This window comes from Buteo buteo, chromosome 2 (assembly GCF_964188355.1).
Source record: "Buteo buteo chromosome 2, bButBut1.hap1.1, whole genome shotgun sequence".
NCBI classification, from domain to species: Eukaryota; Metazoa; Chordata; class Aves; order Accipitriformes; family Accipitridae; genus Buteo; species Buteo buteo.
Window position 1 is genome coordinate 4533478 of NC_134172.1, and position 144179 is coordinate 4677656.

Below are 144179 nucleotides of genomic sequence, written 5' to 3' on the forward strand. Positions count from 1 at the left end.
AATTTAAATCTTTTTGCTGGTCTTCTGTGCAAGATTTCACCTGAAAGGGGTGCAAGCATCTTGTAAGAGCATGATCCTGTACAAATATGAAGTCAATCTCAACATTTCTCTCTGTTTCAAATTATACTTACATTCACACTGCTACAACTGAGAACAGATTATGTCCCATAAAGCACAATATAAGTGTTAAATATTATAATTAATACTTCTTTCACAACTCTCTGAGACCTTTTTTTCTCCTTTTAAAAACAAGGAAACTAGCATTGTTTTTAAACACCTATGCTTAAAATGACATTAAAACTTTTTTTTACCTAAACTAACAAAAACCAGTGAAATTAAAAGCTCGCACTCAGCTGACACCAAAATTCTGAATCTTTCACTTTTTTTTTTTTTTTAGTTCATGATCATGTCAACTAACACCAAAGAACAAGCCTGAATTTTGAATTTCCTGGTTACCATTAGTTTTAGTTCAAAACTTCACATTTAAAATGTCATTTTCATTTTTTAATATATGCATACACATAGACGCACATATATATATTATATATATATATATCAGTTCATAAATCCAAAATGAAGTGAGAGCTAAGACCGTCCTCAAAGCCTTTATGCACTGTATAAAGACTTTTAAGAATTGACATCATCGACATTTGATTGAAGTAGATATATACCAGTCGTGGCTTTAACTACAAGGCAAAGGTTGAAAGAACATTTTAGTTCCTCTCAAAGAAAAGCAGTAAGACCATTGGTGGTTAAACAAACAGAATATCCAAAGAGAGAGAAAACTGCCAGATGTGGGAAGTCATCCAAAGTCAGTATCTTTTCCTTTCATACTATCTTATAGTTCAGTTTAGTTGCTCACCAAATGCGGATGACTTTTACCTTCCAAGATGCTCATGCCAGATCCTTCTTGTGCCTCTTGCTCTGGCAGGGAAGAGTCAACAGACAAAAGTCAACCAGGTTGCAAAGGCACCACACTCTGTGTGAAAGCACTACCCAAAAACATGCCAGGTTTGAACACAGGTGCAGAGGGATCAAGGTTATCTGGAGGGAAAGGCCATCCTGGGACTGACATTTGCTCTTAAGGTGGGAAGGAAGGGACAGTTATTTTTGTTATTCAAAGAATCCCATCAATCAATCAATCTATCAGTCAGTCAATGCCAAAAATATAAATATATCTCAACTGCACGGCCCTTTTAGTAAATTCACAGCTTAGCTAGAATGTAAAGCCTTCTCAGAAGTGTCCCTGGGTATGGAAAAGGACAGCTGAGCCCATCTCTTGCCTGGAGTCCCCGCACTGATTGATAGTACCTATGCAGCTTCACATTGGCACAGCAGTTTCTTTAAGTCCACTGGGAACATCTGACTAAATCCAGCCGTGAACTCAATTATCTGGAGTTCTTCCTGAATCGGCTGGTTTGATTAACCCAAGCATGTTAGCTCCATCCTAAGACTCAAAAGAGAAACACTGCAGAAATTCACATGCCAAAAGACAGGGACAGGCTAAGATACATTCGACTAGGGAAAAAAAAAAAGGCAAATCCAAACCAAAATGGAAACCAATTTGAAAAATAACAATTGTCATGTCCATTCACAGATTAGTATCGGTTTGGCAACCAAGGATCACAACTGTACAGCAATCACTTGTTACTTTTGACTGACGACGGATTACTTGCAGTTGCTCTGAAATGTAAATCATTGAGTGGGTGAGCTTGGCCTGTTGTTTATCTTTTTAACATTTTTCCATTAATGGCCTTGAGTACATTTGGGTATTTACAGCGATTGTTAAAAAGATATATATACACATTTCCTTTGCTTTTTCACCTCTACAGATGGAAGAAAGGAAAGGAAAGGAAAGGAAAGGAAAGGAAAGGAAAGGAAAGGAAAGGAAAGGAAAGGAAAGGAAAGGAAAGGAAAGGAAAGGAAAGGAAAGGAAAGGAAAGGAAAGGAAAGGAAAGGAAAGGAAAGGAAAGGAAAGGAAAGGAAAGGAAAGGAAAGGAAAGGAAAGGAAAGGAAAGGAAAGGAAAGGAAAGGAAAGGAAAGGAAAGGAAAGGACCTACACCACCACCAAAATTATGATTTTTTTTTTTTCTTTTTAACGGGATAGTTTTTGGTTTGCTCGTTGATTGGTTAGTTTTCCTTAGCTGCTCATGTCGCTAGGTTCTCTGCATTTATGCTGGACATCCGAATCTGAGAGCTGCTCTTGCTCAGAATGGAGAGTTGTGTCCCCCCGTTCACTCCGCTGCTCGCTAGAGAAGGATGGCGATGTTTGAAATCCACAGCAAAATACCGGTTGACTTTCCAGCTCCTCCATTTTCTCTTTATTTCTGATTGCACCTTTAGGGAGAAACTTCAAAAGGTCAATTTTTATGTACTTAGCTGCTCGAGGACATGCTGACAAATTATCAAGATTAGAAAAAAAAACCACAATTGGACAGAAATATTTTTAAGACTATTAAATCTGAAGTGACTTCTCCATGTCTGAAAGAGGTCCAGGCATGCAGTGGGAGCAACAGCTCAGGTTCTGTGTCTCTGACTTCAGACAATTTAGGATCAGCCCAGAGGTGCATAGAAGACCTGTTCAACACAAACTCCAACATGGTTCTTGAGCTAGCTTCCTGGAAAAAATATTCTGTTTTCATCACTGGCCAGAGGCAAATACCTGACAAGGAGCCAAAGAAACCAGCAACCAAAAGATACCAGACAGTAATGAAATAACCTGTCCGTACAGGCAGCTTGTGTCTCACCTGCCATTAATGGATGCACGTCTACCGAAAACTTTGCCTCCTGCTTTCAGATCACTTCTAAGCAGACAACAGCTCTTGGATTGATATACAGCTGTGACAACCTCCTTTCCATTGAGATTTTTTTCATGGGCACCCACAGTAAATCACCAAGAGTAAAACAATCTATGGTCAGAAGCTCTATTAGAAAATAAGCAAATAAATCTGTAGCTTTTCTACTTTTCATTGATCATCAATTTCCTGGCAATCCTGCTAGGTGTGCACAAGTGTACATATATATATAAGATAGTGAAGATTTAATATAAGAAAGATCATACTAACTGAGACCAACTTTTGCTCAGTTTATTACTCATTCCTGACACTAGCGTGTAGCATATTTCTGAATGAAACAGCATAAGAACAAGGAAATATGTAGATATATTTTACTAAAATATTTTGCTGGTCTCCAATGAGCTGCTGTGTCAAAGATGTTCTTCTTGTCTGTAACAGTCATTTCTAGATTTTCCTAGACTAATACAATTGTCAAAATGGATCAGCATACGCCAAAATGCTGAACAAGTGCTTCAGCTGTACGGATGCGAACTGCAGAGGGGAAAAATCCAACCTGAAAACTTGCATTCTCCTTCTACTATCTGTAAATTTCTATTTTGGTTAAAGTATAGATAGATATAGATTAGATAGAGTATGGAGGAATATTACCTCTGTAAAAAGAAAATAGTGTTTACACCTGTAACAGTGTAATATGCCAAAAGTGAATGCTTTCTTAACCTAAGTAATTTAGTGGAGGCACAAGACATTCTTTAATGTCTTGAGAGGTAAAATGGTTTTAATTAATCTGTTTGTGTTAATCTGGCTAAGAACGACCACTCCACTCCCTCCAAGGGGTTTCAGGAAATCTGACACACTGTGCATGTTACCTTGGAAGGTGCTTCTCTCCAGATTAGTTTTACACAAGACCTTATAGCTATTCTTTTAGCACTCATGGAATATAATAAATGAAACAACAGTTGTTAGTGGGAGAGGTGGATATCCAGTAATGCCAGCTGGTGAAGGATGAATGCAGCCACTAATTCCAGCAAGGCATGATCTAGAACTCACCTTCTGAGTTACTTGGGGCTGAGCTATAACTAATGCTTTAACGGACCTGTGGGTCTTTTGACAGTTACCTTGACTGAGCCCATGATCAAAGATGACCTATAAGTTCATTTGATGAACTTGGAGATTGTTATGGTTATCTCAGAAAGAATCACGTGGATCAAGGAGCTAGAGACATTTTGTACTAGAGACCAGCTATTGCACGCTGTATGTGAACAAGCATAGAACAACTACTGCACTAAATCTGGTAGAAATAAACGGTCTCAGCCTCCTTGGAAAGAAAAAAAAAGAAGGTGATTTTAGGAGAAGTCTTCTCCTGTTGGACTGCACAATAGATGTGTATCAGTGGAGGAGAGAATGGATGAACTGTAGATATTCATCTTACGGCAGCCTTGAGGAGGGAGCCTTTTTCTGTTAATTCAGAAAACAATTATCTCAAGTATTCAGTCTCATAAACAAAGGCAGGGGAAATTCAATTTGCAGATGAGAATGGGTGAATCAGAAAAAAAACAAACGTGGGAAGCTGACGCTAGCAGCAGCAGCAGCAGTTACCATGTGCTTAGAGTTACCATGAAGCTTGCAAGGTACCCAGGGGATGTCCGAGGGGGTTTCTGGGCATCCAACACCCTTGGGCTGTGTGTGTGGAGGGACCAGCTGGCAGATGACAGGTCTCATGAGAGGAGTGGGCAACAGTTGGGTGACGCCAGCAGTCCCCACGGCCAGGTCGAACCGTGGGAAGCCACATATGACTGGCTCCTGGTGAGTGCCAGCAACCTCAGGAGTGCAAACAGGGCACGGTGTCTGTTGGGAAGAACATCAGCAACAGGGTATTGGGTTGAGCACAGCATCAGCAACAGGATGTGGCATCTGTTGGGAGCGGCATCAGCAGTTTATGTGGCAGTTCATGCAAGAAGAGCTGGAGATTCTGCCATTTTTTGGGCTGCTGCCTGCTCTGCTCACCTGCAGGCTTAGGCTGCAGCCTCCATGGTCACCCAACCTAGCTGGTGGCTCTGCAAGCCCACCAAGCAGCTTGAGGTCTCCAGGGCATCAGAAGGGTTTATTAGGCAGTGCTTTGAGCTTGTTGGAAGCATGATGGTAAAGACCAGGCAAGGGCTGTGCTCTGCAGCAGACAGGAATCAGCTACCTAGCCAGGCTAACCTGGGAAGAGTGGAGGCAACCACCTAGACAGAGCTTTGTACCAGGGAAGCTGCTGTTCAGGTGGAGGGATGCAAAGACTGTAACCCCAACCTCCTGGGTGGAGGAAGGTGGAAGCTGCACCAGCTCAAGGTGGGTGCTGGTAGAGTTACTCAGGCAGCAGGTGGAGGACCTGCAGGAGAAGTTAGCAGGCTATGTTATGTCAGAGAGGGTGAACAAGAACCAGATGGAGTATTGAGACTTTGCAAAAAGAAATATTAGGGCCCTGTGGCACTGACCTCCAAGGACTACCAGACAAAGACCTTCTCCAGTGAACAGACAGAACCTTGAAGAAAGAGGAGCTGTGGTCTTTGGTGACCCATGGGAGTAGGTTATCACTTCACTCTCCTTATGTACCAACCATATAATTGCCTGCTTTATATACGATCAAGTGAATTTTGCTGCCTGCCAGGAACCAAGATCCAGGATGTCACAGAGAGATTGCCACAACTAGTCAAAAGCACAGACTCCTACCCCCTACTTCTCTTCCATGTGGGCTTCAATGACATGGTAAAGCAAAGCCTCGGCAAGATCAAGCAGGACTTCAGAGCCCTGGAGGTGTAAGTGAAAGGGACAGATGCCCAAGTGATCTTCTTCTCTGTCTTGCCAGTCAGAGATAGGAGTGCAGGCAGAAGTTGATGCATCATGTAGATCTATACCTGGCTTCATGGCTGGTGTTATTGCCAGGGTTCTGTTTTATATAATCATAGGACATTCTTTAATGAATACAGCTTATTGGGGAGAGATGAGCAGGAGAATCTTCACTAGCAGACTGGCTGACTTAGTGAACTGTGCTTTAAACTAATGAATTTGGGGAGTAGTGTCCAAAGCGGTGACATCTGCATATTCAGAAGCAGCAGGTTGGATGAGTTCACTTACCAGAGTAGTGAGGAATGCTCCCCCAAACCTCTTCAAAGGCAAGAATCCTAAGTCCAGTTACTTCGAGTTTGTGTGTACCAATGCATGTAGTCTGGGCAGCAAACAGGAGAAACTGGAGCTCTGTGTCCAGCCAGAGAGTTATGATGTTATAGAAAACACAGAAACTTGGTGGGAATAATCACATGACTGGAAGATCACAATGGATGGCTATAAATTCTTTTGGGAAGATAGGAAGGGAAGAAGAAGAGGTGGAGTTGCCCTTTGTGTAAAATAGAAATTTGAGTGTATGGAGGTGAGTTATGGAGACAACAAAAGTTCTCTTGAATGCCTTTGGATCAAGATTAAAGGAATTGTCACCAAGGGGGATTTTTTGTTAGGTATCTGTTATCAACCTCCCAGTTAGGATGAGGAAGCTGATGAAACCTTACTTCAGGTGCTTAAGTAAGTCTCAGGCCAACAAAACCTGTTTCTCTTGGGTAATTTTTCCCAGCCATTTGTTGGGAAAACAGCACAGAGGTACACAAGTCCTCCATCAGGTTCCTGGGGTGTATTGAGGATTGCTTTCTGCTACAGATGCTGGACATGCCGACTAGGAACAGTGCATTGCTGTTCACCTGGAAGGAAGTTGTAGTGAGGTGAGTATTGGTCTGTTTTCCCAAGTAGCAAGTGATAGGACAAGAGGAAATGGCCTCAAGTTGCACCAGGGGAGGTTTAGATTGGATATTAGGAAAAATTTCTTTACTGAAAGGGTTGTCAGGCATTGGAACAGGCTGCCCAGGGAAGTGGTGGAGTCACAATCCTGGGAGGTATTTAAAAGACATGTAGACATGGCACTTAGGGACGTGGTTTATTGGTGGACTTGGCAGTGTTAGGTTGGACTTGATGACCTTAAAGGTCTTTTCCAACCTAGATGATTCTATGATTCTACAATTGCTAGATTTACTGCTCACAAACCAAGAAGACTTACGTGACAACATAACTAAAGACCAATGGTAGCCTTGGATACAGTGATCATAGCACTGGGGAGTTTAAGGTACTGCTGAGCACAGTGAAGACCAGTAGTAGGACAAAGACCCTGGATTTTAGAAGAGCCAGTTTCAATATGTTCAAGGCTCAACCATGAGGGATTCCATGGGAAGCATCCATGGAGGGCAAAGAAGCTTGTGAGTGCAAGAATAGCCTCTTGGAAATGCAAGAACAGTCCATCCCCTACAAAGGGAAAGGAAGAAGACAGAATAAGAGACCAGGTGACTTAACAATAAGCTTTTTCTTAAAAGCAAAAGCAGCAGCATACCAGCTATGGAAAGGCAGCCAAATATGCATCAAGGACTACAAGAACCTTGCTAGGGTATGCAGAGATGCAGTCAGGAAGGCTAAGGCTCAGCTAGAACTGAAAATGGCCAAAAAAGTCAAGAACAACGAGAAAGGGTTCTTCAGGTATGTGAGCAGTTAGCAGAAGCACAGGGAAGACACAAGCCAATTGCTAAACAGCACAGGGAAACTAGTCACTAATAATGCCAACAAGGCAGAGGTTCTCAATACCTTTTTTGCCTCTGTCTTTTCTGGTGTGGCTGGACCCCAGGTCAAAGGATCAAGTAGCTATGACAACACACGTGCTGACCCAACAGTAGTGGAGGAAAGGCTGGTCTGCAGCCCTTTGCAGGGGCTCAACCCACATAAATTTAGGGGCCCAGGTGGAAGCCACCTCGAGGTGTTAAGAGAAGTGGTTTGACATTGTTTCAAGGCCACTGTCAATAATATTTGAAAAGTCATGGATATCAGGGGATATCCCTGATGACTGGAAGAGGGCAAATGTCATACCAGTCTACAAGAAGGGCCCAAAAGAGGCTCTGCTCTGCTCTATTCTATTCTATTCTATCCTATTCCAAAGAAGACCTAGGAAACTACAAGCCTATCAGTGCTAATTCAGTCTCTGGCAAAATAATGGAATGAGACCTCCTAGAAACTATCACATTGACTGGGAAAAGCCAGCAAGGATTTACCAAAGGCAAATCATACCAGGCTAACCTGATCATCTTCTACAACAAAATAATGTTTTCTGTTGACATGGGAAGGCAGTGGATGTTGTTTACCTGGACGTCAGCAAAATGTTTGACACTGTTTCCCACAGCCTTCTCCTAGGGAAGCTGGCAAGATATGGATTGGGTGGGTGGTCTGCAAGATGGGTAGGAAATTGGCTAACAGGCCACACTCCGAAGGTGGTGAACAACATTTTTTACTCATGCTGGTAGCCTGTTACTAACGGGATCATCCAGGGATTGATACTGCACCCCATACTGTTCAACATCTTCAAAAATGATCTGGATGATGGGATTGAAACCACCCTCATCAAGTTGGCTGATGACACCCATCTGCGTGATGAGGTGGACATGTCAGAAAGGAGATTCACTCTACAGCGAGTACTGAACAGGCTGGAAGAGTGGGCTAGCAAGAACTATATGAAGTTCAGCAAGGACAAGTGCAAAATTCTGCAGCTGGGATGACATAACGAAAGAGCCCAGTATAGTCCCGACCTCTGTTAGGAAGCATTAATCTGAGCCATCATCTCTGGCAAGGCCAATGTTTTAGTTTAATAAAGACATCAACACATCCTCTTTCTTTTCTGAGACGATGTGAGATTCAGCCTACGGTTTTAGGCAATATGGTAGATGATGAGTTACAGTGAAGGATTAGAATAGCGGTTACTCCCACAAGGCAATGGGATGGGGATGGTGAGTGAGGGAGGTTAAATATTAAAAGTCTTACCTCCCCATTCAAGAAACAATAGAGAACAGCAACAACAAAACCCTAGGTAAATGGGAGAGAAAAAAAAAAAATGTAATTCAAATCCTTCAGCAAATGTTAGAAAATAGCTGGAGTTAAAACAAACAAAAACCAAAATCCTAGGATACAAAGCATATACATAAATAAACAAATACACAGTCTGAGAACTGTGCATGCAAAGTAGTTCTAATGAATAGAGATTTCTTTTTTAACAAAAGCAGAATTCACTGTATAATCACCTGGAAAGATCCCAGTCCCAATTCAAACACTAGTCTCTCCCGCTTACTGACATTTTCAGGAGAAAAAGCAAACACCGTGTAGTGAATTCCAAACAAGGGGATAAGCAGTAGTGTAGAGCGAGCCAGTCTCCTGTTATAATAGAGTGAAAGAACTTTAATGCAGCTTTGTAATAAACAACTTATGCTTTAATTAAAGAAGAAAACACAGAAAATATTTTGTGGCCTCCCTTTTGGGAAATACATACACTGTGTAATTATACAAACAAATATACAACATTCCCATTTGTTCCCAAACAGTGATTTCACACACACTGTAGTTTGCTCCCACTTCTTCACACTGCTACAATAATAGCACATTAACAATGCTTAATACTCTGTACTGTTATTTTAATTTGCATTATTATAAGCAGGGATTTTTTCTACCGTGCCAAACATGAGGAGGGTAATCTTGCTAAGGGATTCAGACTGCTACCATAACACAATAATAAACCTCTCACCCAACTGCTTAATCCCAGTGGAGTGTTTGAAATCACTTTGTGTGTGTGTGTGTGTGTGTGTTTGAATATATTTCTGCACAGCAAAAAATTCCAAACCAGCAATACTAATAAAGCTAAAAAAACCCTGTATGTTCTTCTACTCATGACTATTCCTCAAGGTCCTGATTTTGGTCTCATTTATACTGTTGGAAACCTAAGTGTAATTCCATTGTGTAACTAATTTCCATTACATCAGTATAAAGAGGTTTTAGAAGGAAATCAAATTCAGTAGATATAAACAAAAGGGCTGGAAATGAATGTGTGTACCTGTAAGCACTTAACTGAGTATGGATGAAATTCCCCAAAAGCAGGGGTCCAGCCAAGACTTATGCATGTTTTAGTCAGTGTCATTTGCTGATTGAGCAGCAAAAAAGACCAAAGAGAAAGCAAATGTTGACCTGAAAATAAGGCAAGTGCTTTATTATAAACAAAGTGGCCTAAAGTAACCTCTAGATTTTCAAACAGGAAAAAATATGATTGACTTCCTTCAAGTAAGTTAAGGAGGTAGATGGAAGACAAAGGAATCTAACGAGCCATAAAGATTTTTGGAAGAACCACATACTTTTTGAAATTCAGATGCTCACTCTGTTTATATCTGTATGGTATATTGCAGACACATTTGAATGTGCTAATACGTGCTCAACAACATCCCAAAAATGATGTGTTTGTCTTACTGAAAGTGAAGACTTAATTAATACATCTCGAAGAACTCTGCGAACATATGCTGTTGTTTCCAACACTAAACTGGAGATGGAACATCAGTTCATTGCTGGTGTCCCTTACTCATTCTTTGTGCATTAATGGTGATAAATACATCACAGCCCTTGCCTTGAGATTGTACTAAACACACGATTCATTCGTCTGATGCACACCAAATCTGTCTTGGTGAAAGTCCCAGATAATATAGTTCTTGTGAGTTATCAAGTTAGATATTGACCAAATTTTTTAAAAAAAGAGAGGAACGATCTTGGAACAGGTTGATGAAAATCATACAGAGTCTCCAACTTTGGTGATCTCTAGAAAGAGTATGCTATACAGACGTGACCCAGTGTAATGGACTAAAAGACCTTTCAAGGTCCCTTCTAGTCCTTTTTCTCTATGGACATGTAATCAGATTAATGAAAAGAAACAGAACTATTGTGGAAAAGATTATAGAATAATATTCTCTCCATAAACAAAAAAGGATGTAAAGAACCTAAGTGTCTTAAAGTAGCCATGGAATAAAAAAGAAATGAAATTAAGGTAGTAAACTGGACAAAGAAGTATCATCTCTCAAAATCTGTTACCCTTTGTATTCAAAATTAATGACAACAACAACAAAAGAATAAATGTTATCTTAATTTAAAAGTCAGAATAGAATTGTCTATTAGTAGGTTGTATCTCACCACAGTCATAGGAAATTAATTTTCAGAAAGATGCAGAGGAAGACTTTTCTTTATTGTCAGTTTTCTGGCATTAATTGTATCTGATTAATCATACAATTAGTTTGTAAGATCATGAAATATAATGTCATCATCAACATATGTGAGATGCTGTTCTTCAATATTGTCACAACAGTCAGGAAGAAAATACATGAAATGTAAGAAATAAGACATTCTGAATTTTACAGACTATTAAGATCTATAAAGAGGAAAAGAAGATTTTAATAATATGAAAAACTTGAGAGATACTAATGATGGTGTGGATGATGATGAACTGTTGTTTTCTGAAGAGCATTAGGAAGAAAGAAGACTTAACGCAGCACCTGTGACACATATAAGTTTATGTGCAATGGTGAAATGAAGATGTTAAAGGACACAGTGAAATTCTCAGGAGTGTAACAGCCAAAGATATTCATCTTCGAAAAAAGTTGCTTTTTTCTTCCCACACTCTTTCATACAAGCAAGAAACTTAGGGGATGGATCCAAAAGTTTTGAGGACAATAGTCATTCAATTGTGTTTAAACTGGCTGTTTAGAAGATATACGTTCTCCAAAACGTCTAGCAAAAGTCTTGTTTACATTCCAACAGGTAGAGGAATGTCTTAAGGTTACTTAAAAAAAAACGAGTCATATTTCAATTTTTGTGGAGGCTAACATTCTATTTTTCAGCTGTTATTTTCCTTAGAAGCAGTTTAAACACAAGATTTTCTCCAATAGCATGGCTATGAATGTGGCCTTTCCATAAAGTGTTAGTACAAAAAGGCACAGATAACGGTGTCCACTGTTTTTCCTCACTCCTCTATTGAATTATGGAAAGATATCTTTATAGTAAAAGGAACAAAAAGTAGAATGGTTATCTAACTTTGAACAGTATCTGAAGGAACTATGCCTTCTTTATTTTTCCATTGCACATCCACAGTTATTAAGGACACTGCTGAAGTGTCTATGGATATTACATGGGACATAACTGGGCATGAATTGGAAATGAAAGTCACAACACATTGCATTTCTGAGTAGAATTTCCAGTGATTTCTACTGAATATTCCAGTGTGTTCCTATTGTGCATTTTAAAACAGGTTTCGAGAAGACAAATTAATGCTGTGACCTAAACAGATACAGTAACTGTATATCAGATGAAAAAAACCCAAGCATTTTTTAGCAACTGTGCAATAGGGAACAAGGAACAATGGGTTCTAAATCGTCTAAATAACTTCTTCCAGCTTCTGTGAATAGGATGTAACAAAGATATATCTCTAGATTTAGAACATGCAGGTACAACTCTAAGAACTGCTGAGCAGGATACGCGATGATGCCATTTAGAATGAATGAAGGAAGCCATCAGAAAACACGGGTCCTCTACATCAGTGGACCTGAAGCTCCAGAAGCAATTGTGTAAGGAAATTTGTGGTTGTCTTTGTTTTTTCTGTTTCTGAGAGAGGTGAAAATTGGAGCTTAGGGCTTACTCTCCCATCAGTTCCAGGTTTCTCCAAGGATGTGTCTTGTGCCATTTCTGCTGGGACTGTAGCTGCTTCTGTTGGACTAATTGCAAAGTTGTGTAGCTCAAAAAAAGCCATTGTAACTTACACAAGATTTGACAGATGACACTCTGTGCTATTAAGCTCACGATAAAATGCAGTACAACTTTTACCCTGGCAAAGAGCTTGTTGCCCTGGTCGTAGAAGTTCTCACCACCCAACTTTTTTGAGACAAAATATCACAGACTGTCAAAAGACGCTAAAGATCTTCAAAGCATAGCCTTTGAAGAAACACTATGTAGTCGTCATTTTGCTATTTAGGCCTGCCTCTTCAATTTAAGATAATTGTTCTGTTTAAATGTTGAGACTTAAGTGAAATTAATTTGATCAAATAGCAGTGAAGACATCAAGATCTCGGGTGGTCATGTAGAACAACATTCACCTCACCAAGGTTTGGACATACATAATGTAGATATCTATAGTGAAATTATTAACATAATGTCTCTAAAGCTGAGGCAGAGAAAAATGCACTTTTAAGGAATTGTTCTTGCCTGCTATAGATGCCTCTTTAAGAGGAGGTGACTCCCGTTGTAAACCTCATGGGTATGTACTGAATGCATGTATACATTGACTAGCTTAGAGTTAAGAGACACCTGCAATGATAACATCTATTTTTAGTTAAATTAATTCCACACCTACATTCCCTTTATTGTCAATGAAGAGTAACAGGCACTTAAGCGCAAGGATGAATCACCTGTCCCTAAGGAAGGCCTTATCCCACCCGAAGTTTCTCCATTGACTACAGAGGGAATCTGGACTGAGTTTGTCATATAAATTGCTGCACTGTTGCCTTGTAAAGTTTAGGTTAGCGGAATCCCATCTCTTTGGCCATAACTCAGTGATGAATATGTACAAAACCTAACCATGACAATATTTCAAATAGAAGGGTAAAGAGCAAACCGTGAAGATACAGGATGTCATTAGTAATTAAATGCTTACTATAGCTGATGTTTAATAAAGCAAAGTATCTATTTTATCAAAAGAATGCTAACCATAGTTAACATGTGACTTTCAGGAACCTTAGTAATCTCCCTGACAGATGCATGTTCTTTCCAAAAGCTTAATTACATCTGTAGGATCACTTTTGAAGACCTGAGGTAACACCTAAACACAGGAATTGCTTACAGCTTTTTAATCTTCCCATGCATAAATCACATCTTCAGACTAAGGACTTGAAAAGCAGTGGAAGCATATGAAGACTTTCATATTTTAACACAAAAAATAAGGTTTAATTATGTTTATTGGAGGTATACAGAGCTTTTCTGGCCCCCTGTTTAGGCTGAACTCTTCTTGCCATTGACTAGGTAGAGGATTGCACCTTGGAGAGTTGTCAGTCTGCCACCTTTCTGAAACACTGCACTTACTTAATGTGAAATTTGTTTCATTGCAAAGGCCCAACATGAAGTCTACGCTGCATCAGGTTTTGGATTAAGTAGTGAACCTCGTATTTCAAACTATCTCCTCCTAAATGTAGGCCTTAGTTTTACCTAGCTGTTCTCAGCCTTCAAGCTTCTCTCAATGTAGAAGATGGACCTGCTGACTGTTCTATTTTCTATTTCTTCTGCTTTTGCACAGTGTCAGTCTGTTGACTGAATCTTTTGAACATCTTCATTGGTCTACATCTTAAACACCTTGAGGAGATGTGAAATCACAGAGAAAATGCATTTTCATGTTTTAATTTTTTTTTCTAGCTAACAAACATAACAAAATACGCAGCTATAAGTTACAAAATAACCTTTTTTTCCTTAGTGGTGTCAAAGATATCTACTAAGTATTCTTCAGCAAAATACTGGACTGTTGGATTGGTGTGGCAGGACATCTCTGAGAGTGTTGATTTGCACTCATAAGACTGCTGTTAAATTCAAGGGAAAGTTCATCAGGAAATATATTGTATAAATGATTTCTGAAAAGTATACCTGATCTAAATGAATCCCGTGGGCTTCTTGTACAAGTAACAGAGAGTGAGGTGCACTATAAGAAAGTGATTAATTCACATGTTTCTAGAATAAATGGCATTTATTCACTTTTCTAGATGCTTCACTCTCCATAGGCAAATCTTTGACAATGACTTCTGACTAGACAGATAATATTTTGACATTAGGTTAACCTTAGCCTTTCTCACCCCGGGGTGTATACTAACACATATTCACTCAGTTCAATGGACATAAGATGTTTTACACCAGCTGAGAGTCTGATTCACTCAATCTTGCCCTATCTCTGTTTTTCTAGCAAACTTTCAGGTGAAACATTTACTCTCAGTATGACCAGCGCTCACCTCTTTGCTGTATAATAAAGAACAACTATTAATAGCTTCTATACAGACACTACCCAAAACCATAAATAGCATCAGCCATAATTACAAAAATTTTTAAAAAAAACCACCTTTAAATCCTTGATTGCGGTGCATCAGCAAAAGCACAGAACAACCACAAAAAAATTCTACATGCAACAGGAACTAAATGAATGCTTGCTCCCTGGTTACTACCCCTCTGCTAATATCCATTCATTTACTTGCAACATGCGTCATACAAACACAGTAATGTCACAGGATTGCGTACACTTACAGGGTAATGGTAGATAGTTCTGACATCTTGCAAGAGTGCTGGTTAGCCCTCTTAGGCTTACAGTAGCATTTCTGAACGCAGCTGCTAAATATGACAAGATTAGCATTTTTTTCAGCATATTGTGAACAGGCCAAGGTAGGTCACTTTCAACACATTTCATGAGACATGTCACAAAGATGGAAAGCGGACATGACAGAAGGAAATTATAGCACAAACCAGCTGCTTGACTGAAGCAAAAATAAACAAAAAAAAAAATTTAAATGCACTGGCTGTCGCTGGCAATTGTGATGTGTTGATTCACAGACAAACCAAGGGTTGAACAACCTGGAGGCAGGCGGGCAGCGTTACGAATCCAAAATACACACGACCTTTGCAGCCTGGCATTGTATGGAGGGTAACAGAACAATAGAGTGAATGAAAGTTGACTGCACGCTTGTGGAGAACAATTAGTAACAGAATCTTGTAGGATGGAGATCAATCTAAGAGGAATTTGGATCAGATGTTCCTCATTTTCATGTGTAAGTACCTAAGGTAGTGCGGACCCCTTCTTTTTAGTGAAGAACACTATTAAGGACATCAAAGCACTTTTTTTGCCCAGGTTTCTTACACGTGGGGAGGGGAGTTCAGTGTGGAAATGGCATGTCTGGCTGGTAATTCAGAGGTACGGCTTCTGGTTTTGTCACACACACTAAGACAAGTGTGGTCATAAAAGCAGCAGGCGCATATACTATGGACCAGGACCATGATCTCCACGTGTTGTATTCTAGAAAGAGCTGCTATGGAGAATGAGATGTTTACGTTTACAACTAGCCAGAGAGAGGCTAATTTAAATCAGCTGTCAGGAAGGGTAATCAGAAACAACATGGGAAGGCATTTTGAGGGATCTTGTAAGAGATTTTGTATCTCTTATGATGGGCTGAAAAACATGAGAATTGAAAATAGTAATTTCTTGTCAGCTTTCAAGGGGAGTTTTTTTGTTCTGTTTTGTTTTCAACACACGGTTATTTTGGTGGGATTCACCTCAGGGAAGGTTGGATATTTATAGTATAGATGTCTAAGTAAACCAGACATCTTTGGACCTTTGAGAATCATCAGAGAATACACACTTATTGGTCAGGGTATACCTGACCTATTTTAGATATCCACTTTAGGTTGGGATGAACAGCACACCAAACACCACTGATTACCCTGACTAAATCCCCATTGACTATAAAGGATAATATAACAATTTTTTTAAAGCAATTGCCTACAAGGTGAACGTCTAACTTTATTCAAACAAATCAAACTCTGTTTCTGTTGCTCTGCTAATACGCATAGTCTAAGATTTGTGTTCACCTAACCAAAGATGGAAGATGCCGTTTATAAGCTGAACAGTAAAATAGAATAATTTGAAAACAAATGAAATTTCTCCCTACTGTTAACTCCTTCAAGCCAATCCCATTTGCTAGAGTTTTACTTTGTTTTGTTTCCTTTTGGGTAATCAAAACCTGACAACTCCCTTGTTATTAAAGATTATAGCATAAGAGCTAGAAAGAATACAGTATTGTGGCATGTACACATCCAGCAAATAGAAATAGAAATCATGTTTCAGCTTGCAGAATGAATCTCATTTCTTGGATCATGCTAAGGAAATAAGTGTGAAAATGACTGTTCCTTTTACAGTATCACTTCTGTGATAAAATTTTGCACTGCCTCTTTTTTTCACAGAGCTGAGTTGATCATTAATTGTCAGATAAGACTGCTCAAATATGAGGAGGGGAGTTTTAGAGATAGTTCCTTTTACTGTGACTGAGACTTTCAGAACTGACTATGGATTTTGAGTGTCTCATTTTTTGATCACCTGATCTGAAACACATTTTATCAGACCAATGTTTACCACAAGAGGGCTGCTCAGCACGTATTGAAAAGCAGTGCTTATGAAAGCACTTTAAGGCACATAACCTGAAAATGAAACATCTAAAAATCAACAGTCACTTTGAAAACTCTTAGTCCTGGGGTATTGTAGGGGGTTGTGTTCTTCAATGACATGATTAATGTTGCTGTGGTAATCTGGGAAAAAAAATCTGCACCCATGTTTCCTTTACTTCCTATGCCGTGATTTATATGGCAGGGATTGATTTTCATTATATGTTTTTCTAGTGAGTAGACCTAAAACGACAGCACTTGATATTTGCTAGAATTATCAAAAAGGACAGACTTGATTTTGAAAATAGTATCTAAGAATTAACTGCTGCTCCCTACCCAATGAGGGGATGTTTACACATGGGCTTTTGATGGAAAACTTTGCCAGCACTTCTTAAGAAAACATTAATATTTTAGTGCTATTAGCATTTTTTCTGCCATCCTATCTAATTTAGGTAGGATCATCTCTCTGATGTTAGATATTGTAAAGTGACCCAAAATCTTTAAAGTACAGAACTGAAAGAAATTTTCTTTCCTTCCCCCACCCCCCTTTTTAAAAACTTTATTTATTTATTATCAAAGTAGAAACATTAGTGGAAGGAAAGGGAGAAAGAGAGAAGAGACAGAGGGGGCAGGAACCAGAAAGAAGTGGGAAGGAGGAAAAAACAGCCAAATAAGAAGAAAATAATATAAATGAGGTTATGGATATCAAAACAGTACATGAATTAGGGCAGGATCCTCAGATCTCTGTAGGCACACACAGAATGGAATTGGTCACATCTAACTGTATGTATCCAAGATGAATTTAAACTGAACTATCACCTTTAACTCACTCAATCACGGAAAGAAACAGGCACTTCCAGAGGCTGAGCTGACCTGTGTGACAGAGGCATCCAAGACATACGGGACGCATTGTTTTAGAGAGGTTCCCTAGTCTCTCTGTTCGACCATAGACGACGACTAGACTGCTTAGATTAAAAACGAGACTTTAGACAGCTAGAGGCAAACAAGCTGAGTCTCACCGCATGTGTCCTGTGCATGGACTGCAGCTGCATCTGGGAGGAAGAGGGAGGGTGCTAGGGTGGAAGGGGAAAGAAAAAGTTAAACATTCCCAGGATTAAAGGAGTGATGTATGACGTGGCTGAAGACCACCTTGTCAGACTGAACACCCTGACGTCTGGCAAGTTAATGCGAATGAGAGAGTACACAAAATCGAGGCAAAGGTAGTTGCAATTCAATTCTAAATACTTTGTAGGTTTCTCAGAGGTGCTTAAGAGAAGTAAAATGAGCATGCTGATTCAGGGCGATGAAGTTACGTGCTATTACCAAGGCCATGTAGTCCATAATGAAAAAGATCAGGATTCTGGGTTTAGGTCATTAACAGCACACAGGGAATGACAGATTGTGGGTTGTCTCTGAATATGTGGATGGGGAATCCTTTGGGAAAACACAATAAAGGTAGAATTTGATTCACACAAATTAAAACTGTGCCTCAGTAAGAATCTTTGTGCACCCTGCTCAAGTAATTCTGTGTAACCTCACTACAAATAGGATTGGCAACCACGTAGTAGTAGAAAAAAGAATGTTGAAACAAATCAATGAAATAAAGTACTGAAAAATAAGGCAAAAAGTTAACCAAAGTGAAAGTAGAAAGATTGTATGGGAAAGAGAGGGAAAAAAAAATATTGAGCCATACCATCTATTATTTATGCTATGCGCCTACTTACCTATAGATGATATTGTTATAGCTTGGGGGACTTCTTTTCCTTGCTACTCGACAGCTAAGGATTTCCTGAAGCTAGAATTCTTTCCTGGGCAAAACACCAACTAAATTTACAAAACCCCTGGACTTCACAGATCAGATGTAAACACTTTGGAAAACTGAACTTATTCTGTGAGCAGAAAACAGACTACACAATTCCATCCTGCCTAAGTGACTATGGGCCCTGATCCACTGTGTACAAGAAGTCTCATTCATGACTCTCATCCAGACCCAGAAAAAGCATGGCTGTTTCTCAGCAAAGTTTTTATTTAGTTCCCACTCATCTCATTTTTGAAGTTAACGATATAGCTGTATGCCTTTTACCTTGCCATCCCATGCTAGCTTTGCAGTCAGTGGTGAGAAACAGACCATAAAGTGAGATTTATCTGACCTATTTTAAACAACTTGTTTAGAATCATGTAAGTTGTACCAAGGATTTTATTCTCTGGACGCGTTAGATATCTACTGACTGTTGAAGGAGCCCAGCATGATTATCTTATTAAATCAGGTGGATCCCATGTTGTCTTGCTGAAAGTTGTTAGAGCATTGTTGTGCTCTTCATAAAAAGAGGCAACTCTGTTTTTCTGCCTTTCAATTGAAAACAAGTCCAAAAGTCTTAGTCTAGTCATCTTTTGCCAAAGTCTTAATCTTGCTACCTAGAGCTCTGTTTTTTACTGCTAACACCACCACACAAAAAAAACCTTTCCCCGACCTCTCTAAGGGGTCTGAGGTATTCCAGAATTATCTTCTGACACCTGAGAATAATCTGAAAACAAGTTGGAAAAAGAGAGAAAGTGTGAGGTCTCCTTTACAGTCCTTGTCTTAAACAAATTAAAATCAGTTGACTTCAATAGGTGGTAGTAATTTTTTTTTCATCTGACTTTCTGGTCTCTATTTTTTAGGGCTCTTGCATTGGTTTAACATGTGAGAGGTCAGCTTTGTTCCTCTTTGTTGTTTTGAGTAGGTGTGTCTTAGACAACTCAGTGGATTGCTTTTCTTTCCAGTGATTTGGAGGAACATAAAGAAGATTTGCATTTTTTTGTGCTGATGTACTTGCAAAGTCTATGAACTTCAAGTTAAAAACTAGGACGTATGTAGGAAACCTCATGAGGGTCTTCTATGGATTTCAAAGCTCCTACATTATAGAGAACATTTAATATCCTCTATACACTTTACATGAGTGTGCTTTTAATTCCACCAAAGTTAGGTTTAAAATTATTGTAACTGAAAGCTAACCTGGTAATTATAACAATAATTTGACAAAGACACAGTATGTCTGTGAGGAAACCACTATCACCTCTCCAGAGGCTGAAGCTGGATTACTGCTTGCAGACTACAGCTGTGGCTGAAAATGAATGTTTAACAAATATGAATTTGGACTGGCACTTTTTGTCCAATAATTCTGACTTTTGTGCAGAACTGAGGCTTGAAGATGAAACACAATGGTCAAAGAGAGCCAAAAATAATCTCTAGCCTGTTCATTCTTGGCTTTGCTAACCTCTATAGGGTGGGGACATGCAAGGATGATGAAAGCCATCAAAGATCAAATAATGAAGAGATAAAGCTTAATATTTAACTGTGCTCTAGAGAAGAAAGCTGGCAGTAGAGAGCAGAATACTTCCATCAAAAACAGTCTTTAAATGAACTGTAGCTTCAAGGCTACATGTCCTGATCCTTCCTCTGCATTAACTCTCGATGTCCTATTTTAACAAGCTAGGTTATTCTCACTGACTCCAGAGCATAAAGTAATGTCACGCATTATGGAATAATTCTGATTGAGGTGCAGTAACATAACTGTAGTGTAGGAGACAATAGCATGTTTAGTGAGAAAAAGGTACCACACCAAATGAGATTCTTAAATGGTTTTGAATATAGGTTTACTGTTTGAAATGAAGAATATGCATGTCCAAATCCAGCTGTAAAATACCAAGAATGTGATTAGCTCATTATCCTTAAAACAAACATATGAGCAAAATCCACAGAATATTTATTGTCACAGTCTGCCACAAGAAGTGGATTTTCAAGCATTATAGACAGGTCCTAGTCCTGCCAGCTGGCAGAGCTCAGCATCGGTATAACTACACTGAGTTCATATAAATTGCAGCTCTGAAGCTTCAGTTACATTGTTTTGCCTCAACTGCCTTACATGTTATATCATATCCCTGCAGAAAATAATCAAAGTTTCAATCCATCTCTATAACCCTCCTTAATGAAAAAAAGAGAATGCTGCCTTTGCTGAAAAGGCCTGGGCTTGCAGACTTTTAATCAGCTGAACAACTCCAGTGTTTTCATTGGAAATATATAAGAGGAATTACAGTTCGGAAATCTCTCAGTAATGATACATGTGCACAGCAAATGAGGTCCTAAGACTGTGATGTGAATCAGATGCACGACTTTGGATTGGTCCGATCTTGAGGTAGTATGCATTTGTCTAAACCACCTTCATTGAGACTTAATTCAATATTAAGCCATTACAATCTGGTAGCCTTTGAGTGTGTACTTGTACTCTACAAGGCAGGAAGAATTTGCTCCTGGACAATTAACCAATTACCTAGTTTGCACCACACAGTTGCCTTCATGTACAGTGTTAGTTACAAAAACCTCATGAGAAGTTCACTTTTCCAGATCAAAAAACCTCCTGCACTGTGACAGCACCATCTTTCTTGTCCCTTTTACACCTCAGACTCTAAGGACTACGTACTTGCTTGGAGTACATCCTAATAATTCTTCAGACATAAAGCTAAAACCACTGGGTGTGAAGCATGCTAGCTGCTGAAGTGAGACACAAGAAATCAATGGCAAGGAGAAGCAGAGACACTGAGGGGAAATTAAACTCCTTTTTGTTCTCATATGGCAGAGGCAAAAACGTGAATGGTAGCAAAAAGTAAATGGAAGACCATGGATGCTGGTGTGCATCAAGCTTTGATGTAAATCAAAAGCACGTTCAAGATCAGAGATGTCAGAATTATAGCCCATTGTCTGCAGTCTCGCAACAACTGCTGCATGACCAGTTGCTTCAACTCCACGTTTATCTTTACACTAAGTAACCGTTTCAAAGAAACAAAGGTGCAAACTGATTTGGGGAGAAATAAAATTCCAGATCTATCCCTTTCAGCCTAACAATGCATTCAAAACAAGAAACTTCACTATGAGCAATGCAGGAGGGAAAGGGAAAACAGCCAGAACGGTCTAATTTGGATGCTCCCAATTTAGCTCTCCATTTGAGGTTTCTGAAAAATTATCTGACTCTCCAAAACCATGATCTTTCCCGGTAAGTAAGCTACCTTGATAAAGGATACAACACTGCACCCAAATCCATGGGTAATTCATAAAGATGCATGGCCTTAGGCACTGCACGTTCTCTATCTTGCTAATCTCCATGACAACTGAAGTTTATCAATACAGATCAAAATTAGGTTATTCACTTTGATGAAGTGCAGTGATTTTAGAAACACATTTGAGGTCTGTACCCCATTTTCTTTAGGAAGGCTACATTATTTTTGCAAATCAGTAAACTCAAATGTGTGGCAGAGGTTAGAATATTACAGACAATTTAGTTAAGTGTAGTCAGTCTCACATTAAAGTAAGAAGCTTTATTTTGTGCTTTATATTGCTAAAGTATTTGTGATCTTTTAAAAAGCAATGCTGGAACAATTTTAGATATATATAGCATTTCAGACAGTACATGTGTAGGCAAAGACCTATATTTACACAGGTGCAGAAGCACAGACACAAACACTTTTATATAAAGCACTCTGGCTTGAGCCTTCAGATGTTATGAGTGCCGTTCTATAGCAGTTATGGCAATCAAGCCACAATGTTTTAGGTACTGGCTTTGAAAGACATTTAGGTCTAAAATACCCAGATACATGCTCCTAACATTTCAATGGGAATTCATAAGACACTATTTAGCCTTTTTTTTATGCCTAAACCTCCTTGGAAACAGAGCTGTTAGGGCTAATCCAACCCTTGAAAGAACTGCTGAGAGGGCATCAAGATTTGTGTTCCTGTTTCTTCTTAAAAAATGGAAAGGACATTTCTGTAAAGAGAACCACACTGTTGAATATAACATGGCATTGTTCTCTCCCTCCCTAACCTGCACACCTCCTTCATCTTTCTAGAGAAGGACCATCTATTACTGGCTTCCTTTTTAATGAAAACATGGTCTTTTCAAGTTTGTGGCTTGCTCTTGCAACAGATGGGGAAAAAAGGCTGTGCTCCCCTCATTTAGGACACAATCTGTGGACAAAGAACTTCATTCTCGGAGGCTGACATAGAGCATTGTTAAGCACAAACTTAGGCAGATTTCAAAAAAGTCAGCTAGTTCATCAACCACATAAATCAGTGTTGTATCCTTTCCTCTGCCCGTATATCCACTGAAACCATAAAATTGCCCATAAAAATACCTTACAGCAATGTGCACAAATAGTGTTTAAAGACAAAGTCATCCTATTTTTCATTGCTACTTCAAAACTCAAAATAACAGGAGTCAGCCTCCACCATACAGACATCACTTGGGCAGGCCAAGGCACAATGGACTTGCACTCTAACCACCTTCTAAGGACTTCAAAATAACAAAAGCAGATCACTTTTTAGCATTACATTCATCACAGATGATCTTGTAACCGCAAGAAATAAGTTCTGTGATCAGTGATTTCGAAATCAGATCCTGTCAAAACTCCAGTAAAGCGCTTGTATGTCATTGGCAATGGATGGGATTTCCTTTAAAAATATTGATTTGCTTTTCTGGAATATCCCTTTGGCAAGTTGCCCATGAAATAACAAAACCACTTTCAAGGTGGGCATAATTTTAGGTCTGATCCCATCATCGCTGTAAGAATGTAAAAGATGCATACCGGATGAAAGGACAGTGTTTATGTTAGGAAGCTAGATTTGACAACCAAAGATGTATGTTCATGTTCCTCTATTTGCCACGGGCACTGAGGGGGATTTTGAGTAGCCCCATTTGTGCGTCATACCCTCAGCTGTTCAATGGGAATAACAGCTCGCAGGAACTTTATAAACACACTAAATATTCTGTGCTATTTGGTTTTACAGTAGTTGAGATGACAGCAAATCTACAGATAGATAATCAAAGCAGAATAGGATTTTCAATTACTTTATCTGAAAATAAATAAATCCCTGTGTAATTATGTTCTTGCTAATTATGGTACATAGCCTACATGATCTTATATTCCTAATGAATTTTTTTCCAATCCCTACCTGAGAAGATTTGGCACAAATTAATACCCTCCTCCCCGCTAAAAAATCTAAAACAGAAACCAAAAAACCTTTAAAGCAACACCCCAAATAATAATTTGCCTTGGGAAATGTAAATGAGAAGTATAGTAGTTGTGAATGAGAACATTTTCTCTAGACCATTAAATAAGTCCATCAAGAATTAGTGTCGATCAAAGTAGCAAACATCTACTCTCCTAGCATTTCTTAGAAATGAGAACTAGGTCCTTGCTGATCATGCACTGACACCAAATGATCATCGTTTATGTTTTCCATGGTATTTTCTTGTGGCAGAAAAGGATTAGCCCAGGGACACAAGCTCCTTTCATTGCTGGGTTAGTGGGCATTTCAGCACTCAACTGGGAGTACCTGGGGCTAAGAAATTAAAGTGCCATACTAAAGAATATACTGTTCATCAAACATCTGCCATTTTCATGTCAAAACGAGACTTTGGCATGAAGACCCTGTCAGTAATTATTAATACTGGCAGTCTAAGCACTTGCAGCAAGACAAAGCGGTAGCAGAATGAATCATTGAGTGTCCAGTGACTTTGTAGGTGAACTGTAGAGGAGTGTTGTTTACCAAAACATTTGTGTTACAACATTGCTTTTCCTGCCCTAACCCTCTAGGTTGCACCATATGTAAAATCATACCTACCTATGATATATGCCATGTTTCTCCTTTCTTTCCAGCAAGATGCTGATTGGAGGAATGACGTAAACCTGAATTAGCTAGATATATGTGGGGTTTATTCTCTTTTCAATGAGTTTTCAACATGTGATACAAAATTTATGAAGAATCTGTTAAAGCAAAAGCAGAAACAAGCTTCCCCCTCCCAAATTATACTATTCATGATAAACTGGAAATAATAATAAAAAAAAAAAGAATATTTTTCAGTTAAATGTGTTTGATCCTTGAAAACGAATGAGTAAGCAAAGACTTGATGGAAATGTGTGGGCCTTTTTAACCTTAAGGGTTATTCCAGCATGCATCTACATCATGCATACCTACTTCAATACTGTAGTGGTTTATGGTGGTGATACTCTTAGATGACCTTCTGTCTATAATGGATCTTTCAGCAACACAAAAACGCTCATGAAAATAATAGCGTGGATTTAAGCTTTGTGTAGGTATTTCTATAAGAATATGTTATTTTTGGGGGGTGAATGTACTCTCTCTACAACAACTTGACCAAAACCAGGATGCCTGAAAGCAGATTCTGACATGTGATGTTATACATTATTGGCTGGATTTTTCACAGGAAAAAGGTGAAGCCTTACCGGATGAATTTATTATCTGTTTCCTAAAATTCCACCCAAGCAACTGATATATGAATATCCATGCAAATAATGTGGGCCTGATGTGGCACACTGTGTGATGAACCAGCCGTAGTAGGGTTGTGAATACGTGTTTCCAGTCCCCAAAACTGTGAGTGCACATTGGATTCGTGGACTTCTGACGTGGTGCTACTTGGCTTTCAGCATACGCTGTAACAGTGTCCCTTCTACTACTTCAAAATATTTACAAACTGTGCAACTGGAGATTGCTAAAAATCAGGCTGTTTTCTGTTTAGAAGCATGTTAAGTAAAACCTAACTGGATGGAATATACAGGTACAAATACAAGACATTGTTATTTGTACTGTAGGATTAAGCATGTCATGTCCATGACCACGGCACATTACAATTATTTATGCAATTCATTCACCAGATGGGGCAAGAAACCTGTCCGAACTATGCAGAAAGTTGTCTCAATTACACTAGGAATATAATCAATATCACTTTATGCTTCCCCAGCACCAGAGCTTCTTATTCAGATAAAAATCTATTGCCTTTGCATTACTGGTCTTGCTTTGGTTTAATGCTTAATTTGGTGGAAATATTCAGGGCTGACATGAGATTAACTGGAACCAGAACATGGTTCAAGAAACAGCGTTATGTCTTTTTTATGCCTTTGGCAGTTCACTCCTAACACTAAAAATTAAATAATGATTATGATGACTATCGGGAGGAAGTATGAAAGGTGCTTAAGGATCTCAGAAAAAAAAACCAGAAAGAATCATAAAATTAAAATGAACATTAAAAAATGTGCTTCTATTTCCTTTTTAATTCCTACCTCAGCTGATTAGATATTTTTTATTAATCTACCCCCAGTCATTTCAGCCAAAAGGAGAAGTTTCTATCTAAAACATCAATAAAAAGAAGATGGAGTTATTATTGTTCTCTCAGAATCTGACACATTTTGAGCAGTTCAGTCTGAAATGGGATCAGCAGCGTGCAGGCAGCGTTGAGGGGGAGCTAAATACTTGAAGAAAGACCGATTAGGCATGAGACTGGTAAAGAATGACTGAACAAACAAGTTGATAAAATGCGAGTTTATAATCACTAAAGCATTGACTGCTGCAGAAAATTGTTAGGAATTAGCTATGCGTTTCCAAGTTTTTGTTAGCCTAAAGGCAAAGGCTATTGCATATAACGATCATCAGGTTATTTAGAGAGAAAGTCTGATTTTTTATGGGAGTAAAGCACTCGTTATTGTGCTGCAAATTATGCAAATTATACAAATTATTGTTTGATTTTTTTAAAGCAAGTCTTACATTCTCTAGTGGCTACACTACATTAATTAAGCATTAGTTCCCCAGTAGTGCATTCTTCTGTTGTGCTCCTGTCATAGCTCGCAGCTAGCTTCAGTAGTGGGAATTTTTAATAATGAATGCAAAGTGGTAACAATATATAATTAATCTTTGAATTTAAGCACATCCCCAAGGCTTTTAAAGTCAGACACAGCCTTAACTGATTTGCCGAGCCATGACCCTAGTGTCTATAAAATAGAACTGGAGGTGGATTTTCCTAACAAAAATAATCATTAAAAGGGCCTGAATGTAAACATATACCTTTTATATAAGAAGAAAATAAATCCTACTCAAAGTCAATAACTGAGTTTTTGTGGGGTCTTTTATTTTCTTTTTTGAGGATGGAAGTCCTGGCTAAAGAGTTATTCCAAAAACTGGAAGACTGACACTAGAATGAATCTCAGTCTCTGCTGCAGATGCCACCTGGTATGACCTTCAGAACATCCTTCTTCAACCACAACTCATCTGTCTCATGTACTAAAGACAAAGTACTTAAATATATAGTGGAATAAAGATCTAGATGGAGAATTTGGTCTAATGGAATGATGTGTAATAGTTTGAAACAGCAAAATAGGACATGGAAAATGCTTAATATGGACCACAGTCTAAATGCCACAGAGATTTCAATATGGTGACATAACCGTACTATGATCTATCCTTTTCCTTCGTTACAACAGCTCTTTTTTTTGCAGGATATGTGTGCTTAAATCTTGAGTATGTCTGGTCTATATCTGCATAGACTTATTAATTTCATTTCTTTATATGATTTCTGTGTGACTTTTCTGTTGTCGAGTCTGTTTGGATAAACAACACTCCACTTCATAACACATACATAAATGCAAGATCAATTTGTACACACCCACTTATAAAGTTGCAAAAAAATATGAAAAATAATGGCAGCGAATGAAACAGAAAATATGATGTTTTCTCTTGGTTTTGGTGGCTAACTATACACATAGGAAAAATATCAATAAAACCCAGTCACCATATTGATCAAAAATGACAAGGATGTTTTACAATCTAGTTAAATCTCTGGATTCTATGGCATGCTTTGCTTCATATGGGAGAGATGTGCAGCGGACAACAAACATGCACTTAGCAGGTCGTAATCAGAACTAGCTCTGCACATCTTGGGTGCTAATTACAATCTAAGATTCCGTGAATGACTTCCCAGCAGCACAGACGTGGGAAGTCTTCATGCAACCTCAGGCAAACCATGCAGACAGTTAATCTGTTCACTACACTTTCTCCTGAGTTTTAATTCTGAGAAACATCCACCTGCAGAATGAATTTAAAGCAGTATTTTTGTCTGTGGAAACACAGTTTAGAGCAAAGTTCCAGGGCAGTACTTTCAGTAAGCGGATGTTTCACTACAGAGATGAAAAAGTGATCCATAAAATATTATCATTTCATGTAAATGTGGACAAGACAATAAGAAAGAAGGGAAGAAAAATAAGCAGCTGGAGGACATATTTTTCCCTGAAAATTGTCATTTAGATGGATGACATCATTATACTATGAATGTGGTTACTTAGAGTGAAACTGATCCCTGGATAATTTTTTTAAAAAGTACTACAAAATAAGGACCTCCTACTTTACCCTGACATCTTTTATTTTTATTTAAGGTTTGCATGACTTGCCTTTTTTCACTAGAAATCCAGTGCTAAATCAAATAGTCTTAGCTAAGTTTACGAGTTCTAGAAATCACTAGAGGTCAGAAAAAATTGCAAAACAAATGTGCATGGTGTTTAGGCTGAAAAGCCAAGAAAACACCACATATCCTAGTTATTCAAAATGATTATTCAAGTTTTATATGGAGAATGACTGCATGCACTCAATATGGGGATGGGGACCTCTGTAATGGCTAATCGCTGTCCTCTAATGAGGTGGAAACTAACAAAAAGTGTGTCATCTTTAAAAAAATACAAATCACAAATAAAGTTTTAAAACTTCTAAAGGAAAATTTTAGGATGTTTTGTGCATTTTTAAGCAACTCTACCTGTGTGGGGGAATTGTTTGGCTCAAGTGGAATGCATTCAAGGTTACAAGAAACATGAACATAAGCAACTTTAGGAAATCTTCCTAAATTAGTATTCGGTCCAAAGTTAATGAAATCTTTTCACAAATTCTCACTGCTTTCAGTGAGCTTTGGACCATGTCCCTTGAACATATGAAGCACAGCAGACTGTCCCATGAGTATAATAATATTTATGCCTGGTCAATATATTAATTTCCAAATAACTGACCTGTAAAGAAGTTTTTTAGGGTTTTTTGGGTTTTGGGTTTTTTTTTTGTGTTTTGTTTTGTTGTTTTTTTTTTTTAATCTTGTATTTGTGCTTTTTTTTGTAGGTCTTTAAAGAAAGGTGAAAGCTGGCATTAAAATGCAGTTTAGTGGCTTTTGGATTAAAAAAACCAAAACAGTCAGAATCAGCTGAAGCAATTTAATAGATCCTGTGACTCTTTTTGAAAATCAGATTAATTCAGCTGAGGTATCTTTTTTGACTTTGTCTTTTTTCCTATGTGTATATTAGAAATCTAAATTGATTACTGCTTTATTTATACTTACAAGTAAATGCTGGATTCATTGCCCCCGATATCAGGTGACTGGAGTTTCTGCACAAGTATCACAATTATGCCAATAAAAAGCACAAAGTTTATCTAGGGGAAAAAGAAAAAAAATGATGACAATGATATATTTTTTTCAAGTATGAGAATGACACATTCCCAGTGACTTGCTGGCTCCATTGCCTTATTGTTAGTGCAAAGAAAAAAAAGACCCATGCACATCAAAACCATATGGCAAAGATCTCACCAGTAAAAGCATCTTTAACTCCCATTCTCTAAACTAAGGCACTTCTCAGTTTGACAGCATCGATCGATCAGCATTTCCTTCACTCACAATTGAGTGTCTCCCCTTTCCTGAAAATCCCAAGTTGTGTCACTTTCCCTCTGCTTGGCTGAATCTGCCCCAAAATGAGATGGTTTGGGGAGGGGAGGGGAGGGATGTGTGCGTGGTGGCGGGGGGATGTTAATGTTCGACTTCATGTCTTTTAGTTTTATGTCATCCTGGGCATCTTCTCTTTCATAAAGTCATGTAATTACAGATATAGTTTTAAAAATTTGGAGATTAATAAAATCAGTTTATTTCAATGCTTTGCCTTCAGATTTGGCTGTCACCAACTCCACAACTTCTTAATGCCAGGAGAAAACAGTGGGAAATTTAAGTTGGTCTTTATGTAACTTTGTACTCCTGTAAGGAGACCAAGAACTTAAACCAGATGTAAGCATCTCTTTCAGAAGAATTTTCTATCTGATATAAGGACTACAAATAAGTGGAGTCATCCCTTACTAGGTGGCTTGAATGTTTAATGCCATCAACAGAAGCCAGGTAAAATTGATTCCCCAAAGCCAAAATGTGATCCTTCATAGAATATGTCTGTAAAGCATAGAAATTCACATACACTAACATCACAAAATACCCAGATCATTGGACCCTCTTCATCTCAGTATCCTTCAGTGTTATTAGCTGCGTTATCTTTAATGTGTCTGAAGGTTACTGTACTTTAGATAGGTGTCCAAATATTTAAAAAGACAAACACCAAACCTGATTGTACACAGCTACCTGTGAACTGGATGTCTAAATTCCCACAACAGTCCATGAAGAGCTGGCCAATGCTGTCATTCGAGTATGGAGAGCAACTTAGCATGCCCAGAATTAGACACCTACATGTGGTAAGCCAAACAGTTTTTTAGGTGCCACTGACCATAATGTCTAGAGGCTTGATTTAATTTCCTAAAATGGAGGAGCCCAATACCATTTTAAAATTCCTGTATTCTTTTGGGCCAGCAGCTGGAGGCCAAACAGCATACTTTAGAACCTCTCAGTTGTCCATACATAGGTGTCTAGCATCATTTGAGTCAAACCCAAGACCTCTACCAACTAAAGAAAAGATAGATACCTCATTGAAAATTAAGCATATTGCACCATGTCCACAATACTATTATAAAGCTAATATTAGCTAAGATAAACTCAGCTGTGAAATGAATTCCATCCAACAGGCACAACTCAGTTTCCCACTCACTTGCATCTAGGATCATTTTAGATGCCCTGGGGTTTCCCACTTGGCCTTCAACTGCCATCCCAGATAGCACCGTTCCCATACATCCCGTGTCATATCTGCCAGCCCTGAGCAAATGCTCCACATGCTCTAGGGTCTTACTTATGGCCTTTGGTATCTATGTTTAAACAACTGAATAACTCCTTGCCTATATAGTCTTCGCAGGCAGTGCAATATCACTTAACACGTACTAAACCTTCTTTATATCAATAGAATTAACGTTGTGGATGGGAAATGGTGGACTGCCAGACAAGCTGTCCCGTACTCCATAGTTTGTAAAGCCATTTGAAGCTATTTGCATCACAAGTGTTGAGGAAACACCTCCGAGTGCTACTTACCATGATCGATCCGACCACAGGACCCTTGATCACCCACCACAAGGCAGTGTTGTCATTCATGTCCCAGCAGCTGCAGTCGTTAATGAAAGAATGGGGTGGGGAAAGAGGAGGAAAGCGAAAGATAAAGATGTAACAAGGAAGTTAATAAACTTACAACAATTTTTAAGTGGGCAGAGAGTGGGAGCTTGGTCTTGTAGCTAAATTATCTGAGTTCAAAGGTACTACTTCTTTAGTCTATCCCTGTTGTAGCTTTCTTTTACAGCCTTTACCCAATTTGCCTGAAAGTTAAATAAGTATTTTTGTGGCAATTTCAATGGTACCTCTTACTAGGCAGTTTAGACATTTTGGAAAATGTCTTTATGTGCTTCTGTGTCTTCAGTACAACTATAAAATTGTCCCTATAAGCTAACATCTCTGTAGAAGGGAAAAAAAGACAAGGATACCTCACAGGATAAGAGATGGTTATTCCACAGTTGGATATCTCAGTTACTTTTCCAGGGTTAAGAGATATGAGTGTTGGTTCTTGACCCTGATATGAGGATTCTTACACATATCTAGTACACCAGGAGGTACTAGGGACTGGTTGTATTCACATATAGGAATGATTTTCCAGTCATTGGGTGGCAAGTCCTACCAGGGAGCAAGGATTCATCTGAAAAGGTTCAAGTACTGGACAACAGTTGGGGCCAGCTCCTTTTTTAAGCTGTTGGGAGTGAGTGATCATAAATAAAATGCCATTTCTACCTCAGCATTTAAAATCTTCCAAGTATTCTGCAGAAGTTTATTTCATATAGGTGCATTTGGACATTCATTTGTAGAAAAAGCTAATTACAGGAACCATATACATATGGAGTTTTAATGTTAACTTATATTTTTAAAGCTAGAAAAACAAAAATAATGAAAAAAAATCTGATTTCTCCTGTCACACCATCCCACCCTGCTACACTATTTTAAGTCACTAAGAATTTGATTGTCAGTTAAAAATTTTCTTTCATTTGTCTCCGCTTTCTTCCCCACATGCTTCCCTCTAGAAAATATAAAATCACAGAAAAATGTCTACTTTGTACCTGCAGTTCTGAGAAGGAGGGTTTCCCTCCCACTGGGACAACAGCCAAAAGTCCCAGCAGTGGTTGTCATGGTGCATTTGACAGATGCCAAGAAACAATTTGGAAGAACATGCAGGAATAAAACACTGCTGATTTTATGAGAGCTTAATGCAACTTCTGTGTCATTTATATAGTAGTCTGGTAGCATCTGGGGGCAAAGTGAAAATCTTTAAACAAAACTATATACATGTGTAAGTGTGAGGAGGCAGAATTAGAATTCCCTCATCAAACTGCCCATGAGAGAAATCCCAAGCAGCTGAGTGATGTCTGGTTTAGAAATTTCAGTTGAACTTATATTTTCAGTTGAACAATATTTTATTGCATTTCATTTGAACAATATTTTACTGGATTCCCATAAAACCAACAATAACGATGTGTGTGGTAGAGCTGGTGAGAAAAGAGAATATTTAGAGATGAGATGTCAAATTTGCACAAAATTACTTATTTTTGCTCCTGTCTATGAAGTCTAAAAACTTAAAATCCCCCCAAATCTATGGACTGATGGCTGAGATTTTCAAATGCAAAGTAACATTTCTGAGTTACCTCACCTTGGATGCCCAACTTAAAATATTTGAAAGAGGACAAATGTTCAGAGGGAACTCCTTCTCACCCACAGCCGGGAAATCAGGTTCTTTTCAGTTATCGACAATTGTGTGCCACAAAACAAAAGCACCTCAAATCACCATTTATCTTTTTAATTCTTTGTATGCATTTATAAAGTAGGTCCCCTCTTCTGAAATTTACCCACTATATGCAGAGGTCAACCTCTCTAAGATGCACATTAAATCTACCCTGAAAGTCTTCAGTGAGTTGATGATTGCTGGAAGAATCTGGGAAAATTCTAATATTAATCTGGCTGTACAAACAAGCATTGATGTATGGCAATTTGTCTGTTTAGAAATAAGAAATTACAGGGGATGGCATCTACCTGCTCTAGTTCCAGTCATCTATATTGAAGACATCTACAGCCCAGCTGATCGTCCCAGACTCTGGCTGGGACAAATAGACACTTGGAGGGCGTTGTAGGGGTTTTTCCGCACTGATGTATTTTAAATGTGTATTCTGGGGCGATACATCATCCCCTACAAATGCCTATTCTTCTTAGACCTGTTCCTCTCTTTTTGCAGGATATGTCCCCAGCAAGCTCAGCTGTCAATGTCTGCCTTGTAGATGTCAACAACGAATTAGATCAAGCTCACACAAAGGTTTTTTTCAAGGTCTTTTTTGGTCCAGTCCCTGTGACACCTATAGGATGGATGTAGTGGAATAAACACCATCTTTTCCTCAGATGAACATGACCAGAAGGAAAAAAAGCAACGCACAACAGAACAGTCTGCAGTGTCAGCCAACAAGCTGTTCTACGTAAACAGGCTCCCTAATTTCTTTCAAATGCATTTCTACAGTGGGGATCAGACACACAGGACTCTTTTTCAGGAGGGATGAAGGGAAGGGAGCCAGTGGGATGGGGGAGGGATGCGATTTCCATTTGAAAAGGCCAGAGTCTGAGCTCTGTTACATCTCTGGTGTACATCTGGAATAACTCCATTTCCTTCAGTAGCAGAGCTCTGGATAAACAGACAGTTGCATTTATCGCCACAAACCTGTCACTTACAGTGATGTGAATCAGGAGCTGAAGTCGAGGGAGCTCTGCCAGTTTTATAAGGAGCAAGCAGGAGGAGATTCAGACTCAGAGTCTGTATTTTAGTCTATGCCTTTGCGACCGTAGCTTCCCAGTTCAGTAATTTCTGCAATGTTTTCAGGCTCACGCTGGCTTCTCCCCCACCCCCAGAACAATGCTTGCTGATTTTTAAAAAGTAACCAATGAGACGCTCAGCTAGAATCTGTCTAAATGTGTTGCATGCTAAACAGCTTCTCTAACTAAAAGAAAAGAAAGGTGTTTTTTTTCTTCTTCTTCTTTTTCCTTCTGTGAGATATTCCCCCTACCAGCAAAATGCAAGGACTGTTTGGACTCCTAAGAAAAATTAATGTATTTAGGACCAGTGTTGTAATTATAATAATGACACAACAGGGCTTTCTGGCTTGTTTTGCATGGAAATAAATGATTTAATTTGTTTTAATGTCAAAATAGAACATTGGGTCAAAGCACTGGCATCCCCAGTGGAGGAAGGGCTTTATGTCCTTTCCAAAAAGAGCATGAAAGAACAAGGAGGAAGAAAACCTGACAGAACAGTGAGTCTCATGCAAATTTTGGATCCAGGTTATCTCTAGTATAAGGCAAATTTAAAGCCTAAGCCTAAATCTCTCGGAAATGGGACTTGGGTACATGATGCCTTTCACTCAGATCAAGGTTTTCAAAGAACCAAATATTTTCCAAATTTTTTTCAGTCTCCCTCATTCCCAGGATTTTTCTAACATTTAACCACTTTCAAACATAGCTGTCATGAAAAAACCTTGGTAAGTTTGTATTTTCAGGGTGTACATATATGTCCATTCCTACCAGCTATGTCTGCTGCTCTATCAGACCAGTCAATCTATTGACTACTGAGATGTGCAGGACCATCTCTGTGAGCAGCCTCTCCTTTTGGTCCCTCAGAAAAAGATAGAGGATATTTGCAGGAATTTTCCCTACTGAAAGAGTCCACTTGGGTGGAATCTACCCTCTTGAATTCTTTCTGAAATTATTCCACGTCCTCATTTTTTTCATACAGAAGACAGGATGTGGATTTCTGTCTCACCTCTACTCATCTCCCCCACTAGATTTATGGAAAAAACTCTTCAAGGGGAAGCTAAACTCCTAATTGACTTTGTAAATCAAAGCTCAGCAACATCTTGTGCAGATTTCACTCGTTGCATCAGAGATATCTGCAATAATTTCTACGGCTGAGCTCTTCATCTTCCTTCATAATCAGTTGGAAAGGAGCAATCACAGGTGTGATTCAACAGACAGCTCTTTTAAGATGAGATAAACCATCTCCTGGGCTCCTACTAGATTAACTGGGCAGGGAATAGAGGGCCACTGGGTCAGCTGCATGTTTACGGGGTAGATGCCTACATCTTCTTTTATGAATTCACCAGCGCAATAGGGACATAAACATCGAACTATGGCTATTTATGCAGATGAACAAGAAAGTACTCCAGGTTGAACACCAGACCTAAACTACTTGCATACCCAAGTCAATGTCAGAAATGGAAGGAGAAATTAGTCATGTGCTCTGATCACTCTCTTTCTGTTTCATCCTTGCCATCGTGCTGAAGGCACGTGAAATGATTTCCCCCGCAGCAATACGTACCCCGTATCATCGAAGTGAAGTCTCAGCACTGCCCAGACAGTGACACAAATTGTTGGGGTACCTGCAGAAGATAAGACGGTGATATCATTAGCAGTCTAGACACATTTACCACCCAGCAATGAGCACTTTTTGCAACCTCTCCACTGAGGTTTTATTTCCTAATACCACTTAGCACTTGTGCACGAAACAATGCAATTCATTACATTAATTCAGAGCTCTAGAAACATCTGTCTCAGTCCGAGGATGGGTTAATCTTGGTGGGATTGCAGAAGCAAAAGTGATAACAGGGAAGAATGAGGTTGTTTCGGGTTGTTATTGCTCAAAGCTGTTGTACTGCATCTTGTTGCACGAACGGTAAAACAGAGTCTGCACAAAATAAAAGCAGTGACATCAGCTTCCATGTCTAGAGCTACTGTAATTATGTAATAATTGCAGAGTGGCAGATGTGGAGCTGTAATGGCAGTATTGTACTCTTTGTATTCTTATGTGGTTTTGTTGTAAATTATTTGCATATATTGCATTTTCTCTGTTATTGTGTAAATAACTGATTTTGCTTTACTTATTCAACCAAAACAAATCAGCAGAGGATAGTTTTCCTTTACTCACAGGAATATTTCATTCTTTGTCATGAAAAAAAGAAAACCCAAACCCCCAAAAGAGAATACCGGGACCAAGAATTTCATTTCTGTTTCAGACATTTCTTTACTCTTTAAAAAATGCGTGGAAAGTAAATACAAATTAAATCAAAACAGTAAGAATCCACTGAGAAGCCTGGATTTGTTTTCCTTGCTGAAAACAATAGAAGTGTGTTTTTTCAGTGGAAATATTTTTATAAAATAATGCAGTCTTGTGAGACAATGCTCGGTGAGTTGGGTCTACATTTTATAGCAAATAAAATCTTTGACTAGGAAACTGCCTGCATCTATTCAGGCACCGCTGGAAAGATAAAGTGCTAAAAAGCAAACAGAACAAGGACTTCGATAACCCCAGCTTGCACCAGTGAACGAGACTGTCATAAGCTGACAGGAACAATTATGTTTCATGCATTTTGCAAGGCTGTGTTGATATTACATTAATTAGTCATTCGACTGAATCCACTTAGGTGAATCTCTGTCAAGTCTCATATTCCTGCTATCAGAAATAAAAATATCCCTGTTAGACCTAGATGACTGATGAAGCCCTCCTCCTTTAAAAAAAGCACACACAGAAACATTTGAAAGGAAAATGATAAAAAGAAATAAAATGACAGGCTTTGGGGAGAAGAAATCATGCATATTTAATTTAAATTGTAGTCTGCTTTTCTCACATGAGAATACCTAGAAAACACTGAGATCTTTGTGCACTTAACAGATCCACAATCATAAAATAATCTTTAAGTATCAAACATGGGTCTCACATGCTATCTAGTTTGCACTGATTTGCACTACATAAATTTTGATGCTGTGAACAGTGTTCCAAGTCTGAAATATGGGCAGGAAGGCAGAATTAGACTAAATGTGTCATAAAAATATAGTTCAAAAAGCATGTTTCAGATCAACTTGGAGTTTTGAACCATCTGCTGTATAAATATACATACACTCACATTACTTTTCTTTACATCAAAAGAGAGAGATGTATCTTCATCACCTTCTTATCAGCTTCTGAGTAACGTTAGAAAACAGACAAGCCCCAAAGGCTGAGAAGAGAGCTATTCCTGCTGACTGTGTCTCTGCCCTGAGTAAGGAGCAGGCATTAGGAGAGATCTCAGGAAGACAGCAGTCTGTCTGGAGAACTTAGCAGCATATTGCATATTTAAGAGGAAAAAAATTGTCTGGTTCGACACAGCCATATGTAGTTCCCATTAATCAAATGAGGACACTGATGCGCTCAGCACATTTTCAGAAACAGATTAACATCCAGATGCTGCAAAATGCTGAGCTCTTGCTTATTGCTGCTTCAATGCAACTCCCTCCCCATCAGCTCTGAGCTGAGGAGCTGCTTTTGCCCTACATGACTTCCATCCAGAGTTTGGAAGTGCTTCTGGTTTTGCAAAGTGCTAATTTAAGTTGAAATATGCAGAAGAAAATATTGTATTTAAAAAAAACCCAAAACAAAACATCCACCTTTGCAGAGTCTCTTAGTGTTATTAATGTATATTATTGACACTGAACAGCTAGATCTTATTTATAGTATTTAACTCAAGAACAAATATTCTGAGGTTGCATTACAGAATCAATCCATCTGGGTAGTTCTTACATTACAGAGACTGATTTAATAAAAAAAAAAATATTTAGTTAATATGGTGTTTTGCAATATTCTCACGTTCAGATGAACCTACAGATATGAAATTTGTGCAAACAATTAAAGGAACCCATCCTCTGATTTATGTTTAGATTGCAAAAATTTACACATTGTTTTCTTTTATAATTGTCACATTTGCATGTACATAACCTCCATGTTCTCTCTGAAAACAGTCTTATATCTCAGCTAAAATGTGCTCCTACACCTGTAGATAGTACAAGGGGAACTCTGAACATCTTTTTCCAATAGCCATCCTTTTCCAATAGCCTTTATATGCCATAGGTTATTTCTAATCACTTGTTCTCTTCTTTCTTCTCTATACCTTTGCTCCCTCGCCAGGAGATGAGAAATTTTGTGTGTATATACAGCTGCCTCAGGAGGGAAAGAACAAAACCAGCTGTGGATTGTTTGAAGGTTCAGGTTACATGAGGATTTTTTTTTTTCAAAGGAGAATAGTTTAAGGCATATGGTTTGTATGTAGACTTTACACATAAATAGACAGGATTATTTCCAGATTATTTCAGAAATACGTTTGTTTAAGTACAAAAATTGAGCTTAACCTTCTTAGGGTATATTTAAAATTAATGTATTCTTCCCCATTCACCAGCTCATTTCTGCACAAAAACATCAGCGAAGAACTGTTTGAATTAACATGTTGCAGGAATCAATTTATCTCCAGAAGGCCAGCATGAAAAATAATTACACTGCTTATCATCAGACAAATGGCCTTTCTGAAACAAATCTTGCTGCTTCCCATTGCAAGTTTTGATTTCCCACCCAGGTATGATGAGCATATGTGGATACCCTTCAGATTTGTTTTCAATTTAGCTATTATCTGGAAGAAAGGCACAAATGAAGTCTTAGAAAATGGACTAGACTTAGCACTGCATGTTTGATTAAGCTGAAGAACTTGGCATTAAGATCTTATCTTATAGAAGGCAATTCTCAGTTGTGGACTACATCTCTGCAAGAGATGCGGTGTCCTCCAGGTTTCAGTCCAACTGTATTCAGACAAAAAAGCAGAACACGGTTTGGTCTGCAGTGGTACTTCTGTACAAAGACTAAAGCGATACTTTGAGACTGTATGTGGAAATATTTGATGGTTCGTGGAGTTGTCTTGCATGCTGAGACACATTTGAGACAAGAAATGTCACATACCCCAGCCAATAATAGTGTACCAGTAGAAATATCTCCTCTCTGGGAAAAAGGTTTCTACCAATAAAGTGAAAAGGTACAATCCCTCAATGAAAAGCCAGAAGTAGTTGGACATGACACAGTAGTGAAAAAACACCATCACTGCTTTGCATTCCACCTGCAGGGAATCAAGAAAAGCAAAGTTATTTCTATGTTGTTTCCACCTAACAGATAGAGAAAACGCTTTCAACCTCTCCAAATCTCTTAGTGGAAAGGAACACAGCTGGGACTAGTATTATACACTTTTAATATTAAAGTTTTAAAAGCATGAGAAGAATGTGAGGTGCCACTCAGAGAGCGAAGCCTGAAAGGGCAGGTAGCCAATTTTCCCCGTGGGAGGTGGTCGATGAGTGTCTGCAGACAGCTTGAGAACGTCTTGCGTTAGTGGGAGTTCGTGTCATCAATGAATGTTAATTGCTAGCTTTAAGCCCCCTTCCAAAGATTAAGTGCAGAGAACAAAAGCATCCAGTTGTGTATTGAGAAACCTAAGGAAGGATGTCAAATGGCAGGAGGATTGTAGAAAGCCCTGAGAGTGGGATCAGAAGGGATGCACCCTCCTGTGTGCAGTCGAGAATTGTACTTCCTTGCCATTTGTGGGTGTGATTTACTGTAAAAAATGATAGAAGCTTTCATTCATTTACTGGGGGGAAAAGCAGCGGACAAAAGAAAAAAGAAAAAAAACCAACCCACTCCAAAAGCCTTAGGTCAAAACTGAAGTCTATCGTGACTGTGAGAGTAGGACACACTTGTCTTTGCAGAGTTATATCCCAGTGAGACATCATTAGGCCCATAAACGTAGGACTTTTCAACACACCAGAGCAGAATCAGTGTTTAAACTGGAAGCTCCTGCCTGGGGCAGTGGGAAGCTGACAGTTTTGACTGGTTCCCAATTGCACTCCATCCTCTGGGACAAATCTACAACCTACATGGTTTGTTTAAACCATCAGAACTTGAGTTCCTTCACGTTTTATGCTTCAAGTGTTTCAAAACAAAGAGGCAGATGCCACCATTAGAAGAGTGGTGTGAACAAACTACAGATCTAACTCAGCTTCAGCTTTATCACAGAGAAGAATTAAAAGCAAAAACTAGTTTCAATGACAAAGAAAAGGCTGACTAAGAAACTGCACAGCTGCACTTTCCTTGTGGAAGTGACTCACAGGGAATTTAGCTCATAACTGGAGGGATAAAGGAGATGTCAGTTTGGGAACTCACTGTAATTCCATCATAATTACACCCAGTGAGCTGATTTATCAAACCAAATACTAGCCTTAAATGTGAAAAGAATTGGGATTTACATGTAATGTATAGCTAACTGCATCTGTGAAAGAGACTGCTTTCCATGAAACCGTACACTTCAGAGACAAACACGTGGCTAATACTGATGATTTTTTGAGAGTGTGACCATCAGTAGTACTTTCTATGTCTGAACGGTCACCCTGTTTACACATGACTCTGCCTGACATCCAGAACAAATAATGCTCTGGAAAAAAACCAGACCTTCAGACGAAGGAAATTGCTTGTGTCTGCTCTCATCCCACCTATTGCTATGCAGATCTGTGAAAGGGAGAAACAACCTGAGCAGAGTCAGAAACCAAAACCTGTAGGTTTATGCTGAAGGACAGACCGCCGGACACTGATGTCATCATGAGAACATAACATCCACAGTTTTGGTGTGAACTGGGAGAGAAGGTTACCAGCAATTATCTTTTCTCCCAATAGTTTCTCAGCTTATGATACCCAACAGACTGCTGCCTGCCTCACTATTTTTTATCTCGTGCTGAAAATAATAAAGGCTTTGGCTTTGGTTTTACTTACCGTTGAGATAAAACAGTGGTTGCCATCCTGTTCAGCATAAAGAACCCCATCTTTAATGAATACAGATATTGCCCGTAAGATGAATGAAACAAAGAGGTTCATGTGGATAAAATTTCGAGTGCAGTGAAGCTTCCTAGGGAAGAAAGAGCAAGGAAGAGGAAAAGAAGAGAAAAAAAACCCCAACAACTTTTCTTTCATGGAAATAGTACACTAGGCCTATCTGCACACACGGCCAGAGCACCTTGGTGCTAAGAATAGCAACATTGGAAAGCCAGGAGTGTGGACAGTACTGACCCTAAACCTGACCAAGAGGAAGATTTGGAGATTTTCCCCTAAAAGCATGCAGGGTGGCATAAAATAGACCCAGTCCAATGCAGCTTCTGCAGTTGCATAAAATAGACCCACAGCTTCCACAGTGGCATTTACAACCTACTGAGATGTGACTACTGGCGTGTGTCCAAGCTGGAGGAACAACTCTATTAAAGGGTTGTCTCCCTTTTATTCTGCATCTGGTGAGATAAAAGCTTGAATATTTTTGGAGGGGCAGATGAGCTCCAGTTTCTTTCTTTCAGTGACTGCACAGCTCACCTGAAACGACACAGGATAACCATGGCAGTGGTGAGGGAAACAAGAGAAGTGCTGTATCCCACCGTGTACAGAGCCTTCACAGATAGGTAGTAGTAATCCTTGGGAGGCAAACAACACACGGTTAAACGGTTCGTTTACGGTCACGTCTTCTTTACCCTATCAACATGCAGGGGGAACCATAGGCAGGATTTGTTTCTCGAACAGCCTGGTGGTTTTCTCCTCTTGGTTGCCCTAAGATCTCACTGTATATTAGAGCATTGCTCTATCTCTGGCATGCCCTTGGGTCTGCATGCCGTGAAGCTTAGTCAACAGTGAGCTAGCAAAGGCTGTCTATATTTCTTTGAGCACTGTGCATGCATCTGTAGAAAAAACGTAGTTGGCTAAGGGATTCTTCAGTCAATAGGGGAAGAACTGGGGGCTAAGCCATGCTTCTAGAAGTTACAGGCCGTATCAACAGTCAACAATCATATTCTGGCAATACTCAGTACAGGGCTAGGAAGGATTTAAATCTCGCCTCTCACATTTTTGTGCCCATAAATACCCCATCATTTCATTCTCATGACCATCAAATCAGAACATGACCAGAGGCTGGACAAAAAGCAGCCTGCCGCTCCCCCCTGTCATTTGTTTTTAATTATAAGTTTAATTCCCACCTGGTTATCAGACTCTGTTTCATTTTCATCAAAGCCACAGGCATCATAATAATGAGGAAAAGGTTCAGACCAGCCATCTTCAGTGCAGTTTCTGCTGATGTCACCTATGCCAAGTAGAGCTGGGAATGTGACATCGCTGAAGCAAACCCCAGGACATTCCCTCCCTCCCCTTGGGATGTGACCAAAGAAAACCCCACAGTACTACGGGGGGTACTAGTTATCTGGCTATCCATAGAACACTTTAATGGCATCTAGAAAGTTTAATGACATCTTGAATGACCCAGGTCTATGATAGGCACCTACAGATGTCTACTACTACAGCTGGTCACCAGAGAGCCAAAAAGATTTAACCAGTGTAGTCAGTGCCTCCAGGCCACCAAAGATCTCATTCTTCAGAGGATACCTAAACCAGGGGCCAGCTAAATGTCCATTTCTCTCCTTCGACTCCGAAAGGCATCTAGGGAACACAGCTTTGTTGTAGATATCTACACTTCGGACGGCTAAAGGGTAAGTCACTACTTAAATATAGGGACTTTGTGCTGTTTAAATGATCTATAGCTGAGGGATATGCATGGGACTGGCAAGAAAACACAAGGCTAATATGATTTTTTTGGAGCAGCTGCTGGAAGTCAGGCAGGATACTGTAGGATATCTAAAATAGCCATTATGTGTCTATGGAAAGGCAGCTGGGTTGTTCTCCTACAGTCATATAACATGGATCCCACTCATTTATCTTCAAGCCCAGGCTCTGATCTGAGAGTGACTTTGTGAGAAGGGTCTGTAGGAAAACAAAGGAAAGAAGGAGCAGGAATCGCTTCCCTGTCTCTGCCTTCATAGCAATATATTCATTTACATCTCCAGAAGCTCAGTGTGGCACCAGCTGATAATTTCAAACCTGTTTCAGAGCTTCTCACATTCCTCCGTCTATCATTTGTTTCAAACCCAGTTTATAACCTTACTTTAAAGCAAGTGTTTGCAAGGAGGCTCAGAGAAAACCTCATTCTCTTTTTCTCTCTTTTTACCCTAATTGTCTGGCTAATCTCATGTAAGGACTAGCTCCTAAATGGCTTTCACTGACACAGTCAAAAGGCTTAAATCTGTATTGGGAAGCAAGAGCTGGGGGTAGAAAAGGAAAGTGTCTCTTGACACTCACTTTGTTCCTGAGGCTGCCCTGAGGTGGGATGGCCCCTGTTGTGCTCTTTTTAAGCACCATTATTCTTGCCAGGGCTCAGTAACCTGGTTGAAAAACTAGAGCTGGGCTGCACTTATTCCTCTCCAGCACAATAGAACCATTTCCATTTATCAAACTATTACAGTTCTTGGAGTTGGAGCTGTACTTTGACCAAAATTGATGGAAATTTCCAAGTTGTGGGTGTTTCTTTTTTTTTTTATCAAGGTTGTGCTGCTTCGCATTCTTAGAGCAGTTTAGTAAAGTAGCTCATAACACTAGCAGTGACCTTATTTTTAGAGAATCTGTTTGCCATCCATGCAGCAGAATATGTCTATTTAATCACAGCATTCATTTAAGAACATTGCATTACCTGGCAAATTTTGGTAAATTACTCTTGCACATCCATACCTAATTTTCTGTGGAAAATAACCACTGAATCACAGTGTTGACTTTCTTTAACACCATTTAGTAATTACTGCTAAGCAGGTAGATATAATTTATAACAACACATTTGCTAGATTGCAAGGCTTAACGGTGGAGGAATAAATTTTCATAATACTGCTAAAAGTAACGTACCAGAAAATGTGTCACCATAATTAGAACTGATCAGAAAATAATACCTAAATGGCAGGAGAAAAAACTTGGAGCTTCCTTTTTAAAAGAGTTAAAAAGAGAAACATTCCATGGTTCTGTTTCTTACCTAGGGGAGACTGGGCTGTGCTTTCCAGCAGGTCATAATCACCTATAAAAGTGGAAATTTGGTATGAAATTGTTTTGATTGTGTTTTCTATTAGGACCCAAAGTGGTCTCTGCAGAAATCAGTGAGTAGATTCCAATTGATTTTTATTTGTATGGATCAGGCCCAAAGGTAATAAATACTTGATTCTGTCTTTTCAGGAAGTAAATACAGTTTTACTTGTGACTTTAAATCAAAGCTGAACCTATAAAATTAGAAAATTGCTTCTGAAAGCAGTGAGCACATAGCTAAAAAGACATACAGTTGAACTAGAACCAATTTTATTGTAAAAATATAGATGTCAAATATTGTATCTTTAGAAATTTATATTTATAATCCATAGATATTTAAGTATAGTCAGTTTTCGCAGAACTCATGAAAAATTATTTCCATCCATCAATGACAAAAAGCAATAATTAATTGGTTTTAAGTAAGATAGCTTAAATTTGTGGATTTAAGTTAGATCACATCGATTTCTAGAAACTTACCAGATTTTTACTTTCACTTTTTACCAGAATATTACAAATTATTACGCGTATTCGTTATCATAATGGCTGATATCCAAACGACTTTTCAATAATCCAATATTATCATGTGCTCTACATACAATTTTTGAGAACAGAGGTACATAGGAGGTAGTCAGCACAACTGGTCCTTACCTGCATGGTTTTGCCCCAAGTTATCTACTTCCCAACCTGAAATTAGAAGAATAAAAATAATTCATTTGATCTTGATAGTAGCTTACTTCCCATAAGAGGAGTGGATGTAGCAGTGACCAGATAAGAAATGCAAGAAAATTTTGTTTAAATCCTTTTTTCAAGATCAGTACTGTATATTATGGCTGAAAAGTGGTTTTCAGAAGATGGTCGGTTGCATTTTATTGTTAAATCTCTGTTTATCATGGAGTTTCATCAACCTCTAGGAAAGATATGAAAAAGAGATGGAGGGAGCTTTTTTGGTGTTTTTTTTGTTTGTTCATTTTGTTTTGTTTTAAGGGGGGGAGGGTTCTGAAATAAGAAGGCCCCACACATTTCCAAAATATTGTGCCAAGATCCATGCTGATTTGTATACTAAAAATACAAAATATTACAATGCCAAATCATAAAAGTTTGAGTTAGCGTTAAAAATTTTCCTTTTCCTTTCTTTCATCCTTCCAAAATAAAACGTTGGGATTATCTCAACCCTACCTCCCACCCACTTTACTAAGTACTTAAACCGAATTGCACTGAAGTCAGACTTCCCGAATCCTCAGTGGATTTTGGCTCAAGCTCAGTGTTGGGGAATGCATAAAGATTATGCTTAAAACGCCTTAAGCCACCGAGTGGTGCTGCTGTATCGTGCAGAGAAAGACACTGAGGAGCCCAACAAAACTCTCTGCAAATAGCTCTGCCAGTGGCCCACTGACTAGTGAAAAAAAAAATATTTCCAACACTCCTGCTACGGCAGGTTAAATGTTTAGGTTAACTTAGTTCTGTATCCCCTGGGCTAACTGCAGGGCTTCAGGTTGTTCTTCTTTAACCCTGAACATATGGTCAAATCTTAACTAGGGATTGGAAAAGGTATTCACCAAACAAAGATTGATTTTGATCCTATGGGAAAGGAGAAAGACAGCATCTAAGGAAACAAAATAGTAAAGAGAATCCTTTCAGCACAGCATAAAATGCATTTTATATTTTATGCTTTTTCAAATTCCCTATCATGTAATAATTTTAAATTCATTGATTTCCCTCTCTCTAAAATAAATCAGACATAGTTTTTGTTATTCTAAGGTACAAACACAGGATTTAATGTGAAAATGATGATGGTAGCCTAGAAAACTGATCTGATGCATCAGGTAGGATGTACTGTGTCTTTGAATGGATGTATTCAACATCAAACCTACACATTCGACCCACCAGTTACTTTGAAGGGTTAATACTGAAAGCCATGATGAGAACACCCTTGGTCCCCTGGCTTCTCTGCCCAACTCCAGCTGCTTTCAAGCTTTCACCTATGAAAATTCTTGGACGTTTGCAAATATTGGGTAGGTGCACTAATTCTGAAGAGAAGTCACCAGTGCTCTGAGCAAACATTTTCCAACAAAGCTCGTTTGCCCTGCTGCATCAGACTAAATTACCAGATGCTGCAGAAGCGCTATGGCTGTGCTTCAGATTCTTGGCAGAATAACAGGGATGCCTCTGCAGAATATTTTGGACAGATCTCTTTCTCTCCTGAGTCTACCAAACCCCAAGTTTATTAACAGGTTTATTATTTTATTTATAGCTCAGCTGTAGATGCCTCTGTTGCTAAAATCTGAATTCAGAATACGAACTATAGGATATCCTGCAGAAATTTTTTAGCTCTGGTCTTATTAGTCGGAGGATTGAAGAGCAAGCCACTGTTCCCTGATCGCTGTCTTTCATAGTGTCTTTCATAGCTTGCTGCCACTTAAATCAGCAGCTCATAATGGAATTGGTTCCTTACATCGTGTCACCCCACTCCATAGCCTGTATCTTACAATGACCCACAGAAGCAGGGTAAGAAGAAAAACTCAAAAACCCTCTTTGACTCATAAAAAAACAATTTTACTTTATCAGTTGTATAGAGTGGCTTAAATCCTGAAATGTAATATTACAGACTTTCCAGAATTCTTGTTGGAGGAAGACCAGGCCAATATTAAGTAGATTGAAGTCTGATGTTCCTGGCATGCTGGCATATTACACTGATGGCTCAGAAAAAGATCTTTTTTAAAAAATTTAAATATTTTATATTTAGCTATTTTTTTTCCTATAATCTAAAAAGGAGGAAATAAAAATTACCATTATTTCTCTCTAAATATGAGTGGTAGTTAGTCACACCGATGTTAAAATATTAGATTTTAGTTCATTTTGGATTTCATGACATCTGTAATAACAGTTAAAACATCACATTAATGTAGTTTTGTGAAATGAAGAGGCTTTTTATATTAATATTTTTTTTATATACCCAAATTATTATTGCATTTTATCTGTGTTTGGACATTATGAAGGGATTCACATTTTCAACGTTAATTTTCTCACTGCTGTAGGAGCAAACTTGCCTTTTATTAACATATTTTTCTATATCTGAGTCCTTGCTAATGTACTGAAGAAAGTTCCAGTACAACCTTTTACTATACAGGCTTTTAGACTTGATCCATCAACCTAATTTTCAGTAATAAGTTATGCTACTGGAAAGTCAATTAGATTTACACTGGACATTATGCCCTGAATTACAACTACAAGTCAAAGTTTGTCTAATGAGTGTTGGGATAACATACACACATATACAATTATATTTGCGTGTGTATGTGTGTATATATTTATTTTTAATATATATGTATATACAAACACACAATGAGGGAACATACAGCCACCATCTGGCATTAAATTTCTGCGTGCTGCTGCTGCCCTTCTCTCGACACCATATGTTTATGCATCGTGCACCAGAATATGGATGTTTACATGATAGATGACTGTGCCAATGGCTATGTTTACACACATGTATGAGAGTGCGGTGGAGTTCATTTGGATTATTTATGTTCTTAACATTTAATCTGTCTACATATATAGGGACAAAGCCCAAACTTGCATTTGAGCTGGGGTTGTAGGAAGACCAGGCGTAGGGCAGTCCCTCTCATTTTTCAGAGTATTACCCTGAAACTGTATTTTTGTGTTTTGTTTTTTTTTTTCACCTGAGTGCCTTTCTGATTCTAGAGAGACCTCAGCATATTTACTCTAGTGTCAGTCACGTAATGGGCAAAATTATAGGGCACCTCGCTGCATGGGCTTTCACAGGAGCCCTCTCGTTGCCTTACTCTTAGGACATAAACAATGAGAAGCTGGTTCATTAAACTTCACTGATGAAGCAGAGAAAGCCTATCAAGATGATTACACAATAGGCTAGATTAAATACATTACCCTCCCAGAAATGAAGAAGAAATAAAATACGCTTTTCATCTGCATTTTGACTGGAAACCCATTTTTCAGGGGTTTAATTCAAGGATCACGTTCATGACTTACATGAATGACACCTGTGCTCCTCACGTGTAGTTAAATAACAGCACAGCCCAAACTATGGAAAGGTGGAGTGAACAGCAGCTATTAAACAGTGTCTTAGAACACCATTTATTAAATCAATAATTGCTCACATCAGTCAATAAACTCCTGAGGAAGCTAATGTTATCCTTGACAAAGGACAGTTTATCCAGTATATTGACAGACAGTGTTATTCACTATTTGACCAGACTGAATAGGTAAGTGTCACTCTTTGGGAAGTAAAGCAAATCTTCCATTAGTATGTTAACTGGCATTATTAATTAGATGTTATTTGCAGTTCTACTTAGAGAAGATCCATCAAAATGCTGAACTGTCAGTTCCAAAGACTGTATAGAGAAATGAAACACAGAAAACATTTCTTGTTTCTAATTTCTACATGAAGAGGTGAAAGAGAAGAAAAAAAAATAATCGAAGGACTTGCCAAAGGCTTCCCATAGAGTTAGTGGCAGAGACCAGAACTTTCATGCCCCTTTCTTGCACTTTTATCAGACTTTCTTCCCTGGTTTACACTTGCTGAGTCCCAAAAACCACAACTCCCTCCTCACTATCCTCTGACAGATGAGAAATTTGATGCAAGCAATTGTTGCTTTTGATTTAAAGTGAACAGGACTGGCAAAGCTAAAGCCAAGAAACAGCTTGTGTACGATGAGCCTCGGAGCTCAGCGCAGCCTTTTAGATCGTCTCCTTCGTGCCAAATTTGTGCTGGCTGCTTTCAGTGTCAGCTGGCAAGGCAACTGCTTTATCTCCCATAGGTTTGTTTATCTGAACACAACTTGCGTTTAACCCTTTTGTTCCAGCATTTGTCCCTTACTAGCGGCGGGGCAGGGGAATGAAAACCTTCCCAAACTGTTCTGTCCCGAAATGGCTTGCCCACACTTTTCCCTTCTTCTTGTTTTTGCCATCTCAGTATTACGGGTTGGAGGACTGGTTCACGTGGGTAATCCTCCAAAAGGCTGCATTTTGACAGCACTGAGATCAATGTGCAGAGCTCGCGCTCTTTACTGCATGTTAATTCTGTCCCTTCAGAAAGTGCAGGGACTGGGGCAGAGAGAGGTTAAGAAAAACATTTCCTACAATCACTTGTGCTGTCCGGCTATGTGGATAATGAGCTGGTTAGGCAGAAATCTGATTTTTTTCCTGTTTTATATAGCCCTGATCAGAAGCTGAACATTTTATTTATAAATACGAAATAAATCAGCGAGCTCTCACACCAGACTCCGTGGCATCCACCACTCTGTGCCTTTTCACTCCCTTCCCTCTTGCTGCACGCTGCTCTTATGCACCAGCAATCTGTTCTGCCGGCTGGCAAAGCCGCAGTCGGGAACAGCAGTCTACTGAGCAGCTTTTCTGGGGCTTTCTGAGCTCCCCACACAGATCCCGCTTGCACACTCTGCCCCCTGCTTCTAATGCCCTCTGCCCGGTCCTGTAGCTGGACACACACAGTCCCACATGGACACTATCCAACCATCCCAGTTCCTTCATTACAGCTCTTTTTTTGGGAGGGAAACCTGATCCAGAATCAGTTGCTAGGTCTTTACAACCTCATTAACAGGCAGCCAGGCAAGGTTACAAAGTACACGGCCTTACAGATTCCCACACCTTTCCCTATATTAAGTGCTTTCCTCCACTATTTCCAGGGGTTTTGGTCTCTCCAGCTTCATGCCCCGTAGAAAATACTTTGTTTTAGACATCTACCATAGGATGAGGAGAACTAGCTCCTGCAACTTCTTTGTTACCCAGTGGTTTGTGCAAAGTACTGCAGAAAATGCAGTGATGGAACTGATATATGAGTCCTTTCCTCCTATATCCCATATGAATTTCAGGGCACATGGTTTCATGACAAAGAAGACCCAGTGAATCATGCCTGGAGATCACAGAATACCAGTGAGGTCCCATATGGAGAACATAAAGACCATAGTACATAGGGCTGGCTGAGGCAAGACTGATGTAGATATGATCAATAACATGTAAGGGAAATTATTTCTTCCTCTTTCTTATCAAAGGCTATGAAACTAGCAGTGGACTGAGGTCACCATAGCAACTGCTAGGCATCATCTAAACATTATGCGTCTCCTTCCTAGGAGGCTGGCTGTCACAGGAGCATCCATCAGAGTGCAAGATCAATGGAAATACTATTGAAGGGTCTCCTAGCTCTGAAGAGGGTAGGGGTCATATTTCAGAGGAAAAAAAAAAATGGTTTTCAAACAAGAAACAGAAAATAAGAAACATTGCCTAATGGAGATTATCAGTTATGAAATAAGCCCCAGAGAAGAAAGCATATTAAATCACTTGCTTAAAAAATGAATGTGTGCCCACCACACCTAAAATCTTGCAATCAACTGGAACTCATTTCTCAGTTATTTGAGTCAAGAAGAGAAACAAGAATGAAGCAAAGACTGCTACTAAAGGTTGAAGCATCTGCCCACATTACACCTACAGTGATACTTCAATGTATAACCTTTTGCTGTCCAAGTGTTCTCCAAACTACTCAGCAGCTTTCAACATGTTGCACCCTTGCACACTTCCCAGAGGAGCATGATTTTTTTTTATTTTCCATGGTCAAATTAGCTTTCAGATCATATTGACAAAGGTCTTGAGCTGCATTACAGCTTTCCCCTGGCCACTGCAGGATGACACCTTGCAAAGGACCAAGGATTTGATCTTTAGCTGAAATGCTCTTGGTCATGTTGTACATTTGAGCATCAGATGCACAGTCTTATGTCCCCATAATTTGGTGGGAAAGGCCATAAAATGTCCTTTTCCTGTAAAAAGCATCTATGAGGCCTTAACTACTGGATTGGAAATGTAGATACAGTTACTATTCTTTGATGGCAATATTTTCCTCCCATTTCCCTCTGCATTGCAGATAGACTTTGTGATGCTGTGACCAAGGAAGCATGCTTAATTATAGCTTGTCCTCCTCCCTTTAGAAAAGATGAAGTAATCCCATGGTTTAACTGCCTGTGGAAAGCCTAGGGATGAAAACCAGCAGGAAGGGACTTGTTATCTAGTAAACACTATTATCTTGGTTATTGGCAAGACATTATTTTTAACATCAACACTTGGTAGATCTCTTGTACCCATTCTTTATCTTGCAATTCTTTCTAGGACTTGCTGAACACTAAGCAACGGTAACACATATGCAATCTGCAGGCAGCTTTCAAAGTTGTCCAAAACCTTTAGCTAGCATGTATATATATAAAACCAGATACCTTTGCATTGAACTTGCTTCTGAATGCTACATAGGATCTTATATAAAGTGAAGGATGGATCTAAGGTATGCACAGAGTCCTGGTTGGTTCAAAGACTAATTAAGTTCTGATGGCTGATTATTATTCCCATGATGAAAATGCTGTGGGATAGGTCATGTCTGTTTTTCAGAGACTACTACTTGGTTCTGGTGGTTTTCTTCCCTTGGTTTTCATACTGGATGTTGAAATACCCACCAGGGCACCAGGGGTGAGATATACTTGAATAGAAATCTAGACCTTTGCATTGATCTTTTGCCTTGCCTATTTGACAGGCAAATGCAATTTCCAGTTTCAGTCTGCTGCAATGCTGACCTTAATTTCAGCGAGTAGCAAAGAAAACCTCCATCTTTTACTTCAGAAGAAAATGAGCGCACAATCTTCCAGATACATTTTGTTGTTTAGAAGGCCCCAATCTTTAACAGTCACCTTTTCTTTCTATCTATATCAAAAACTATCAAGACATAACCCAAATTCATAGAAACTGTAACTTGTAAATATTTTCAACAGCTTTCACCTTGGGAAGACAATTACTTTTATTGTCTTTTCATCTAGTTTGGGAGTTACGTACCATTTTCACAGTGGTACGTAGTCAGCACTTAAAGACTTTACCAGGACTATTTTCCCAGAAATGACACAGAGGGGCCTTCCACCTGTGAACATGTAGTATCACTTCCCCTCTCGTAACTCTTCTATTGTCATCTTATTCCGTTTGATTAGGGATAACATCTAAACTCAGACAGTAGAAAAAAGCCACAGATGGCTTCCTAAATCCAATTAACCCTGCATCCATAAATCCCATTTTCCACCCGTGATATCTCTAGTGCAGAATATATGAAGCTTGTTGTTCTTGTGACAAAGTACTTGAGTTTCTCCCAGTGTTTTTAATGGGATCTGTAATAGACTATTTTTAATTTCTTGTTCTCAGGGGCAATAAAGCTTGTTGGTTGAGCACTGAAGTCATATAACTTCCAGAGTAGCAGCAAGCCAAACACTTTGGTTCAAAATTGTGAGCATAGGATGTAACTCCCTCTTAAACTCTGTGATACCTGGATACATTCTTTATTCTACTGGATTTTAATTAGGACCCCTTAATCCTGTTATCAACATAGGATGCATTTTATGTCTTCAGTAAAAATTATGTATATTTTCTCTATCTTACATAGGAAACCATGCCTTGTAGTAATATTCTTTTGGGTGTAGCAGGTAGTGTCCTAGACTGAGCACTAGATAAACATTCTGAATTGCTGGAAGATTCAGTAAGAGCTAATCATATTTATTATTTGGATTTGTGAATGAAAGCATTTTCTCAATGTGGAGCATATGGCAATGCTCAGAAGCTGCCTATTATCATTTCTATTAGTTTTTACTGCAAATCAAAGATCTAAAAATATGCTCATTTCTGATCTGGCTATTGGGTTTCTTTCAATGGTCCTTTTGAGTAATGTGGCTTTATAGGTTCCAGAATATCTCAGTTGTGCAGGGTAGAGAAAGAAAAGCATGGATTTGTCTTCTGTAGATTTCCACTGCTAGGCAGTATTGCCTCTGTCTGGGAAAAAACAGGAAAAAGTACAAAACAGAGAAAATTTTCTAGCTAGAAGGGAAGATCACTATGTTGGGGCCATCTCTAGGCCTTGCTATGTTATACTGAAATGCAACATCACACCTTGACACACTTTTCTTCTTCCTTTGCAAAGATACCTTAGAATGCTTTAAATATATCCCATTCTAGGGTGGTTGTCTCTGGAGTCGGTACTAGGAAAGCGCTGGAGAAAGCATAATATACAACAATGACATCATGGAAGTTATAGCTCCCAGTGAAAATAAAATTGTGAATTGATGGATATCAATTGAAGAAAAGAATGTTGAAGAGGAAAAGAAATTAATATTTAGGATCCCTCTAGAAGGAAAGCTACTGTAAATCTTTAATCTACTAGATCAGAAAATACTCAGGAGTTAGTATGTTTTTTTCATGTGGAGAGATTTTGAGAACAATCTTTTTGTTCACAGTCTGCATCTGAAAGGAGATGAAAAATTCTAGTGATTTTGGAGGAGCAGAGAAGTGAAATGAGATTTTACAAGGAAGGATCACCAACCACACAGCATGGGATTTAACATTAAGCTTTCTGTATGACATTGACACGAGTTCAAATGTTACTCAATTCAATTGCAGTGAAGGTTAAAGCAGAATATATTTTCAAATTAAAAAGAGGAAGGGCTGGTATTTTTAGCCAAATCCATAGATAATTTTTCAACAAAGCATCTCTGCAGATGACAGTTTAGTTGGTTAATATTTATTTTGTAGTATCTTTTTTTTCTTTTTCTTTTTTTTTCTTTTTACTGCATATGGAAATCAGACATCCTTTCTGAAATTCATAAAACAAACAGCCCCCTCCAGTGACTTCATTCACCTCAAGATAAGTATTTGAGATAGGTCAGAGGAAACACCTTCTACGAGTACCCATTGCTTTCTATTTACTGAACCAGAAATCCATGTGATCAGTTCAGACTTAAACATGTAACTTTTAGATATCCAAAGCCAAGTAAGATAACTCCTACCCCCTCTTAAGAGTAACATCATATGGTTGGCCTGTTGTTATACAAGCAGCTGTACCTACAGGTGCTTCAATGCTTCATAGGGCAAACTTTTGGTCACATGAAAATTTTGCTGTATTAGGAATGAATATGCTATTAATAAATACTAGTGTCAGTGCCTAGCCTAGTTACATTTTCTAGAAACATAGCAGCAGCCAGAGCATGCTATAACAATCTATAAAATGTGTTTAACCACAACTTAGAAACATTTTAGTTACCTAATAACCCTTTGTTTAAGGCACCATCATATCATGTGACTTTTTTTCATTAAGCCCTCTTTGAAACAAATACAGTTGGCTAATTAAAATTAGCAGCAATGATAGTGAAAACTCATGCTGATTCACCCAGGAGAGTGATTATGGATGTAGACATCTCCACCTTGGGGTCACTAGTGCAAATCCAGCCGAATCTGCAGAGATTTCAAACTACTCCAGATTAAATGTTTATTTGTTTATCTAATCAATTATGAATCTTGGTTTTGTTCCTACTGAACAGATGTCCAATAACCCCTCAAACCCAGCACTACAAGAGGTAATAGCTGTCACTTTTGCTAGTGATCCTGTAAGAAGATAAAGAGAGCAGGACATATGTTTACACTGGACTGACTACTCCTCCCTTAAGGTCATACTATCACCCTGCTACAGGTCAAATGTGAAGTACAGTATTTCAACAGGTCTGTAAATGTTAGCCAAATAATGTAAAAATATTATTTCAGCCCTTTATTTTACATAGCTCTGGTTATGATAGAGCTTTTCTTTTTTTTTTTTTTTTTTTTTCCTCCTGGAATAGATCATATTGAGCTAACTTTGCCTTTGAGGAGGGAGGGGATTGGATGATGTTGGTGTCCTGGTTTCGGTTGGGACAGAGTTAGTTTTCTTTCTAGTAGCTGGTACAGTGCTATGTTTTGGGTTCAGTATGAGAAGAATGTTGATAACACACTGATGTTTTCAGTTGTTGCTCAGTAGTGTTTAGACTAAGTCAAGGATTGTTCAGCTTCTCATGCCCAGCCAGCAAGAAGGCTGGAGGGGCACAAGGAGTTGGGAGGTGACACAGCCAGGACAGCTGACCCAAACTGGCCAAAGGGGTATTCCATAACATGAGACATCATGTCCAGTATATAAACTGGGGGGTGTTGGCTGGGGCAGGGCCACATGGCTGCTCGGGAACTAACTGGGCATCAGTCGGCGAGTGGTGAGCAATTGCATTGTGCATCACTTGTTTTGTATATTCCAATTCTTTTATCATTATTATTGTCATTATTGGTATTGTCATCATTATTAGTTTCCTCCTTTCTGTTCTATTAAACTGTCCTTGTCTCAACCTATGAGTTTTACTTTTTTCCTTCCGATTCTCTCCCCCATCCCACTGGGTGGGAGGGAGTGAGGGCTGTGTGGTGCCCAGTTGCTGACTGGGGTTAAACGACGACAGTCGACGATGTCAAGACTGGAGGCAGCCTGGGCTGCAGGGATGATGCACTGGAGGAGTTTGTGGTCCTGAGTGTTATGGGTCAGGTGAAAAGCAAAGTCAAGACCCTGAATTTTAGGAAAGCAAACTTCCAGCTCTCAAGGAATTAGTCAATAGGAGCCCCTGGGAAGCTGCCCCGAGGGACAAGGGAACAGAACAGAGCTGGCAGATTTTTAAGGATGCTTTCCACAGACTGCAAGAGCTCTTGATCCCCAGGTGTAAAAATCAGGAAAGGAAGGCAATAAACTGCCATGGCTAAGTCAAGACCTACTGGTCAGACTAAAGGGCAAGAAAGAAATGCACAGGCAGTGGAAGGAGGGACAGGTATCCTGGGAAGACTATAGGAACGCTGCTTGATTTTGTAGGGATGGAGTCAGGAAGGCGTATCTCTGAGCATTGCATCCAACACATGCAGAGAGAGAGAGAAAAGTGGTATGTTATGTCACCATGTGTTAGCACATTGTAGCTTGAGGGTGTGTAGAGGGTGGAAGTTACAAGTCACTGAAAAGGAGGGTTTGTAATGGAAATTCGGACAGGTGCTGTCTTAAGCAACAGGCCTCCTGCAGTTATTTCAGAAGATAACAATACATCAGCCATCTGCTGATGCGCAATAAATAACATATAAGTATTTTGCCTACAGGATGCAAGCATCACTGATAACTGGGGAGTGAAAACTTTTGGTTGAGTGTATAACCTGCACAAAGGATGAGCAAAATTGGCTTGACAATCAGGCTCACAAGTAGTAAAAAAAAATTGATTGCAAAGTCATGGAGAATTGAGGAAAAAAAACCCCACACCCCAAAACACCCACCAGACTGAAAGAGGGAAAAATATTACCTTACCTGTGCTAGACACAAACCCTACTGGATGCTGACACGTTTTTTTCTATTATCACTAAACGCGGATGGCTCAGTATGTGCCATTGTACTCACTGAGTCAATACTGAACAAATATCACAGCAGTAAAGATTATGTTTAATTATACTGGCTATAATTAAAGCACATAGAATTACAGCAGTAATTATATTTTTATACCTGATAATTTAAAGAGGGACTTATCTTTCCCTGTTCAAAAATTAGTTGCCTAGTTTAAGTGAATTGCCCTTAGTACTTGCTGGATAAAGAGAGGTATCTCCAAGGTATGATTCACTTCATGTCTCTTGGAATAACATAATTTGCCTTCTGTGGGTCTCTTTCTCTCCACTGACTACAGATGGAATCTAGAGGACTCATACAGAGAAAAATCTCAACTTGGGTACAGGTAAATTTAGATGATCATCCTTAAATTCCTTTCCATTTCACAAGAGCATTGGCACTTGCTTCAGTGTCTGGATGAGTTCAGATAGATGGATTTAAAGGTGAAGATTCCAATGTTTCTGGAGCTGTATATGGAACACTTACTGTTTCCCACAAATTCTGCTCTGTGTGTGGTAACACAGAGAAGGTGGATTCTGGACTTAAGAGTGTAAATGAATTATTCATTGGTAAAATAATTCTAGGGAAAAAGGATCCTGGGGAACAATGATGAACTTGTCCCTCAATGGACAGTGCTAATTAAGTGATCTGCAGTAGCCTAGATGGGTGCTGGGAGGAGACGGACAATACTGTGTTAAGTATCAGCAAAGGCTTGTTGTTAGATAACATTGGTGGGAGGACTTAGACTCTCTCAGTCATCTAGCTGGGAAGATAATTTCATGGAATCATGAAAAAAATAAAAAAGGAATTCAAGATAACGCCTAATCTATCTATATATCTGCCATGAACAATTTAATAGCTATTTCCTCCCGTCTACAGACTTTTATTTTTACCAGGCAAATTTTCATGCATTTCAAAGGTTAAAAAAATTGAGAAGGGACAAGGAGGTTTTTGGTATCATGCAAACTGTAGCTTGCACGGAGACTCTTACTATTAAAAAGCATTAGGTAATATTAATAACTATGTCAAATAGTTAGTATTACCACTACTAAGATAGGTTCTCCTTTTAATAGCAACTCATTTGGGAGCAGTGGCTGGGTTGTATAAGGATTGAAGTGGGGTCTAACAGGATTTGGTTACCAACCACAGTGAGTGCATGGGACTTTTGGTCCAAGCTTAAAGTGGTAACAGAAAGAGAGAAAAGAGAAAATGCACCAGCCTAGCTGACCATCTGCAGTATTTTTTGCAAGACAAGGGACAATTTTGTTAGGCAACAATGCATGCTGGAAGCAGAAACAGCCCACTTTCCAATTTTTCATTTGCTTGTTTGGTTGCTGATGCCAACTGCAAGGGGCAGAAGGATGGTGAGGTCTCATTTCTACAGACCACAAAAAGGCATGAATCTTTCATTCCCACGGACTCTTCCCTGGACTCCCAACATGAGAACACCTCACATTGGTCATCTCATGCCTATGTTCTCCCTAAGCATGAGGGGAATCCACTCTGAGTTTTAGTTTTTTCTAAAATAGGTTTGAATTGTGATGATTAGTTATTGAAGACCCAAACAGAGTTTCAGGTCTCATTGATTTCAGTGGAGACCCAAGGGCAGAACATCCCCTTTAGCAATTAAAGTTGGTGATATTTTCATCTTGTACAGTCTGTGAAGGCTTTTTTCACACATTCCCTCCTACCCCTGCACGTGTGCGTGCACACACACACACACAAAAGTATCTACACACAAACATCCTGGTTTTCTACAGTATTTTTTAAACTGAAGCGCAAATCCAGACTACTGTAGTTTTAGATTTCCCTTTATATTGAGTATGTAAATGAGGTTTCACACTCATGCTAGCCATGCAGCTTTATCAGACAGAAGCAAAGAACAAAGAGAAAATACTTTACCGTCTTCAGAGATGATAAATCTGAACAGTGCAGGACACTTGACAAAGACGATTTCACCCACACTTGCAGGTTTCCAACATGTAATATTGTCCCACATTCCTGGGCAACCTATAGAAGAGAAGGAGGGATAAAATACATTAGTGGTGGAAACCCATTCCTTTCTTCACACTGTTATTGTGGTTCATAGTTAGTTCTTTCTTCTATCCATGAACATGTGCTCATTTAGAATAATAAACAGTATCATTTTCTAATAAGCTTTCCCTGGAATAAAAAAATTTTCATTCATAGGAATAGCATAAAATATGTAGTTGCATGGCACAATAGTGGCCAGACTCTACCCTCACAGAAGATGACATTTCTTGGTCCCAGTTAAATCACTCCAACATATACCAGAAACTAATTTTCCCTTGAGCATGAAATCTGCTGCCATTTAGCTACCTTTCAGTAGTGCCGGGTTAAATCTTTTTTGTTTATGGATCACATCTTTGATTTAAGTTTTATAAATTTCTGTTGGCTCTAATCCTTGTCGAAGGATGGGTATTGGCACATTTTGGAATTTGACCCAGGGAGATGACTAGAAACTGAAAAACAGATTCTGCTTCATCCTACAACCAGTTTTGTAGATATGTGAGGGAGGGAAGTTCACCTATTTCATGCTGGTTTTTTTTCTTAAAAAAATATTGGGAATGGAAATGTCCCTCCTTAGTAAAGAACTGTTGTAATATCATTCACTATCTTTGCTGCATGCTTTAGTCCAGAGAATATAAACTCACAATGCCAAAAGGATGATTTTGACCCCTAATGATTACTTGCATAAGCTAAAAACAGAATCAGGCATTTAACCAACTGTTCAGAGATTAGGCTTCAAGTAACAAGCTTGGAACTAAAGATCTAAGTGGTAAAGAACCAGCCTCCTGTTACATGCATGTTGAAAGAGGAGGTGATGAGATTGTGGATGGGATTTGTCTTCTCTTAGAATATAGGAAAAATTCAGGTCCCATGTGCTATTGTAAATACAAAAAAGGAGCCCAGCCCCTGCTTCTTTCTGGCCACTGTGTCAGAGACATGACAAACTATGACTGCCTTCCAAGAAGCATAATAGCCCTCCTGTAATTCTGTAAACCACTACCTTACTAGCTCATAAACCTAGAAGACTTACCCAGTGTACAGAAAAACTCAGAGCAATCTCTTGAATTTCCTATTAATGTTTTAAAAAATGACTTAGTGAAAGAATCTCGAATGGGAATGATCTTCTACCTCAGCAGGAAAAGAAAGAAAAACTAAACATAAACATCTCCACTACTTCTTTGCATTCAATGTTGGAATCAAGCATATCATTTTATCAACTATTAAAAGCTGCAAGCTACATGATTTTCTAAGTGGTTTTCCATTAATATGCTCTCTGTTGACTATGTGCCAACAAAAATAAGATCTTCAGTAAAAACAGATAATACTTCAAACTGTCATACTTTCAGACTGGCACAAGTACAATATGATGAGGTATGGGTTATCAACTTGTAAAAACAGTGTAAAAACAGCTTTATCAACTTTGGTGATAGTAGCAGATTTCCATCAGTGCAGAATGTATGCTCACAGGGATGGAATTAGTGTATTTTTTTCCATCAGCTTCAGTGGCAAGGAATCAAACCCTATCTTTTCCACACAAAAATATAAGCCAGATACTACCATGTGTGGTGGATAGGGCAGTTCTGAGTGATAAAGTGTTTGAAGAATTAGGTCAGTGTCAAACAACACTATTACGATGCTACGATGATGGCATATGCTAAGCAGTTGATAATCATTCTTTCAAATCAAAGGATATATCATCAGATTACATAACATAAATTAATAACCATGTAAAATCCTGACTTTATTAGATAAAAATCCCTCAGCTTTGCCAGACCCACCAAAATACTATATTACTTCAAAAATGGTCATTAAATCATCATGGAAAAAAGGAATCTTTTTCATATCCCCCTCCTCCTCCCTTTTTTTCACTCCTATGCCAGGTTGTTTCCTTTACTAGATGAGGATGTCTTTGTATGAGTGCTGTGATTCACTAGAACACCTCCAAAAGGCTCAAGGGCTGGGGTTTGAAAAGTTTTGTGATATGGTTAGCGTACTGAAGATGGAAATCAAGATCACATCGAGCACTATTAGATCTTATTGTCTTTGATAGCTAGTGTCTGTCCACGCAGTAGGGACTGTGTTTACCATGTAACTCTGAAGACATGTAGTAATGGGTTTGTAGTTCACTGATGTATGGCACTCTGTACAAAAGTAAAGGATACGGTAATGAGATATTTGCTTACAAGAGGTGTTAGAGACAATCAAAGTGGCTAATGAGATCTGAGAACCACCTGCTAGCCTTGCTTGCTTAAATTAAATGAGTTTGATAGGAATAGGGAAAGCTTTCTTATTTCTTATTATTACTTCAATATCAGTTGTCTTCCAAATGCTGGGATAGCAACAGATACTGCAAACCAACCTAGAGAAATGCAAGGAAATTCCCATACTGCAGAAAAGAAAGTGTAGACATGGAATAAATATTGCATAGCATTGTGTATCAAATTCAGTTATACCAGGTGGTTGTTTTTGTGGTAATACCATGCAGAGCTAAAAAATAGCTCCATTTAAAAAGACACTCTAAGTTCATTGTGCTAGAAAGCACTGATGTGCTGACATTGGAAGAGAGGGAGAGAGAGGCATGGAGTGAAGTGATTTGCCTTAGTTACTAAAATAGGTGAGTGACGGAGATTGGAAAGAACACTACCGCTGAGAATGTTGCCTGATCCTGCCTGGAAAAGCATATTTGAAACAAACAATTTAGAAAAGCAAAGAAAAGGATGACAAAAAATTTAAATGGAATAAAGGCCAGCGTGCACAATCCCCTTACATTTGTAAACCACGATACAGCCAGCAACTCCTGCTGGGTGAAATCTGCCCACGGAAATCAATGTGACTTGAGTGTGAAACTGCACAGCGGTGGTCTCCTCTGGCACTGACGGTATGTCTCCATTCTGTGTCACGTAGGGATGCCCAAACTAGTTTTGAAAGAGGTAGCTCAGATACTGCAAGCAGCAAGGTGCAGCTTCAGGTGGGCAAATTTTCCTGCTTCTTAACATGTTAGAAATCAGTAACAACAAGAAATGGTTTTAAAGAGTAAGATTTCATGTGGGCTGGAGTGGAAAAAAAAAAAAAAAAGGAGGTGGTCTTGCTAATGGGTGGTCTTGAAAACAAGGCACTGTGCAGAAAGCACAAATCCTGCCTTTCTTTCCCAAGTCTGCACTGCAACCTGCAGACTGAAATTCATGTTTGGTAAACATTGTGGGTTTCATCTTAGCTAACATAAGTGGTGTAACGCTTGGCATCTGGTCTTGAGTAAGTACTTATGTCCTCTTCATAGCGTGGGCAGAAGAGTGCTTCATCTTATTCAGCTAGTTACCTCTTCTTCAGTGGGATGGATGGTCCTTTGGGAGCCCCTTTCCTTGTCACTGACTTTTGAGGAAACACAAAGTGATCATTCAAATATAGGATTAGTCAGGACTGGTTTAACTTCAGATAGCTAAGACTTACCCTTTTTACCCTATACAGCTAAGCAAAGTTGCTTCTATAGTTCATGGAGAGAGACTCCATATATGGAAAATCCCATTTTAAGGTGGTGAATCACCCTGTAAAATCTACTTCCATCTTTCCACTGACTACACTCAGTAGAATAAGGCTAAGAGCTAGCTGAGCCCAGCCAGCTGCCTATTAAATGGTTGAAGCTTGTATTGCCCACAGGGTCTATGTGGTGTTTTGGAGTAGAGCTGAACCAGCTCTCCCCTTTGGGCAGAGGGCTAACCAGTGGCTATGGAGCCTCCCTTAGCCATTTTCTGATCCTGAGCTGAGGGTTGGGACATGTTACTGCAGGCTGTGGACAATGTCAGTATACCTGTGTAGCTCCTGAGCGATTCAAACCACAGGTAAACCACACTGGTTGCTTAAGAAAATCCCTTACGTGATCAATCCCTACATCTCTGTCTCAAGCTTCTTCATGTAAAAGTGAGATAAATCTCGTGTTTAGACTGTGAGCTTCCTGTGGCTGGATCCACCTTGTACTGTTCTTGTGATATGTACTTCAAAAACCAGACTCCTGATTTCAGCTGAAGCACAACATGGAATTTTTATGAATTTCATATGAAGCCTAGGACACCTAAGTTTAAATTTACTACTGTTGAAGCTGATGGGGGTGCCTCGCATACCTAAGGATGGATCTGACTTGGCAGCCACTGAAAAAGAACAACTCTTTCAGAGAAAGGCCGAATTTCATAACAAGGAGGAAACTATGGATATTTATCATTACAGAATCTTCTGATGCATTTTTAAAATTATACCTAACAATAAAACCATTCTAGTCATTCTCCCTTCGTGAAGGTTCACACAAGCCTTGTTCCCGTCCTTTGCTTCAAATTAAGCCTCTCAGAGCACAACACTTTCTCTCTCACCTGCTAGTCCTGGCAGCTGAAAGGCTTCCCTCGTACCTGAAATGTCTGGACAAGCACCAAGATTAAAAAAAAAAACAACAAAAAAACAACCAAACCAAGCCATACTGGTAGAATAGCAGTGATAAAGAGCAATTCTGAAATTGCTTACAGCCCCTATTTTTTTTTTTTCCTCTGTCTAAGGCTGTCTTGAGAGTCCCACATCTGATAGTGGCTAGATATAAAACCAGATTTTAGGCAGCCCCATAGCTGAAGTTCACTGAGTTCAAGGAATGGACCTCACTTTAAATCCACAGAGAATAGCGCCTGTTATCTTCCATCAACATGGAGTCACTGTGTCACCAGGACTATGTACAAACTGTTCTTTTTCTATGGATTTGTATTCTATTTTCTCATAGTGCCTCTACTGCAATACCCTCATTTACACTCTCTGTACTTAAATCCTCTTAACAGTACCCACAACATCCTCCCATGTCCTTCTCCTGTCCCTAGCGTAACATGACTCCTTCTCATCTCTGCTAACTTTTTGGCAAGGGAAGGTACAAAAGCAGAGGTGTGTTTTTTGGATGGCAAGACCCTGTGTACTAATTCACTGCTCACTCTTTCACTCTTCTTAATAAAGTGGATCAGTCCTACCTGTCCCCCTGACCATGACAATAAAAATTTTGACATCTTTCTTGTACTCAGCACGCTGTTTTCACAAAATATACAGGAATTTACAGCTTTAAGACTAGTGCACCTCTGTCAGATGTTGCTGACTTTATTCAGAGGACTCAAAATTACTGGGTGAAGGAGGGGAGTGAAAAAGGGAATGACAGGAGAATGGACAAAGTGATTTATGGATTCATACACAGAAGGGAATAGACAAGAATTTGCATAAAATTTGTTTCCTTAGGAAATCAGGAAAAAATGTAAATATATAAATGTTAGACTTCCTTATTTTTCATGTATGGAAATAAAGGTTTGAGATGAAAATCCATCTTTTTGGCTTACAGCATTCAGTTTGATTTTCAGTTCGTCTCCTCATTTATTAGTTTAAAATATCACCTTCAAGGTCATATTGCCTTCAGGAGAGTAATATCAAAGGAAATGTAATGTTACAAGCCAGCATATTAAACTGAATTATGCGACGCACAATAACTTTTAAAGGGCATACTACATATATAGCCTTCCAGAGAGAGAGAGGAAAATGAGATAGGTCCTATCTGTTCTTTCATAAATCTAGGTAAATACCAAAATAAATAAAGGCTTAAGTGAGGCCTGGGTATAGGACCTAGGTTTTCAAAAGTAATTGACATTTCAAAGTAAAAGTATCTTACAGGAGCTCCTATTACAGAAATGGTGGTTCTGTAGATGTTTCGAGTTGGGAAGCAAACTTATAACACTCAGATTCAATAGTCTCTTTTGAAAGTCCAGGCCATAAGAGAGTAAAAAAGAAACATCAACTGAAATTCCAGAGTAAGTTATAAAAGGAGGAAAAAAACAGAAAGGGGAAAAACACTAACGGAAGACATTCTATGTTGGAAAAGAGAATACTTGATCATGCATAAGGAAAAAGAAAAGTTATTCCTTCCTTAAAATATCTTATATGCAAAGCAGGCATGAAAGACTAAGCACAAGGGGAAGCTGAGCAGAGAAAAGGGAACGGTTTTTACTTCCCGGTTCTGTTCCTTATAGATTTTGGAATTATTTGAACAAAGTCTATTTATTCTTTCAGGATATGTCATCTGGACCAGCTATTACACTAAGAATTTGTTCCTCTCTCCAAATTTTGCTACTGCTGCACTGAGCTGCTCCTTGCATTGTCCAACATGGAATTCATTCACCTTAATGGTATAAACATTATATATGTAAATCTGAGCTAAGTTCTACTTTTCTTTTACAGTGCATGAAGAAAAACAGACACCTCCGGAGGGCACTGCCAGAGGGTTTCTAAGATAAATTATCCTCTGGAGATGAGTGTTTTCCTCCACTTATTAGAAAAGACACCAAGAGAAAGCCTAATCTTAGGCTTAAACCAGCTGGAATCAGAGCAGAGGAATTCCGCATGTATAGTCAAAGTGACTCAGCTAGGGCTGTATGTGAGGAAAAATAAACTATGGTCAAACTTACCAACAGTTGGCCTACCTTAATATTTTCCATTACCTTTCTCTAGGTAACTGCTGTCCCTGGTATAAAGTTATGCAACACTATATTATGACTATTTAGAATCCATTTTTTATGTAATGATAATTATATAAAATACGAGAGCATTTTGCACTGGTACACCATTATCATTAAAGTAAGTTGTTTTACAGGATGACATTTTCAGAGATCTAAGATGTACTAAGTGCAGCACTGTTTTCAAACAACTATTAAAAACTTCAGCTTAATATATGAAAGAGAACATTGGAAAAAATGATTTGAGATATTTCACTTCCTATGTACCAAGTTAATCCTAGATTATGTTAAAAACTAAAAGTGAAAGAAACAGAAACAGTAGTTTTTCTTTGATTGGAATAGTGGGGTTTATAGCATAAGAGAAGAAAAAGATAAGATGAAGATAGCAGGCCTTAGCTCTCAAAATATTAAGTGCGTATGCTTTGCATTTGTCAAACATAAATTGTATATTTTAGAACTGAGAGCTAGTCTTTCCTACCAAAGTTCAACACAGAGGATTTCACTGGCTTGGTTGTTCTGCATCTGTTCACCTTGGTTCACCTTCCGACCACCTAAGGACTGAGCCACACAAATTATAAATTGGAACTCTATCCTTATTCCTACTATTTTGGTGGTTTGAAAAAAGTAGATACAAATACATACACAAGTCACTGTTTTACCATGACCTGTCTCAGAGGTGAAAAGAGAATGAAAATTTCATTTATGCCAAAAATCCAACCATTAGAACTAATCTCGAGGGTGAAAGGTTCTTGTCTAGGTATCATGTGAAACACACCTCAAAGGGAAGGGTTAATACCAAATTATTATTTTTTTTCCTTGAACATTTTATACATGGCAAAGATCAGCCTTTAAATGACAGGAGCTGTTATCTATAATTAGAGAGGAATAAGCCTTTTTTCTTCTTTTAAAGCTGTTTAATTCCTTACAATCACAGCATATTTATTCTAAGCTTGAACTTATTTCTGTTCTTGCATTGTTACCTGCCAGGAAAACCTCATGCAAGAAAATGTCCAGAATCCTTTAAATGCTGCCAACCAAATGGCCTTAGGTGAGCTTCAGAAAGTTTTAAAGGGAAACTTCAGTTTGGCAAAATCTTTGGAACACTTCTTTGTCTAATTATACAGAAGAGTAGAAAGCCAATAATCTGGGAAATGGAAAGGTGTGGTTTTTTAAAAAAACTTTCGTTAAATATAATAAAAAGGATTGGTTACCCATCTACAAGAGAGTCACCAGTTTGCTGTTCTGGAGGTAGAGAGACTCTGTGAAATCGCTAAAAAAAAACGGGAGATTTTATTCCAACACTGCTGGAGGACAGAATGAGACTTAGAAGCTGCCAGAACCTGAGCCAGTGCCAAGCTCACCAGCTGCAGATAATCTGGCATCACTCGGGCCATGTGTTATGTGAGATGATGGGGTACTGCTGGAGGGAACCTTGCCTGGCAGCAGCCCGTACCCCTCTCTTCTTTTATTGCCGGTGGCATCCGAAATGACTGTCACCATCCTACCCCCCCCCCCCCCCCGCCATTCTGACTCACTCCCCTCGCTTCTTGGGAGAAGCGGTCATGAACTTTTCTTTATCAACTCTATCTTCCGTTAATTCTCCAAGCTGAGAGAGAGGGGGAAAGGGAGGCTCTTCCACCAGTGCCTAGAAGGCTTTTTGTACATCACAGTGCTACAAATTTTAATCCTTAAATGACCGGGCTCACAGTAATTTCTGGGAAGAGCATAGTAAAAATACTGGCTGAAGTTTGCAGAGTAAAGACAGAGTTTGAGAAGAAAGCAATAGAGTAAGAACCAGAAAGATGTGTTCCTCCTCCACAAAGCCTGACCTTCCTCTGTCAGATCCTACCCAAATGAATCCTTCCCTTTACATGCACAACCTACCCATAAAAAGTGATTTACTAAAGACAACACAGTGGAGCGCTATCAGCTGTGTCTCACCTTTTTGAATAGTTTCAATTAACAATATTAACTAAGCCTACAAATGGTTTTGGTGATGGAGGAGCTGGATAGATATAAATACATATTATATATTTTTATATATAATATATATAAAAATTTATATATAATATGTTTTTTCCCCACAAGTATTAAGGGTCCTCCCAGCAAATGCTGGCTTTCAACAGGGGCTGTAGGTAAGGAACCTTTCCAAGCTGTACAGCTGAACAGTTCACTGCCACTTTTGCCACCCATGGAGAGTAGTGATATTTGGCCCATTATGAGATTTATGGGCCTGTGAGGAAGACATCTGTAAAGATCACTAGGATAACTAGTTACCATGGATACAGAGAAAGTTGAAATATTTTCAACATGTCTTTTTGATGTTTTGGAGTCTGCATTCCTTTGAAAATAGAGAGAGGATTTAGTTGCATGGAAGAAAATGAGGAGAAGATTTAGTAGCAGGTCTCTTGAGCATTGAAGTTTCCCAGTAATAAATTCAGGGCTTCAAATCTGTTCTGTCACAAAAGAAAAAAATGATAACATATTCCTTTGATTTGTTAGTTTCTAACTAATCTCACAACAGCACTGAAGCGGGACTAAAATGGGACACAAACCTTGAAACAGTCTCTGGGTATGGGGTTACAATTCAATCCTAAAAAAACCCAACGTAGTAGAACAGGATTTTCAATAGGAGTTATTCAGGCAAAGCCTGAGTTCAACAGTTGCCTAGTCAATAAAATTTGTCAGGAATTGCAACTTGTTTCTTAAAGGATAAATTGACCAATCAAAACAGACAGACATTAAACAACTGAAAATAACAGCTGACCTCAAGTCTATATGACTGATAATTTCAGAACTTATATTAAATTCTGTTACACATATATTAAGTTCCCTCAAAGGAATTTACAAATTATCATTATTTAGGTTTCATGGTAGCTCTGAGGGTGAGAAGGTTTTCTGCTCTTTTTACAGCTGGAAAACCAAACGTTAACATTGAAAGCTAAACACTCTCCAGAGCAAGAGTTCTAACAGAGCTCAGAAGCAAGCTGCCCTTTCATATTCAGACTCCTGTCCTCCTCACTTTCTTGCTTTTCTATTGTTTATAAATAGTTATCTCTGTGGAAAAGGCATGTCTATAGTAGAAGACAACTTCTAACAGATCTTGGGCCAAATTCATTCCTGATGTAACCACAGTGACACCAATATGGATACTCTTGAGAGGCATTTATTTCTTATTTACTTCTTCAAATCTTCTGAGAATGAGAAATGACTGAATTAAATAACTTAATTTCTTCCAGTGTGCAAATTCCATAACCTCTGCTGGAAATTGTTCTAGTGGTGACTCAAGCAATTCCTTATTAGAGCCCATGGAACCTTATGACCTAGTGGAGGAAACAAAGGAAATAAATATATGACAAAAAAAGCCAGTTCAGACTTTGGTAAGAGGCATGTTGACACATTGCATTTCATACTCCTGAACAGGAGGACAGAAGCTGTATTTTGTTCAAGGTTTTGGAGTAACTGCAAAAGAAAACTTGAAGCAAAGATGTGATTCAATAACAACATCAGAGTTTAACAAAGCCTGTCTCCTGTTTCATATTGAACTTCTCTGGCTACCTGCAATGTGTTCGGAGAGTAGAAAAAATAACACCGAAAATTAAATGCAATCCAGCCTCACAAGGATTTGCATACACCTGGGGAATTTTGGTCAGTATCAAAGAGACTAAAGGAAATGACATTACTATTCAGTAGGTTCTCAGCTACTAGATGCCTTCATGTCAAAAGTAAAGATATATAAAGATATATGCCTTGATCTGGGCAGGTTACAATCTGAACTCTAACGAAAAGGCAATGTATCAATAGATGAAAAGGGAGGTAGAGTGCCTGATGGAGAAGGACAAAGGAGGTGCTAGTGAAGCATGGAGAACTATCATGATCATTCCCCTGGTAATGAACAGTGGATGTTTTCTCTTTTTTTTTTCCCCACTTTTTTTTTTCCCCTGGAAAATTTTTTTTTGCAGAGAGAGAAGGGGAAGAAATGGAATGGAATGTAGACTGGGAAGAACCACCAGTGCCATCACACCCAGACCAGCACTATCAGCAGCAAGCAAAGGCCATATAAATTTAATCCAGAAAAAATAAATGCATGCATACTGCTTACAACTCTATATTGTGTGAGCTACAAAATACAAAATCTCCCAATATAAATATAAAAATAAAATAAATACAATACAAATACAAATAAAATACAAATAAAATACAAAAATACAAAAACCTAAAACCCATAAACATCATAATAAGACATAGGAAGAGGTCAGAAGTATTTCCGATGTTTAGATACATGAAACATGTTAGGTGAAAATGCCCAGAAAACCGTGGGAAGTGGACACAAGAAGGCCCAAAATTACAGTAGTGGTAATGCAAAATCTGAACTGCTAGAGACAAGATAATTCCCCTTCGCTTGCCTTTAGATCAGAACAAGTACGGTAGATCTGTTTGGGGTTTTTTTGTCTGAAGGTTGAAAGGATACAGGAAGAAATGGGAAGAAGTCATTAGAGAGTGCTGAGGCTGCCATCACTACTTGACGATTTATGGTGGAGGACCAGTAACATCAGTAACACATGGAGATATTCAGCAAACCTCCAACACTGCTGGTTTAGTCACTATTGTCATAAAAGCCGTTACAGTAGGCATTGCAGGAAGTGGTATTTGGGGAAGAATGGTATTTGGGTGGGTTTAACCATATTTGGGAAAAAAGTGTCTGCAGATCCTCATTTTCCTTTTGCTTACTCCTGTAAATGAGGCTTTAATTCCAACAAAGTCAAAGAGTTTCTCTATGTATAAAGCTGCTGTAAGTCAGAGACTAATTAGTTTAGAGAATTGAGAGATGAGTTAAAAAAGAAATATGAAAATGAATTAAGTATATTATTCCTCCTCCCTCTTTTCTTACTAGAAAAGGTTAAAGACCTAGTAGGAAGATAAATTGTTCTGTGGTGTTGCTCACAAATATGTGTGGGCAGGTAATTACACTCCCATCTGAAGTAATAAATAACTATGAAAATTTGCATGCATATAATCAATACTCTTTCACTCGTGGTATTTATTGGAATGTGGAATAGTTATGCAAAACCAGAAAATAAACCTAAAGGGACCTGGGGAGGTCATAGAGATTATTCACTGCACCCAGGCAAAATAAACCATAATTAAAATATCTAAAAGGAAGTTGGGAGTTCTCATTGTCTGCGGCATTCTTATTAGCTGGACAAAGGACGAGAAAAGTACCTTACAAGGCACAATCCTGCATGCTTGAGTTACAGAGTAAAGGTCCAGAAACTTCTTTATGTTTCAGTCATTTGATAATTTTTGACTTGCGAGGATTGTGACAGCATCAGTGTTGTATATAAAGATGATAACAAATTTCTTCATGATATTCTGAGAATGAACAGAAGTCATATTACTTAGCAGATATAAAATTAACCCCTACTGTAAGACCCAGTTAGATGTAGAAATTATTTATAGGTATAGGTATGTATTTATACAGGTATAGAGAATAGATATATATTTACATATATCCTCAGATAGATTACTCTGTCCATAGACTAACTGTTTAGGGTATGTGTAGAAGAAAAATTAGAAAACACACAAAAAATGCTCCATTTGTAACCCAAGCGAGAAATCTTATTCATGTCAACAGGAATGATCAGCTATTGTAATCATACCATTTAAATTTTTTATCGGTTCTCAATCCAGAAGAATAATGGGAAACAAATCAGTGATTCTGGTATATCCTGTATGAAGACAATTATGAAATAGTTCTACCGACTGGGAGTACTGTATTTAATTCTGTTCTAGCTTATTCAATTATGATAACAATGGGTTCTGTTTTAAGTAGTTTGCAGGTTAGCAGAGACAAGGTAGAATTATATTAGTCATTTGGCTATATGACCAAAAACCTGGAACAGAGTCAAGTACTTTCATGTCTTGGGAACAAAGATGAGGCATGTTCTCAAAAAGTATACAACAGTCCTTCAGCACATTTTAATTAATTGTTTGTGGTCATTATTTCAGTTTGGCTTTGCTCTTGTCATGTGGTTTGGGCATACTCTTGTTACACACTCTAATAATTGTTTTCTCTCCTAAGGCATTTAATTGTGCATTGATTTCTATTTCCAATAATTTTTTTCACACGGGTCCTGGTTATTCACTCAATTATGGATTATTCTAACCTTGCCTTTTGTTTTGGTTGTGATTTCTAGCTGCGTTGTTTCACTGCGCTTCCTTTGATTTGTTTTTCTGTAAAGGAAACAAACCAATCAATTCTAGCAACTGTGTGAGCATGAAGTGTATGGCCTGATTATCAAAAGTGCAAGCTGCTCTGGAAAAGCAGGTATTCAGGAAGTCTGAATTGGCTTTTAGGGTAATCAGAAAGGCAAGGAAAAGGATCAATAAGAAGAGCACCTCAGGTGCTTGTCCACAAGACTCAACTATCTGCTCTTGAAGGGTGAAAATTGCACCATCTAACTTCAGACATGTGCCTTGCCTGGCAAAGCTATTTGGGTAGGGTTCTCACTTGGTTTACTCAAAATAAAAAATAAAAAAAAAAAGCGCCAGACAATAAAATCATAAATGTGAATTATGGAGAAAGGAAATCCAGGACTGGGAGGTGAAATAGGCAGCTAAACTCTTTGAGATTATGGATACACCTTGAGTGGGACTCAGCTTGCATATTAAGCCACCTTAATTTAGGTGTTTAAATATGTAAACTGAATGTAAATCTCGGTACCTATCAACTGTACAAGGAGCCTTGGGAGACTAGCCAGCTAATCTAGCCAATAAATCAGATGTTTAACATCCGGTGATGCAATTGTTCCCCAAGGAGACCATTTTCCCCTAAATACAGAGCCCACTACAGTTCTCTTTACTGAAAGAGGTGTTGAAAATGCCTGTTGAATTCAGTGGGCGTTGAGGTTGCAGAATTAACCCCGGTGAAAGGCAAAAGCTGTGCCTGGTGCCGACCGCAGAACCCTCCCCCCGCCGGTTGGGTATTTGCTGCACTTATTTTGGCAAAAGGTTTGGTTTAAGAATTATCAAAACCTTAAAAGTGTGATTTGTTAGTGATCTTTTCACAAAACAAGCTGGTGGTAGCTATAAATATATTATTAGCTGAGAGGTGAGTCTGTTTCGATATTTCCGCATGGCTTGAGGCTCAAAACTACCCTCGTTAAAAGCAAAAGTGCCTCTAAACTACATGTTTACAGTATGGTGCAAGAGGCAGGTAATTACTTTGATTCATCTGTAAATCATTTATAAGACACTATGTATTCATCGAGCTGTAAAAATCATGAGTCTTCAGGGCATCCAGAAGCAAAATTCAGAAATGAAGAGGAAGAAAGATCATTTATTTTAACTGAGATCAATCTGAAGTCTGGATGGCAAGTTTTCTAAATTCTATTCCTTTCCAACTATCTTGCGGGGATAATGCACATATTTGAAAACATAAACAAACCCAAAAGCTGGCTTAGAATTGGACTCTAACTTTCAATGTTCTTGTAGATATGAAAAGAGGAAAAAACAGATCACACATCAATAGGAGAGAAAGTATACTATCCTACATCTGAAGTATCTGAAATTAACAAATTATCTGAATTTATATATAAAAGATAACCTAGTTGAATCAACTTTTTTCCTCCTTTCTTTTTTTTTTCCTATGGAGGAGCCTACATGTCCACTTTAAGCAAACATTCTGCTTTCAGCTAGCTAATGCGAGATTAATTTCACCTTTAGACTTCAGCGTGGTATTGCTAAAGTGTTCCTGCAACACAGAATAACCTATTTCTGTGATGGAATTCATATTAGAAAATGAAATCTCAAGCTGGGAAGCATAACAGGAGCACAGGCCAAGTTCATTTTTTTCTAGTGTAGCATGCAAAATTCAACACATTAAGCTTTATGGCCCCCAAAACAAAACACATGAGAAGAGTTCTTCTTTGCTTCATTTCTTTTACAAAAGGCTGGAAAACTGCATGAAATGGAGAGATTTTTCCCTTTTTCCTTTCCTGTTCCTTATAGTTCACAGGAGGAATTTGGGGAAGGAATTGCACATTTTCTTTTCTTCCCTTTTGCCAGGAGCAAATTACCATGCACATTCTGAGTCAGCAGTGCTGGCTAGCAGCTCATGGGCAAAGCCAAGGATCTCCCTTCCCCCACCCCCATCCTTCCTTGCCCAGAAACTAAAAAAAAAATAAAATACAATGAATATTGGGCATGCAGATCCTGCTGCTCTGCTCTTCCAGTGATGGAAGAGGCTGTGAAGTTCAGCAGATACTGCAGGGCTGTCTCCACTTTCTAAATCTCTTCAGCATCCTTCAGAGGAGATCACAGTCTGATCCATTGCAATTTGCAAGAAAAGAAAGGGCATAGCTTAAGTGTCTAATTAAGCAGAAATATGAAGAACTTTGTGGGAAAAAATAGGATTTAGTAAGGGCTTAGGGAGTTCATATTTAAGATGATATTATACATGTAAGTTACTTTGCACTTCTGCTTTTGAAAGTAAGTAAAACTGAGTTATCTAATTTTTGCCATGGTGAGGCGAGTACATACCTATGTTTTTCTACCACTTAGCAGATGGAGTACTTAATAACTTGTTATAGATCTGTAACTTGCTTGTCTGTCTGAAGATGATTTAACTTACTGTTCTTCAGTTTTATTTTGCTGAGGAAAAATCAATATGCAAAACCTGTCAGGAGTCCAATTCAATTGCATGTATTATTGAGTAGGCAGTTTCCTGTGATGAAGTTCTTGGCTTAAGTTTGTAAGGTATATTAAGAAGTGGTGGATGTAGCTCAGAATAAGCTGAAACAAGAAATGAAATAGTACAGCTGGGCAATTTTAGTAGTTGGCCAACTATGTGAGAGTATCAGCTCTTGGTGAAGTCTCATAAGTAAAAAAAAAAATCACAGAAAAGAACAGACTAAGAAAACTCTCTCGAGTGTTTGGTCCAACAACACTTGATCAATGACTAGAGCTTCCCAAGTGATCCTACAATACACGCAGATACCAAAAGGAGTGATTCTAAAGATACGAAATGTGGTATGCCAGAATGTTCCTCCAGAAGCCCATACACTGGTGAAAAGGAAGTGATGTTTAAGAGTGTAGAGGAAATCTTCCAATGGAAGTTATTAACAAAAAGCCATTGGATTTTGTTGTAACGCCTTCTTGTTCCCATCACATTTGCTTTTCTCCCACTAGTGGTCTAAGTACAGGCAACCATCCTCATCAACAAAGCAAGCAGTAACTGGCAAATATGCTTTCCAGAGTGGAATTCAACTGTCCAAGTGCCAACATCTACATTTGAATAGCCCTCAAAATTTTTGTAGGAATAGATAGAAATAGGCAGTCCTAGAGAACAATGTCTCTCATCTGAAAGCAGACATTTGAAATAAGTCTGATGAGTCATTCCCTCAAAAAGCCAACTTTTGTCCATTGACTGTGAAGGCAGCTTTGGGACAATAGCCGAGATAAAAATACCTATGGCATAGAAATTTCAAGGTCCATGAGAAAAACTTCATGCCGTCTCACTGCAAAAAAATATCCCTGATATTGTTCTTATCTTCATATCAAAGTACAGAAGAATAACGACGGAATTTCAAACAATGCCACCTTCATCGCAGGATCACAAAAGTCCCATTATATCCCAGAAAATAAGGTCCAACCAGTTCTCTTCCTGGGCTGTGCCACCACTAAGCCTGGTAAGTCTACCTCTGATGAGAGACTGAATGAAGGATTGAATAGAAACAAAGCAGAAATGGAAGGACCCTGCATGATGCTTGATGACTGACATTGTCATCTCATGGAAATGATGGACTGGGTGACCACAGCCTCCACGTGTAAGTAAAAGGGGGATTCTGGCCATGCTTCTCTGCAGCAGGTCCCAGGCTGGAGCATTGCTTTCCCTACACGGTTCTCTTGGAAAAGCTTTGTGCGTTCCACAAGTTCACAGCCTGTCAGCTGATGCAAAACCAGTGTCACGCGCTACGTCTCTGCTCTAGAGTCTGTGCTTCTTCCCAACACAGAGCCAGAAGAAGGGACAAGGATCCTGTCATTGCCAGCAACAGGAAACATCATTCCATATGGGGAGCTATTGTGGGGGAGACTGGGAACTGGCAGGTGTATTACAGATCCTTCACCATACTAGGGTGATAAAACGTACCCTTAACACAGCCAAGAATCCTGCTTTCAGTCTGTATTGGTAGATCCTATTATATTCACTGGCTGTACTTGATGAATTCATTAGCAACAGAAGCCCGAACTAGAGGAATTAAAGAAAGGAACAACATTTGTATTTTGTCTTTACTAACTATTAGCATATGTACCAGTATCTTTTACATCCTTCTAGGATTTTATAAGCTCAAGCAGAGATCATAAATTATTGCTGTATTGTCCTTTCCTTGCCTTTGGGCAATTTGACTAATACAACCAAACTCTGTGGATGTGTGTGTGCTGTAATCTTGTAGTTTCTCTGTCAAAAACAACCAAGCATGTCTCTGTTAGCCAGTGCTCAGAATACTTCACTTTAGTAATCTTTTTTTTTTTTTTTTAATTTGTCTCTACAATCAATTCAGAAAGCTAGGCATTTTTTTCATAGGTTGAGTAACATCCTTCAGCAAACAAACCTTCCTTCATTTTTTTAGAGGACTTTTAGGAAACATGACTGGTTGTCTGGAGATGCCTATCTCTTTCCGTCGAGATTCGTAGAATCACAGAATCAGAGAATGGTTTGGGTTGGAAGGAACCTTTAAAGGTCATCTAGTCCAACTCCTTGCCATGAGCAGGGACATCTTCCACTAGACCAGGTTGCCCAGAGCCCCGTCCAACCTGACCTTGAATGTTTCCAGGGATGGGGCATCCACAATCTCTCCAGGCAACCCGTTCCTGTGTCTCACCACAGGTTCAGACTAAGAAATCTAAACATAGATGTCTGTACGCAAACAGAGGTGGGCTTTAGCTGCCTCAGTGCATGTCACTAGGGCCACCTGAGCTATTAGCTGACCTCCTGCTTCTATTCCAATATTGTTACTCCTTCAGCACTGTGTAGGTGTCTCAGACACCCAAGGCATCTCAAATGGCACTGAATATCTGTCTCCATACAATAAAACCCTTTCCCCAGTGTCTCAGCTTCTACTATAGTCCACAAAGTCAATGTATTTACTGAAGCCCTGAAAGTAATTCCAGTGATAAAACGAAGATGTCTGTGGGTAATGAACTGCACTTGATTATTGAGGGTGCCTGGGCGACTAACTTAGACTCAACATGGAATTTTTAGGTAGCTACATCAGGTATTTCCACTGTATGGATTTAATTTATTTTCAAAAAGATAGTGGTTTAGTGCAATTTGAGATGTTTCAGGGGATCAAGTTGCTAGTCCAGATAGACACAGATCTTCTGTAGGCCCCATGTCAGAATGTCTTGATACCCTAAGGAATGTAGAGACACTTGCTGTTTATGTGCACCTGAAACTGGTCCTAAAAATCTCCCAAGTAATTCTCTAATTCTCCTGCTTCAGGAACTTATTGGACACTAGAATGCAATTTAGATGCAAAGTCTAGGGTTCACTTAGGATTTCTCCTAAATGTAGTCACTGCCAGCGCAGAGAAACTCAAAGTCAATCCGTGCTGTCTTAATCCATGTTCCATCACTAGAAATAAAGATCCTAGAAACCAGTCAACTGTGCCATTGATTCCAGCAAGAATTGAATTCACTCTCTTACTGCTGTTTTTCTCAGTGAGACTAACAATCTAAAGAAGAAATAAAGACTCACTTTTTGTCAGAAAATAAATCAGACAGCTACAGAATATGCCATGGGAATAGGAACAAAAGAGCATTTTCACAAAATTCCCTTTTAAAAGAATATCCGGTTGTCTGACACCTGACACTCATTTTTACAGAAATAGGACATGTTTTTAGGACCTTCATGAAAATACAGTTTGCATGCAAGGCAACACTTTAATTCAGCACTGAAATGCATCCGCTTCTGCAGAAGACTGCAGCAGCTGCCTGATGGGATATAGCACAAGCACACGGTTTAAAAGGAGCTGCAAAGATCTGATGAAAATCATACTAAAATCATAGATGGTCACTCAGTTCCAATTCAGATGACATGTTAATAGTCTTTTGGGGATTCTTTTCTGCCACGGTACTATAGACATTAAAAAGTTAAAAATGATTGTAAGTTGTCACAGCTTCCAGCTGTCCGTGACTGAAGATATCGACAGATCACAGCAGCACAGGAAAGACCACAACTCATTTCATTGCGTAAGTTTTACTGCTGTTCATTGTTTATTTTTTAACAGCTGTGACCTCATATATCATGCTTGCAATTAAATGTAATGATTACAATTGCAGCTTGGTGTAACATGAATTAAAGCAATCCCCCTGCCCCACAGGTAAAATCCATTGCAAACACTTCTACTGCACTTTGCATTTGAAAATTGTCATTTAAAAAGAAAGAAAGAAAGAAACCAAAACCAAAACCCAAAATCAAATAAATAAAGATATGGGGTAAAACCCAGCAGAAGCTGTCCCTGTTTACTCTAGATCAGCCTCTCATTGCACATCATGGATGCCATGTAGTGGAAGGGAAGATCAGACTTTTACTATTTAATTCCAGACAAAAAAAGAGAGGTGGTGTGGTTTAATGAACTAGCTGTCACCATAGAAACAAGGAACTCACAAGTGGAAAAGTGTAAATAATTGATATTTTGTTTCGATTGTTAAGCAAAAAAAGGGGGAAAAAACCCATTCCATTCAATTCAGTAAGATTTTTTTCTTTCTTTTGGCTGACATGAAATAAGAGAGAGTTAGGCAGTCAGACAAGAAGTTTTATTTTTAGGTTCTTTTTTAAAAATTTTAACATTTCTTTATTTTTTAACACTAATTAAAGTAGCAATACTTCTGAAACAATGTTCTGTTGTGAAATGTCAATACTTCTTTCTTTTCCAGATTTGTTAATGATTTTTTTCAGCCCAAAATTTCAAAATTTAACCTAAACCTGCATTTTTCAATGACTAAAGTGCTTGCAGAAAAGTACTTTTATTCAGTCCTGCTCCCAGAAACTCATCTTCTCTGAGTCAGTAGCTTACCCAGTTGCCTGGACAAAATCCATTTCACCTTTTATTTTCTTTTGACTTCTGTTCCTGGGTTATTAAAGAAGGACTTCCTGGCTGTTCTGGGGATTATGAAAGTTATAGCTTTGAAAGAACCAGGTAGGAATTATTACGATGAGTATATTATGGGATGGAATAGTAGCTCCTACACATGCTTTGCAGTAAATGGTGTTTTCAGAGCTGTAGGCGTTAAATTCCAGTACTTTTCTTTCCCTTCATTTCCCATCTGAATGGAAGTCCAGGAAATGCTGAGAAGATGACTAAACTTTGGTATATTAGCAGGGCTTGCAAAGGAGGCAGTCCTCATCTAAACCACCAACACGCTGCTGAATGTGTTAGCAGAATGTGTTCATGCTGCCCAAGGAGATAATAGAAATTTCTGCTCCATTACAGCAATTTTTTGCCTCTTTTCTCTGACTCATCTTAACTGACCGTTCCCAGGCTGATGATCACCTCAACTAAGCTTTAACTATCTTAGGGAGTCCATACAGCTTAACTTGTCCTCCAGCTTCCCTCTTGAGTCAGTAGGGAGAAAAATGCCATTCCACAGAAAAAATTATCTCACAAATGTCAGGAACCCATAGGGGTTTGAAAGGAATAGCTCTAAGGAAGGACCCACAGCTCTTCTGTGGCTACTTAGACTTAGTTTAGATTAGACAACTGAGGTGTTAGCTACTGATATCAAGAGAGACAAATCACATCGCTTGGAGACAAAGCAGTGAATAAGAACTAGCAGGATTTGGGGTTAAGACTCTGTGCTGGTTTTCGCTGGGATAGAGTTAATTTTCTTCATTGTAGCTAGTACGGGGCTATGTTTTGGATTTGTGCTGGAAACAGTGTCGATACCACAGGGATGTTTTCGTTCCTGCTGAGCAGGGCTTACCCAGAGCCAAGGGCTTTTCTGCTTCTCCCCCCACCCCACCAGCGAGCAGGCTGGGGGGGCACAAGGAGTTGGGGGACACAGCCGGGACAGCTGACCCCAACTGACCCAAGGGATATCCCAGACCATAGGACATCATGGTCAGCAGATAAAGCTGGGGGAAGAAGAAGGAAGGGGGGACGTTGGGAGTGATGGTGTTTGTCTTCCCCAGTCCCCGTCAGGCGTGCTGGAGCCCTGCTGTCCTGGAGATGCTGAACTCCTGCCTGCCCGTGGGGAGTGGGGAATGGATTCCTTGGTTTGCTTTGCTTGCACATGTGGCTTTTGCTTTACCTATTAAACTGTCTTTATCTCAGCCCACAAGTTTTTTCACTTTTACCCTTCCGATTCTCTCCCCCATCCCACTGTGAAGGAGATGAGTGAGTGGCTGTGTGGTGCTGAGTTGGGGTTAAACCACAGCAGACTCTTAGGATAGAGAGCAAAGTACCCATATCTATCATATGTGCTGTAGAAAATCCATGGCAGGATACTGCTCTGGTACTGCAGGATGCACCTATGGCCCTACACGCTCCAGCAATTTACCATGGCTTAACACTACGCTGTGAGTAGCACACAGCGCTGAAGAGAAAGGGATACTATATTAAGGAAATATTTTCTTGACACTGAGACACAGAAGATTACCAAAGACACTGTGATCCCAAATAAAGAATGGTACAGATATCTCCAGTCTAATGGCAACTCAGCTAGATCTGGAAGCAAAAGCTGTGGGATTGTACAAGCACACCACTGCCCTGCAGCAAATTATTTCTGCTCCCAGCCTGTTACCAGGAATCCTTCACCAGTGAAATTATTGTTATTATATTATTTGTCTTCCTGGGCAGACCATACATATAAGTATAGCTTGGTTCCGTATTATAGAGGGATGAGAAAGAAATATGCTAGAGGCTTTTCCAAGAAATAGGAACAAACCAGTGTTCACCCACCGGAGGTTTGTCCGTCCCCAGCCATGACTAGCAAGAAACTTTTCGATAGATTATTCCAAAGCAGTTTGTCTGGGACACAGCACCCTTTCTTTCGCCTGCCAAGCTAATCCTGAACTTTTTCAGTGACAATGCACTTCCAGGCTTTCAGCTTCACTAATGTGACTGAATTCACAGCGGGCTAGCAACATCCCTTTTAGCTTCTGCTGCTCCATTTGAGAACAAGATTCTTTATAGAGCCTGCACCTTGGTTTAAGCCTGGATCGTGAAGATTTTGTTTGTTCCAGTGCTGCTGCATTATTATCAACAGGATTCATACCATCTAACTTCAGACCTCCCTAATGACTGCTTTAATAGGCAATGCAGAGAAATGGGCACTTGTCATACAGTCTTCTCAGCGTAAGATGGATGTTGAAAATAGGGCAAGTTTAAGTCCTGTAAGAACTTGTAAGTGTAAGTGACTTCTAAGTACTTATTTTGATCTATTGGCTATAAACACAGTTTAAATAACCGACATTGACAAAGGCCTCTCTATAAGCCCATATTTAGGTGACATGTATTTATCCATTGTATCTGGTGAACAGACATCTAAAAAGGATGTTGATAAACTCAGAGACATTCAGCAAAGAGCTAAAGAATGAGTCAACGTTTGGAAAAAAGCGATTGGTGAAGCTCTTTTTCTTGCATTTGCCTGAGAAAGAGTAAAGCTTGATCTCAGCTCAGGTACCAAGGGTTGCACAAGTGTTTTGTTCAGATAGAGACCTGTACAGTACAGATGTCTGAAATGAGCACAGATCCTAACCCTGGTATCACATGGTCCCTCGCTCGTTCTTGCTTGTTTCTACCATCTCTAACATGAGGTTAGTAGAAGACACTTTATGCAGTGTCATGGATAAAGCCATCAGTGCAAAAAAAACCATCTTTGGCCAAAGACAGATGCATTCAGGAAGATCAAAGCTGTCTAGGTCAGTATCCTGGCTCAAATAGGAGCCAAGTAGAAAACATTTATGTGTAGAGACATTCTTAGCTACACCCTCCTAACTCTAAGAATTCAATAGCTTTTAAAGGCTGAGTGTGAGAAAAACAATCCTAGTCCTATAGTTCTTGTGGACAGCTGCATCAACAAGGGACACACATGCACACGTACACAAGCACACAATGAACGTCTTCCCAGTGGTGCCAAGGGAAATAAAAGCAGGTAATTAGGTAAAAAGCAGGTAAAAAAAAGGCTCTGAAAGGACAGGAGGCTGATGAGACACCTAATAAAAATCTAAAGCTAAAAAAACCTACTCCATCATCGTATGAAAATGGAAACACTTCAAAATCTACTCTTTCCTTGCATCACCACCATTACCTTCAAATTACTACCTCCTACCCCCTTGGCACCCTTACCAGTTTCTTTCTTGCTGATTTACAGGGTAACTTGCTGATAGGATTCCTCTTAACAAAGATTATTGTAAGCATCGCGTCTCTGCAAATACTTATTTGATTTGAATTTCTTGACTTGCCTGGCAATGCTACTGCCTTTCAACATTTTTCACAGGAAGGACAGGAGGACTGGGACTAGAGAACTAGGACTACAAGTTAAAGATTAATTTATCAATGAGCCATGAACCACATAATCACCAATAAGTCCTCATTACTTCTATTTTTATTCAAATTCTTGTGCTGTGTTCGCTATTATCATACATCGGCTTATTCCAGATTAGTGCATTTTAAGCACTATAAACATTAAATCAAGAGGCCCAAATCTGCAGATCACTCAAGGAACTCCCCCACCATTTGAGAGAGCGCCACATTCAGGGGACAAGTCTGGAATATCATGTTCCAACAGTGGAAATCAAGACAGGTAACAGACTGCGAAAAATCTATCATGCCAATCTACAGCTGGAGAAATGTTCCACGCTTCATCAGCAGGGCTCTTTCCATCATGGGCTTTCCCTGAGTGGCATATTTCCTGGCTGTGATCCTCTGCCCCCATGGACAGTATCAGATACAACTGGTCAGTAGATCCCGGATCAAGCCAGACAAAAGTGTAAGGCCGCTGGAGTTACAACTAGGTGAGATAGAAGCCCACAAGGAAGCAGAAGACAACTGAGAGATTCTCTTTGTCAGCTCATGCATGGGGCAAGCGTGAATGTGCAGGCTGCTGAATGTCTGCCTGTCCTTTGAGGTCACCACTCAAGGAAGCATTTATTGCAAAAATTGCTCACACAGGTCTAAGTAAATCTACTACAGTTAAGTGCGTGGATGGCAAGAAGGAGACACCTACATATCAAAACATCCCACGGTAAAAATCACGGTCCAGATTTTTTCAGGTAACCCAGACCTCTAGCATGACCTAGTCAGTATAGCAGAGCCCGATGCTAAAGGTAGGATTTGTCTGATAAAATGTAGGGTAAATATTTATAGGTGAGATGGTCACCCTTACTTCCATATATCTGTAGAAAAAAAAAAGGCAACATCTAATCTACTTTGAGGATGAAATGAATTATGTCTCAGTCTCTACTTATTAGATATGCACAGCTACAAAATGAGTGACTTGCTCATTTGTAGTGTAGATGCATTTGCAGGTATCAACACTTAATTAGATGAACCCCACGCTAAGTGTACATGACCCAGGAAACTGTCATTAAGTATCTGAGTAACTCCTGTGCCATACTTTCCTGGTCCCAGTGTCGGGAACAGGTGAGCAGAGTCTGGATGGGAAAAAAATAAAAATGAAAAAGGGTGCATATGGATCAGCAGTGAGCTTTATCAATTCTTATCTGGCAGAAAGTCCCTTGAGGACTGCTGACAGCTAGAAGAGGGTCCAGCAGGATCTGGGGTAGCTCTACCTAGAACAGGGACAAAAACTCAAACAAGGGAGATTGGAAACAGAGATGTAAGAAATAGCCTGGCTCCACTGCCTGGAGAAGTTGAGTATGAAGTAATCATTCCCCTCCTTCCTTTCTTTTCTGACTTTGGCTTTCATTATTTCCCTTTATCACTTTAATTCCCACTCCAGAGTGAAGGAGTCAGATTCTGGGTCCTGCTGTGATTTCATTTTCTTCAGATTCTCTTTTTCATTAAGGCTGTAGGTGGTGGCTGAACAGGGATGGACACATAGGGTCAGCACATGCCCCTTATTTCTTTTCATATAAAGGCTCCTGAAGAATTTAAAGCATTTAAGAGGAAGAAGCCATCATAAAACTCATGGGGAAAAAAAAAAAAAACAAAACAACCAAACAGAAAATCTCAAGGCAATCGTTGTCTCGGAAGCATTATAGGCATTACACAGCAGCAGGAGAGAAAACGATGCTGTGAAGAATAAAATAGTGATGAGCATAACATCTGGGCATGAGAAGTAGAGGGGAAGGGAAAGGGGAAAACATCAGAGCCCTGACAAGCCAGGGCTGGATGCTTTCCATAATACAGTGCCAGCCTTCCTCTTCAGGACCTGTGGTTGCAGTTGCAGCATGAACATTGTGGTTGTGCTGGACCTCACCCAGAGGAGCTCTGGGTACCATTTAGTTTATGTCTGTGTTCACAGACGCTGAACACAGCAAGGGGGCAAAGCAAAGGCAGGAGAGTTGAATTATTGCAAAATGTAGGAACCCATAAGATGTTCTTCCTCTTTTGACTTCAAAGTGCATTGCTTTCCGTACAGTACTTTTAGGCAGAGGAAATATCTGTGCAGAAGACACAGTGTCTAAACAGGAGCAGAGAACATACTATTACCATTATTGGGTTTTGCACCATGTGGGCACCATGGAGTAGGATTCATGAGCTGTAATGTTATTGTTCTAGATACTGTAGAAATACAAATCACAAAGACTGTTCCTGTCCCAGATTCAAGTTTTAGATGTGATCATCTGACTTTGTGTCACCTGCAACAGAAGAATGTGGAGCTACCTTGCTTACAGAGGTTATTCTAGTTCAGCTGATTTGGTGGATTTTTTTTGTAACTTGAACATGTGACCAAGTCTCTACAGACTCCCTAAAAACTCACAATCCTATTTTATAGCCTGCAGCCCCTCTGAGGAGAAATAAATCCTCAGAAAATTTATACGTTGAATTGTTCTATGGAAATTTGCATGCAGAAGTGGTCAAAGGCTTCTCCTTGCTCTTGAATAAACAGAAGTTTACTCACCAGCCAGGAGGGATTTCTTCCTTTTTTCAGCTGTTTCTGACAAGCAAGGGAATTATTTCCTCTGTTTCTTTCTTTGAAGGAAATGAGCTAATATATTTCTCCACTACCTGCCATCATTAGTAAGTCTTATCGCTAGAGATGAATAACAAAAACCAAACATGGGGCAATTTTCACTTCTGCCAAGTGACAAATAGGTTGTCTGCAACAGGTGAAAATTGAGAGGAATCAACACACTGCAGATATGACTGCTTAATTTATGGGCAGTTACTACCTCTTCAGGGAGTTTTGTAATGAAACTTCTGCAAACAATGCTTGATAACCTAAAAGCTAGCTTCAGCTGTAGTGAATAGTGCTCCATTCCAGTAATAGACCAGCAGCAAAAGTGGTTTTGGAGTAAACAGATACCTGCAGTATTTTCCCAAATACTGTGGAGTGTGAATCCATCATGTTTGGAGTATCCCGTGTTGATACACCTCTTGTTAGCAGGCAGCAGCAAGGTGTCATTCGAAACAGAGTAAGTAGTATCTCAATGACACTGAGCAAACAGTAAGAAGCTGGTAGAGCTCTGTTGGTGTCCCATCCTTTAACTACAGAGATAAGGCTTTGCTGGGAATGAGGGTGGCAGGATCTGGCTTGAAATAAGTATCATGTAATGAAAGGTGAGTCTGGAAGGTCAGGACTTAAAGGGGAGAGAGTGGAATGCTATGGTCCCAGAGGTGAAATGTATGTAAAACATGTCTACAATAATTAAAAAAAGGTAGAGGGAAAGGGCAACAAAGAGGATCCATGGAATGAAATGGCTTTCAAATAAGAAATATGCCAGAATTCTTCACTGGAAAATAAATGTCTTTGAGGGGATGTGGCTTCTTTACCCAAAGCCAAGTAAACTGTGGAACTTGTTGCCACAGGATGTGGTGAACAACTAAAAGATGCACAGTGAGCCTGGGAAAATCTTCTTTACAGTGACTCAATCCAAAACTACTGGGGGAACAGAATAGAGAGCAGCTGGGTTGTGCTGCTGAGCTAGCGCTTGAAAGGATTCAGTCCCTTCCTGCTTGAGTGGGTGATACATTTTAATCACATTGAGATGCAAAAGCCTTTCCAATGGCTCTGGACCTCCTCTATCTCTGAGCTGTGCTCGTTGAATTTGGAACAGGCAGGGGGGAGGAGTTCGGTCTGAATAGTCCCCCAACTACCAGGGTTATTCTGGATTTGAGTGATAAAGAGCAAACTAGCTGGTGAAATGGTCTCTTCTGATGTGGGAAAATCTATGAATTCTTGAATCCAAATAATAGTCATTGCCTAATCATAAGAAGTAGGGCTCACGGTCAGCTTCTGACATCATTCTGGGGGTAGGGGAGGAGAAACACGTTTTTTCCCTTTTGTCCTTGCTTATGCCACTTCAGGACCAGGGAAGAATTGGGAAGCTCTTCTGTAACGTACAAAGAGGGTCTCAAAAACACATGGGGTTAAAATGAACTGCCCGAAGTACATGCTTTCCTCAGTGCCACCAAATCACACAGTTCATTTGCCCAAAGCTGGAAAACAGAACAAAAATGAGCTTAGGCATGAGATAAATAGCAGGATGCTGATGGAAATACTCCTAGCAGCTAAAATGCAGGACTGGCTTGCTTCAGAGGACGCTCTGATAACACAGATATCTGCATCCTGCCTTCCCTTGCTTCTGGGCTAAAATATGTGGCGAGGAAAAGGGGAGTGAAATCTCCCTTCTTTTATCACACACTATGTGTTTTATCTGCTTTTCTCTGCAGTTTTACCAATTCTAGTCACACTAGAAGCAGTTTGGACAGGACTCAGAAAATAGATGCTGATTTCCAATTAGTTTCTTTGTCATTCTTTGCCCTTCTCTCGTCGGTGCTGGCCATAGGCAGCTCCTGCTGCTGTCAGTGGGAAATGAGACAGGATATTAAACTATTAATTTCTTCTTTACTTGCTGCCTCAGTTTCTTATCTCAGCAATAGCACAAGTATTCTTTATCAAGATTACAGTCATCACAATGTTAATCCCTGTAAAGTCTTCAGATCATGTGAGAAGGAGGTATAAATTATTACTGAGCTAATGAGGGGGAACGAGCTGTTACAGAACAGACCAATGATGCACTTACTCTTATGTCCAGTCCCCAATAGCTGTCACCACCTTTTGAAGACATAAACACTATAAAGACCTTTCCGAGCATACTGTTTCTTTTTTTTCCTTTTTTTTTTTTTCTTTTTGGATTCATTTTGTAGATACGTCACTGCATCACCTAAAGCACAGAAGCAAATTCCTGACCTCCTCTGATAATAACGAGCAGTTGTTCTGGTATATCCCCATTGATTGATTTTTTTGTCCTTACAACGTTTCTCTAAGCTCATTCAGCTGCAGCGACTGCACCTCTTACCGTAAGACATTTGCATCGACATTGCTGAAAACCCCTGCAGACATGACAGGAGATGTTTAGAAACCATCACTTCAACGTACACGGTCCTTGAAGCTGCAACTCACCTGGAGAAGAGTCATTGAGAGGGTTCAGGGCAGCTGCCCTCCGTATCTTCTCCAGACAAGTCTCTTGCTCCTTTTTAATGATGCAGTTGGAATGGGTTGCTGCAACCTGAAGTGTGGGGAAAAAAAGTGAGAAAGAACAATTATGCATTTCAAATAGCTAGCGAGTGTATGATGAAACATCAGTAAGTTTTGAGGTCTCATTTTAAAAGAAAAAAAATAAAAACAGCCATAGAAGATGAGAGAAAACTGCAACAAACTTTTTTTTTTCTTTTTCTTTTTTATTTTTTTCTTCCACACCCCCACCCTGAATGCCTAAGGCCACTCTATGGAATTATACCGCTTATAAATTGTTTGCAGTTTTTCTGTTGCTTTCCCTGTCCAAGTGTAATTTCTAATGTGTTTGCTTTATTTTACTGTATTCCTTCCTCATATAAGACTGAAGCAAATGTATCCTAAAGAAAGAAATAATTTAAAGAGGAATCAGAAATCAATTGAGGCTCAGTTTGATCTTCCGACAGTTTCTTATGAGTCTTGCACAATCTATTAACCTCACTCAGGACTCAAAACTAAATTAAAAGCTCTTTCTCGCTGTCTTTCACCCCTGCCCATTTCTTAATGTTTCCTTCTTCCTTTATTCCCAGTGAATACAAGGCAACTTTCTTGCCAAAAGAGAATGCAATGCCAATTAAACTGAGATGACTTGATCCAAACCTTTTCCTTTTTTTCCTATCTTTAAGGCTCTAAAGCAGCCCACTACAAGAAAAAAAAGGGGCAGAGAGGGGAAGAAGAAAAAAAAAAAAGGTAAATTAGTTTATAAGAGGAACATTGCAGCCACCAGAATGCAGGCAATCCCAAAGCAGCAACAAAATAAGAATGTGACCCATTCCCAGAAATCAATACAAGATTTCATTCCTGTTGCAGACAGTGGCCAGGGGATATCAATTCAAGGGCAATACAATCTCAGGTTTCATTAGATCATTTTATAGGGGCACTGCTAAGGTTCAAATCCCACTCTGTGGAAAGCACCATGAAAATCAGTGCACGGGTTGAAGATGGGATATGTCACCCTGGTTTATTGAAGCAATTTTGCTGTTTCACACTTCCCATCCCATTTCCTTCACTCTTGTTGATAGAGAACTACAGAGGAAGTGGAGTGTACCTGTCGAGTGGTTTGTTTTCCCTTACCTGCTAAGTAGGAACAAGCAAACAGGGAAAGCAATACCTGAATTCAATCTACTTCAGTTTATTTTGAAGCCCCATCTGCACAGTTCAATCTTACTTCCCTCACATCCCAATAGAGGAAATGAACAGTTTGGGTCACTAATGCATCGAACTCAATACACACTTACAGCAAATCCCAAGGCATGCGTAATCATAGTTTGGTGGTGCTCCTGTTGTGCTTTTGTGTGTGCTGGGAGGTATGGAGCCATTTGCACACTTCTGACCTTGTAACCGTTACAAGCCACCCCCTCTATTTCAAAGCCAGAGGGGGTTTCCTAATGAACCTCTACCAGAAAGCTTTACTCACCATTTGTAGGAACTGATAATGCCACACAGTCTCATCTCCAAGACCCCAGTAATAAATTTCAGCTATTTTCCCCATGGGATACACCAGGCATAACCATATTAGATTTGTTTATCTTCAAAACAAAACACTGTTCTTTTCCAAGGGCTCCCAAGAGCCTGGAAAATATATATTGCCATGGATCTCTAGGATCTCCCAAGAACTTAAGGGCTTTTGCTACATTGTCCCCTAAATCTTGTCAAAGATCAGGAAAATTGTGTTGGCTGGCATTTAAGTTCTTAGAATATCTTTTAAAAAAAGAAAAGAGAAATAGCAAGTAAATTGGGGTTCTGCTGCTAATACTGGTTCAGTCTGCACAGTTGCCCAGGTCTGAAAGGAGTGTCCAGAGGTTGTCTCAGTACATCAACATGGCAGTTTCTATACAGTTCAGTCTGTGCAGATAAGAAAACCTGTCATGTAGTAGTAGTAGTAATATAATTACAATATGTATTGTTCATGCAGGCAGGAGACAAATAAACAAAAGGAAATGTTTCTTCACACACTTAACCTGCAGAGCTCTTTTCACCTTGATATTGTGGATGTTAAATGTTATAGGAGTTCAAAACATGTATGGATATGTATGTATTTATGCAAAGTCCATCAAAGGATACTGAACACTAAGAAACCCACCATGCCCAGATTTTGATGTCCTATGGGGTACTCATAGACTTTTGAGAAGAAGGTTTAGATTCAGTCTATAGTGAAAGGACAAAAGAGTGTGATTTATCCTTCCTATTTTTGGTGTCTTCTTTAGCAGAGGTAAAACAAAGCCAGGACTTGATTGATTATAAAGAAAGCCTAAGGTTAAAAGCTCAGATTTTATTGTTTTTCTTGCAAACAGGCACATCTAGTCAGATGTATCTGACTAAACTGACTGAATTTAGTCAATTGTATCTGAGTAAGTCTGGCTCAGGAGGTATTTGAAACGCAGACTGCTGGGCACAGAGAGCACTAGAGTGATGTACTGCTCTTGTCCCTGTAGCCTGCCTTAAGCTTTCACTGTTGGCAGAATATTTTGATGTGACTTCCCATAAGCACCTTTATGCCATTTTGTAGAACTCTTCATCAACAGATTTAAAAAAAAAAATAAATAAAAATCAGGGAACACGGAAACTGTGACAGTAAGCAAGGAAAGGGAGGAAACGTTAACCTCAGTGCCAGAGGAGAGAATAGAAACAGTCTGACATCTCCGCTTATACGCGATGTTGTATCTGAGAAAACAAAACCAGGCTTAGATTTGTCCTGGTTTGGGCTAGGATAGAGTTAATTTTCTTTCTAGTAGCTGGTACAGTGCTATGTTTTGGATTTAGTATGAGAAGAATGTTGACGACACACTGATGTTTTCAGTTGTTGCTAAGTAGTGTTTAGACTAAGTCAAGGATTGTTCAGCTTCTGATGCCCAGCCAGCGAGAAGGCTGGAGGGGCACAAGGAGTTGGGAGGGGACACAGCCAGGACAGCTGACCCAAACTGGCCAGAGGGGTATTCCATACCATGAGACATCATGTCCAGTATAAAAACTGGGGGGAGTTGGTCAGAGTGGGGCAGATCGCTGCTCGGGAGCTAACTGGGCATCGGTCAGTGAGCGGTAAGCAATTGCATTGTGCATCACTTGTTCTGTATATTCCAATTTTTATTATTATTATTATTAGTGTTGGTGTTGCTATTATTTTCTTCCTTCCTTTCCTATTAAACTGACTTCATCTCAACCCCCAAGTTTTACTTTTTTTTTCAATTCTCTCCCCCATCCTACTGAGGGAGGGGCGGGGAGGGAGGGAGAGGCTGTGTGATGCTTAGTTGCCAGCTGGAGTTAAACCACAATAGGATTGTTAATAACAAAAGGTTTCTCTGTTGAATGCAGAGATGCTTTAATGTTATCATGTTTCCTGAAAGGATCCACGTTTCATGTTTCTCCATCAACTATGTACTGGTAGAGCCTTTAATCTGTCGAGTCAGTCTTCAACAACTGAACGGCAGAGCACAATTCAAGTGGAAGTGTAAGCCTGAACTTCATGGCCTCCTGATTTCATTTCTTTTGCCTCAAGGACATTTGCAATTTCCTGAGTTCAGTAGAGACAGTCTGGTTTCAGTTTCCCGAAAGATATCAGTGATATGTGGAGTTAAAAAATATTTTGACATGTACTAGAAAAATCAAGAAACCAAGGTGATAGTGCATGAAATTCACTCTTTTTTAAAAAATTATTACTCTCAATGAAGTGAAGGAGTTTGACTCACACCAGTTTTGGAAAGGCATATAATTGTATAGTTACAAACAGAGTAAATACAATCAATGTCTGTTTAGTTCTGAGAGCACACAAAAGGACCAAAGCAGCTAGCTACGACACTACAGATGTACAACAAATTAAGAGCTTTTATTTTTCGTCATTTGTCTTTATTAAGGTGGCCACCACAAAAACAAACTGACATGTGCTGTGTATAACTTGTAGTACTTAACTCTTTGTTGTTCTCTTGACATTATGGTAATATTAATAACAATCATGTTATTATGTTACAACCTACTTATATTCTCTCGCACATACTCTCAAGGTGCTGCGATTGCGAACTGTTCCATTAAGAAAACCATTGTTAGTACATAAACCTAAGCAGAGAACCAGGTGAACACGTCTGTGCTGCTTCTGGACCTGCCCTAGCTATATGTGTAAATCAGAAATTAGCAAATTGTAGAGTCATGTGTTTAAGCAAGGCATTGCTCAAACAGACGTATGCTCCAGGGAAGGAACCGTGTGGGAGGAATCGTGCAGATCAGAAGGGTACCATACACTTCCTTGGCCATGGAAATAAATACGTGTTGCCAGCTTATTCCTGCAGGAAATTTAAATAGACTTTCCTCCTTCTTGTTTTGGTTCAAGTATTTCAAACACTGAGAGCAAGGCAGGTGAAGGTAACTTCGAGAGCAACTTCTTCCTTTTCCCAAGATATCTGTACTGGAAAGATGACAAGTCAAGCTGTCTGATTTGCTGCCTAAAGATCTACAGAGCCCAGTAATAGCTCTGCACCTCTTCCCAGCATGTAGCACAGACTGTGCCTCACATGGTACAGCGTGGTACAAGCCTCTGACAACGTGCCTCAGACTCTCACATCCAGTAAACCTGCAAATAGGGAGAGAACAGGCCTGAAAATACATCCAAGGAGCGCAAAGCAAGGCTGTGAGTAGACAGCAGAGCGAGCAGCACTGGACCACGTTAGGAAGATGCTTCCTAACCACTGGTACTAAGGAACAAAGGATGTGAACTTAAACTGAACACCATGCTTAGGTAGCTGTCCTGAGGAAAACCAGGACATTCTCTATGTATGGGAGATTATCTTTGTGCCACGTTCATTATCACTGATAAAGACTTGTGCTTAGGAGAGGTGATTGGGTGGCTAGAAGAATTTGGAAATTTTTTAACACATCAAAGCTAGAATTGAAAGAGGTCTCAGCGTTATCCAAACTGATCATCCTATGGGCCAACAGTGCAAACCAGTCTAGCCAAGAAACCTGAACTGTCTTTGACTACATTCAGTTCTTCAAAAAATACTGTTCTGTTCATTTTACTCTCTGTAAGAATATTCACAATTGCTTTAAAATGTGATTTCACTACACGAGTTAACTCAGTGGATCTACAGAAAGGAGGAAAATCACCAGTATTCTTGAGAAACTCCAGGATCAGAAAATATGCTTTGAAGTCATAGTAAAGATGTGATGGTGGACTGTGCAATTCGCTTAGCATTTTCACTTCTACAGAGATGAATGGATTGAGAGCAGCCCTGAAGAGAAGAACTTGGGGGCGTTGGTTTGCAAGAAGCTCAACATGGCCCAGCCAATATGTGTTTGCAGCCCAGAAAGCCAACCGTATCCTGGGCTGCATCAAAAGAAATGTGACCAGCAGGTCGAGGGAGGGGATTCTCCCCCTCTACTCCACTCTCACGAGACCCCACCTGGAGTACTGCATTCAGCTCTGGGGTCCCCAGCAGAAGGAGGACATGGACCAGTTGGAGCGAGTCCAGAGGAGGGCAGTGAAGGTAATCAGAGGGCTGGAGCACCTCTCCTGTGAAGACAGGCTGAGAGACTTGGGTTTGTTCAGCCTGGAGAAGAGAAGGCTCCAGGGAGACCTTAGAGCAGCCTGCCAGTACCTAAAGAGGGGGCTACAAGAAAGCTGGAGAGGGACTTTTTGCAAGGGCATGTAGTGATAGGACAAGGGGTAATGGCTTTAAACTGAAAGAGTGTAGATTTAGATCAGATGTAAGGAAGAAATTCTTCACTGTGAGGGTGGTGAGGCACTGGAACAGGTTGCCCAGAGAGGTTGTGGTTGCCCCATCCCTGGCAGTGTTCAAGGACAGGTTGGATGGGGCTTTGGGCAACCTGGTCTAGTGGGAGGTGTCCCTGCCCACGGCAGGGGGATTGGAACTAGATGATCCTTAAGGTCGTTTCCAACACAAACCATTCTATGATTCTATGAAATATAGCAATTCAGTACCATTAGTTGTTCTTTTCTCTTCTGCACTTCTGTGTGTCCAAAGAAGAGCAATGAAGCTGGTGAAGGGTCCAGAGAACAAGTCCTATGAGGAGCAGCTGAGGGAACTGGGGTTGTTTAGTCTGGAGAAAAGGAGGCTGAGGGGAGACCTTATCACTCTACACCTACCTGAAAGGAGGTTGTAGCGAGGTGAGGGTCAGTCTCTTTTCCTAAGTAACAAGCAATAGTACAAGAGGAAACGGCCTCAAGTTGCACCAGCAGAGCTTTAGATTGGATATTAGGAAAAATTTCTTCACTGAAAAGGTTGTCAAGCACTGGAACAGGCTGCCCAGAGAGGTGGCGGAGTCACCATCCCTGGAGGTATTTAAAAGATGTGTAGATGTGGCACTTAGGGACATGGTTTAGTGGTGGACTTAGCAGCATTATGTTAACAGTCGGACACTTAAAGGTCCTTTCCAACCTAAATGGTTCTATGATTCTATTATGCCTGTAAAGTTCTGATTCTTTTTTTGCAAAGTAAATGAGAGTATTTCCACTCCATTCAGCATATGTCATATCAGGGACCATGACAATAAGGAGAGGGGTAAAGAAATACAGATAAGAAAAAGCAAAGAAACAACAACAACAAAACTTCATTAAATCCCTCATGGACAGTGTTTTACATCAACATAAAGATGAAGTAGACTCTGATTCACCTTTTGTCTAAGTGTTGTCTCTAAAGTTATGCAAGAGAGGCATTTAATCCAGTAGGTATATTAGATCACTCACTTCATAGTGAATTACACTTTTTACTAATTCTATTATGACTTTCAGTTTTAAAAAGTTAGCTTAAAAAATGGTACATTGTTATGTGAATGTTGCCGAAAGAACCTTACTTTGTCATGGAAACAACATTACTAGATTTAATTCCTGTTCTTATTAAGCAATTATTCAACTGGTCAAACCAGGGCCAAGACTTGCAAAAGTTTGTATTATAGAGGTGTTTGGGAAGAAGTTCTGATTATCTGAATTTTTTCAGAACTGATTTACATCATTATTGGTACCCACAACACCGGCTTGGCAGTCAAACAAATTGTTGTCTCCAGGAAGGCCTTACATTGTTACTTGATTGTGTTTTTGTCTGCCTGTGTAGATGGCACCCAAGCTATTGTAATTTCAAAACACTTCAGACTAAGTGAAAGGGTAAAGCGATTAGAAACTTATTCAAACCAAGGCACAATTGTACAATCTGCAACACCACGCCTTAAGCAAATTGTGCGGAAAAAAACCCCACAAACAGAACACACTACCAAAAAAAGGCATTGATCCCTTTCAAACTGGTTTACAGGAATTTAAGATATGGTTACCTTCTAACACTGATGATTCCTGGAGAGATGCAGGTCTCACTGCAGATTAGAAAATAGCAGCAGCATAATCAACAGCTCCCTTCACTCAATGGATACCTTCTGAAGTGGTGTGAGACTGAAAGAGTTAATGCCTCAAACATTGTAGTGGGGCAAGTTCTACTTTAACAATGAACTCTGCAAAACAACGAACCCTGCACAGCAAGGAACTGCAGGTGAAAAGAAGGAGGGCATGCAGAAGGGTGCCCAGCTACCTGTTCTGATGTGCTGAGCAAGACAGCTCACTGTGCATAGCCAAAGATCATGTCTGCAGGGAAAGGGAAGTTACTCCCCAAACAACCCTCAAGCCTAAAGGCTCACAAACTACTCGTTGCACCTAATTAGCCTAATGAGGTCAAGTCCCCACCCAAAGGAGGGGCAAGGATGATAAAAGGACACAAACTGTAGTCCCAGGTGTGTGTGCCCACCAGAATGAGACCCTTAGGCTGGCCGGACCAACGCTGGATCCAGGACTGGTGACATCTTTATCTCTTCCTTTTTCCCCTTCTGCCTTGTTCTCTCTTTCCTTTTCCATAATCCCCACATCTCATCCCTTTAGACATAAACTGTTGACCAAGTCTGGGACTAGGAGTGGATCCAGCTGCCCCTAGGCTCTTCTCTGAGAAGGAGTCTAGAAAGCAAGGGGGTCTGCTCTGAGCCTCCTGACTCGACGGGAGGGATCTCCTTCTTCCCTGAATTGATGTAGATGGTTACTACAGGTTACATGGTACACTAAGGTAGTGCCGTGGCAATTCCTATTGTGAGAAACCCTGCCACCTACTGTTATGCCTCCCAAGTTCAGGTTGCTTCTGTCATGAATAGAATGTTTAACTGAACCTTTGGTGTCATTTCACCTTAATTTAGCCCAAGTGAATTCTGAATTCAACACGACTCCCTGGTCTGTCCAGCCCAGTTCAAGACAAGTGGTAACTCTGGACAAAAGATGTGTTATGCAACATGGGGTAAACCTATTTTTAAGTTTGCCTTTCCTAATTTTTTATCTTGGAAATCAGTTGAAAAATCTTTCTTTGAGCATGGTGAGGCATTCTCAGTATAGTCGATGACCTTCACAGGAACTGACATCTTGAGTTAAACCAACGTATACCTTTATCCTATCTCTAATAGCAGGCAATACCAAGCGATGTTTCTCAAAGCCTTCTACTGGCAGGATGCAACCACTCATTGGAAAAGCATTCAAAAATCTTGCTAGACATAACGTGCTTGAGATGAAACTAAAGGTTCAATAGCCCTTTCTGATTGCTGATTGTGTTACATAAAATGGCTTTCTCCTCCTCTAGAAGTACAACTCCCAGTAACACATGACAGATGTCTTCCTCCTTCATTCCTCAGAGGTCAACCTAGGCCTGAAAAGCTGGCAGTCTCCTGCCAACATTGCAATTACCACTAATTTTCAAAAGTAGGTTCAGCAATGGGACCAGACTAGATTTCTCAGAGCTTTTTCCATGTGGGTTTTGGAAAACTCTAAGAATGGCAACTGCACAATCTCTGTGCAACTTACTCCAATGCTCACCTATCGTCACGGTAAAAAGGCCTGTCTTTAGTATGAACCTCCCTTGTTTCAACTCATGCCCATAGTCCATTCTCCTGCCATGCACCATGATGAAAACCCTGGCTCTTTCTTCCTGATGATCTCTTCATAGATACTGTAAGTCTGCTACTAGGTTGCCCCAAAAGTTTGTCTCCTTCCACCATCTAAACAAGCCCATTTTCCTCATCCTCTCCTTATAGGTCATCTTGGTGTCCCCGCTCCAAACTTGCTATAGTTGGTTGACATCTTTAATATATTGAGGAGCCTAAAACTGGATGTAATATTCTAGAAGTGGCCCAGCAAGTGCTGAGTAGAGGGGGATAATCACTTCTCTGTATCTACTGGCTCTTGTCTTGTTAATACAGCCCAGGACTTTGTTGGCCTTAATCTGTTTTCCTCAGGACCTATGTAAAACATGCAGAGTCAAGGCTACCGAGTAGCCTTGAAGGGTTTACCACACTGAAGAAAAACTCTTTATGAGTTTCACTGAGTGAAGACTGAGGGAATCTGTGCTAACATAAGACTTGTCTCACTGCGGGAACGTTGGGAAACAGAGAAGCTTTTAGGAGTTCTGCATTTGTCGTGCTGCCGGATGCCACATTCATTTGCAAGGCAAGTTCTTGTTACTACTCGTTATTATTTGCCCATTTATACTTCATTACATTTAAACAAAACCCTGAAGAGAAAAGATCTTAGACAGGAAATTTGTTTTGTGCAGGCTCCCAGCAAGTTCAATAGAAACCCCATCTGAGTCACACTTGGAACAGAAATGTGTGATGAACAGTTACAGGAGGCTGCAGAAACACTTTCTCTACACACACACACGTATACCCTACCCAAGGGAGAAAGCTTTAATTAATCTACTAATTAAATTAAAGCTATTTGCCCTCAACTATCACACACATTCCTCCCTTTCACTCCTCCCCACAGGCGGCTCCAGCAAGTGTGTCGTGCTACAGATCTCACTCGAAAATTCCCCAAAGGGGCTTTGGGACTGGGGAGAACCCTGAAGAATGGAGGCAAAGAGCTCATTACATCAGTGGTAATGGGAAGTGCTCAAGCTCATTCTCAATTTCCCTCCTTCTTTCAGTGTTAAGAGGCACTGGTTTAGATATTGTGCCAAAGCGGAAGGGGAAAAAAAAAACCCACCCACAACCAAAAAAAACCCACTCAATCTTGCAAGGAATCAAATCTTTGCACAAAAGACTGTGCCTAGAGTAGCTTTCTCAACAAACCTTTCTTTCTCCTTGTCTCTGGAGGGTTTCACCACTATTTCACTGTAAAAACTCCAGGAGGGGAATAAAGTACATATTCACGAAGGAAAGAAGGGAGCAGACTGAATGGTGCGTCAGAGCACCAACACTGAGATAAGCCAGCGTGGAGCTCAGCAGAGGGGATTAGAAAGGAAAAGAAGCAAAGTAGGAAAACTTCCTAATGATGATCAGTGAGGCAGAAAAAACAACAACAACAAATTACCGGAGAAAGAGAAGAGTCATCTTAAGAGGCATTTATGTCCAGCTTTGGTTGTCCTTGGGCTATGGACACTGCCTGGGAGGAAAGTGCAGCAGTGGCTGTAAGGAGGTTGCTGGCAGAGCCACAGTCCATGAGCTGCTTATTCCTCTGACGTCCCAACTTAGGACTGTGAAGAGTATGATGTCGTTGTGCTTTCCCATGTGTTGGACACATTCACAGCCATCTAACATTGCCACAAGTACTGTGATAGAAAATGTTGCACTGATCAGTTGAGGAACTGAGGTGTCATTCAAGTAATCCAGTTCAGGAGCAAGGAAAGCTTTTACTCTGCTTAAAGATGTCAGTGTGAACTATTTCACTATTTTGGAATCAAAATTTTAAAAGGTGATGCAATCTGCTCTGTCAAAAAGAAAAAAAAAGTCTAGATATATGAACATATTCCTGCAGAATGACAAAATATATTGAAACAACTGAGTTTTCCACACCGTAAAAAATTCCAAAATTTTCCTGTATAAGGTTATTAACCACTGTAATCCTTCAGTCTGGGTTTATACCACAGAGAATGATACCAATGATACTTTTATTAGATGATCTAATAAAATAGGGTTCCTATTCTGATGGTTGTCTGCCTAATGATGGGTACCTTATCTCTGTATTTAGGACTGCATCAATGCCATGCTGCTGAGAAGCATCAGCAGACACTCCTCTCTCAACCTGTTAATGTTTTGGAGACTCAATGTTGGTCAATATTTATGGTCTAAGTTATCTGGGTGAAAAACATGGTACGGAGAGAGACTTGCAGGTTCACTGTTTGTTTCTGGCTAGTAACAAAAAGGAGAGCCCAAGGTGACTTGTGCAGCTGTAGGTATTGCACTAATGAATCCCATCCCCACCCTATATCTTGGAAACTGTTATCAGTGCATTGTTTTTCCACCTTATGCATCCCAGATTTTATAGGCCAGCAGAAGTATTGCACTTCTGCACATTGACCATAGGGTACATGATTTAATCACAGCTAATCACCAGTATTTAAATATCTGGCAAGAGCTCTTGAACAGTAACATTTAAATGTAATTTTCAGAAAACATTACCTCTGGTGATATGCAGTTATATCAGGACAGTGAAAAGCCACGTTCTGGGTAGACCAATCATTGCCAAAGGGGTGTTCAGTTCCACCAACACAATTCCTTCCCTCCACTGATGCAGCAGACGGTACTTGGTACTTTTGTGATTCATAGTAATTTAGCTACATGCAATATTTCTGGTTTGGGCATTTGTAAGCTTAAAAATGATACCTGCTTAAAGACACCCCAGTCATCACTGAATGTAAGAAGCCACTTTACCTGTTGTATAGTATTTGTCTTGTTAAAGTAAAGGAGTCAACTTCTTAACTAATGTATATTGACAAATAATGACTTACAATGGGAGATTTGGCCTTTGTCTTTAACCCTATAGCCTACATTTTCAGAACCTGAGAACACGCAGCTCTGAACTGGGATCATGCCTTGTGATTTGAAAGCAGTTCCAATGTGCCCCATTCAGGAACATGCAGTGAACAGGTGATGGAGTACAATTTTGGATCTCAATTCCCCATTCCTGATATTTCAAAGGAACAATAAAAACTTACTGCTTTCTTATATGCCATAAAAGAGAAGCACATGCCCAGACTCACTATCAGCAGGGACCCATGTATTAACCACAATAAGAACACAATAGGCAGACAGCAATAACTGATATTTTCACAGGAGCTCGAGAGATATGGAAACAATCACACCCAACTCCTTTCTTTAATCACAAGAGTTGAACTCTAGATCATCTTAGATGAGTTGTGACATGTAGTGGGATTTTCTTTTTACAGGCTATAAAAAATCCAAACCCACCAACCTAAATCCATTTTCTGAGGAGTTGAGGGCAGCAGCTGTATGGAAGGAGAGCAGAGATAGGAACCAGAAATGCATGGTGAAATCTCCAGTCCACATCACACAGGGGCAGAATATTCAGCAATTCTACGTACTAACAGTGGGCCAGCTATAACCTTCTTACACCCGAATAAATCTTCCCTCTTAGAAACCAACCCTGAATGCTTCTCCTTTTTTTTTTTTTTTTTAACACATTGCTGTGGGATAGGATCCCCAAAAGCAGAGATGGTGTTTTGGAAGGGTAACATACTGTATAAAAGGTTTCAGATGGCATGGAACAATGTATTTGAGACCAGTTCTAGCTGCAGCTGTATTAGACATACAGCTCCCTCTTTCTCCTTCCCAAAGTTTCCTCTGTTTTTTTTTCCTTTCCTGACATTTCATATGCTAATATTATTATTTACTAGTTACTGTATCAAGAATATCCTGCCATTATAAACACTTACTCAAAGTTCTAATGAACCGTGATGTAAGAATGCTACCAAGAATGCTACCATCTCCTGCAAAAAGTGGGATTCCTATCCCCGTGTGACTCCTTATCCGAATGCTTTGTTTCACGTGATGTGAAGATGGATAAGCTGCACAGAGACTGCCCATGAGACAATCATGTGGGTAGGATATAGGTGGGACCCAACCCCTGCTCTGCTAACTGCTCTGTTAGCTGCATAAAATGCATGAAGCAATGAATTTATCACATTTGCACTGCTCTTGAGGCGTTATTAGAAAATCCTACCAGTGACTACAATATATTTCATGAGCTGAACCTCAGACAGGTTTCAAGAAGTTCAGAAATACGATGTGTTGCAATATAACATGGCAAAATTACTAGAAAACAAAACAACAAAACACAGTGCCAGATTGCATACCCTATCTCAAATTCCTCTTTTACTCTGATATCACTGCAGGGTATGATTTGATTTAAGGAGGGACAACATGCAGTGGTAGAGATGGTCTTCTTCTAAGAACAGATCTCCCCCTTAAAGGGTGACTTCATTCCAAATAAACCGGCAGGGCTTGGATGCATTTCAGACCCTGACAGATAAGCCACAGGTCTCACTTTCAGAGTCTTTTCATGACCCAGATTCTGCTCCAGCATTTTCTGCTCTACTGCTATACAGAAATTTGTTCAGATACGGGATATCTCACTGAATAAGGACAGATTCAGGGTGCATTTTATTATCCTGATGGTACATCTCCTGTTGTTCTCAGCTCCAACAAAAGGCAGCAGGCATCTAAAGTGTTAAGCCAGTCACCTCGCTGGCAGGTACAAGGGCATTCTTGATGCAGAACTCAGTGGCACAGGGGCTCTCTCCAAGGGTAACAGATGCTTCAGCTGTGCTGTTTGCAGCTGACTGCAATGCGCAGACACTTAGGACTCAGAATCTTTTGCATATTTAAACAAGAGACAATTTTTCACTGTCACAAAAAAAAGAAAAGGTAAAAAAAAAGGTCTTTAAAGCCCAAGCATACACGCTTACTACTCTACACTAAAGATAGTAAGTGCTGGCTGATACGTTCAAGCCTCTCCTCCCAAATTTATTTTGCTAAATAGGTGGAAGCATCGATAAATTGGCATCCTGGAGAAAGAGGTAAGGGTTCTGCTGGGGTATTTATGCATGTCATATTTAATAGGGTCTTTGCATGTTGACTAAAAGAGCTTAATATTATGTATTTGGGCTTGAAAATGCTGGATCCTACTTCATCAGTGACAATGACCACATCATAGTCTCACTGATACCTGGTTCTGAAATCTTCAGCCATCCTAGATTCCCACACATCTTGATGTGTCTTGACGTAGTATGCATCCCAGCAGTACAAGCCAAATTTTGCCTGTGTCTTTCCTTCAACTGTTGTTTTTAGCAAGCCAAAAAGCCTTAGAAAAGGTTGTTGCTCAGGTTCAGATGAATTTCCCCACATGAATGCCTACCCAGGACCTGAAGTGATCAGAATTTCTCAGTTATTAACTTTAACAGCCTCATTTTCAGCTCCCTACTCATATCCAGAAGTTAATTTCTCTTCTGCTAATGTTTTTCCAGTTACAGAAAGAAAACTCAGTTCCACCATGTATATTATTTTTACTTCTCAGGGAATTCAGGCCCTTATTGCCCATCCTACACCATATATGTGCGATGGAATAAAGATATGCAAAGCACTTCCTCTCTACTTATTCTCGAATTGTAATATGAAAAAAAAATATATAGCTCTGAAACCCTTGAAATGGTAACATTTAATTGCAGTAATCTTTTACTTTGGTTCAGATTGAAGTTAATAGAATGAAGAAGGTTTCATTTTCCATGGAGAAAGGTAGGGTCAGAAATGGGGGCAGCTACTTCAGACTGCTTTGGTTTTCCTGCTATCAGAAGAAAACATTAACACATATAAATACTGTATGTCTAATACATACTGAAGAGAGAGAATGAGAAGGGATTCTTCTGCCATGAGAGCAAATTGCTGTCATACTTAAGGTAAACAAAGATTGAAGGCAAAATTGGTGAAACCTATTTTATGTTGTCCCTTATGGGTTATTCTGGGTGACTCCAATATACATTAACTGTCATTTATTTGATCCACGGGATTACTGTGTTCAGAATTTCTGCATTATACCTTGGACAACAGTTATATATATTTCACATTTTCACATATTAAAAAAAAAACCAAAACAACTGAATAAAAACTACTGCCTCAAAATGCAAACAATCAGTACTGAAAACAGAATTTTCTCTAGACTAATGGTATTCATACACACCCCTGTCACTTTCCCCTTATTTTTTGTTACATTACATTAAAGAGGATTTCATTCTTCCACAGTTTTAACGGTGTTATTTTAAATGGCTACTGCCAGCTTCTGCAGCTTTTTGGTGTTTGTTTTTTTCCCAAAGCCATAAACACAGCTGGAAGATTGCCACTTCACATCGCTCAACACCCAAAAGCCTCCCTTTGTGAGCAGTGCCAGGTAGTGGGAGCTGACCTCAGTACAAGACGACCTGCCCTTCAAATATTAATTGTCATCCACAAGGCATTATTCTGGATTTCATTAACAGAGATACAGGAAAAGTTCATGGATGTGAGAGGGAAAAGAAGTTGCAGTTCCATCTTTGTGTCCCGTAATTAAATATCTGCAGAATTAATGTTGTAACCAATAGGTTACAGCGTGAAAGCCAAAGCAAAATAAACCTTATCATTTCTCATCCCCATCTACTCCTTTAATTCACAGATAAATCCCTAAAATATTAAAATGCAGCTAGTAAACAGTTGGATAAGTAGAACAAATAAGCTCCTGTGGAGAAGGAATTAGTATGACAATGCAAACATGAAGGCATTCGTCAGATGAAGGTTTATGTGGGACTTCACACCAGTGTTAGAAAATCAGACGGCACTGTGCCGTGCCCTGGCCATCCACATCTGTGCTTTTCCAGAGCACCCAGGGGTGGCCCCCAGCCGCTATGACATGTACTATCCATGTACATGGATTTTATGGGTGAGAATAAATAGATACCAGGTCATGTACAAAGAAACGTGAGAGAAAAGCCAGAAAAATAGGGATGCTTGATCATCACTTTAGTACAATGATGAAATAATATCATGTTTCACTCAGATATGACTGATGATTTTGTTTATGGTTTGAACTGTAAAATAGATGGAATATAGAAACCAACATTTTTTTTCAGGTTAGCTGAAGATAGAAATCTCGGAATGTCTGAAAACCAGGTGTCTCACAGAGCTCCTTAACCCTGGACAGATCTCCAGGCAGCTCACCAGCACGTGCTTCTCCATAGTGCAGCACTGAGATTAACCAAACCAGACACATCTCACACATCTGTGTTTGGCACCATTACTCCAATGCTTGAGCATAGCTTAGCATTAAGTGGATTTATCTTTTCCACACCTTTTTGAGACAGGGCACTGCAGTTGGTCTCGTTTGACGCAGAGAGAACTGAGAAACAAGAACCTGCAACATTGCTCAAATCGAGCACTAATCTGGGGCAATAAGAACATTTGATCTTCAAGCTCTCATGCCTTAGGTAACTGCTCTAATTGCCAGTGATCCTGAATTGCCAGATACCTGAATTAACTGTTAGCTTTTTAAGAAAAAAAAAAAGCTGACAAGTTTTATGAGCAGTAGCACAAGGCTTTAGCCATTGATGGCAAGGAGCAGTGTCTCCTAGATGAGCTCCTATTGGGATACTCTGCTGTCTAATGAGGCTTGAGCTTATGTTGAAGTTCATTTTTCTGTAGGGAATTAACAAAATCTCTGTCTTTGCCTAAACATTCATATGAAAGTGTTAGAAAATTAATTTGTCTGAGAATGTGGTCCTTCTGTCAAATTTAGTTGAAGCCATTCATAGCATTCAGGATTTAGGGGTAGATAAAGGACCTGGAGGAACAGAAAAAGAAAAACATATGCGTAGATGTGATCCCATTAGTCTGCTTTCCTTAGGGTATCAGAAGCCCTTTAGCATCCTACAGCCCATTTTCACTGATGTTGCCTGCCTGTACAAAATTCCTGCTTCTTCCATAGCTGCTGTGTAAATGGAGTGTGCAAGGGAATGCCTACAGCTACAGGCAGTTACAGCATGAAGAGTAACTTTATCACTTCTGATGTCAAAGCTTTTGGACTGAAAATATGCAGTGAGCTTCAATAGTTATTTTAAATTAGCATGCAGTTTGTTCACCTGGTGTTTCTACATTAGTTCGGACATAATACACAACACATGATGGCCAAAAAGATTTAGATTTTGCACATCTACATTGCTGGAAGAGATATTAAAACGGACTAGCTTAGCCTGTAATTGCATGAGAATTTAGTTTCTATTCCAATGCAAAACTGTCATGTATTTTGTTAAGTTTTTAAAAGTAATGGAACATATTATCATAAAACTGGCTAACAGAGATATAATAACTAAAATCAGCTCAGCCAGAGGACAGTAAGAAAAAAAAGAACATTTTAATATTTGTGAGGAAGTAAACACAAATTTATACCCTTGAGCTTCAGCACATCTCTAATCTTATCCAATATGCAATTTGCATTATCAGTTATCTGGCAAGCCCTTAGCAAACAAGAAAGCCAAAACCAGTTTTATGCCAAAATATGTAACATGCTCAGATGTGGCTATCAGGTAAGAATAATTAAAAAAAATACATCTATGTACTTTCCCTTCCCAAATCTGCAAATACCAGTAGCTCAAATTGTTGACAAACTGTTTTAGGAGTCTTCAAACAATGAAAGCAACAGCCTTTAGCCTAAATAACTCCTGAATAACACACTTTGGCTGCAGATGCTGAGTCAGAGAGAGATTGTGGGACTAAAAGCATTTGAAAAGAGTACACAGAAGCAAAAGTGTTTTCTTTTTCTGTCTAAAGCTCTTAGAGAATTAATAAGAATTTTACACTCCAAAAGAAGACTACTGAGCAATGTTTGACAGAAAAGAGTATTGCATAAATGTGTTATCAGGAAGGTCGGGAACAGTAAAAAAACTTTATCACTTTGCAATCCTCAGCAGAAATTTTCAGCATAAAAGTACGTGAATACAGTATATTGGAACAGAGAGCGCAGCCATGGAATACGTACAAAGGTTGGGAAACCATTAAACCCACCAAATGACACAAATGAAATCTGGCTGAAAGATGTTCATTGAGACTATTTTCCCTCAGGAAACAACATTTTGATTAAATTTACAGTCTAAACCGTATTGATAACAAAAAAAAAAAAAAAAAGAGTTGCCATTTTTTCTTTTTAAAAAGGGGGAGGAGAGTTATAAAGTGCTACCTTTCCATACTGTCTTGTTTGATGACAATATTTATTTAGAAATCTTATTTTGTACAAAAAAAGGGGAAAAGTGGTTGAAATTGAGATTAAATTCTTCACACTTTACTAGAAAGAATAATTCTATCAACGTACTACAAAATTTTTTTTAAATGTTATTAAGTGGGGAAAATATTTTTCCTGTTCTCTCTAAAATGGATCTTCTTTCATTTTTTTTTTAAGATCCTGAAGTATTTCATGGCATGCATTTTTTATTTTTCTTTAGTACAGACACAATGATCCATTGGCACCTGCCCTCATCCATACAAGAATAGACATTCAATACTTGATTTTAAAAATCTGTTCCATGAAAGGTAGTAAACAGCATTTGTGATAAACTTACAAACCATCCTACGAAGATGAGTCCCAAGATATTGATAATGCAGGACAATCAATTGGGCAACAGTGGCTTACTGTCATCTATTCATCATTGACATGACATTTATAAAATGTAACATACTGCTCAATAAAGTTGAAGTTTCTAAAATCTAAAGAAACGAAAGTTGAGTCTAAGCTCATTTTTGTGACCCTGAAGTAAGGAGAGCCCTAGAGGGGTTTAGGATGGGTTATACCAGTATCTGAAGGTGTCTGTCCCTGCCACTGACTGTAGAAACATCATTAGTGTATATTAATATAGGTAAATATCTTAATCTAGATATCCAGGATTTAGGTGGTTAAATATTGGCCAAAGTACATTTCCTGACATCAGCTTGGTACACAACTCAGCTCTAACATGGACAGAAAAGTACAGAGGCAGGTCGCATTTATTAGGAAGGTGATGTTCTCCGGTTTAGACACAACTAACATTGTACAGCATGGAATAAATGTATCACAGAGATCACCATATTTTAGTACAGAAGGGGACCCCTATCTCTCAAATACTCACTTCCAAGTGATTTCCACATTAAAAAAAAAAACTAAGAGAAACCCCATTTTCTTTTCAGGAGCATGAGCACGAGCTCATGGAGTGAGCTACTCACCCCTCATCCAGAGAGGGGTTTGTTGAGTTGGGTTCTGTGCCCTTGGGGACCACAATGGTGGTAACACTTAGGCTTTATGGCTAGCAGTGTTTTTTAATGGGCCTCACAGATTTCGATTAAATAGCCATGTCTCTACTGCTTTGAAAAAGAAGCCCTGGAAGCAGCCTTAAGCACTCGAAGCTGTCTTGCATCTACTTCCGAACCCTATGGCTATTGCACAGGCAACCTCTAGGCAGTTCACCTGGAGAACCTCATGGGGGGTAACCCTGGGGCAAGCACTGATCCTGTGTGACCCCCAGGCAGGCTTACAGCATCACTACTGGATCCTCAGGAAGGCCCCAATTCTTGCCGTAGGATATAGATTCACTCCGAGAAGTGGCAGAGTTTATTCAAGGATTGGGAAGAAATTATTTATTACAAGCTTGGTGAAAGGCGCAGGAGGGCATATAAAAGACCAAATCCCTAACAGTGCAGTGATGCAAATACAGGTTTTTTCATATTTTCCACTCTTCCTGCTCTTTTGCTTCCATTTCCCCCTTCCTTTTAATGTAGCATTAGTTCTGCGTTGCAGCTATGTCTTCAAGCTGACTCCACAGTAAATCTTCTTCGGCTGCTGACTCAGCAAACCCAAGGAAGAGCAGGCCAGCACACTTGCTAAAGACTTGAATAATATCCCTCTAGGTGCTGGATATTAATAGCTGAGCAATGTGAAAAATCACTGATTCTGATTTCTGGTTTTGTTTTTTGTTTGTTTGTTTGAGTTTTTTTTGGTGTGGGGTTTTTTTTTTTACAGGCTCCTTTTCTAAGAGATCTTTTTTTATTTCCCAATTTGTTATTTGACTGCTTATCCAATGCTCCTCCAAGCTCATGAATACAAAACCATCAGGGAAAAGACTCATATTAATGTCCTTAAATCAGTGTTGTCATCATATTATTTGCTTGTCACAGAAATTATTACTATTACCAGAGGGCAAAAAAGTGAACACATTTATGTAGGGAAACCATTTTCTGCTTCGTAACCTGCTGCCATGCATTTCTAAGACCTAGATATCTTGCCTGCCTAAATAAGGAAATTGCATGTAGATATGTGTGTTTGTGCATAGCGTTGTGAACCACACGTTGGTAGAATATACGTATTTCTAGACTTTCTTTTTTTGGTTGTCATTCATGTTTTGTGCAAATCAGCTTATTAAGCTTAAAAACATTTTAACCAAGTGTATCTTTCTTCAGCTTCTGCAATAACCATAACTGACACCTGATGTACCCAGTGTGAGATTAGAAGTGCCAGCGTACTAGACAGAGCAACCAACACAACATCAAGGTCTCCCACCAGCTTCAGGCATCTTAGATAGGAGTGTCAACATGCTAGGCTTTCTCAGAAAAATGCAGGAACTTATAGATATCCCAGGTGGAGGTATCACCCTGAGATATCTATCACTGTCACTCTCTGTAAGCACCTATCCCACATAACTGAGAGGTGAAGGACCATCAGGAACCTAGGATCCTAATTTTTAGGGAAGGTGCCTGAAGTTCGTTGGTATCAAGGGCACTGTCACTGTTTTGCAACACCGATTTTCTCAGATCCTTTTTGTGATACACCTTACCAGAAATTCTGAACCTTCTCTTTGAGACTACCTTACCCAATAACATATATCCTGAGACTTTTTTTTTTTCTTTTTTTAAACAAGGCATAGGCTTTTACAGGGTTGTTATATTCTGCTGATTGCCCACAGCACCATCACCTTAAAAAGGAAGCAGTATTATATTATAGCAGCAGTATTATAGCAGCAGTAACGTCTTGGCTAGCTGAGTTTTTCTCCTCTGGAGAACATTCCCAGCAGTTCCCTAGCTATATTTGTACACACTTGTATTTGCATTACATAAGTAACAGGGAAGTCCCATTTAACTGTGCATTATGTTAGAGATGGTTGCAATCCTACAGACAACTCGACTTCTCTAATAGGATTATGAGATGTTACAAATCATAAGGCAGATAAATTCACTAAAAGCTGTCTCATTAAGTCCTGCATGGAAAAAATAGGTTGCTTAAAGAGCAGGGACCAACACAACCACCTATGTTTGTGCCTGAGGAAGCTCACACTTGGGCTGCAGCAGAAAATGGATGCTCGAGCAAACATTGCAGGCTTGGAGAGAAACTGGTAGAATAGTGTGCCTGCATAGAGTGTCTGTCACTCATCTTTAAAAAATGACAGAGATTGAAATGTAGATGATCCTATTTGAACATAGCCTGGCACTGGAAGTGACAGCTACAGATGAATAGTGGAGGATACAGAAAGCTCTCTGCTCTCTGCTTAGGCTATACGCACCCTTAGAAGACTGAGAAATATTACCCCCTTCAGTAAACAGGGTCTGAGCAAAGAGGTCTAGTTTCTCTCCTCACCTCTTAATGAATTGCTTAAACATAATCAGGCTGAGGTTTCATTCTCTGATCTGTGAGATACTGTCTGCACGTCCAAATCTGTATTTGCCCATCTGACCGACCCTCATAAAGTGATCGCACTTCAATATGACATAACTTGCACCTTTCTTTTTCATCTCTCTTTTTTTTTTTATTTTAAAGGAAGTCAGTGAACATATGTTTGCCAGTTAATGAAATACTATGAAGAATATCTTATAATTTGAAACATTTACGCTTACCAGTATTAAAAATGCATCCACAAGAAATTCCAAGTATTAGCTGAAAAAATACATCCGTTTGAATTATTACAGACTGTTAGAACACCTGCATTGCAGTTACATTTAAAATTCAGTTCATATACTAAGCCAAGTTTGTGAGTCATGAATTTCATTGTTTCTCAAGTACATTTGGAACCAGACAAAGGAACGATGGTTTAGGACCCTATCTCCTCAATAATGTTATGATGACTTTTGCTAATATTTCCAATAAAAAACCAAGCCCACTGCTATCATAGATTAATGGAATGAGAAATCAAAATGGCAGTGAAAGTGGATTCAGGAGCAAAAGCTAGGTAGGATGAAGAAAACTGATGTGCAAATGAAAAGGTGTTCAGACAAAACAGAGAAATGAATGACAGTGACTGAAAAGAAGCAGGCTAACAGATTAAAAACAGCTGAAATAGCAACATAGATATTTAAAGCTAGGAAAGCATTTGAAACGGGGAAAAAAATAAAGAAAGGCCTAGCAGCTATCATGCTTCTAGATCCTGTCTTCAGTCCCAAGTGATTAATAAGAAGGTAGAATACCTTTGTGATAGGCAAATACAGAATAGCCTGTTAAACACATGAAAAATTTAACCACACCAGTCTGTGACAATTAGAATTGGCTTAACATGCCCATTTCTAATTATTTATTAGCATATTATTTTCGTCTGGTGTAAGTCCATACTTGAGGCCACCTGGAACTTTCCATTAATACACTCTGTCCTCTTTTTTACCTTTTCTTAACCTGTTTATGATTGTGGACATTAGTCTGAGCACTTTGGCATTCTGTGGGTAGAATGGGTCTGGCTATTACCAAAAACAAAATCTGCACATCCAAGCAGGTGCACAGATTCAGGAGCTAACGCAGCCATGCTGACTGCGAGGGATGGAGACGTGCCACAAAATGGGGATCAATCCCAACTGCTGCGAACAGGAGCTCTCCTTGAGAGTAACGGGAGACTTCTTGAACACTACCAGATGTATTTAGAAAAAAGCAATGTTAAATTTTTTTGCCAGAACTTCTTGGAGGCTAGGATGACATTCAAATTTACTCCACATTTTTTAAAAGTCACATCCACTCCCTTGGTAGAAAAATTGAGAATCTGCGTGACAGAGAAGTACCAATTTGAGGACATCAGCACAGCACGTTAGAGGTGGTTTGAAAAGAAAGTGTTCCAGTGGAGAGAAAAAGTGTTACCACAAGCATTGCAAAGGAGTCCCAACAACGGAAGAACCATAAATAACATTACATCATTCCTGAACCTCAGTCTCTGAAAAGAAGCTTAGAGATGTAATAAGGAATGAATACTATACGCAAATTATGGTACAATCACTGCCATAGGCATTAAGTCTCTTCGCTGACCAACAAAGTGTGTGTGCAAATGCACAAGTTCATGTGCATAAGATCATTAACTTTAGTACCTGGGTTCCTGCAAGACACTATAATAAAACCTTGCAGTCATACACAAGGTGATAAACATTGCAGAAACAGCATATATAAAAGCATATTTGTTCTTATTAGCTCTAGTTTGCTTCATAGTATTTCATTAGAGAGCTGTTCTTTCCAAAAGCTGGAGCTGATCGCTAATTATCCAGCTCAGCGATCACAGTAATGTCCTGAAATGTTAGGAATTGGAAACTTGCTGCCCTTCTACATTTGCCAGGAAGGTCATCCATCTGAAAGCTCAAGAGATATGTTCAGTCACATTTATTTACCTTAATTAAAAATTGTTCACCTCTAAATAAGAAGACACCTTTTGGCTGTCTCAAGCTGAAACCAAAAATCTTGAAACGTTGAAGATCACTGGTCATTTAGAAAAATGTCCTTTGCCTTTCCATTCATATGACCATTTAATTAATTTTGTTCCAGGCTGAAAAAAATGCTTGCATACCCGGGAATTCAGCAGCTCTACCCATCTGCTTTCCATTTTCACCCAGTGTAGGATGCCTCTCACCAACACTTAGAGATGAGGAACCATTGAGGCTGTCCTAGGCTTCGCTGTAAGATGGGAGCTCCTGAGAGACTGAGACATGACAGTTGTCATTTCTGGGTCTCAAACCAGAAGCAACAGGGTGTGTTTATGTAATCTAATGTACGTCCAAAAAAACAGCATCTGAATTTGAGCTAACCTCCTTTTATAGTCAAGAAGGCAGGAATCTCATACTAACACATAAGCACCTAAAACAGGTTAAATGTTGTGGGTTTTTTCCCCTCCCCATTAGCTTAGAGGAAGTCTAGTGTAACTATTTCAGAGATACAGTTTAAAAATTAAACATGCTTACTTTGTTAATAATACTTTCTACCTGACCAAGAAAGCTAGGCAATAGTCAGAGAAGTCATGTGCTAGAAAAAAATTCAAAGACCAGATATTTGTATGGTAAGGTACTATGTCATTTGGATGAACAGAAGTATACTACCAGTTCCAATCCTATTCTACAGAATTTAGCTGAATAATGCTACATTTCAGTTATGCAGTTAATTAAAGTGGTCTCTAAATAAGACCTAAGAGGAGAGAATGTATATTTTTGTGTGGCAAGATAAAGACGAGACCTGTATGCTGTCCGTTATGCATCGTAAAAGACAGGTCACACAATCAATACAGACGAGCAAGAAACTCTGTAAAAACTGCTAAAAGATACTCTGGTCATATCATACCATATTAAAATAGTTCTTATTTAAAAATGAAAACAAAATATATATCAAGAATGCTTTAAAATACCTAGGTATTAAAGTGCAGTAACATGAGAATAGCTATATATTAAGCCATTGTAAAGCATTTGCATGGAAGTTATAGAAGGCTATTAATGAGAATGGGATAGAGGACTGAAATACTAGTGCTGTTTGTCACAGTAACCCACTGTGCAATGCTTCTTGAGAAGTGATGAAAAGCACAGCTCTGATCAATGGTCTAGCAAAGAACTGAGTTGAAATGCAAGGTAACTTTATTGTAGGGGTTGTATATCGTTCATGGCAGTTACAAAGTGAAAAAGCGTGCTTGATTCAGTGATCTTATGGCTGTTACGTGACGTTAGATACAGCCACAACGTATAGGAGGACGATGGGCAGGAATAGAGTTACAATCCCCAGACATGTTAAAAATGAGCGATTCATGGGACAGCATGTTACGTAGTAGGTAAAGACTTGTGGTGAAAATAAATCCCTGTAATCTTCATAAAGAGTTGAAGGTCTTCAGAAAAGTAGTGAAAGAGTTTGAGTGCTTGTATCTTTAGAGGCCGAATTGTATGGTTTCTTAAAATTGGCCCTCTGAAAATGGAGGCATCTAAAAGCACTGGCTGAAATATCTCAAGGCTTAGGTTTCACAGGGCTGATGGGAATCTTTAATTTTATCCCCCCTGTCTGGAAAAAATAATCTTAAGCCAATGAGTTTGAAACAGGAGCCCCACTATTTTTTTTTTTTATTATTACTTCATTTTGTTTTCTCTTTAATCTCAGATCCAAACAGTGAACAAATCCTCTCAAGGAATTGACTTGCCCTTCTACAGGATGAGCAGTGATCACAGTTCTACTGCACCCACAAAAGAGGTTTGAAAAGTCTTAACAGAATAGGACCACACAGAAAAACCCAGAATCAGCGTGAGCAACGGATCCTTCACTCTTAGCAAGTGCTGGCCTTGAGAACATGTATTTATGTAAGTACAATGTAAATAAAAACATCTTTCCTTACCATGGGAAGCAATATGAGAGTAAAGAAGCAGATCTTCCGATTGATGGCCATCTTATCTCTTAATTTTGAACTTTAGTCAAGTTTTGCTTGTTAATGCTATTATTAGGGCTGAAGCACACACTCTCTGCAGATCTTCTTGTTAAGGTCTTCAAATCAAGGCTCAGATCTCTGCAATGAAAGAGGAAAATTATTTTAAATATGAAAAACATTAAGAGAATGAAAAATAAAAGGACAGAAAACAGAGAATGCAACACTTGAACTGTGAGTTGTACATATTAGAGATCAACCATACTTGTCTGGATTGCAGCTCTTATAGATGGTCTTGGATACTTAATTTAAAGCCAAAGAACATGTCTGTATTATCAGTAACTTGTATCATAGAAACTACCGAAACAGGTTCTGTAGCTGCAAAGACCTAAATTGTACCAAAAAAAGAGGTAGAATAGATTATTTTGAACCAGAAAAAGGACCTAACTGTCTGCTTCATTTCTGAAGTCATGATTTGACCTTCACAATTTTCAGCAGTGTCTCAAAAGCACGACTGTCTGGGGGCTTTTAGGAGACTATATGACATGATGATTTACTCCCAGAGATCACTTGTCCAGATAACAAAATCCGTGACCAGAGCTGTTAATAATCTGACAGCTTTCTGAGAACTCGGCAATAGAGCTGCAAAGGAATGAGGTGTACTGTCAGCCTAAAGGTTCATCCATGCCATAAGAAAGCACTGACTTTTATGGACAACAGTGGCATGTATATCTGTGACTTCCTTTGCTTGGTCTCTACCAAGGAGCTAGACAGGTGGTGAGGACATCAACAGAATTGCATACCTGCCTTTAGCTCCATCCCAGCACCTCCTGCCACAACCCACTGTTTAAAAACTCCCACTCGCTCCAAATCATGATGATTCCTCAAACCGTTTTTCATTCAAGAGAACTTCTCTGTCTCAATCTCTGCCTGGATCCAACCCTCATTACCTTTTAAAACACATTCCTGCCTCAGATCTTGATACCTTGGTGACATAGAGGTCTTATCTGATGCCCTACCTACAGTCAGTTTTTTAGCATGGAGATACACTTTCTTAATCATTAGTTTTCTTTCCCCAGTTGTCCCTCACCTGAGATGAATCACTTTGTATTGGGTTTGTGTGGCAAGGTTTTGGTACCAGGGGCTACAGGGGTGTCTTCTGTGAGAAGCTGCTGGAAGCTTCCCCCATGTCCCACAGAGCTGATGCCAGCCGGCTCCAAGATGGACCCGCCGGTGGCCAAGGCTGAGCCCATCAGCGATGGTGGTAGCATCTCCGGGATAACATATTTAAGAAGGAGGAAAAGTTGCTGCACAACAGAAACTGCAGCTGGAATACAGGAGTGACAACATGTGAGAGCAGCAGCCCTGCAGCCCCCCAGGTCAGTGCAGAAGGAGGGGAGGAGATGCTCCAGGTGCCGGAGCAGAGATTCCCCTGCAGCCCGTGGTGATGAAGACCACGGTGAGGCAGGCTGTCCCCCTGCAACCCAGGGAGGTCCACGGGGGAGCAGATCTCCACCTGCAGCCCGGGTAGAGAGAGGACCCCACGCTGGAGTAGGGGGATGCCCGAAGGAGGCTGTGACCCCATGGGAAGCCTGTGCTGGAGCAGGTTTTCTGGCAGGACTTGTGACCCCGTGGGGGACCCACGCTGGAGCAGTCTGTGCCTGAAGGACTGCAGCCCTGGGGAGGAACCCCACAGTGGAGCAGGGGAAGAGTGAGGAGTCCTGCCCCTGAGGAGGAAGGAGCGGCAGAGACAACGTGTGATGAACTGACCACAACCCCCATTCCCTGTCCCCCTGCATTGCTGGAGGGGAGGAGGTGGAGAATTCAGCAGTAAGGTTGAGCCCAGGAAGAAGGGAGGGGTGGGGGGAAGATGTTTTAAGATTATTTTTTTATTTGTCATTATGCTACTTTGATTTGATTGGTAATAAATTAAATTAATTTCCCCAAGTCAAGTCTGTTTTGCCCGTGATGGTAATTGCTGAATGATCTGTCCTCTTGACCCACGAATCTTTCATTGTATTTTCTCTCCCCTGGCCGGCTGAGGAAGGGGAATGATAGAGTGACTTGGTGGGCATCTGGCATCCAACCAAGGTTAACCGCTACACCTCTTCAGTCTATCTCAACCCTACAGACCTAATTCCTCCAAGATAAGCTCTGCCAGATGTCCTTTGCAATATCTATAGTAGTTTAGGTGCAACCTCTCTGCTTAGGATGGTATGAGAGCTTAGCCCCATGGGCATGAGCTGTGCTACACCAGTTTGTCTCAGAGCCAGAGAACTGTCTCTCATCTGTTTTATTTCCAAGTGTAAATGAAGCCTTTGAATGCTGAGGCCCCTTTTAAAATCTTCTTGTCTGATGTAGGTTTCCTACATGCCACCACCTATCACCTCCGTGGGCATAAACACAACTGACATACATCTTCACAACTGGAGAAATGTTTAAACAGATAAGTAAATGTTTGAGAGAAGAAAAGAAAAGGATCATAGATAATAACAACTCAGGTATACAGGACACATAAATAATTAGAGAAAGAATAAAGCAAGGGTATATTGGAAAAACATTTAAAATATCAGAGGGAATGTGAAGAAATATAACAAAGGAGAAAAGACTGAAAAGAAAACAGACCAAAGACAGAAAGTAAATAAAAGAATTACAAAAGCAAATGTAAAAGAACTTTTATGATCAGGGGCAGTCAATTTTTATACTGACTGCAACATGCTGCCAAGACATCAGCATTTACAAATGAGAGAGTCTTTCAATTAAAAAATAAAAAAGGAAAATTAAGCGCACTCTAAATTTTTGTCTTTTCCATCCCAACCCTGACTAAATGGAGAACAATGATTCATAAAATACCCTCTAAACTGATCTGCTCTCTTCCATCCTTACTCGATCAGTCACTCTTGCTCTGCTCTGGTACTAAATTTAATTACTTAACTGTATTTCTGATGGTTTATCAAATAATGAGGGACTGATAAGATCTCAGCTGAGGAGGACAGCAAACATATGTGGTGACATTGAGCAGTGGGTTGGAACAAGAAAGTCATTCCATTAACAGAAGCAACAGAAAACCAGACAGGTGCATTAGCAGACATTGGATTTGAAATTATTTCTTGGTCATTTGGACTCCTGTGTGCAGCCCAGTCCAGGAAGCCCAGAGAGTGGTGTGGAAATTGAATTCTATCTTTGGATTCTGACACTGTAGTACATCAGAAATACGATTTAAATACAATGGAAGGGTGGGAGATGCCTGACTAAGCGGATGCACAGATACCCTGTGAGAAAGGGGTAACCTTTAGAATACACTCTTTCCAATATTTAAAGTCCCAGTTTTACTTTAACATGGCATTCACTGGGTTTGACAAGTGGAGAATGGATGTTTTCTGTTTTATCTTAGTTTCAGAGCAACTTCTAAAGAGGCAACAAGAACATCTGCAAACCATTTCATTGCCTTTCACATTTTGCAGAGAAAGCAAAAGAAGCGTCTTCATTTTTGCCTTCAAGGTAGTCATGGAAACCTGTATCAAAAACTAGGCTGAGGCCTTCATGTCGTCCACAGAGACTCAAGTGTTTATTAGGTAATAACAACTACCAGTTCTGTGAACTTATGCCCCAGACCTGCAGCAGAACCTGTATATATTGGCTAGCAGCTCCTAGCATGTATGATACACATAGGTGCAGAGTCCACTTATTACCGATAAAAGGCTAGTTATCTCACAAACAGGTACTATCAGCTATGTTTTACTAGAAAAATGAACTTTTTAAAAATATGGGCAATGTTTATAAAGCATTTCCATTCAGTACTGGGAAAAGAAATAAATATATGAATATAGGATTTGGAAGGGAAGCTTGAATTATCATATTATCTTCTGATGTCACTGGTAGCCAAATCCTGTAACTTCATTAGTAAATTAGAGACACTGGTGCTTCATGTTATTGTTTTATCTGTATCTGCTACTGTCATTAAAATTAGTTAAGCCAGAATAGCCAATAGCATGGGAGTTGCACCTTTCAGTTACGCATATACAATTCCCCAATATAAAAAAAAACCAAAACAGTTATATCTGGTGAAACAGAAGGGCTGTTGAAGTGTCTGAGAATCTGAAAATCTGTTGATTGTTACTAAAATGGAATGGGCTTCAATTATTTCAAGCATGGCTGAAATACAGGAAGAAAAAAAAAAAAAAGACTTTTTTTTTGGTCAGCTAATGACTTAAGAAAGCAATTCACCACCTATAAAGGTGGATTTATTTGTCCACTGTAGACACTCGCAGTGCCACAGCAGATTCTTCGTGTTACTTAGTGGCGAATCACGGGTACTTCAAAGGCAGGTTGGAAAAGCTCTGGCAAAACACGTTCTGCTGCAAGGGCCCGTTTCTTTCCCCATATCTAAAAAGGGACTGTGGAGTGCTTAGCTCATACATGGACTATGTTACAGAAGCCTAAAGGCTGGTGAGGAGAATTGCACCGTGAGAAGCCCTTAAGTGCCAAGTGCACAGTATGTCAGTAACCAACACAGACAGGTAGTGAGTCCTTTCCAAGTAGGATGTGCCTACTCCTAAAGAGGCATAAAAGAATCACTGCTTAAAAGAATCAAACCTCACCATATCAAGTAATGGGCGGAATTGTCATACAACACCTCAGACAGAGTGTACCCATCTAAGATGATGAATGAAAGAGGTTTTTTAGTTACTTCATAAGGCAGTTATGAGCTGTTCTTGAGGTCTCACCCAAAAGACGGAAACAACCTGATCTGCTAGGCTCCTGGTTATGGTCCTCTGGGACACGTGCCAGTGGTTTGAAAGGAAAGCAATAAATTTCAAAGCTGACCCACAATGGCTTAGACCAGTGATGACCAAATGTGAGTTCATTACTCAAGTAATCTTAATTCAGTGTCTAGTGAGGGCTGCCCGCCACATCCTTCTCCTGCACCATGGTCGAGCTACTACCCAAGTGTGGAAATCTGAAAGCTGCTGACAACATGCAGGATCGATTGAGCTTTTGCAGGCTGAATACTCTACATTGCAGCAAAGTCACCCACTTCATGCACAGTTATCGCAGTACTTCCTAGCAACGTGAAGAATATTTCCTTATGCAGAATAAACATGGGTGGAGAATGATGGGGTGCAAAAGAAAGAAGATGCTGAAGAAAATACTCCAACCGTCACCAGTCAGTCTGGCTCACAGACCACTCCCTTGGCATTTCCAAGTTCTCCCCAGGGAAGGGAACTCCACAGCTGTTTATGGCACAAAGTTTGCTAGATGGACATCTTTGGCTAATATCTGAACAGGTAATTACTCCTTTAGGGTCTCAATACAAGGTGTGAAATCCAGTGCATTTTATTATTTCCCTCCTAAAACTGCCTAAATGTAGTATGCCAGCTTAATAATTTATATTAAAGGGCATGGTGAACCCTCCTCATGTCAACAGAGACACTTGCTAGCAAGAAATAAGCAGAGTTGGGGAAGCAATACTTCAGTGACCTAGGACATGTCACCTAATTTTAGAAACCTAGAAGATGCATACTCACACATGAGCTCAGTGTCAAGTCTCTTTTTATGTAGTCAACAGGAAGAAGGAGACATATGAAGAAAGCAATTTGTCTGACCTATTTTAACTGTCTACTTTAAACTTCTAATGCTCTCTCACGAGTGTAAAGGAATTCTTAACAGCTAGCTCATATGATGATATTTACATTGTGGATATCGAAATTTGGCCAGAATAACCCCACGTCCAGTCTCTTCTGAAGTATACAGATCAGCAATATGAAACCCAAAATAGCAAAGTTTGACCTACTGCAAAGGCTTGAGAAGGAGTTAGACTGTTTAGGGTGTCAATAAGTTGATGCTGAAATATTTAAGCTAACAGAAGAACTAAAAGAAAATTTAACTGAATACCAGACAGCAAGAGCTCTAAAGTTTCCCATAGAATGTAGCCTGTAAAGAGCAATCCTATTAAGGCAAACAAACAGAACAACATCATGGCCTTTTTACAGTCTTTAATATACCACTTATTATTTCCGGAGTTTAAATATTTTGGGTTCTTTTCATTTACTTGCATTAATCTTTGTAAATTCACTGATATTAAAGTATCGGCATGGATCACAGCAGCTGAGAATCTGGCTCTATCTTTCTTTTAAAAACCAAGACGACATTTATTCACTTTGTGTGCTTAACTGGAAAAGTCCTTAGTGTCCTTGTTTCCACTCACCATGTCTGTTGTTAATGACAAAACAGGATTTGAAGTGTAATTACATCAGGAGGTCTAAGAGGTAGATTTTCAGACAGGATTTACTGCTACAAGGGACAAGCCGGCCCTTTTCAGCCGTACATGAATGTCTTGAGGGCCTCAGGCAGAAAAGCCACACCTTTACCTGAAAGAGATGGCAACCAGCAACCTGGATTTTGTCAGAGGATTGTCCAAAACTGTGGTGGGTTGACCCTGGCTGGAGGCCAGGTGCCCACCAAAGCCGTTCTATCACTCCCCTCCCCGAGCTGGACAGGGGAGAGAAAATATAACGAAAGGCTCCTGGGTCGAGATAAGGACAGGGAGAGATCACTCACCAATTACTGTCAGAGGCAAAACAGACTCGACTTGGGGAAAATTAATTAAATTTGTTACCAAACAAATCAGAGAAGGATAATGAGAAATAAACCCAAATATTAAAACCACCTTCCCCCACTCCTGATTTTCTCCACCTCCTCCCCCAGCAGCACAGGGGAACAGGGAATGGGGTTGGGGTCAGTTCATCACACTTTGTCTCTGCTGCTCCTTCCTCCTCAGGGGCAGGACTCCTCACTCTTCCCCTGCTCCACTGTGGGTTCTTCCCCCGGGCTGCAGTCCTTCAGGCACAGACTGCTCCAGTGCAGGCTTTCCCATGGAGTCATGGCCATTTTGGGGGGCATCCCCCTGCTCCAGCATGGGTTCCTCTCTCCCCAGGCTGCAGGTGGAGATCTGCTCCCCCGTGGACCTCCCTGGGCTGCAGGGGGACAGCCTGCCTCACCGTGGTCTTCCCCACGGGCTGCAGGGGAATCTCTGCTCCGGCGCCTGGAGCATCTCCTCCCCTCCTTCTGCACTGACCTGGGGGTCTGCAGGGCTGGTTCATCTGCAGGGCTGTTTCTCTCACTTGTTCTCACTCCTCTCGCTGGCTGCAGTTGCACAGCTTTTTTTTTTTCCCTTCTTAAATTTGTTCTCCCAGAGGCGTTACCACTATCGCTGATGGGCTCAGCCTTGGCCAGCGGTGGGTCCGTCTTGGAGCCGGCTGGTATTGGCTCTATCAGACATAGAGGAAGCTTCTAGCAGCTTCTCAGAGAAGCCACCCCTGTAGCCCCCCGCTACTAAAACCTTGCCATACAAGCCCAATACAAGAAGGAAGGATGCAGTCTGTAGGACATCCAGCCTTTGTTCGAACACATGAACTGATGTGGGGTCATGTGCTGCAAAATGTCCAGTAATGACATATGTAATCAGGTAGTCTCTTCTAATACCCAGTGTTTTCACCGTTCAGGAAAATTGTTGCTTTTGACTTCAGGCAATAAAATTTTTAAAAGGAGCTCACACAGGGCTAGCAGTAATTTTGCATGGAAATAGTTGAAAGAAATATATTCAACTTGCTGACTGGCTTAGGCATTTCAATGTTAAAGAATAACCAAGTATGTCAGCAATATTCAGTCCTTTTCCCGTCTGGAGGAATAGGTTTTTTGTTGTTTCTTTTTTTCCTTGCATAGCATGCAGAAAACACCTATGAATTTTACTAGAATTCCCTTTTTTAAAATGAGGATAGAGGTGTGATTACAAAAATAAGAAATGGTAAATTGCAGATGGTGTGACTCCCATATGCAAATGAGAGTCCAGGTGTTTGAATATTTCTGCGTGAAGTAGGATTATCAATTTTCCTGACTTCCGTGAGGACTTGTGTAGGAAAGAAATCAGAGCAATGTGGTTTTGCAAGAAGAGTAACTGATAAGGGGGATTCACAGAATTGGGCACTGGCACTGGCACTGGAGATTGTCTAGTCCAACTCCCCTGCTCAAAGCTGGGTTAGCTAGAGCAGGTAACTTAGGTTATTGAAAACCCATTTCCAATCAGGTTCTGAATATCTCCACATGTTGAGACTCCACAACTTCCTTGCACAACCTGTTCTACACAACTTGACCATTGTAACAATAAAAGAGTGTTTTCTTATCTTGAAGTTGAATTACCTATATATTAATTTGTGCTTTTTCCCCCTTGTCCTGTTGCTGGTCACCACTGAGAAGACCCTGGCTCCATGTCCTTTACACTCTCCCATCAGATATTTCTACCCATTGGTAAGTTCTCCCCAAATCTTCCATTCTCTAAGCTAAACAGCCCCAGCTCTTTCAGTCTCTCCTTGTAACTCCTTAATCATCTTTGTGGCTCTTCGCAGGGCTCGCTGCAGTGTGTTCATGTCTCTCTCATACTCAGCAGCCCAGCGCCGGACCCAGCACTCCAGATGTGTCTCACCAGGGTTGAGACATGCTGCCAACGCTTTCCCTCATGCAGCGGATGATGCTTTTGGCCACCTTTGCCACAAGGACACATTACTGGCTAAGGATCCACTTCATGTCTACCAGGATCCTTAGGTCCTTCTCTGCAAAACTGCTTTCCAGCCAGCTAATCCCCAGCCTGTCTATGTGCATAGGATTATTCCTCTCTAGGTGCAGGGCTTTGCATTTCTCTTTCTTGAACTTCATGCAGTTCCTCTCTGCCTATTTCTCCAGCCTGTCTAGTTCCCTCTGAATAACAGAACAACCAACCCCTTGTTCAATCAGCCACTCCTCCCAAATCCTGAACGTGCACTCTGCCCCATCATCCTGGTCATTAAAGAAACCATTAAACAGCTTTGGTCACATCCAAATGTTAGACCTTTATAGTTCAGCCCAGCCTACCCAGGCTCTTTTTACAGTCAATGGAGGTAAGTATACTCAGGGAGCAATTTTTATACCTGAATGCTAGATGCCTGATTTTGGACAAAGTGAGTTACTGCTTTGAAAGAGGTTTTTTTTTGCTCTGCTTACTCAGGCTGATGAGGGCAAACAAAGAAAATTCCATCTCCAAGGTTTAAGACACCAAAGCAGTAATGGCAAGCACAACAGAGCACTGACTTCCATCTATGTCATGGCCTTTTCTTACTTTCAGTACTATCTTCATTCCTTTTATTAACACAGCCTAATAACTTCTGTGTATGTTTTACTTCAGCTGGCACTGATTGTAATTTTGGTGGAGTGTTTTTTTCTTTTCCTTTGAGTGGTTTCAATTAAATTGAAATTCCCTGAAGATGTAAGAGTATTTTAATTTGTCCTTGCAAAGTACACTCCTTATCATTTCTGTATAACCTGACAGCTCTTGTATTTCCTAGCCCTCTAGCTTTATAGAATTTTCCTAACATTTCAAAAATTTCTCTCAAAACTATTCTAGAACAGATTTTAAAAGTGTTGTACAGCCAATTCAAGGATATAACAAGTCACAATTTCTGAAGATCTGATTCATTTCTTGATCATCTGCAAATTTGGCTAATTTATTGTTCACTTTCAGACCTTACATGAGATTAGGGTAGCATGGCTTGTTGTGGCACTCGCTATTACTTTTAAGAAAGAATCATAAATTCCTGCTGCTTTGTTTTCTCTTTTTATAGGGGTCAGACAAAAGATAAATTTTTTACAGCTCACAAACTTACTATGTTGCAGCTGATATGCAGTAAGTATATATGTCCCTCTTGGTTCACATCAAATTCACAGACGTACAATTTAGTTTTGGGTTAGTTTTGTCAGTAAGCTTAAGTTTCATTGCGCTGTATTCACCATAGGCAAAGAGAACACACAAGAAGTTACCATAGGCCAGCATACGTGTGGAAACCTGTTAAATTAACGTAAATCAGTCATGTTTGAGCCACTCAGCTCTTCTGAGCTCAGCTGATGCCTGCTTTCCTTCAAGGTAGAATCTTTCTTCAGTAAGGACGTTATAAAAAAATTTTGAAAATCCAAGTCCACTATATCCCATCCATTCATATGTGTGATCATAAAGCACAACCTTTCTTGAGTTTTGAAAGTTTATGCACTTCTGGGACATAGTGTATAAAACTAACCAACACTTGATTTTTCAAACAAACTCCAGTTAAAATGCCTGGCTTTTATAAGTAATAAAAATTTTCACGACATAACAGTTCTTGTCCTTCATATTATGTTTCTTCACCCATACAGGTATGATAAAACACTGAAGGTTACTGACATCTAAAGGATTGTTCTGGTTTTCTGAGTATTTTGACATTATAATGACTTTGGAAGTCTGTTTGTTGGATCTGTTGCTTCAGGCTCTCTGAAAATTCAGATGGACATGAGCAGATCATTCATCTACAGGTCAAGATTTTCTAGTTTATCTTTGCAAATACAGCAGCTATAGACTTATGATAGCAGAGACTATGGAATACAGTTCATAACTCCCTGTGCACAGGATTGCTATTCTTGGCAGATTTCCTATATAACATCACCCATAAAATTCATCCAGCAATTCTTGCCTTGATTAGCATTATTTTCCCTATTGTATTATCGATCAGATTTATTGTGCCCTTATGTTGTTAACGTCCCCACAGACTTGGTGAAACGGCATGACTTCTTTAACTAAAGACCATGGATACTCAGTTGCAGGGAAATATTTATAAACTACCACACATTTAAGAAGCATTAGTAGGCAAAGTAAAAAATGATATGAGAAGTTTTTATCTTCACAGGCAGGTCAATTACCCTTTTGAAGCATCTGTGATGTATGTGCTACTTCATAGCTAATATGCAACTAATATGGGATCATAAAGGTAACTACATGCTGCTCCATTCCAGCAGAGCTTTAAGTGCTGCTTGGCAAGGTCCTTCAAAATCATTACTCCACAACCAGTAAAATGTGTTCTCTACCTGCCATATCCAAGTTTTATAAGAGCTATTGATTACTTTGCTTTCCTTGACTGTTGGTCTGCATTTCCTGCCCTGGCTATAGCTGTAACTGTTGTTTACAGAGGAGCTCGTAAGGACGCTGTTACCTATGCATTGCCATCGCTCTCTGCATTGAGCCGATCTGGCTTGATATATCTCTGCTCAATGGCATCACTGTTGAGCAGACATCTGTCACAGCCGGAGGAAAGAGTAAGAGCAGAGAAATACAGCTCTGGACCAGAGCACTTTATTCCCATTGTATCTGAAGATCGTCTCAAGTGCAGTACTTGTACAGTACCTTCAAACCTACTCCTTAACTGAAAAATAATATATTTAGTGGAGTGTGATGACACTCTTAACACCCTTAATTAGCTCTGTTGATGTACTGAACTGATTATCTTGAGGTAAAGCTGTCATTATGAAGCTATTGTTGCTCCCCAGACCCAAGCTAGCCCTGTGCAAGGTGCTGCATGCTCTCAGCTGTGAGGAAATACCAGGGGTATCTTAGAGAAGGCATTCCACTATTTAGTACAGGCACTCTCCAGAGGAGTAGCCCTGCAGCTTCTGGTGGCCCATGGGCAAGACACGGTCTCTGAACTTCAGCAAGAGCACGTCAACCTCATATTGTCTCTGGAAAACAAGTTGCGCTGGTTTTGGCTGGGGTAGAGTTAATTTTCTTCATAGTAGCTAGTATGGGGCTGTGGTTTGGATTTGTGCTGGAAACAGTGCTGATAACCCAGGGATGTTTTTGTTCCTGCTGAGCAGGGCTTACCCAGAGCCAAGGGCTTCTCTGCTTCTCCCCCCACCCCACCAGTGAGCAGGCTGGGGGGGCACAAGGGGTCACAGCCAGGACAGCTGACCCCGACTGACCCAAGGGATATCCCAGACCATAGGACATCATGCTCAGCAGATAAAGCTGGGGGAAGAAGAAGAAGGAAGGGGGCACGTTGGGAGTGATGGTGTTTGTCTTCCCCAGTCCCTGTTCGGCGTGCTGGAGCCCTGCTGTCCTGGAGATGCTGAACTCCTGCCTACCCGTGGGGAGTGGGGAATGAGTTCCTTGGTTTGCTTTGCTTGTGCACATGGCTTTTGCTTTACCTATTAAACTGTCTTTATCTCAACCCATGAGTTTTCTCACTTTTACTCTTCTGATTCTCTCCCCCATCCCACTGTGGGGGGAGTGAGTGAGAGGCTGCACGGTGCTTAGTTGCCAGCTGGGGTTAAACTACAACACAAGTCTACCCTTCCCATCTGAAAGCAGAACTAAAGTAATAAAATATGCAATGAAAAGGAGTTATCTGTTGCTTCGGAAGGTGGTAAATACAATGAGCAATTGCCTGATGCCAAATTAATGAATATGTGACATTCATGTACAATAAAGTCTGATAAAACCTTGGCATTGACAGAAGGATGCTTGGAAGCATGGAGAAATTGCCAAGATGTTCGGATAGGATGACCAAATGATCTTTCTTTGCTTTATTTGTACAATTCCTTGTTATTTTCCAACGCAAATGGCCTAGCCATTCTAACAGCATGTACTTCATTGAGCACTTGAACTTGGCAATCTATGGTGATGTCCCAGTTGAACAACCATTGGCTTCCTCCACCCTTCTAAACACCAACATACAAAGCTTTCATGGGCCAAAGTTCAGCCCATCTTGATGAAAAAAAGAACAGATATAATATGTTTCCTGTTTCCTTGCTTGGTAGGAAAAGCATTCCCCTACTGTTGTGATTCCTCAAGTGCATATTGTTCAGTTCTCAGGGAAATGTATCCCAGAACAGGTCTGGAAATACAACCCTGTCTTTTCTGTCTTTAGAGATAGAAATAATTATTTTTTTTGGACAGTTTCATGCACTAAAAGATAAGGTTAAGCAACTGCATAAGCACTAGCAAGTCACGTAATTCCTGTTTTGGCCCCCACATTTCCTACCGTCCTCCTTTTCTATTGCACCTCAAACAGCCTAAGTTCGCCCAGCTGTATCCCATGTTGTGGTTAATGAACTCATTACATTCGGACAGTATTAGGACCTTCCACAGCACTTGTTCTTGCAACACCAAGGATGGTATTCATGTCACAAATTTGGCTGTCTAAAAGTGGAACATCTATATCCAAGCTAGTTTCCCTCAGGTCCCTTCCTAGCAAACAGAAGATGAGCAGCACATGGGTTTGCTTTGCTCTGCAACAATGTGCTACTCATCTTGGCAAACAGAGAGCTAATAAAGCAGAAAACCAGTCTGATTAGCTTAGAAGAGTCTGTGTTGAGTAGGGACAGCCCTGAGCATAGCAGAAGTATAAACAAAGGAGGAAGAAAAGCAATTGAAATTAAAGTCAGTGTTGGAACAAGAATACATTAAGCTGGGAATTACAAGAAAGCTTCAGACCATCTTCAGAAAGAGGCCCTGGAAGCACTTTCCAGAAAGAGGAGCATAGTCAAAAGAGCTTAGAATTTAAAGTAGACTCTATATAATGTGAACATTTTGTAAACTGCTTTCTCTGACCTGTGGATTATTGCAGTGCTAATAGACGTAGATTCCCAATCACACGGCCTCCGACTCAGAGCTGGCTCCCGTCCAGCCACCTTAAAGCACGGAATGAACTCGTGTCTCAGGAGAAAACAGCAATGAGAAAACTGCAACGTGTTCTTGGCCTTTCCTGCTCCCAGTTATCTAGAGGCAGCGAAGGTTGCGGAGCTTTTCTTGGTAGTGGGTGATGAGGGTGATTGTAGCTTAGACACGTGGACAGACAGGAGGAGCTCAAGCCTCAGTAGAAAAGTTCCTACTCACAAAAGGCGGTCCAAGTCTCCTTCCTTTGGTCTGACATAGAAAATAATGAGTCTAGAGAAAATGCTATGGGATTCTTCTTTTTTTTCTGTTTCAGCAGGTGACAAGGACACATCAGATCACACAACAATGAGAACGTTGCAGGTAATCCCAACACTTTCGGCCCTTTCTCTCAGTCTCTAGATAGTTTCCCTTTTGAAAAAGCTGGAATTCCTAATAACTTGGGTAGAATTGCAAAATTATTCCACACTATAAAACTGATTTCCCAAGCCATGGTTCAGAGCACTTATGATGTCTTAGTGGAGGTCACACTTCAGAGTGTCCAGTGCCTTAAAAAGGTGTGAATACACATGACTTACAGCAGTGAAGATTCTTATGGGGATTACTTTTTAAAAACTAAAACCTGGATAACGTAAATATTCAGCTTAATTCAGCACACCACTGCTTCACTATTATTCTGAATAAAGCAGCACTACCACTTCTAGAAAAAAAGTAAATATAAATGAATGGAAGTGGTTCATTCCCACGTAATCATCTTCTCAGCCTGTGATTAAAACTGATGATTACTATATTCATCTTCCTGACCTGCTCATGGATTTCTATATGACAATTCTAGAAGATAAGTTGACCCTGTAGTGTCCTATAAAGTGGCAGAATATGGCCCTAAGTGAATACCTGGGAAGATCTGAACAATGCAGGATCAAAAGAGTTTAATATAAACATACATACAAACATAAACATACAGGTACATGAAAAATTTGTTGGCTGAGATATGATACGTTCTCTTCTTTTATTAATTCAAGAGGTGTCAAAAAACAAACAAAAAACCCCACCAAAACAAAACTAGACGAGATCAGTCGTATGTGTTATAGCATTGCTTTTACTTCTGTGGAACTCCAATTTACTATGGCAGAATTCTTCTTATATGCAGAAGCTGTGTGAAGAGGAGTTAATGGGATCTATAAAAGTGGGTTATTTTGCTATATTGAATGTGGCTGTTTATGTAAAACCTGAACACCCTGATTATGGATCTAAAGACATGTGATGATGAAGTTTATTGATAGGATGGTCATCAGATCAGATACAACTGAACTTGGTATGATTCACATTTTCCTTTAGAAATCATGTGGAACTGGACTATCCCATGTAGCCCAGAAGACAACTAAAATGTTATTCCTTTCCATTGGATAGCTTTGACATTTTATTGTCATGCATGCCCGTAAAACCTAGGAAATAAGGATGTAAATTCAATCAGGCTGAAATCCCCCTCTTCTCCAAAAAGCCCACTGCTTAGTTTTAAGTAGGTTCACTCATGTTTCAAAGACACAGTGGAAATGCCTCTTTCCCATGGGTGGTCTTTCAGGGCTTTGGGTGAGAGTCATTTCATTAAAATGTATACCTCTAAACCAGAGCTCATTTCCACAGATTCCTTGTTAGTCACTAAGACACAGCCAGTACAGCCAGCAGAGTTCAGAGCACAAGTCAGATCATCCCAAATTATGTATCTCAAAGCATCAGATGAATTGTGCCTTATTTCTCTATATTTTCTATCAGGAAGGAGGGAGGGAGGGAGCAAGGGAAAGGAAGAGAGATTTGAGACAGGCACACAGCATGAAAAATTTCAGCCCAAACAGTAAAAGTGTGCCAAAGCTACACTCAGTTGATTAATAGCATCTTATATTGGGCAGCAAATTAAGGTCAGATAAGGTGAAGTGTTCAGTAAGAGAAGTTTTTTCTTCTTGCTCCAACCTCCTCCCTTTACTTTCCTCGCATAAGATCAAGTCTAAATTTTGTTCAGGTCTTCATTTGCACCCACTTTGGGTTTAATATGTAATTTAAGCTCAGCAGAAATGGCACCAAAGAAATGTCTTGAGAAGCAGGTGGAACAGTCATGCAAAGCAAAGATTATTTAGGTTAGTTGCTCAAAACCCAAACTAAGTAAAATCTGTGGCCTTAAAGTGTTGGTATGGTTCTGCCACGTTGATCATCCTCATGTGCCTGTCAAGCACTTTGGGGATAAAACTTTGACCCTTTGGAAACTTATTAGGTCAAAGGATTTTGGCCAAAGGTTTTACAATTTCGCTGTAGTATAAAACAGCAGTTCTCCATTATTCCTTTATTCCCCTATTTCCTTGTATGCTCTGCGGAGAGGATTTCTTCTAAGCTCTTAAAATAACTACAGTAATGTTGCTGTAGGCAGGCACAGCTTCACAGGTTGGTTTCTCACAGAAACACAGTACCTGCCCGTCCCAGTCAGTGTTTGACAAAAACGTTTTAAAAAGAAAAGCAACGTAAGAAACAGAAAGCTTTATTGATCTCCAGCACTGGGAGATCCACTCCAGCAGCCTCCGAAGGATGCAATTTATTAAGATGAGAAATAAAGATGTCCCAAAGCCCTCGTTTCTGCAGGCTGCATTATTAATGACCCTCATGCCTGCAGATGGCAGAGAGCTATATGCAAGTAGCCTTCTTGGGTTTTCCGATCCCCAGTAAGGTAGAGAATTAATGGTGGACCAGGACAACAAACTAAAGGAGAGACCACCAGTGGTATGTGAGAGTCAGCTAGCAAAACACAGACCAAAGTTTCATGGTTCGTCTGTGCTTTGGCTAATAGCCTGATAACCTCTAAGACATCCTTGCTTTTAAACATGAAAGTGATCTTAGGAACTAAGTAGTGGTAGCACAGAATAACTCTGAGTTGCTTTTACACCTATTTTCTGGCTCAGCCCAGACTAGTGAACTGGAATGTCAGGGACTTTTGATGCTGTCCCCTGGGAGTGTATTCTACAGCAAAGACCAGCATTTCATTTGAGGCACCAGGCAAAAACCAATACCACCACCACCACCTCCCACCCCAGATCCTCCGCAGGCAGTAGGAAAGGTGAGTTTGCATTTTACGGTATTTCTTTCATCACATCCCAGAGTTCACTTCTGTCCCTAGAGTCTGTTTGCCAGCTGGAGTAAATGAAGCATGGGATGAGTTTTTATGTTGTTCTGAAATGTGTAACTCACTGGGGAGACCAGGGTAGGGACACATAAAGGAAACGAAGAGAATGATCCTCTCTCGGCAAATAAAATGAAATGTCTGATAACCTGAAGTCAGCACAGTGTGAGGCTGTTTTGGACAAGCAGAATACATTTTGTGATGGAGTCTACATAGGATGGTACAGTCACTGTGCAATGAACTAGAGGAGTCTCCAGGGCACAGCTTGGCTGCCATTAGACATGCCCAAAGAACTGTATATTTTATTGAGGACTGCTTTATTCAGAAACAGCCATGAAATGAAAACACTGTGTGAGGCAGAGAATAATTTTTCCAAAAATATTTTGCACATTTTGTGTGTGTGCATGTCTCCCACTTAGATGAAACCAAAATTTTGGGACATGGATTTAGATGTCCTTTGGATTGTTTAATTTTATCCAGCATTGCTTGGCTCTAATGGATCAAAAATATTCCTTGATGGGCAATAACCACAGGTTTTACAGAAATAATTCTGTCTCATGTTCTGCAAAGGAGTGGTGGTATTCTGTGTCATCTTCAAGGCAGTAATGAAAAGAATCATAATTTTAAAACAAAATAATGCAGGAATACATTAAAACAATGCCCTCCTCCCAGAAAACCCCAAACCAAACCAGGACATTAGGGTTTACAGGTCATAAATATGTAGGTGAATAAGCCCTAAGTACAGTAATACATTATTCAGTGTCAGTCATCCAGCTCCAATCCAAAAGGCCAGCATCCTCCTTGTCTTCTAAAACAGATCACCATGTCTCTAAAATGGAAATTAATGTGTTTTCTTTTCCTCTGCCTTTTTAATCTTTTTTACCAAAGCAAACCAAATGCCACAGTTTGCTCACACATGTAAAGACATCCTGAAGGCAATCTTAGTCTTTTAGGATTATTTTACCTACAAAGAAATAAACACTATTGCTGAAGATATAATGTATATTTGCTCTAGGGTTAGCACTCCTATTTTGCATATCAGTGAAGCCATAAAGTAAATGAAAGGCCCACATTTCTGAAGCCCAAAGTAGCAACTTCTGCTTTGAGTGACTTCAGTGAGAAATGAGGGCATACAGTACTTCAGATCGAGATAACTTCAGTATTACAGATATGCATAGGATTAATTTAGCTCTGAGTACCAGCTGTATTTCCTCTGATCACCAATACAGGGAAGAACACAAAATTCTCTTTATTATTCTTTCACAATGTTTTTCTTTTTAACTATTTTCCAGCACGTTAATAGAACTTGTGTTAGCTGAAAGGTAGCTGAGATTGCTTCATGAAAGCATGTGAATTCTTTCCTTCTGCTGACTCTCGGTAGAAATGAGATGCCCACCGCTGTGTATAAATCCCATAGGAGTTCTTCGAACAACCGCCAGCTCTTGACACCTGCATTGGGCTGGGGACATCTCTCTCTCCAGCTGCAGCCATGCTGAAAAGACCATTCCTCCCAGTCAGTTTAGAGACACTAATCCCTGCTGCACCGCCTCCGATCTGCCCGCTGAGCTGATCGTACGAGCGTTGCCTAACCCAATTTCCACAAAAAAATTGGGTGAGCTTCAATAATAAGGCTTTGCTAACCAAGGTCAGTGTGATACAAGCGGGTCAGGGAGTGCTCTCAGCTCAGCGGGCAGATTCAAGAGTTGGTGACAAGATGGTGGAGTTGGCTGGAGGTGGTGGTGGCTTCAGACAGCTACAGGACTTCACAGCAGTCGTGGAGACTTCAGGCTACAGAACTCATAAACCCAAGGTCTTCCTATGACACAACCGTTTGGGTTTTTTTCCCCCTTTTTCTTGTATGTGCTATTCCTCACTCTTGGTGCTCATAATTTTAACTCTCAACTGGTAGATTCATTCTGCCACTCTTGACAGAGCAGGTGAAAATGAGTCTTAGTAATGTATATATTCTAATTTTGTGACGAGAAACTTTTTTCAGTAAGAAAATATACAGCAAATTCTCCTGCTATTTCATTTGCCATTTAATCAATGTATTCTTACCATGCGCATTAAATGGTGCATTGTCAGTTTAATTTGTTAAACCCATATTGTGGTTGTTTTTTTCATCCCACTTACTTCCACCTTCCTCAACACATAACCAACATATCATTTTGCATCCCATGTGGGATTTCTCTGATTTAACCTAGTAAATCTTTTAATTCCTAATTTAGTATTCTGCTCTAATATATTCACTCACAAAAGAGTCCGGAAGGCTGAAGCTAAGAAAAATCACTTTCATTTTCTTAGATACTACTGAGTGGTGTAATGTAAAATACACATGCAGTGCACAGTGTGTAATCTCAGATTTTATCAACCATGCGTTTCAGAGCTGAGTCAAACCTGATCAGGTTTTTGATGAAAGGATAAAGATTCAAGTCTAGGCTGGAACTGCTTAACAATGGTGAGTTACTGAAAAAAAGTAGTTGCATAAGAGCAAGGAACAGTTCCCTAGAGAGACTGAAATTTGGCTCCAAACCACTGGTGTGAAATGTGGATATCAGCACAAGTAGTCCAAAGCAGGACTTTGAGTTTAATTAACCTTGCTGCTTAGCTATCAGGGATCTCCATTTAAATTAATCATTCAAATCAAACTGTTAAAATAGCAAACAGGCAATCTATATTTTATTCATAAGTACTATTTCTGTTTGTCATTTACATTTTTAGCTTTTTTACCCCAAAAGAAAGGTTGGTGGTAGCTGATTTGGGACACACAGTTTGGAAATTCTTTTTGATAACTGGGGAATGTATTTCAGGAAGATTTTAAGTGGATGTGTGTTTTAATTACTATTTTTAAATTCATTTTGTTATATTAGACCATGCCATATGATGCATTCTGATTTACTTCGTAACAAGTCATGATTTAACAATGATTTACTCTGTTAGAAATGAACAGAAATTAAAAACACTTTTGGAAATGCACACACACACAATGTTTTAAGCCCCACTGCTCTGACTGAGGAAGGGAAAATAAAGTTCCTCATGACATTGAATTTTATTTATAAAATTACGTGATGTTCTGAACAAAGAAAGTATCATGAGGTATTAGTGAACTGACTGTACTGCTTCTGGTCACCAGGGCTTGAGTCCTCCCCAGTTAATTTTTAGCATTTAAATTATAAGCAGAGATATTTTAAACTCTTTCTCCTGTTAATAAAAAGAGACAGACACCTCCATTGCACGAATCATATTTTTACTTCAGTCACAGTTTGTAGATGTCTAGCTCTTTTCTTTGGTTAAAGATGAAGCCTATACTGACTGTACTCCTAATTTAGACATGATAACAGAGTTTGCTCTTTAATACCATCTTTATGGTTTTACTTCTTGGGACTTCCTTCTGCCATAGCCCATAAGTCCTTACACTTTTTTTCCTCATTATACCTGTTTCACTAGCACCTTGTGACCTCTAAAAGTTCTCCCAGCTTCCAAACTGCACATTTTTGTGCCAATTTCAGTCAGTTTTGTTTTCTTGGAAATCAAAGCTAAATTCCTCTGATTGTGCTCAGGGTCTTTAATTGTTAGGAAGCAGAGTGGGTATTCATCCTACAGGGTTTCTTCAGCAAACGCTAAACCAAAAAATTAGTCTCATTGCTAGAACAGTCCCATTCTGCAGCTAATTTCTTTTTTTTTTCTCCCAAATCAGATTCCAAAATTTGTCTTCAGAATCTAGTGTGTATAGTGGCAAATATGGAAGTTGCTGGCTTATGTTGAGGTTTGTTTCTTAAACACAATTTTCAGTTGTTTTTTCTATTTCACTTTCCTACTCTTTCCTGTTACAAGCCTAGTTCTGAGAGTTGGGTAGGCTTTGAGGTGTGTCTACCCTACATGGCCCACAGCACTCCCACTGCAGAGATAACCTCCCAGCTTGCTACCATTTACGAGACACATTAAGAATCCTGCAAGATCTGTTCCTTCAGCTCCCACAGTGTCTGTGAATTTAAAAATGCCAACATTATAAAGACAGACAGATCCCTATTATGAACAAGAATTCCTATGTGCCAGTGTGAGCTACAAAGAAGAAAAATAACAAAAAAAACCCCTTTCTGCAGAGAAGTGCCAGTTGTACTCTTTGACTTCTGAACAGATCTAAACCACTAAAAACAGACCTGAAGAAAATAATCTAAAATTGTTCTTGTTATTGTCACTAAGGAAACAACTTCCTAGGAATTTCCAAGTTGAGTATACAGATTTTCTGACGTGCAGCCAACTCTCTCTTCCAACACACTTCCCAACTCCCTGGAGAATCAGGTCTGCCCACCAAGGGAGATCCCTCCTGCTCTGTCTCAGCTGAGTGCTTACTTCACGTGGAGATTGAACTCTGATGCTCCAGAAAAGCCGTAGTCCAGACTTGCCACAACGTGAGATATCAAAGCATAGAGTCATGACTAAGCCAAAGGATTTTGCCTTAAGATACTCCCCTCTGCAATCCAACAGCACTGCCAGGAGATCTAGAATAGCAGAGGACTAGGGAATGTGGGAGGCACAAGGCAGAATTTTTTCTGTGGTGGTGTTTTCAGCCATACTTCACCTTCCCCCCACCCCCAATAATTTAGATGTATGCTTTTTTTGCATTGAGGCCAACAGGGTACATATAGGTTGTTTAAGCTCTTTGCCCTTCAAACATAGTGGCCATTGGCAAACTGCCTATGGAACAATGTATGAAATTTGATAATCTCTGAACTGTGTCCAGGCATTGCAAAGAAGAATCTCAGTTGACCTGTCTGCAAACCCATTCAACATGCCATGTAAATAATTTAACTTTAATTTAATAATAATTTAATAACAGTTTAATGAGCAAATTCCAGAGGTCCAGGATGTTCTCTAGTGGTCTTTAATTTCTCAGCATCGGCACAGCCAAAGTGTTCCACAGTGGTAGAGTCCCTTGTATCCCAAAGAACTTTATCAACACTGTATTCTGCTGAAATACATTCAAACAGGAGCATGCATGCAGGTAGCCCCTGTCATCAGTTCTGCTGCAGACTAGGAAGCAAATGGTGGCTAAATTCATTGAAGAGAGATATAGTTTATAACAGTCAGCAACTAAGGAACAGAATTATTTGTTTTAATTACCGGGTACTCAGCCAAGACTTATAGACAATGGGCCAAATAGAATATGTGGAAAGACTTCACTATCATAAAATCATTTCAGGGCATTTGAGCTTTTAAAATACTTTCTCGTTACCACTGACATGTCTCCATGTCAGATCCCACTTCCTAAGGTTCCTTGGCAGTGTCAGGGAAGGCTTATGTACTGTTATGTTTATCCAAGAATGAGAACATCTCCCCATAGATAAGTTTACTTCTGGTGTGCCCCTAGCTCCTTGCAGTCTCTAGTCTACTATATCCCTTCCCCTCATGTAAAAGCATAATCTGGCTCTCTGTAACTCCCCTTTGTGCGGCCTTTAGACCAAAAATGCTTAAAAGGTCTAAAACCAAAGCTGTTCTGTCCAAGTAAACAGCTGGACCACAGTGAATCCATCTGTCAATGGCAACAATTTAATAACCACTGAGCAATCCTCTACCAAAGTAAAAAACAATCTGTCCAGCCAACCAGTTGCCTTTGCTTTTCCGTTAAATCCATCACCCCCTTTGTATCAGAAGTGTATTATCAGCTACTTGTTTGTGAATAAGGGGCTCGAGGAAGCAAACCGAGTAGCTAACAACCACCAGTGGTGGTTTCATAGCAGGGGCAAGGAAAAGAAATAGACTTTAATGTTACAACTACACTGCTAAATACATCAGGTCTGGGACCATTCCGCTTTTACCCAGTCTGCCAAACTGCTTTACCACAAATTAGAATGGCCTCATCCAAACTGCCTACAAGAAAAGACTCTGGGCTATGATTTTCCCTGAGCATTGTTTGTAATTGTGGTATTGGCCTTTATTTGTTAAATATCTTATTTATTAAATGTGGCATAGAGAACAACTCATTTGGAAATCAGAGTCTCCCAGGTTACTGCAGATTCTTCCTGTTTTCCTCCCATTACAGCAGTGTAAATGATAATCAGTTTTCCTAACCATTTTGTCTAATTGGTATTCATGCCAGTGCTGAGTCAAGCAAATGCACCATTGCTGAAAAGATCTTACTGAAAGCAGTTTCTTCCACATCAAGGGAGATTTATTTTATCTTGAAAAGACAACAGAAATTTCTGTCATTACATATCATAAAAATAAAAAGGCATGTTGCAAAACCTATGCAATTGATAAATGTTTGACGATGAGTCTGTGCTTCTCTAAGCACATAAGAGCTCTGAGGTTGTGAGTTTTCTACAGATCATTCCTTATTAACTACCAATTTAGGATAATGACAGTGATACTTTTAAGAAACCCTTTGGGAGAAGAAGAGTAAGTATTCACTTTTAAATTCTGTAACTCTATGAAGGAATTTTTTTTTTTTTTTTTTTTTACTTTAAATCTACTAACCCTAGTGTTCCATCCGTGACATTAAAGGTCTTTGTTTTATAAATCCATGAGGAAAGTTAAGAGAGCGTTTTGATAGCAACAGTATAAAAGTCCTCAGAGAAACTATATGCTGCTGTTAGCTTTCCTTCAAAGTTTCTATAGATCTTTATGCAAATCAAAGTGGAATTCCCTCCAGTAACTTCAGATATCTATTTTGTGGATGTTTATAGATAACCAAGTCATCCCAGACTCCCTTAATGGACAGTGGGGAAAAAAGGCCATTTTGGGGCACAAGTCATCTATTATATTTTAAATTACTGCTTCAGGAAAAAATGAATTGAACCCTATACTCTTATGCTCCTTAGATGTATATCAGATATAGATACATTGCAGAAATCTGTTTAAACTGTAAGCTCTCCAGATGTCTCATGTACAGGGTGTCATGCATGTGCAATGGAGCTTCATTGCTATTGGAGCAACATGTTGAAGAAAACACCAAATGAACAAAGAAGTTTCAATATACAGACCTATTCATTTAGATGATTTATTTTTAAACAATTCAAAGACCTTTGGTAGAATATTTACTGAGAGACATGTTAAGAAATCAGGGTCATCTCTCGTTGATTTAATGATATTGTAGTAAGGCCAAGTTGCAACAAGCAGGAAGAATATATTTGAGCAACATTTCAACATTGCTGCCTTTAATAACAGTGGTTTCTTCCCTTAGCTCATTACAAAACATTGTGTAGGGGGTCTTCCAAAGCTTCTCACAGAAAACTAAGAGGGGAAAACTCAGAACAGGTGGAGCAATGTGTAAGTCACACTGTAATTCACCTGCTTTGTATTGTTACTTATGGGTCACTAAAGACAGCAGTCTACTGATACAGACAATAAAGAATAAGGTGTGGAATCGTACAGGACGTTTTGTAAAGCCAGGCATGAAAACATAGAGCTGCCAGCTATGGATCTCATCTTAATGTTGTCTGAAGTCATGGCATTGGTAAGAAGAGCCTGAATCCCAATTGAACAGAGAAGGCACGTTGCAAAAAGGGTACTGAACAAGCATGGCACATAGGGGAGTGGAAAGTACTTGGAGGAATGTGCATTTGTTTACTCTTTTGCTCATTTGATTATTAAATGGGCTGGCAAATCAGTATGGTTCATTTCACTGAGCATGGAGGAGTTTGTATCTTTTTAGAGACCAGCTCTTTGTTGGAAGTAAAGGTCAGCTTCAGATGATGTCACTACAACCAGTTCAATATAGAGCACATTAGATATTTTTCTTTCTTCATGTTCCCTTACCTCAGTCATTGTTCTTAGCCTTCTTGTTCTTAGAGGAGAAAAAAATGCCACAAAGGTTACTACAACCTTTAGAAGTGCTGAAAATCAAGGCAGGAGCATGACGAGACAGCAATCTGATCTAAGTTGCTCCACGAGGCAAGGAAGATAAGTCTGGAGATGTATTTTGAGGAAAGACGGAGATTATTATGTTGAGGGCAGGTGTAGTGATGTGAAACAGCACGATAGGTTCAACCATCTCCAAGTCTGTCTCCTTCACCCTTGTCATTCCTGATACAAATGCACATTGTTTTCTGTAGTACAGGTTATGATCTCTGGTCTGATCTTTTACCTGTTGCAGGCTAAATGTAAATACTGAGGCACTAAAACTAGTGATTTTTCAGACTCACACAGAAGTAGTAGCACACTAGGGTGATGCATTTTGGAAATGGCCCAGGACATTTCAAAAGCAGAATATCAGGTGAGAGTTTCTCCCGTTAGCAAAGAAATGAATGGCATGTTAATGTTTGGGTGAGCTTCCTTTTCACCTGTTAAGACAATAGCCAGGTGCTACAAATTATCTAAGTTGTGTGGCTGAGTTATCACATTGTTGCTTGCATGCTTTCATACTCATATTTTTAATGACATTTCACACACTAAACTTTTTGTGGCTGTGAATAGGTTTGGCAACGGGTCACATCCATTGTACTGCATAATGCGGTAGTGGTGTCCATGAAACTGCTGCAAAATATACATAATCTACTTACTGAGGGTTGTCTCAGAAGCTCTTTGGGAATAGTACAGTAGCTAAGTTATGTCCTTGTTCTAATTCAGTAGGGACAGTGGGAAGGAAAGCAAGAGGTCAATTTAACGAGCTATCAGAAGAAAAAAATAAAATCAAGACAACAGAGTCAAAAGGGAGGCTTTTAGTTTGGAGAATCCTTTGTTGTTTCTGCTTTTCTGCTAGGAAGATGTGAGGTTTATTTTGCCAGACCAGGAAGCTACAGATAAAATGGATCTTGAAAAATTAAAAAAAACTTTTTCTTTCAGGAAGAGTTACATCAGAGGTTTTCCAAATGAAAAACTTCCCAGAAGACCTTGAATAAGCTGGGCCTATCAGAATAACATTAAAGCCTTGTTCTTTGAAGAGTTTTGTTTTAATAGGTCATGTCTTGTTTTAATCACCTTGGACCCAGCTCCATGTTTTCTGGAGATAGAGAACATCCCAGAAAAAAAGAAAGAAAAGCAAAGCAAAGCAAAGCAATACAAACCTTCACCAGAGCAGGTGTGTAGCTGACAGTCTTCATTCCAAACAGGAGAGTTTGGAGAAACTGAGACAATCAGGTAGTAAAGCCAGCAGCACTAGGGAACTTGGACAGAAAGGTCTTTTTGCAATAAAGATGCAGAAACTTCAGGGAACCTACATCTCAAGGAAACTGGGAAAAGAAGCCACAAGGAAAAACTCCAGGCTGAAGCTGGTGAATCACGAACATTCAAAGAACCTAGAAGTGACAGGGGAGAGAAAGCTGGGCAACAAAAGAGCTGTGTCTTGGACACCCAGAATTGTAAGGATAAAGTGAGAATATTCAGTCAGGCTGTCAAAAGGAAAGTAAAGCAAGATCATAGCTATGACCCCAGTACGTCTGCTGTGGATTGACCTTTTCCTCTGCTCGAGATTAGGACAGTGATGATGCACAGATCAAGGGAGAATGGTTAAGATAACAGGACAGGGCCAGCATGGACTAGTGAGTTGCACAAGGTGACATACTAAATGATGAAACGCAGGCTGGGAATACTTCAGCCCTGAATTATACAGGGAGAAAAACACTTTCTAGATTATTCAGCCACAGGATGACCAGGAGTTGCCTGTGGTAGCTGAATTGGGAAAAAGGGGAATGCAGTCTCAAGGTTGTCTCAGGGAAAATAATTCCAGGAATGGTTTGGAGCTAAGGGGATACAGCTGCAATGTGGTAATCCTTTTGTGGCCCAGTATCTCAACTGTGATATCCCAAGACAGCAATACCAAAGGATATTTCCAAGCCCTGTGTGAGAGTATATGAAAATCAACTGGACTCTTTATGTGTGTGGTAAGAGCACTGAGGCCAAGGTTTGATCAGTCTCATTCTAAACCATCAGGAGGGATCAGAAACCCAGGGCAGGATTCAGACTGCAGATTAAACTATCTCAGTGGCATTTATTGAAGACTTTTCAGGCTAAAGAGTTGCAGAGCTCACGCTATAGTAGATCACTATATTTATCTATATTGACTCTTCATTGGCCTGGGGCCAGAATCAGTAGCCTAAACCCTGGTGTTTGCTGTCACCAATACCCCAGGGCATTTTACCTGCCCTCATACAGAGCATAAAAGATGTGGTGTAGATAAGCATCGTACCTACAGATACCTAGTGGGTGTTAGATACTCCAGGGGATCTCAGATGCCACTTACGTTTAGGTGACTGAACTGCATCCTAAATCCCCTTTGACTATAACAGGATGGACTTAGATACAGGTAGACACTTCAGAATGCAAACTTATCTTTAGGTGTCTTAATCTGCGAGCTGAATCCCATTTCTGGTCAGCGTGATAGAAACTATCTTAGCAAAAGAGACCTGCAAGTCTTCCATACAAAGAAAAGGAAATGAGTTGAATACCGGAGGTGAAAATCTGTCAGGGGTATACTTGCTGGGGGGACCAGAAAGGCTGTGACATTTATTTCTTCTCCTCTTCTGAATAACATTCAGACTTTGGTAGTCTCTGAAGGCTCTTTTCCACCACCATCATTACTACATCCAGCTGTGGTACAAAGAGAAAGTCAGAGAACAAAAAACTGGAGAATATAGAGCAGTGTCCAGAGACTTGAATGCTGCAGAGAAGCAACTTCAGCACAGCTAATAATGTCTTTGCATGCTGCTCGCTCCTCTGCAGTCACCAAGTACTGTTCTCTAATGAAGTTTGTTCCAGCTGTTCGCCCACTGTACATAATCATCTCGGCTCACTAACCCATTCACTAGCACAAAAACACCATCCAAGCTGTCAAACTTCACGCAACTCGAGTGAATGAGTGTGGATTGTGGAATCCAAGGCTCCAGTGACAGCTGTGACACATCCACAGCCTTAGTCATGAAGAGCTTAAGCATCTGCGGTATTTCTGATGCTCTCTCATCTCCTCTGCATCTTAAGTCAGAGCACAAAACTCCTGGAAGGAATCCAAAGATCCAGCTCTCTAAAACACAGGAAATGAGTAATTTTACTAACTTTAACTTGGGCCTTCATATAATGCACTAGTGCTGGCTTCTTTATATAATTTGTTTCTATGCCAGCTCTAAGAAAGTTCTGTTGTGTGTCCAACATCTTTGTACTAAGCCCAAGCTCATATTTGGCTTTTGGTACTAGTTATATCAATTTGAGGATTTAGATACATAGATAAATGTCATTATTACAAAAATTGTTTTTTTAAAAGGAAATGCTTTTTACTTAGGACACGGATGTGCCATTTTATATTTTTGCTAGAAATAAAAAAAATCTTCTGTAAACCTACTTCAGAAATGTGACTGTAAGAGCAGAAACAGAAATGTTATGACTTAATAAAGTCTTGCCATTCCAGGAAAAGGAATTAATAGTTAAGGATATCTTAGCTATTTTAAACTCCCTTTCCAAACAAATGTGATTTCTTTCCGCTGTGGAGAAGTGTATCTCTTACTACTACAACTTTAATTCCAGTCTACATACCGATGTGTTCTGAGAGGTTCACCTGTTTTTTGGGTGTGGGTTTTTTTTTTCATTATTTGGATTTCAGTAAATATTTTTAAAGGCCATAGTTAAAGAGGAAGGTGTCAGTTAAATCCATTTATCAACTGACGGGGATTTTTTTAGCTTAGAACAGAGGGTGGATGCATTATAATAAGAAAGCATTGAGCTATTGATTATGGCAAAAAGCTGGCTTTTAGGTCACCTAATTCTAAGCACGTCAAGTGCTCCAAGCTGGTCAAAATGTATTTCACAAGGTGCCAACCCTAAGCTAATGAGGTCTGGTCAGCATTCATCTCCATCTTCCTGCAACTTACAGTGTAGCTATTGACAAGTAGGGTATATTGGAAGAGGCTTGGAGCATTGCACAGCTCCTGGCTGGCTCAGGGAACGGGCAGAGCAAGCTTGCATCTGCCTGCAGAAAATCACGTAGCCATCCTAGATATGTCCCCATGTTGATGTATCCCCACCTGTTTGCAAAATCACATACAAGCTTCAACTGACAAATTCCTCTTAGTAAATGGACATGCTCTGAAGACAGAAAGTGTTGATACACTGAGGAAGCCTCTGAGATTTAAAATAATCAATGAAGAATAAAAAAAAAAAAATTAAAAAGACAAGTAGAAAGAATGTTGCCTGGGACATGTGGCATGAATTCTCCCTGCAAGGGGCAGGCCGAGTCTGCCAATGGTTGAATAAAGTGAAGATGTGGGTGGGGAAGATTTGGGGCCACCACAGCATTCAGAAAACTTAACATCCTTCACAATTTGCTATTGCTATTGCTATGAGCTAGCAAAAAATTACCAGTCTTCCCCCTGAGAAAAGATGGGAACAAAAGAGGAATTACACTTCCCAGGGATATCTCTGAGATACCATGGAAGGATTCATCTCACTGATTTTGGATGTGTATCTCTGAGCCAGCCACTGCAAGAACCTCCATAGGGTGATTCATCTGACCCACTTCAGGATGAGACGAACCACCCTCCCCACTTATAATACAGTCAATTGGGATGATTAGCCTGGATGTCACCATCTAGTTTTCAGATGCTTAAGTGAGAGAAGATGAACATCACTCAGGCTGCCAAACACTTCTCCTGAGTGAGAAAGCTTTCCTCCACATGAAATGAAAGATAGATTTGCCAGCAGATCCTTTGGGGCCAAGTTTTCACCTTGAGAAGGAGGACATTTATACCTCTTCCACTCCGCAGAGACTGAACTAATGATACGTCTACTCCCTGCAAAAGAAGAACTTGATTCTGTCACATTTCCCTTCAATAAGGCGTTTTTCCTTAAGGATCCACACCCAATCAGATAGAACAACATACTGTCCCTTGCAGGAAAAGAAAGTAGCAAAACTTGCCTCATTCTAAGGATCTAAAGAATAAAAATAAAAAAATCTAGGCTATTAATCCACCATGCAGATTAAAAGGGCTTTTCCTGCCCTAACCATCAGCTCCATTTAGTAGGCCCAACAAATCATAGATAACGGACTACAATTATCTTTCCATTTAGCAGCTCCTGAACAATCATAACCCAGTCATCTCTAATGGAGTGCAAAAGCCACCGTGGAGGAGGCTTTTTGTGAAATGCCTCAACATTGGATGGACAAAACTGCAAACATACGTGGCAGAAGTTTAATGTTCTATGTTCAGTAAAGAGCTCTTAGATTTCAATATTCCCAACTTGTTATAAAAGAAATTATTATTATTATTGCTATTGTTATATCTATTATTAAGAAGAAGAATTAGACCATATAAATATTTATCCCCTTTTCTGTCAGTGTTAGAGTGATTTACGAGTTATGCTAACAAAAACTAGAATTATTGAGTTAATTTGTTGGTTGGTTTTTGGGGGTTGTTTGTTGGTTGTTTTTTTTTAAATAGTGGTATTAAGCGTAGGTTTTCACACTTTTTAAAACTTTTTTTTTTTTTTTTTTAAGGAATCTGTCGAATAAACAGGTCAGAGCAGTTTCAGAACATAATCCTACCTTAAGCCATCCAAGAGTAAAATGTGACACCTGAACGAGCAGGAATGAGACTGTCAGGATATCTCCAGGGCAGATAAACTCTACTGTCAAATGCAGATCAGCTCATTTCATGGGACACGTATCTCGGAAGAATTTGGATTCAACAGTAGTATAGAATCAGAGCAGCAAACGAGTCCCTGCAACTGCGTCTGTGTATTTCTGCAGGAACCTTTCCAAGGGAATATTCCTCAGCACAGCAACCATGTTAGCTTTAAATGCTCTGTGTGACGATGCTTCTACCTTTTCTTCAGGAGATGGAATGATTTATCACCTCCTAAGAAGTTCTACCCTGAAATTATTAAGCCGGCTACTCTACAGATCAGCCCATCAGCTTGCATGGGGACACAATCAATGAACTGCAGTGAATTACGTAAACAAGACTTGAACAATCTGGCTTGTTTTACATGAGTTCCTAGTTTGTCTTGTGGAGATAAAAGTTCAACCCTAAGATGACAGCTCAATAAATTGAGATAGCAAAAGGTGGTCAGAGAATAAAACACACGCAAAGCAATAGGGTGAGGACTGGATGTTCTGTTGTGAAGTGTTCTGCAAAAAAGTCTGCCTTTCTTCCCATACATTTGTGCCCACTCAATTACAAACCAAACTGCGTTTCAACAGCCACCACAGACACATGAATTCTCGGACTTGTTAGCACTGTGGAAAACTACCAAATACCTTTCTGTATGCAAAGCATTTCTTAAGGACAGAACTAATTCAGGACCGAGGGAACTGGAAAAGTACCTCATCAAGGGATGCTGTATATATCGGGTGGCTGAGTACTGTGAAACAGAGTGGTGTTACAGCTATCCCTGAGGATACATTATCAGCAAAGAAGGCTTTAAAGTTGTGGATAGGACAAAAGAGGGAGTTCCTCACTGGTACGTTAACATCCGTTGCAGTAGAGTTGTTCCACTTCTGCACTGGTGTGAAAAACTCACTCCAAAATCCTGTTGACTGCAGTGTGTACCAAATCCCGCCCCCGCTGTCTTCACAGGTGATATGGGATGGCTGGATGTGAACGGAGAACAGGGAATGGAAACAAAGGAACGTGAGCCAACACAAAAATACACTTTGCTGACTTAAATATTGAGGCTGCACTCCCTGGGCCAAATAGCCAGGTGAAATAAAATTCAGTATCTCCACTGACTTCTATATTCTGATATCAGTTTACTTGTCCTGAGAACTGTAGTGAATAAATAACTCCTCTATTAAATCAGGACTCAATGTAAGACCCGATATTTTGGCAGGTCTTTCCACCAGATATGAGTTACAGCATGATCCTGTCCTGAGTTTACTTTTTCTCAGTGCTTCTTAACTCAAATACTCTGGTTTCATTAAATAAAAGATAATCTGAGCTAATTTAGGAATTCAACTGTTTGTACTAAGTGTGCTCAGAAAGAAGGAAAGGAAAACAAAATCTGCTATGTTGAAATGAATCAGCTTGGGGACATGGGTCTCAACTTATCAAAGGCGTAGGCACATATGGAACTCAACCCCAGAAAAAAATATCTCCAGGATGCTCGCTCAGTCAGCCAAATGAAGAGAGATGTCGTGAACAAAGGTCTGAACGTGATCAACAGCACAGCCCACAATCTCAGAAATCTCTGTTTTTCTCTCCCTGGTAGCATCCCACAACAAAGCTTCTGCCTCCGTGTTTATGAGCTTCACATATACACAGACAAGAGCAGATCTAGAGCTCCATGCGGCTGTGGCACCACCATGCAAACAGCAGACATCTTAAATCTACAGGGAGGAAGGAGCCCTCCTGTTTTCTTGCAGGGACCCCAACGAATGATGGAAGGCTAAAGACAAGGAGTGATCACAAAGCTAGTTTCTTGTTTAAAGATAAATATGTGCGTTTATCACACATGCAGCCCCCCATGACCTTGGAGTCTGTTCAGTCCCAATGGTGATCCTTCCAGTCACTGCACACATGCCTTCGATTGGAGAAAACAAAACAACAAAAACCTTCCACTCCGCGATGGCCAAGACAAATTGCCAGTACAATAACAGATCAATTGTAGCTGTCCTGAATGAACAACAAAGCAGCAACCGTTACCCTCAGCACACAGAAACAGGGAAAAAAAGGGTAGGAGACCGTAACCCAGAACTGTAACTGAGACACAAGCAGAGACATCAACTCGAATCCAACTCCCATTATTGCACTGAATAGCATGCCTTAATTATTCATCAGATTGGAGCAGTGCTGTCTTACCCATCCTATAGGACAACTTCTTTCAAGACAGCTCCAGTGTGTTTTTGCATTAGCCAAGTA

At 39.7% G+C, this 144179-nt stretch overlaps 1 protein-coding gene across 1 annotated transcript; it reads right to left on the minus strand.

Moving 5' to 3' along the window:
* Positions 1 to 2140: 2140 nt before the first annotated feature.
* ADCYAP1R1 (ADCYAP receptor type I) lies at positions 2141 to 87795 on the minus strand. Its single transcript, XM_075022481.1, has 17 exons — positions 87721 to 87795; positions 86193 to 86298; positions 57952 to 58059; positions 44433 to 44468; positions 43738 to 43779; positions 41867 to 41970; positions 41214 to 41311; positions 40626 to 40758; positions 38775 to 38928; positions 35337 to 35397; positions 30980 to 31049; positions 29090 to 29181; positions 17915 to 17968; positions 14991 to 15074; positions 8936 to 9065; positions 8679 to 8720; positions 2141 to 2350 (listed from the first exon to the last, which is right to left on the minus strand). Exons 1-17 carry the CDS (start codon positions 87793 to 87795, stop codon positions 2141 to 2143), a joined length of 1599 nt encoding a protein of 532 aa, XP_074878582.1.
* Positions 87796 to 144179: the final 56384 nt, after the last annotated feature.

Coding starts and splice junctions, on each gene's coding strand:
- ADCYAP1R1 (XM_075022481.1), bottom strand. CDS start 87,795: ATGGGGAAAATAGCTGAAATTTATTACTGGGGTCTTGGAGATGAGACT. Junction 44,469..57,951: donor ATTTATCATCTCTGAAGACG/GTAAAGTATTTT, acceptor TTCTAATTTCAG/GTTGGGAAGTAGATAACTTG. Junction 41,312..41,866: donor AAACAGAGTCTGATAACCAG/GTGGGAATTAAA, acceptor TTGCCTCCCAAG/GATTACTACTACCTATCTGT.